General features: G+C 48.6%; 150 non-coding genes and 25 pseudogenes across 150 annotated transcripts; 4 read left to right on the plus strand and 171 right to left on the minus strand.

The window, feature by feature from the left end:
* Nucleotides 1–8363: 8363 nt before the first annotated feature.
* LOC134967544 (U1 spliceosomal RNA) lies at nt 8364–8527 on the minus strand. The gene has a single exon (XR_010189004.1). It is a non-coding gene; the product is annotated as a U1 spliceosomal RNA (small nuclear RNA).
* Nucleotides 8528–8678: 151 nt separating this feature from the next.
* Nucleotides 8679–8842, minus strand: LOC134967437 (U1 spliceosomal RNA). Its single transcript, XR_010188916.1, has one exon. It is a non-coding gene; the product is annotated as a U1 spliceosomal RNA (small nuclear RNA).
* A 698-nt stretch (nt 8843–9540) lies between these two features.
* On the minus strand, nt 9541–9676 carry LOC134967701 (U1 spliceosomal RNA; annotated as a pseudogene).
* Nucleotides 9677–9828: 152 nt separating this feature from the next.
* On the minus strand, nt 9829–9992 carry LOC134967325 (U1 spliceosomal RNA). Its single transcript, XR_010188823.1, has one exon. It is a non-coding gene; the product is annotated as a U1 spliceosomal RNA (small nuclear RNA).
* A 698-nt stretch (nt 9993–10690) lies between these two features.
* On the minus strand, nt 10691–10826 carry LOC134967702 (U1 spliceosomal RNA; annotated as a pseudogene).
* A 152-nt stretch (nt 10827–10978) lies between these two features.
* LOC134967326 (U1 spliceosomal RNA) lies at nt 10979–11142 on the minus strand. Its single transcript, XR_010188824.1, has one exon. It is a non-coding gene; the product is annotated as a U1 spliceosomal RNA (small nuclear RNA).
* A 698-nt stretch (nt 11143–11840) lies between these two features.
* LOC134967704 (U1 spliceosomal RNA) lies at nt 11841–11976 on the minus strand (annotated as a pseudogene).
* Nucleotides 11977–12128: 152 nt separating this feature from the next.
* LOC134967327 (U1 spliceosomal RNA) lies at nt 12129–12292 on the minus strand. The gene has a single exon (XR_010188825.1). It is a non-coding gene; the product is annotated as a U1 spliceosomal RNA (small nuclear RNA).
* Nucleotides 12293–12990: 698 nt separating this feature from the next.
* Nucleotides 12991–13126, minus strand: LOC134967705 (U1 spliceosomal RNA; annotated as a pseudogene).
* Nucleotides 13127–13278: 152 nt separating this feature from the next.
* On the minus strand, nt 13279–13442 carry LOC134967328 (U1 spliceosomal RNA). The gene has a single exon (XR_010188826.1). It is a non-coding gene; the product is annotated as a U1 spliceosomal RNA (small nuclear RNA).
* A 698-nt stretch (nt 13443–14140) lies between these two features.
* LOC134967706 (U1 spliceosomal RNA) lies at nt 14141–14276 on the minus strand (annotated as a pseudogene).
* A 152-nt stretch (nt 14277–14428) lies between these two features.
* On the minus strand, nt 14429–14592 carry LOC134967329 (U1 spliceosomal RNA). Its single transcript, XR_010188827.1, has one exon. It is a non-coding gene; the product is annotated as a U1 spliceosomal RNA (small nuclear RNA).
* A 698-nt stretch (nt 14593–15290) lies between these two features.
* On the minus strand, nt 15291–15426 carry LOC134967707 (U1 spliceosomal RNA; annotated as a pseudogene).
* Nucleotides 15427–15578: 152 nt separating this feature from the next.
* LOC134967406 (U1 spliceosomal RNA) lies at nt 15579–15742 on the minus strand. Its single transcript, XR_010188891.1, has one exon. It is a non-coding gene; the product is annotated as a U1 spliceosomal RNA (small nuclear RNA).
* Nucleotides 15743–18461: 2719 nt separating this feature from the next.
* Nucleotides 18462–18625, minus strand: LOC134967403 (U1 spliceosomal RNA). The gene has a single exon (XR_010188888.1). It is a non-coding gene; the product is annotated as a U1 spliceosomal RNA (small nuclear RNA).
* Nucleotides 18626–19295: 670 nt separating this feature from the next.
* Nucleotides 19296–19458, minus strand: LOC134967783 (U1 spliceosomal RNA). The gene has a single exon (XR_010189160.1). It is a non-coding gene; the product is annotated as a U1 spliceosomal RNA (small nuclear RNA).
* A 152-nt stretch (nt 19459–19610) lies between these two features.
* Nucleotides 19611–19774, minus strand: LOC134967495 (U1 spliceosomal RNA). Its single transcript, XR_010188963.1, has one exon. It is a non-coding gene; the product is annotated as a U1 spliceosomal RNA (small nuclear RNA).
* A 671-nt stretch (nt 19775–20445) lies between these two features.
* On the minus strand, nt 20446–20609 carry LOC134967561 (U1 spliceosomal RNA). Its single transcript, XR_010189016.1, has one exon. It is a non-coding gene; the product is annotated as a U1 spliceosomal RNA (small nuclear RNA).
* Nucleotides 20610–20761: 152 nt separating this feature from the next.
* On the minus strand, nt 20762–20925 carry LOC134967315 (U1 spliceosomal RNA). The gene has a single exon (XR_010188815.1). It is a non-coding gene; the product is annotated as a U1 spliceosomal RNA (small nuclear RNA).
* Nucleotides 20926–21594: 669 nt separating this feature from the next.
* Nucleotides 21595–21757, minus strand: LOC134967784 (U1 spliceosomal RNA). The gene has a single exon (XR_010189161.1). It is a non-coding gene; the product is annotated as a U1 spliceosomal RNA (small nuclear RNA).
* Nucleotides 21758–21909: 152 nt separating this feature from the next.
* On the minus strand, nt 21910–22072 carry LOC134967485 (U1 spliceosomal RNA). Its single transcript, XR_010188955.1, has one exon. It is a non-coding gene; the product is annotated as a U1 spliceosomal RNA (small nuclear RNA).
* A 671-nt stretch (nt 22073–22743) lies between these two features.
* Nucleotides 22744–22907, minus strand: LOC134967562 (U1 spliceosomal RNA). The gene has a single exon (XR_010189017.1). It is a non-coding gene; the product is annotated as a U1 spliceosomal RNA (small nuclear RNA).
* A 151-nt stretch (nt 22908–23058) lies between these two features.
* LOC134967316 (U1 spliceosomal RNA) lies at nt 23059–23222 on the minus strand. The gene has a single exon (XR_010188816.1). It is a non-coding gene; the product is annotated as a U1 spliceosomal RNA (small nuclear RNA).
* A 671-nt stretch (nt 23223–23893) lies between these two features.
* On the minus strand, nt 23894–24057 carry LOC134967761 (U1 spliceosomal RNA). Its single transcript, XR_010189146.1, has one exon. It is a non-coding gene; the product is annotated as a U1 spliceosomal RNA (small nuclear RNA).
* Nucleotides 24058–24209: 152 nt separating this feature from the next.
* On the minus strand, nt 24210–24373 carry LOC134967348 (U1 spliceosomal RNA). Its single transcript, XR_010188842.1, has one exon. It is a non-coding gene; the product is annotated as a U1 spliceosomal RNA (small nuclear RNA).
* A 671-nt stretch (nt 24374–25044) lies between these two features.
* On the minus strand, nt 25045–25208 carry LOC134967781 (U1 spliceosomal RNA). Its single transcript, XR_010189158.1, has one exon. It is a non-coding gene; the product is annotated as a U1 spliceosomal RNA (small nuclear RNA).
* A 152-nt stretch (nt 25209–25360) lies between these two features.
* On the minus strand, nt 25361–25524 carry LOC134967349 (U1 spliceosomal RNA). The gene has a single exon (XR_010188843.1). It is a non-coding gene; the product is annotated as a U1 spliceosomal RNA (small nuclear RNA).
* Nucleotides 25525–26195: 671 nt separating this feature from the next.
* On the minus strand, nt 26196–26359 carry LOC134967563 (U1 spliceosomal RNA). The gene has a single exon (XR_010189018.1). It is a non-coding gene; the product is annotated as a U1 spliceosomal RNA (small nuclear RNA).
* A 152-nt stretch (nt 26360–26511) lies between these two features.
* LOC134967317 (U1 spliceosomal RNA) lies at nt 26512–26675 on the minus strand. The gene has a single exon (XR_010188817.1). It is a non-coding gene; the product is annotated as a U1 spliceosomal RNA (small nuclear RNA).
* Nucleotides 26676–27345: 670 nt separating this feature from the next.
* LOC134967631 (U1 spliceosomal RNA) lies at nt 27346–27509 on the minus strand. The gene has a single exon (XR_010189074.1). It is a non-coding gene; the product is annotated as a U1 spliceosomal RNA (small nuclear RNA).
* Nucleotides 27510–27661: 152 nt separating this feature from the next.
* Nucleotides 27662–27825, minus strand: LOC134967481 (U1 spliceosomal RNA). The gene has a single exon (XR_010188952.1). It is a non-coding gene; the product is annotated as a U1 spliceosomal RNA (small nuclear RNA).
* Nucleotides 27826–28496: 671 nt separating this feature from the next.
* Nucleotides 28497–28660, minus strand: LOC134967693 (U1 spliceosomal RNA). Its single transcript, XR_010189103.1, has one exon. It is a non-coding gene; the product is annotated as a U1 spliceosomal RNA (small nuclear RNA).
* A 152-nt stretch (nt 28661–28812) lies between these two features.
* On the minus strand, nt 28813–28976 carry LOC134967484 (U1 spliceosomal RNA). Its single transcript, XR_010188954.1, has one exon. It is a non-coding gene; the product is annotated as a U1 spliceosomal RNA (small nuclear RNA).
* A 671-nt stretch (nt 28977–29647) lies between these two features.
* On the minus strand, nt 29648–29811 carry LOC134967564 (U1 spliceosomal RNA). The gene has a single exon (XR_010189019.1). It is a non-coding gene; the product is annotated as a U1 spliceosomal RNA (small nuclear RNA).
* A 150-nt stretch (nt 29812–29961) lies between these two features.
* LOC134967413 (U1 spliceosomal RNA) lies at nt 29962–30125 on the minus strand. Its single transcript, XR_010188896.1, has one exon. It is a non-coding gene; the product is annotated as a U1 spliceosomal RNA (small nuclear RNA).
* Nucleotides 30126–30795: 670 nt separating this feature from the next.
* On the minus strand, nt 30796–30959 carry LOC134967662 (U1 spliceosomal RNA). The gene has a single exon (XR_010189082.1). It is a non-coding gene; the product is annotated as a U1 spliceosomal RNA (small nuclear RNA).
* Nucleotides 30960–31111: 152 nt separating this feature from the next.
* LOC134967292 (U1 spliceosomal RNA) lies at nt 31112–31276 on the minus strand. The gene has a single exon (XR_010188797.1). It is a non-coding gene; the product is annotated as a U1 spliceosomal RNA (small nuclear RNA).
* Nucleotides 31277–31947: 671 nt separating this feature from the next.
* LOC134967612 (U1 spliceosomal RNA) lies at nt 31948–32110 on the minus strand. Its single transcript, XR_010189058.1, has one exon. It is a non-coding gene; the product is annotated as a U1 spliceosomal RNA (small nuclear RNA).
* A 152-nt stretch (nt 32111–32262) lies between these two features.
* LOC134967464 (U1 spliceosomal RNA) lies at nt 32263–32426 on the minus strand. Its single transcript, XR_010188939.1, has one exon. It is a non-coding gene; the product is annotated as a U1 spliceosomal RNA (small nuclear RNA).
* Nucleotides 32427–33121: 695 nt separating this feature from the next.
* On the minus strand, nt 33122–33263 carry LOC134967772 (U1 spliceosomal RNA; annotated as a pseudogene).
* A 152-nt stretch (nt 33264–33415) lies between these two features.
* On the minus strand, nt 33416–33579 carry LOC134967440 (U1 spliceosomal RNA). Its single transcript, XR_010188919.1, has one exon. It is a non-coding gene; the product is annotated as a U1 spliceosomal RNA (small nuclear RNA).
* Nucleotides 33580–34253: 674 nt separating this feature from the next.
* Nucleotides 34254–34416, minus strand: LOC134967540 (U1 spliceosomal RNA). The gene has a single exon (XR_010189001.1). It is a non-coding gene; the product is annotated as a U1 spliceosomal RNA (small nuclear RNA).
* A 152-nt stretch (nt 34417–34568) lies between these two features.
* On the minus strand, nt 34569–34732 carry LOC134967465 (U1 spliceosomal RNA). The gene has a single exon (XR_010188940.1). It is a non-coding gene; the product is annotated as a U1 spliceosomal RNA (small nuclear RNA).
* A 695-nt stretch (nt 34733–35427) lies between these two features.
* On the minus strand, nt 35428–35569 carry LOC134967636 (U1 spliceosomal RNA; annotated as a pseudogene).
* A 152-nt stretch (nt 35570–35721) lies between these two features.
* LOC134967483 (U1 spliceosomal RNA) lies at nt 35722–35885 on the minus strand. The gene has a single exon (XR_010188953.1). It is a non-coding gene; the product is annotated as a U1 spliceosomal RNA (small nuclear RNA).
* A 674-nt stretch (nt 35886–36559) lies between these two features.
* On the minus strand, nt 36560–36722 carry LOC134967608 (U1 spliceosomal RNA). Its single transcript, XR_010189055.1, has one exon. It is a non-coding gene; the product is annotated as a U1 spliceosomal RNA (small nuclear RNA).
* Nucleotides 36723–36874: 152 nt separating this feature from the next.
* LOC134967522 (U1 spliceosomal RNA) lies at nt 36875–37038 on the minus strand. Its single transcript, XR_010188986.1, has one exon. It is a non-coding gene; the product is annotated as a U1 spliceosomal RNA (small nuclear RNA).
* Nucleotides 37039–37709: 671 nt separating this feature from the next.
* LOC134967669 (U1 spliceosomal RNA) lies at nt 37710–37872 on the minus strand. Its single transcript, XR_010189087.1, has one exon. It is a non-coding gene; the product is annotated as a U1 spliceosomal RNA (small nuclear RNA).
* Nucleotides 37873–38024: 152 nt separating this feature from the next.
* On the minus strand, nt 38025–38188 carry LOC134967526 (U1 spliceosomal RNA). The gene has a single exon (XR_010188989.1). It is a non-coding gene; the product is annotated as a U1 spliceosomal RNA (small nuclear RNA).
* A 694-nt stretch (nt 38189–38882) lies between these two features.
* LOC134967690 (U1 spliceosomal RNA) lies at nt 38883–39024 on the minus strand (annotated as a pseudogene).
* Nucleotides 39025–39176: 152 nt separating this feature from the next.
* On the minus strand, nt 39177–39340 carry LOC134967441 (U1 spliceosomal RNA). Its single transcript, XR_010188920.1, has one exon. It is a non-coding gene; the product is annotated as a U1 spliceosomal RNA (small nuclear RNA).
* Nucleotides 39341–40014: 674 nt separating this feature from the next.
* Nucleotides 40015–40177, minus strand: LOC134967609 (U1 spliceosomal RNA). Its single transcript, XR_010189056.1, has one exon. It is a non-coding gene; the product is annotated as a U1 spliceosomal RNA (small nuclear RNA).
* Nucleotides 40178–40329: 152 nt separating this feature from the next.
* On the minus strand, nt 40330–40493 carry LOC134967524 (U1 spliceosomal RNA). Its single transcript, XR_010188987.1, has one exon. It is a non-coding gene; the product is annotated as a U1 spliceosomal RNA (small nuclear RNA).
* A 671-nt stretch (nt 40494–41164) lies between these two features.
* Nucleotides 41165–41327, minus strand: LOC134967670 (U1 spliceosomal RNA). The gene has a single exon (XR_010189088.1). It is a non-coding gene; the product is annotated as a U1 spliceosomal RNA (small nuclear RNA).
* A 152-nt stretch (nt 41328–41479) lies between these two features.
* On the minus strand, nt 41480–41643 carry LOC134967527 (U1 spliceosomal RNA). The gene has a single exon (XR_010188990.1). It is a non-coding gene; the product is annotated as a U1 spliceosomal RNA (small nuclear RNA).
* Nucleotides 41644–42337: 694 nt separating this feature from the next.
* LOC134967692 (U1 spliceosomal RNA) lies at nt 42338–42479 on the minus strand (annotated as a pseudogene).
* A 152-nt stretch (nt 42480–42631) lies between these two features.
* On the minus strand, nt 42632–42795 carry LOC134967352 (U1 spliceosomal RNA). The gene has a single exon (XR_010188846.1). It is a non-coding gene; the product is annotated as a U1 spliceosomal RNA (small nuclear RNA).
* A 695-nt stretch (nt 42796–43490) lies between these two features.
* LOC134967637 (U1 spliceosomal RNA) lies at nt 43491–43632 on the minus strand (annotated as a pseudogene).
* Nucleotides 43633–43784: 152 nt separating this feature from the next.
* LOC134967331 (U1 spliceosomal RNA) lies at nt 43785–43948 on the minus strand. The gene has a single exon (XR_010188829.1). It is a non-coding gene; the product is annotated as a U1 spliceosomal RNA (small nuclear RNA).
* Nucleotides 43949–44622: 674 nt separating this feature from the next.
* On the minus strand, nt 44623–44785 carry LOC134967682 (U1 spliceosomal RNA). Its single transcript, XR_010189097.1, has one exon. It is a non-coding gene; the product is annotated as a U1 spliceosomal RNA (small nuclear RNA).
* A 152-nt stretch (nt 44786–44937) lies between these two features.
* On the minus strand, nt 44938–45101 carry LOC134967499 (U1 spliceosomal RNA). Its single transcript, XR_010188967.1, has one exon. It is a non-coding gene; the product is annotated as a U1 spliceosomal RNA (small nuclear RNA).
* A 674-nt stretch (nt 45102–45775) lies between these two features.
* LOC134967565 (U1 spliceosomal RNA) lies at nt 45776–45938 on the minus strand. Its single transcript, XR_010189020.1, has one exon. It is a non-coding gene; the product is annotated as a U1 spliceosomal RNA (small nuclear RNA).
* Nucleotides 45939–46090: 152 nt separating this feature from the next.
* On the minus strand, nt 46091–46254 carry LOC134967466 (U1 spliceosomal RNA). Its single transcript, XR_010188941.1, has one exon. It is a non-coding gene; the product is annotated as a U1 spliceosomal RNA (small nuclear RNA).
* Nucleotides 46255–46928: 674 nt separating this feature from the next.
* Nucleotides 46929–47091, minus strand: LOC134967627 (U1 spliceosomal RNA). Its single transcript, XR_010189071.1, has one exon. It is a non-coding gene; the product is annotated as a U1 spliceosomal RNA (small nuclear RNA).
* A 152-nt stretch (nt 47092–47243) lies between these two features.
* On the minus strand, nt 47244–47407 carry LOC134967442 (U1 spliceosomal RNA). Its single transcript, XR_010188921.1, has one exon. It is a non-coding gene; the product is annotated as a U1 spliceosomal RNA (small nuclear RNA).
* Nucleotides 47408–48078: 671 nt separating this feature from the next.
* On the minus strand, nt 48079–48241 carry LOC134967566 (U1 spliceosomal RNA). The gene has a single exon (XR_010189021.1). It is a non-coding gene; the product is annotated as a U1 spliceosomal RNA (small nuclear RNA).
* A 149-nt stretch (nt 48242–48390) lies between these two features.
* Nucleotides 48391–48554, minus strand: LOC134967468 (U1 spliceosomal RNA). Its single transcript, XR_010188942.1, has one exon. It is a non-coding gene; the product is annotated as a U1 spliceosomal RNA (small nuclear RNA).
* A 674-nt stretch (nt 48555–49228) lies between these two features.
* LOC134967671 (U1 spliceosomal RNA) lies at nt 49229–49391 on the minus strand. Its single transcript, XR_010189089.1, has one exon. It is a non-coding gene; the product is annotated as a U1 spliceosomal RNA (small nuclear RNA).
* A 152-nt stretch (nt 49392–49543) lies between these two features.
* On the minus strand, nt 49544–49707 carry LOC134967443 (U1 spliceosomal RNA). Its single transcript, XR_010188922.1, has one exon. It is a non-coding gene; the product is annotated as a U1 spliceosomal RNA (small nuclear RNA).
* A 671-nt stretch (nt 49708–50378) lies between these two features.
* On the minus strand, nt 50379–50541 carry LOC134967614 (U1 spliceosomal RNA). The gene has a single exon (XR_010189060.1). It is a non-coding gene; the product is annotated as a U1 spliceosomal RNA (small nuclear RNA).
* A 149-nt stretch (nt 50542–50690) lies between these two features.
* On the minus strand, nt 50691–50854 carry LOC134967470 (U1 spliceosomal RNA). The gene has a single exon (XR_010188943.1). It is a non-coding gene; the product is annotated as a U1 spliceosomal RNA (small nuclear RNA).
* Nucleotides 50855–51526: 672 nt separating this feature from the next.
* On the minus strand, nt 51527–51689 carry LOC134967538 (U1 spliceosomal RNA). The gene has a single exon (XR_010188999.1). It is a non-coding gene; the product is annotated as a U1 spliceosomal RNA (small nuclear RNA).
* A 152-nt stretch (nt 51690–51841) lies between these two features.
* On the minus strand, nt 51842–52005 carry LOC134967471 (U1 spliceosomal RNA). The gene has a single exon (XR_010188944.1). It is a non-coding gene; the product is annotated as a U1 spliceosomal RNA (small nuclear RNA).
* Nucleotides 52006–52679: 674 nt separating this feature from the next.
* LOC134967576 (U1 spliceosomal RNA) lies at nt 52680–52842 on the minus strand. The gene has a single exon (XR_010189029.1). It is a non-coding gene; the product is annotated as a U1 spliceosomal RNA (small nuclear RNA).
* A 153-nt stretch (nt 52843–52995) lies between these two features.
* On the minus strand, nt 52996–53158 carry LOC134967340 (U1 spliceosomal RNA). The gene has a single exon (XR_010188836.1). It is a non-coding gene; the product is annotated as a U1 spliceosomal RNA (small nuclear RNA).
* Nucleotides 53159–53829: 671 nt separating this feature from the next.
* LOC134967569 (U1 spliceosomal RNA) lies at nt 53830–53992 on the minus strand. The gene has a single exon (XR_010189022.1). It is a non-coding gene; the product is annotated as a U1 spliceosomal RNA (small nuclear RNA).
* A 152-nt stretch (nt 53993–54144) lies between these two features.
* LOC134967472 (U1 spliceosomal RNA) lies at nt 54145–54308 on the minus strand. Its single transcript, XR_010188945.1, has one exon. It is a non-coding gene; the product is annotated as a U1 spliceosomal RNA (small nuclear RNA).
* A 695-nt stretch (nt 54309–55003) lies between these two features.
* LOC134967638 (U1 spliceosomal RNA) lies at nt 55004–55145 on the minus strand (annotated as a pseudogene).
* A 152-nt stretch (nt 55146–55297) lies between these two features.
* LOC134967397 (U1 spliceosomal RNA) lies at nt 55298–55461 on the minus strand. The gene has a single exon (XR_010188883.1). It is a non-coding gene; the product is annotated as a U1 spliceosomal RNA (small nuclear RNA).
* Nucleotides 55462–56135: 674 nt separating this feature from the next.
* LOC134967551 (U1 spliceosomal RNA) lies at nt 56136–56298 on the minus strand. The gene has a single exon (XR_010189008.1). It is a non-coding gene; the product is annotated as a U1 spliceosomal RNA (small nuclear RNA).
* Nucleotides 56299–56450: 152 nt separating this feature from the next.
* LOC134967394 (U1 spliceosomal RNA) lies at nt 56451–56614 on the minus strand. Its single transcript, XR_010188881.1, has one exon. It is a non-coding gene; the product is annotated as a U1 spliceosomal RNA (small nuclear RNA).
* A 674-nt stretch (nt 56615–57288) lies between these two features.
* Nucleotides 57289–57451, minus strand: LOC134967771 (U1 spliceosomal RNA). The gene has a single exon (XR_010189153.1). It is a non-coding gene; the product is annotated as a U1 spliceosomal RNA (small nuclear RNA).
* Nucleotides 57452–57603: 152 nt separating this feature from the next.
* LOC134967458 (U1 spliceosomal RNA) lies at nt 57604–57767 on the minus strand. Its single transcript, XR_010188933.1, has one exon. It is a non-coding gene; the product is annotated as a U1 spliceosomal RNA (small nuclear RNA).
* Nucleotides 57768–58438: 671 nt separating this feature from the next.
* Nucleotides 58439–58601, minus strand: LOC134967570 (U1 spliceosomal RNA). The gene has a single exon (XR_010189023.1). It is a non-coding gene; the product is annotated as a U1 spliceosomal RNA (small nuclear RNA).
* Nucleotides 58602–58753: 152 nt separating this feature from the next.
* Nucleotides 58754–58917, minus strand: LOC134967474 (U1 spliceosomal RNA). Its single transcript, XR_010188946.1, has one exon. It is a non-coding gene; the product is annotated as a U1 spliceosomal RNA (small nuclear RNA).
* Nucleotides 58918–59612: 695 nt separating this feature from the next.
* LOC134967640 (U1 spliceosomal RNA) lies at nt 59613–59754 on the minus strand (annotated as a pseudogene).
* Nucleotides 59755–59906: 152 nt separating this feature from the next.
* Nucleotides 59907–60070, minus strand: LOC134967459 (U1 spliceosomal RNA). The gene has a single exon (XR_010188934.1). It is a non-coding gene; the product is annotated as a U1 spliceosomal RNA (small nuclear RNA).
* A 671-nt stretch (nt 60071–60741) lies between these two features.
* Nucleotides 60742–60904, minus strand: LOC134967571 (U1 spliceosomal RNA). Its single transcript, XR_010189024.1, has one exon. It is a non-coding gene; the product is annotated as a U1 spliceosomal RNA (small nuclear RNA).
* A 152-nt stretch (nt 60905–61056) lies between these two features.
* LOC134967475 (U1 spliceosomal RNA) lies at nt 61057–61220 on the minus strand. Its single transcript, XR_010188947.1, has one exon. It is a non-coding gene; the product is annotated as a U1 spliceosomal RNA (small nuclear RNA).
* A 695-nt stretch (nt 61221–61915) lies between these two features.
* On the minus strand, nt 61916–62057 carry LOC134967642 (U1 spliceosomal RNA; annotated as a pseudogene).
* A 152-nt stretch (nt 62058–62209) lies between these two features.
* LOC134967332 (U1 spliceosomal RNA) lies at nt 62210–62373 on the minus strand. The gene has a single exon (XR_010188830.1). It is a non-coding gene; the product is annotated as a U1 spliceosomal RNA (small nuclear RNA).
* Nucleotides 62374–63047: 674 nt separating this feature from the next.
* Nucleotides 63048–63210, minus strand: LOC134967621 (U1 spliceosomal RNA). Its single transcript, XR_010189066.1, has one exon. It is a non-coding gene; the product is annotated as a U1 spliceosomal RNA (small nuclear RNA).
* Nucleotides 63211–63363: 153 nt separating this feature from the next.
* Nucleotides 63364–63526, minus strand: LOC134967341 (U1 spliceosomal RNA). The gene has a single exon (XR_010188837.1). It is a non-coding gene; the product is annotated as a U1 spliceosomal RNA (small nuclear RNA).
* Nucleotides 63527–64200: 674 nt separating this feature from the next.
* On the minus strand, nt 64201–64363 carry LOC134967572 (U1 spliceosomal RNA). The gene has a single exon (XR_010189025.1). It is a non-coding gene; the product is annotated as a U1 spliceosomal RNA (small nuclear RNA).
* A 152-nt stretch (nt 64364–64515) lies between these two features.
* On the minus strand, nt 64516–64679 carry LOC134967476 (U1 spliceosomal RNA). The gene has a single exon (XR_010188948.1). It is a non-coding gene; the product is annotated as a U1 spliceosomal RNA (small nuclear RNA).
* Nucleotides 64680–65374: 695 nt separating this feature from the next.
* Nucleotides 65375–65516, minus strand: LOC134967643 (U1 spliceosomal RNA; annotated as a pseudogene).
* A 152-nt stretch (nt 65517–65668) lies between these two features.
* On the minus strand, nt 65669–65832 carry LOC134967333 (U1 spliceosomal RNA). The gene has a single exon (XR_010188831.1). It is a non-coding gene; the product is annotated as a U1 spliceosomal RNA (small nuclear RNA).
* A 674-nt stretch (nt 65833–66506) lies between these two features.
* Nucleotides 66507–66669, minus strand: LOC134967623 (U1 spliceosomal RNA). The gene has a single exon (XR_010189067.1). It is a non-coding gene; the product is annotated as a U1 spliceosomal RNA (small nuclear RNA).
* Nucleotides 66670–66822: 153 nt separating this feature from the next.
* On the minus strand, nt 66823–66985 carry LOC134967342 (U1 spliceosomal RNA). Its single transcript, XR_010188838.1, has one exon. It is a non-coding gene; the product is annotated as a U1 spliceosomal RNA (small nuclear RNA).
* A 674-nt stretch (nt 66986–67659) lies between these two features.
* Nucleotides 67660–67822, minus strand: LOC134967573 (U1 spliceosomal RNA). The gene has a single exon (XR_010189026.1). It is a non-coding gene; the product is annotated as a U1 spliceosomal RNA (small nuclear RNA).
* Nucleotides 67823–67974: 152 nt separating this feature from the next.
* On the minus strand, nt 67975–68138 carry LOC134967477 (U1 spliceosomal RNA). Its single transcript, XR_010188949.1, has one exon. It is a non-coding gene; the product is annotated as a U1 spliceosomal RNA (small nuclear RNA).
* Nucleotides 68139–68833: 695 nt separating this feature from the next.
* LOC134967644 (U1 spliceosomal RNA) lies at nt 68834–68975 on the minus strand (annotated as a pseudogene).
* A 152-nt stretch (nt 68976–69127) lies between these two features.
* Nucleotides 69128–69291, minus strand: LOC134967336 (U1 spliceosomal RNA). Its single transcript, XR_010188832.1, has one exon. It is a non-coding gene; the product is annotated as a U1 spliceosomal RNA (small nuclear RNA).
* A 674-nt stretch (nt 69292–69965) lies between these two features.
* LOC134967624 (U1 spliceosomal RNA) lies at nt 69966–70128 on the minus strand. The gene has a single exon (XR_010189068.1). It is a non-coding gene; the product is annotated as a U1 spliceosomal RNA (small nuclear RNA).
* Nucleotides 70129–70281: 153 nt separating this feature from the next.
* On the minus strand, nt 70282–70444 carry LOC134967343 (U1 spliceosomal RNA). The gene has a single exon (XR_010188839.1). It is a non-coding gene; the product is annotated as a U1 spliceosomal RNA (small nuclear RNA).
* Nucleotides 70445–71118: 674 nt separating this feature from the next.
* On the minus strand, nt 71119–71281 carry LOC134967574 (U1 spliceosomal RNA). Its single transcript, XR_010189027.1, has one exon. It is a non-coding gene; the product is annotated as a U1 spliceosomal RNA (small nuclear RNA).
* A 152-nt stretch (nt 71282–71433) lies between these two features.
* Nucleotides 71434–71597, minus strand: LOC134967478 (U1 spliceosomal RNA). The gene has a single exon (XR_010188950.1). It is a non-coding gene; the product is annotated as a U1 spliceosomal RNA (small nuclear RNA).
* Nucleotides 71598–72292: 695 nt separating this feature from the next.
* Nucleotides 72293–72434, minus strand: LOC134967646 (U1 spliceosomal RNA; annotated as a pseudogene).
* A 152-nt stretch (nt 72435–72586) lies between these two features.
* LOC134967337 (U1 spliceosomal RNA) lies at nt 72587–72750 on the minus strand. The gene has a single exon (XR_010188833.1). It is a non-coding gene; the product is annotated as a U1 spliceosomal RNA (small nuclear RNA).
* A 674-nt stretch (nt 72751–73424) lies between these two features.
* Nucleotides 73425–73587, minus strand: LOC134967625 (U1 spliceosomal RNA). Its single transcript, XR_010189069.1, has one exon. It is a non-coding gene; the product is annotated as a U1 spliceosomal RNA (small nuclear RNA).
* Nucleotides 73588–73740: 153 nt separating this feature from the next.
* On the minus strand, nt 73741–73903 carry LOC134967344 (U1 spliceosomal RNA). The gene has a single exon (XR_010188840.1). It is a non-coding gene; the product is annotated as a U1 spliceosomal RNA (small nuclear RNA).
* A 674-nt stretch (nt 73904–74577) lies between these two features.
* Nucleotides 74578–74740, minus strand: LOC134967575 (U1 spliceosomal RNA). Its single transcript, XR_010189028.1, has one exon. It is a non-coding gene; the product is annotated as a U1 spliceosomal RNA (small nuclear RNA).
* A 152-nt stretch (nt 74741–74892) lies between these two features.
* On the minus strand, nt 74893–75056 carry LOC134967480 (U1 spliceosomal RNA). The gene has a single exon (XR_010188951.1). It is a non-coding gene; the product is annotated as a U1 spliceosomal RNA (small nuclear RNA).
* Nucleotides 75057–75751: 695 nt separating this feature from the next.
* On the minus strand, nt 75752–75893 carry LOC134967647 (U1 spliceosomal RNA; annotated as a pseudogene).
* Nucleotides 75894–76045: 152 nt separating this feature from the next.
* Nucleotides 76046–76209, minus strand: LOC134967338 (U1 spliceosomal RNA). Its single transcript, XR_010188834.1, has one exon. It is a non-coding gene; the product is annotated as a U1 spliceosomal RNA (small nuclear RNA).
* Nucleotides 76210–76883: 674 nt separating this feature from the next.
* Nucleotides 76884–77046, minus strand: LOC134967626 (U1 spliceosomal RNA). The gene has a single exon (XR_010189070.1). It is a non-coding gene; the product is annotated as a U1 spliceosomal RNA (small nuclear RNA).
* Nucleotides 77047–77199: 153 nt separating this feature from the next.
* Nucleotides 77200–77362, minus strand: LOC134967345 (U1 spliceosomal RNA). The gene has a single exon (XR_010188841.1). It is a non-coding gene; the product is annotated as a U1 spliceosomal RNA (small nuclear RNA).
* Nucleotides 77363–78036: 674 nt separating this feature from the next.
* On the minus strand, nt 78037–78199 carry LOC134967786 (U1 spliceosomal RNA). Its single transcript, XR_010189162.1, has one exon. It is a non-coding gene; the product is annotated as a U1 spliceosomal RNA (small nuclear RNA).
* Nucleotides 78200–78351: 152 nt separating this feature from the next.
* On the minus strand, nt 78352–78515 carry LOC134967318 (U1 spliceosomal RNA). The gene has a single exon (XR_010188818.1). It is a non-coding gene; the product is annotated as a U1 spliceosomal RNA (small nuclear RNA).
* Nucleotides 78516–79186: 671 nt separating this feature from the next.
* Nucleotides 79187–79350, minus strand: LOC134967661 (U1 spliceosomal RNA). Its single transcript, XR_010189081.1, has one exon. It is a non-coding gene; the product is annotated as a U1 spliceosomal RNA (small nuclear RNA).
* A 152-nt stretch (nt 79351–79502) lies between these two features.
* Nucleotides 79503–79666, minus strand: LOC134967535 (U1 spliceosomal RNA). Its single transcript, XR_010188996.1, has one exon. It is a non-coding gene; the product is annotated as a U1 spliceosomal RNA (small nuclear RNA).
* A 671-nt stretch (nt 79667–80337) lies between these two features.
* Nucleotides 80338–80501, minus strand: LOC134967673 (U1 spliceosomal RNA). The gene has a single exon (XR_010189090.1). It is a non-coding gene; the product is annotated as a U1 spliceosomal RNA (small nuclear RNA).
* Nucleotides 80502–80653: 152 nt separating this feature from the next.
* On the minus strand, nt 80654–80817 carry LOC134967319 (U1 spliceosomal RNA). The gene has a single exon (XR_010188819.1). It is a non-coding gene; the product is annotated as a U1 spliceosomal RNA (small nuclear RNA).
* A 685-nt stretch (nt 80818–81502) lies between these two features.
* On the minus strand, nt 81503–81644 carry LOC134967648 (U1 spliceosomal RNA; annotated as a pseudogene).
* A 152-nt stretch (nt 81645–81796) lies between these two features.
* Nucleotides 81797–81960, minus strand: LOC134967385 (U1 spliceosomal RNA). The gene has a single exon (XR_010188873.1). It is a non-coding gene; the product is annotated as a U1 spliceosomal RNA (small nuclear RNA).
* Nucleotides 81961–82631: 671 nt separating this feature from the next.
* LOC134967663 (U1 spliceosomal RNA) lies at nt 82632–82795 on the minus strand. Its single transcript, XR_010189083.1, has one exon. It is a non-coding gene; the product is annotated as a U1 spliceosomal RNA (small nuclear RNA).
* A 152-nt stretch (nt 82796–82947) lies between these two features.
* On the minus strand, nt 82948–83111 carry LOC134967295 (U1 spliceosomal RNA). The gene has a single exon (XR_010188800.1). It is a non-coding gene; the product is annotated as a U1 spliceosomal RNA (small nuclear RNA).
* A 671-nt stretch (nt 83112–83782) lies between these two features.
* On the minus strand, nt 83783–83945 carry LOC134967674 (U1 spliceosomal RNA). Its single transcript, XR_010189091.1, has one exon. It is a non-coding gene; the product is annotated as a U1 spliceosomal RNA (small nuclear RNA).
* A 152-nt stretch (nt 83946–84097) lies between these two features.
* Nucleotides 84098–84261, minus strand: LOC134967449 (U1 spliceosomal RNA). The gene has a single exon (XR_010188926.1). It is a non-coding gene; the product is annotated as a U1 spliceosomal RNA (small nuclear RNA).
* A 695-nt stretch (nt 84262–84956) lies between these two features.
* LOC134967649 (U1 spliceosomal RNA) lies at nt 84957–85098 on the minus strand (annotated as a pseudogene).
* Nucleotides 85099–85250: 152 nt separating this feature from the next.
* Nucleotides 85251–85414, minus strand: LOC134967339 (U1 spliceosomal RNA). Its single transcript, XR_010188835.1, has one exon. It is a non-coding gene; the product is annotated as a U1 spliceosomal RNA (small nuclear RNA).
* Nucleotides 85415–86089: 675 nt separating this feature from the next.
* LOC134967553 (U1 spliceosomal RNA) lies at nt 86090–86252 on the minus strand. Its single transcript, XR_010189010.1, has one exon. It is a non-coding gene; the product is annotated as a U1 spliceosomal RNA (small nuclear RNA).
* Nucleotides 86253–86404: 152 nt separating this feature from the next.
* LOC134967536 (U1 spliceosomal RNA) lies at nt 86405–86568 on the minus strand. Its single transcript, XR_010188997.1, has one exon. It is a non-coding gene; the product is annotated as a U1 spliceosomal RNA (small nuclear RNA).
* A 673-nt stretch (nt 86569–87241) lies between these two features.
* On the minus strand, nt 87242–87404 carry LOC134967547 (U1 spliceosomal RNA). The gene has a single exon (XR_010189006.1). It is a non-coding gene; the product is annotated as a U1 spliceosomal RNA (small nuclear RNA).
* Nucleotides 87405–87556: 152 nt separating this feature from the next.
* LOC134967289 (U1 spliceosomal RNA) lies at nt 87557–87720 on the minus strand. The gene has a single exon (XR_010188795.1). It is a non-coding gene; the product is annotated as a U1 spliceosomal RNA (small nuclear RNA).
* A 695-nt stretch (nt 87721–88415) lies between these two features.
* LOC134967657 (U1 spliceosomal RNA) lies at nt 88416–88557 on the minus strand (annotated as a pseudogene).
* Nucleotides 88558–88709: 152 nt separating this feature from the next.
* On the minus strand, nt 88710–88873 carry LOC134967366 (U1 spliceosomal RNA). Its single transcript, XR_010188858.1, has one exon. It is a non-coding gene; the product is annotated as a U1 spliceosomal RNA (small nuclear RNA).
* Nucleotides 88874–89544: 671 nt separating this feature from the next.
* LOC134967675 (U1 spliceosomal RNA) lies at nt 89545–89707 on the minus strand. The gene has a single exon (XR_010189092.1). It is a non-coding gene; the product is annotated as a U1 spliceosomal RNA (small nuclear RNA).
* A 152-nt stretch (nt 89708–89859) lies between these two features.
* On the minus strand, nt 89860–90023 carry LOC134967386 (U1 spliceosomal RNA). Its single transcript, XR_010188874.1, has one exon. It is a non-coding gene; the product is annotated as a U1 spliceosomal RNA (small nuclear RNA).
* Nucleotides 90024–90718: 695 nt separating this feature from the next.
* On the minus strand, nt 90719–90860 carry LOC134967658 (U1 spliceosomal RNA; annotated as a pseudogene).
* A 152-nt stretch (nt 90861–91012) lies between these two features.
* On the minus strand, nt 91013–91176 carry LOC134967367 (U1 spliceosomal RNA). Its single transcript, XR_010188859.1, has one exon. It is a non-coding gene; the product is annotated as a U1 spliceosomal RNA (small nuclear RNA).
* A 671-nt stretch (nt 91177–91847) lies between these two features.
* LOC134967676 (U1 spliceosomal RNA) lies at nt 91848–92010 on the minus strand. Its single transcript, XR_010189093.1, has one exon. It is a non-coding gene; the product is annotated as a U1 spliceosomal RNA (small nuclear RNA).
* Nucleotides 92011–92162: 152 nt separating this feature from the next.
* LOC134967387 (U1 spliceosomal RNA) lies at nt 92163–92326 on the minus strand. Its single transcript, XR_010188875.1, has one exon. It is a non-coding gene; the product is annotated as a U1 spliceosomal RNA (small nuclear RNA).
* A 695-nt stretch (nt 92327–93021) lies between these two features.
* LOC134967650 (U1 spliceosomal RNA) lies at nt 93022–93163 on the minus strand (annotated as a pseudogene).
* Nucleotides 93164–93315: 152 nt separating this feature from the next.
* Nucleotides 93316–93479, minus strand: LOC134967369 (U1 spliceosomal RNA). The gene has a single exon (XR_010188860.1). It is a non-coding gene; the product is annotated as a U1 spliceosomal RNA (small nuclear RNA).
* Nucleotides 93480–94150: 671 nt separating this feature from the next.
* On the minus strand, nt 94151–94313 carry LOC134967677 (U1 spliceosomal RNA). Its single transcript, XR_010189094.1, has one exon. It is a non-coding gene; the product is annotated as a U1 spliceosomal RNA (small nuclear RNA).
* Nucleotides 94314–94465: 152 nt separating this feature from the next.
* LOC134967388 (U1 spliceosomal RNA) lies at nt 94466–94629 on the minus strand. The gene has a single exon (XR_010188876.1). It is a non-coding gene; the product is annotated as a U1 spliceosomal RNA (small nuclear RNA).
* Nucleotides 94630–95303: 674 nt separating this feature from the next.
* LOC134967554 (U1 spliceosomal RNA) lies at nt 95304–95466 on the minus strand. Its single transcript, XR_010189011.1, has one exon. It is a non-coding gene; the product is annotated as a U1 spliceosomal RNA (small nuclear RNA).
* A 152-nt stretch (nt 95467–95618) lies between these two features.
* LOC134967531 (U1 spliceosomal RNA) lies at nt 95619–95782 on the minus strand. Its single transcript, XR_010188993.1, has one exon. It is a non-coding gene; the product is annotated as a U1 spliceosomal RNA (small nuclear RNA).
* Nucleotides 95783–96455: 673 nt separating this feature from the next.
* Nucleotides 96456–96618, minus strand: LOC134967577 (U1 spliceosomal RNA). The gene has a single exon (XR_010189030.1). It is a non-coding gene; the product is annotated as a U1 spliceosomal RNA (small nuclear RNA).
* Nucleotides 96619–96770: 152 nt separating this feature from the next.
* Nucleotides 96771–96934, minus strand: LOC134967370 (U1 spliceosomal RNA). Its single transcript, XR_010188861.1, has one exon. It is a non-coding gene; the product is annotated as a U1 spliceosomal RNA (small nuclear RNA).
* Nucleotides 96935–97605: 671 nt separating this feature from the next.
* Nucleotides 97606–97768, minus strand: LOC134967680 (U1 spliceosomal RNA). The gene has a single exon (XR_010189095.1). It is a non-coding gene; the product is annotated as a U1 spliceosomal RNA (small nuclear RNA).
* A 152-nt stretch (nt 97769–97920) lies between these two features.
* On the minus strand, nt 97921–98084 carry LOC134967389 (U1 spliceosomal RNA). Its single transcript, XR_010188877.1, has one exon. It is a non-coding gene; the product is annotated as a U1 spliceosomal RNA (small nuclear RNA).
* Nucleotides 98085–98779: 695 nt separating this feature from the next.
* Nucleotides 98780–98921, minus strand: LOC134967651 (U1 spliceosomal RNA; annotated as a pseudogene).
* A 152-nt stretch (nt 98922–99073) lies between these two features.
* LOC134967372 (U1 spliceosomal RNA) lies at nt 99074–99237 on the minus strand. Its single transcript, XR_010188862.1, has one exon. It is a non-coding gene; the product is annotated as a U1 spliceosomal RNA (small nuclear RNA).
* Nucleotides 99238–99908: 671 nt separating this feature from the next.
* LOC134967681 (U1 spliceosomal RNA) lies at nt 99909–100071 on the minus strand. The gene has a single exon (XR_010189096.1). It is a non-coding gene; the product is annotated as a U1 spliceosomal RNA (small nuclear RNA).
* Nucleotides 100072–100223: 152 nt separating this feature from the next.
* Nucleotides 100224–100387, minus strand: LOC134967391 (U1 spliceosomal RNA). Its single transcript, XR_010188878.1, has one exon. It is a non-coding gene; the product is annotated as a U1 spliceosomal RNA (small nuclear RNA).
* A 674-nt stretch (nt 100388–101061) lies between these two features.
* On the minus strand, nt 101062–101224 carry LOC134967557 (U1 spliceosomal RNA). Its single transcript, XR_010189012.1, has one exon. It is a non-coding gene; the product is annotated as a U1 spliceosomal RNA (small nuclear RNA).
* Nucleotides 101225–101376: 152 nt separating this feature from the next.
* On the minus strand, nt 101377–101540 carry LOC134967532 (U1 spliceosomal RNA). Its single transcript, XR_010188994.1, has one exon. It is a non-coding gene; the product is annotated as a U1 spliceosomal RNA (small nuclear RNA).
* A 673-nt stretch (nt 101541–102213) lies between these two features.
* Nucleotides 102214–102376, minus strand: LOC134967579 (U1 spliceosomal RNA). The gene has a single exon (XR_010189031.1). It is a non-coding gene; the product is annotated as a U1 spliceosomal RNA (small nuclear RNA).
* Nucleotides 102377–102528: 152 nt separating this feature from the next.
* LOC134967291 (U1 spliceosomal RNA) lies at nt 102529–102692 on the minus strand. The gene has a single exon (XR_010188796.1). It is a non-coding gene; the product is annotated as a U1 spliceosomal RNA (small nuclear RNA).
* A 695-nt stretch (nt 102693–103387) lies between these two features.
* On the minus strand, nt 103388–103529 carry LOC134967726 (U1 spliceosomal RNA; annotated as a pseudogene).
* Nucleotides 103530–103681: 152 nt separating this feature from the next.
* LOC134967320 (U1 spliceosomal RNA) lies at nt 103682–103845 on the minus strand. The gene has a single exon (XR_010188820.1). It is a non-coding gene; the product is annotated as a U1 spliceosomal RNA (small nuclear RNA).
* Nucleotides 103846–104516: 671 nt separating this feature from the next.
* Nucleotides 104517–104679, minus strand: LOC134967546 (U1 spliceosomal RNA). Its single transcript, XR_010189005.1, has one exon. It is a non-coding gene; the product is annotated as a U1 spliceosomal RNA (small nuclear RNA).
* A 152-nt stretch (nt 104680–104831) lies between these two features.
* LOC134967528 (U1 spliceosomal RNA) lies at nt 104832–104995 on the minus strand. The gene has a single exon (XR_010188991.1). It is a non-coding gene; the product is annotated as a U1 spliceosomal RNA (small nuclear RNA).
* Nucleotides 104996–105669: 674 nt separating this feature from the next.
* Nucleotides 105670–105832, minus strand: LOC134967581 (U1 spliceosomal RNA). Its single transcript, XR_010189032.1, has one exon. It is a non-coding gene; the product is annotated as a U1 spliceosomal RNA (small nuclear RNA).
* Nucleotides 105833–105984: 152 nt separating this feature from the next.
* LOC134967314 (U1 spliceosomal RNA) lies at nt 105985–106148 on the minus strand. The gene has a single exon (XR_010188814.1). It is a non-coding gene; the product is annotated as a U1 spliceosomal RNA (small nuclear RNA).
* Nucleotides 106149–106822: 674 nt separating this feature from the next.
* On the minus strand, nt 106823–106985 carry LOC134967558 (U1 spliceosomal RNA). Its single transcript, XR_010189013.1, has one exon. It is a non-coding gene; the product is annotated as a U1 spliceosomal RNA (small nuclear RNA).
* Nucleotides 106986–107137: 152 nt separating this feature from the next.
* LOC134967411 (U1 spliceosomal RNA) lies at nt 107138–107301 on the minus strand. The gene has a single exon (XR_010188895.1). It is a non-coding gene; the product is annotated as a U1 spliceosomal RNA (small nuclear RNA).
* Nucleotides 107302–107965: 664 nt separating this feature from the next.
* LOC134967774 (U1 spliceosomal RNA) lies at nt 107966–108128 on the minus strand. The gene has a single exon (XR_010189154.1). It is a non-coding gene; the product is annotated as a U1 spliceosomal RNA (small nuclear RNA).
* A 144-nt stretch (nt 108129–108272) lies between these two features.
* On the plus strand, nt 108273–108388 carry LOC134967821 (U5 spliceosomal RNA). Its single transcript, XR_010189177.1, has one exon. It is a non-coding gene; the product is annotated as a U5 spliceosomal RNA (small nuclear RNA).
* Nucleotides 108389–108658: 270 nt separating this feature from the next.
* LOC134967849 (U5 spliceosomal RNA) lies at nt 108659–108774 on the plus strand. Its single transcript, XR_010189200.1, has one exon. It is a non-coding gene; the product is annotated as a U5 spliceosomal RNA (small nuclear RNA).
* A 578-nt stretch (nt 108775–109352) lies between these two features.
* LOC134967825 (U5 spliceosomal RNA) lies at nt 109353–109468 on the plus strand. Its single transcript, XR_010189180.1, has one exon. It is a non-coding gene; the product is annotated as a U5 spliceosomal RNA (small nuclear RNA).
* A 275-nt stretch (nt 109469–109743) lies between these two features.
* LOC134967858 (U5 spliceosomal RNA) lies at nt 109744–109859 on the plus strand. The gene has a single exon (XR_010189207.1). It is a non-coding gene; the product is annotated as a U5 spliceosomal RNA (small nuclear RNA).
* Nucleotides 109860–115227: 5368 nt separating this feature from the next.
* TRNAN-AUU (transfer RNA asparagine (anticodon AUU)) lies at nt 115228–115301 on the minus strand. Its single transcript has one exon. It is a non-coding gene; the product is annotated as a tRNA-Asn (tRNA).
* Between the last annotated feature and the right edge of the window lie 6242 nt (nt 115302–121543).

Consider the following 121543-nt stretch of genomic DNA (forward strand, 5'->3'; position numbering starts at 1 on the left):
TCTGCAGTATAATTTTTGTCTGAGCAATTCCGTCGTAAACGGGTAAATTGCCCTTTGGGGACATTTTTTAACCACTGAGGCAAATGATTACTCCTAGTGCTTATGTAAGTATTAGAATCAGTCGGTTTGATATATACAGTGGATTCAATACTACCATTAGCAATGTATATATGTAAATCTAAAACATTTACCTCACTTTGGCTGTAATTGAAAGACAGATGAATTCCCAGGGTATTTATATTGAGGTAGGCACAAAAATCTTGAAGTATCTTAACGTCCCCCTTCCATACGAAGAGGACGTCATCAATATAGCGCCACTACCGGACCAGATTCGCCTCCCAGCCATGCCCCGCCCACACGGAACTGTCCTCCCATCTGGACATAAATAGATTAGCATAGCTGGGGGCGAACCTGGTCCCCATGGCAGTGCCTACCTCCTGATTGTAGTACTCACCATCAAAATTAAAATAATTATTATGAAGAATAAAAGCAATACCCTTCAAAATAAAATCACAGAGATTACTAGACATACTACTGGTGGTCAGAGTCTGTTTAACTGCCTCAATGCCATCCATATGCCTGATGATGGAACTGATAATCCAGGAACGACGAAAGGAGGCTGATTCACTGGATGCTCAGATTAAGTCACTTGAACCTCTTTTAACACCATTTAAGGATCTAGAGGAATATAAAACCATGGAAGAAACTATCACAAATAGGATTAAGAAAAATGAAAGAGACATTATCCAACGTAAAACCAAGAAATTGGCACGGGATAAAAATATTTCTGAAGCCATTTCTGTGTCAACAAAAACTAAGCAGAACGTCGGGCAGAATATTATTGATGAGAATTTACTTGCCCAGACTATTACGCCAGTGTCCACACAGAAATGGAGGAAATATAAAAATAAGGTTAACCTAAATAAATCCAATTTCGCTATGAGAAATAGAGGCCCACATTATGAAGAAAGGGCTGAGCGGGAGCCTAATGTGGATAGTGTCCCTTTCAGATACACTCATCCAAATCGGAAACAGAATGAGGTTATCCAAAGGGGGAGGTTTAATAATCACTCTCAATGGACATACAATAGTAGGAAAAATGGTAGATATGAGTCTAACCACTATGGACGGGAGGATGCACATCTTACTCCGATACAGACGAATAATAGGTATCATGTATTCGGAGATCAAACCCCACATAGGGATTTTTTAGATGTCAGAAGGGACAACTGGAGAAATCGACGGTAGATAATAATTTAATCCCATTGGCCATACCCCGTAAGGTATCATATATTAAGACCAAACGAGGGAAAAGAGGAGGCCAACGTAAAAGGGAACGCCACCCTAAGAAAATTCACTTAAAATTAATTTCCACCCATCCGATGAAATAGATACAGTTACGAAGATTTTCAATCTGAGTGACTATACATTGGATGAAGATGAAATTTCAGTACTCAAAAAGGGTTTAAAATTCTGCCCATCAAATGAAATAAACTTTTTTAATCTATATATAGATATTCAAAAGTTTGTACGCAAATTGTCCCTAAAAAAGTTTTTTGCTAATAGTGAGAATCCTCCTATACAAAACAATGGAGAAACCATTTTTAAGAAACAATCTCATTTTAATCCCAGTCATATAAAGGGCTGTTTTGTTGATACGTTCCATAAGATAGTTAATGATGAAATCAACGCTCTGCAAGGAAATATACCAGCATATAAACATAATCTTACTAAAAAAGAGTGTGTAGCCTTAGATAAACTTAAAAACAATGAATCAATCATAATTAAACCCGCAGACAAGGGGGGGGGAGTGGTTGTAATGAGTAGGGCAGTTTATGTCAAAGAGGCCATGCGTCAATTAAAAGACGGGATAACCTATAAAAAATTAAGAACAGACCCCTCGGTAAGAATCCTTAATGGTCTGCGGAATTTAGTAGATAGTCATCTAGATAATGGCACACTGAACAAAACTACAGCAGAATTTCTCATCAACGAGAAATACACTGTACCAGTGTTATATCTTTTGCCAAAAGTGCATAAAGATGAACATCATCCTCCGGGGCGCCCAATTGTGGCTGGTACGAATTCTATCACGTCTAACTTGTCACAGTATATAGATTTTCAACTACAGCCCTATGTACTTGAAGGTCGTTCGTATCTTAAAGACACCAGAGACGTTTTGAATAAACTCAAAGATGTTAAATGGGAGAGTGACATGTGGTTGGTGACGGGGGATGTTACATCCCTCTATACCATCATCAGGCATATGGATGGCATTGAGGCAGTTAAACAGACTCTGACCACCAGTAGTATGTCTAGTAATCTCTGTGATTTTATTTTGAAGGGTATTGCTTTTATTCTTCATAATAATTATTTTAATTTCGATGGTGAGTACTACAATCAGGAGGTAGGCACTGCCATGGGGACCAGGTTCGCCCCCAGCTATGCTAATCTATTTATGTCCAGATGGGAGGACAGTTCCGTGTGGGCGGGGCATGGCTGGGAGGCGAATCTGGTCCGGTGGTGGCGCTATATTGATGACGTCCTCTTCGTATGGAAGGGGGACGTTAAGATACTTCAAGATTTTTGTGCCTACCTCAATATAAATACCCTGGGAATTCATCTGTCTTTCAATTACAGCCAAAGTGAGGTAAATTTTTTAGATTTACATATATACATTGCTAATGGTAGTATTGAATCCACTGTATATATCAAACCGACTGATTCTAATACTTACATAAGCACTAGGAGTAATCATTTGCATCAGTGGTTAAAAAATGTCCCCAAAGGGCAATTTACCCGTTTACGACGGAATTGCTCAGAGGACAAAAATTATACTGCAGAAGCACAGACTATGAAGAGGAAATTTATTGAGAAGGGATATAAACCGTATTGCCTACAAGCGTCATTAGAGGAAGTAGCTGAAGTAGATAGGGAAACTCTCTTAAGTACAAGGACTAAACCCCAATTAGAAACACCACATAATTTAGCTTTTGTGACACAGTATAATGGTTACCACAAACTTATAGAGAAGGTGTTTCATAAGAACTGGCAGCTCCTCAAGAAGGACCCGGTATTAACATCCATCTTACCGGATAAACCTAAGTTTATATATAAAAGAGCACCGAACCTCAGAGATAAATTGACGACCAGTGCATTTGTTGATAAACCATCAGGGGGTACTATTAGGAACCAGGGTTTCCATAGGTGCAGAGATTGTGGGATGTGTAAGAGCTGCCCCTCTAAAGTAAGAAAGCTTTCTTCTTTCGATTGGAATGGCAAAACATATAAGATTCAGCAATTTATTACTTGCAATAGCAAATATGCCATATATGCCATTCAATGTTCTTGTAATAAACTGTATATTGGTAAAACTAGTAGAAGTTTGAAAGTGCGTTGGTCAGAACATCTTCGTAATATACGGAAGGGGTTGATCACCCACCCTTTTTCACTTCACTTTAAAGAAATTCACAACTGCTCTACAGATCATATTACATCATTTTGGGCCATAGAACTAACTAAAGATCAATGGCGAAATAATAATAAAGAGATCAGATTAGCCAAAAGTGAAATGAGGTGGATTTATAACTTAGAATCACTCATACCTACTGGTTTGAATCATGAATTCGATTTAAGATGGTTTTTATGATGTTTCTGTATTTTTATTCCAGTTGTGATGCACAATTACAGTCCCAGGGTGTAGTGAAATAAAGGTGGTATATGAGGGTCCTTAATCCTTTTTGTGTCTATGATTATACAAAGGGAATTCTATATATGGAATGGAGTTATATTTATGTACGTATTTATGTGCAATACCTTCCCACTATTAAATAGGATATGGGACCTACCAAAAATGATAATATTCCCATCCCCGCTAATATTCACTTATACAGAAGACATCAGGCTTATCCCTTATTGCCAATATGTAAATGGAAGCCTACTCCGTGGCAGAGTGTGTTGTCACGCACTGCCATGGTAACCACTATAGGAAGTGACGTCTCTGCTGGGGGAAATAGGAGATTCGCACATGCAATTTCTCCTTGTCCGTTCATACCCAGAGTTGAGGCCGCTTGTTACACTCATTCGTCCTGCCGGCACTATAGTAACAAGGCCAAACAGTCTTATTCCTGGTCTCTGTGGCGACTCGTAGCGTTACGGGTTGCCATGGTAATGGTGACAGGAAGTGACGCTACGCTACGACGGGCGGAAGTAAGTTTCCCGTCCGTGGGCGGCGATGCCCATACAGGATGTAACTCATTTCAATTAACTCCTAGTGCATTGTGGTTCCACGTGGATAGTAGTTGTTATAGCAACACAGCTGATTTAATTAAATCTTATGTGTATCAATTTCCGGATATTTTATTTAAATAGCAGACAGTCAGTGGCACTCTTGTTCCTTGAAAAAGCCCCACTACTGGGGAGAAACGCGTTGGAAAGGGTGCAGACAGGTAGTATCACATATAGTCATCACTTGGGATTGTAGTTGTGCATTTCATCTGGCTGGGTTTGCCGTTTTCGGCCGGCGGCTCAATACTGGCTTTGTCACTTACTACCCCTGAGTTGATATGTGTGGTCTCCTGTAAATTTTATTCTCTATTATTTTTTATTTCAATAAATCAGTTTTATCATTACTCCATTTGTCTATGATTGGAGCAGAACATTAAAGAAACCGTTATGGGAGGATCCAAAGTACATTCTGAGTGAGTAATGGTATGCTTTCAATATCTTCACTATCCAGTTATAAAAGATACCTTGATGTGTGGAGTTTTACTCTTTTCATTGTGAGTGGGGTACGCTACCCTTGAATATTTGGCTTAATTGTCTGAAAGAACACTGAAGTGGTATTGGACATACTACACTATGATTTTTCATTTGTTTTTCCATTACATATCACCGTGAGTTATCTGTGGATTAGAAGATTCAACAACATCTCTACAGGAGGTTCTTATTGAAGTTGGACCGTTCATACCATTATCGTATATATGGACTTTAAGTATTGACTTTCATTGACCTTATGAAACCACACTCAGCGCCTAACTTGAGTATTTGTTTTTTGTATCTTACAAAAACTCTCCAGATTATTTACTTTTTAAAGTTTTCTAGGAAACGTTCTAGATGAATGCTTATTAGCCTTTGTCAGTATGTACTTTTGCAAAGTGTCTCTGTGGTGCAATCGGTTAGTGTGTTTGGTTATTAACCAAAGGGTTGGTGATTCAATCCCACCCAGGGATGTAATTGACCTTGTCATCAGATTTTGGTGATCTTTAAGTAGACAAGTCAAAATTTCAAACGCCCTCTTATGGTGTAGGGTACCTGGCCTACTCTGATGTAATCAGAGTTAGATTTGATTAAGTGATTTTATAAAAAATAGCTAGGAAGCACAATTTAGAAGTGGGTTGCAGAGAAAAAGAAATATGCTGGCAGAAAAATCCAACTGAGTGATTAAACAGCTCTTCATTTTCTGGCTTTATTTTTATGCTAACAAATTTGTTCTCTGAAAAGTGTCCACAAAGCCAAGTATCTGATTAACATCTTTGTAGGGATGGTTTTTCACCTATTACTAAATTAAACTTGCTTCATTGGAAAGGCAGCAAGATGCATCCTCATTTCAATATCTACTGAAATAATACAGGTTGACACCAGGAAACATTAACGCCACTGCATCCTTGCTGCTTTCTCATGTGGAAGTCTGTTTAATGTGAAAACAAGGTGATATCTAATTAGCACACAGGTAAGGAATTAAGAAAATCTTTATTTAAGGGTGAAAGGGTTTCCCACAAAATTGTTGCCCCAATGCATCATTGAAATTCAAGCTGGAAAGATGATTTTAATATATCACTTGTACATTTTGTATTGCTCTTCTGGTGACAATGTAGTTTGTTTTTGTCAATTACCATTTTAATAATTGGGTAAAGAAAATTAAGTGGATTTTTGAAAGAAAACAATACTGTCTATATACTATTAAAACAAATTAAAAAGGTAAAAGTTATTGTACTTCAAGTAAAATAAAAAGAGCAAAAATATCAATCCCAGTTTTGGATTACTTTAATTAACAAAAAAAAAATGCATATAGCAGAGGATAATTTCAATCTGCCTACCTCTGGGTTATGGACCCAGCATGCTTCCATTACAGTACTCTGCTGCACATGTAAGTGCAAGAGATCCTGAAGCACTCACTCATCATGGGAAAGTACCAATGTGTTTCTTCATTGGTTGATGGAAGAAACATCTTACAAAAACTCTCCAGATTATTGACTTTTTAAAGTTTTTCTAGGAAACATTCTAGATGAATGCTTATTAGCCTTTGTCAGTATGTACTTTTGCAAAGTGTCGCTGTAGCACAATCAGTTAGTGTGTACGGCTATTAACCAAAAAGTTGGTGGTTCAATCCCACCCAGGGACGTAATTGACCTTGTGATCAGGTTTTGGTGATATTTAAGTAGACAAGTCAAAATTTCAAACCCTCTCTTATGGTGTAGGGTACCTGGCCTACTCTGATGTAATCAGAGTTAGATTTGATTAAGTGATTTTATTAAAAAAACAGCTAGGAAGCACAATTTAGCAGTGGGTTGCAGAGAAAAAGAAATATGCTGGCAGAAAAATCCAATTGAGTGATTAAACAGCTCTTCATTTTCTGGCTTTGTTTTTATGCTAACAAATTTGTTCTCTGAAAAGTGTCCACAAAGCCAAGTATCTGATTAACACCTTTGTAGGGATGGTTTTTCACCTATTACTAAATTAAACATGCTTCATTGGAAAGGCAGCAAGATGCATCCTCATTTCAATATCTACTGAAATAATACAGGTTGACACCAGGAAACATTAACGCCACTGCATCCTTGCTGCTTTCTCATGTGGAAGTCTGTTTAATGTGAAAACAAGGTGATATCTAATTAGCACACAGGTAAGGAATTAAGAAAATCTTTATTTAAGGGTGAAGAGGTTTCTCACAAAATCGTTGCCCCAATGCATCATTGAAATCCAAGCTGGAAAGATGATTTTAATATATCACTTGTACATTTTGTATTGATCTTCTGGTGACAATGTAGTTTGTTTTTGTCAATTACCATTTGAATAATCGGGTAAAGAAAATTAAGTGGATTTTTGAAAGAAAACAATACTGTCAATATACTATTAAAACAAATTAAAATAATAAAAGTTATTGTACTTTAAGTAAAAATAAAAGAGCAAAAATATCAATCCCAGTTTTGGATTACTTTAATTAACACAAAAAATGCATATAGCAGAGGATAGTTTCAATCTACCTACCTCTGGGTTATGGGCCCAGCATGATTCCATTGCAGTACTCTGCTGCACATGTAAGTGCAAGAGATCCTGAAGCACTCACTCATCATGGGAAAGTACCAATGTGTTTCTTCATTGGTTGATGGAAGAAACATCTTACAAAAACTCTCCAGATTATTGACTTTTTAAAGTTTTTCTAGGAAACGTTCTAGATGAATGCTTATTAGCCTTTGTCAGTATATACTTTTGCAATGTGTCTCTGTGGCGCAATCAGTTAGCGTGTTCGGTTATTAACCAAAAGGTTGGTGGTTCAATCCCACCCAGGGATGTAATTTACCTTGTTATCAGATTTTGGTGATCTTTAAGTAGACAAGTCAAAATTTCAAACCCCCTCTTATGGTGTAGGGTACCTGGCCTTCTCTGATGTAATCAGAGTTAGATTTGATTAAGTGATTTTATAAAAGAACAGCTAGGAAGCACAAGTTAGCAGTGGGTTGCAGAGAAAAAGAAATATGCTTGCAGAAAAATCTAATTGAGTGATTAAACAGCTCTTCATTTTCTGGCTTTATTTTTATGCTAACAAATTTGTTCATTGAAAATTGTCCACAAAGCCAAGTATCTGATTAACACCTTTGTAGGGATGGTTTTTCACCTATTACTAAATTAAACTTGCTTCATTGGAAAGGCAGCAAGTGATGTCATCCAAGCAGTGGGTCAAAGTTGGCTTCAACCCTCGTCTGCTTATGAAAAGAGAAAAGGGATATGCAGGGCATGGCGGCCTTTTGCGACGCTTGGATGACCCCTAGTTCACATTAAACACCCCCACCCTCCTTCGGTGTGGGGCTCATGTTGGCCATGCCCCAGCTCCTGAAGCATTCAAGCTGATTTCTTGCAGCAGCTGGGTACTGTAACAGCTCCAGAGCTGCTCTGTAAGGCAAGTAAAAGGGTGTGGGCCCTGCAGCACTACCTGTAGTTTTCATTGTGCATTGGAAGGCACAAAGTAAGCAGACGGGAGGAGAAGTCAGGATAGTGCACAAGGTTATAGAAGGGAGGGGCTCAAGAAAAGAGAAGTGGAAACAGACAGCATACTAGGCTGGAGAGAGACCTGAGACAAAGAGATCTGAATTATACGAGAGCCGTCCAGGGGAAACACAAATTATGCAGTCAAGTTTCCCACATTTGGGGAAATCGCAAGGGGCAGCACACCCAGAGTGCAATGGGTGAGCCTTGCCCTGGGAGAAGCACCTTCATGATCATAGTATCTCACCTGGCAGGTTAGTAGGAGTTGGGCTAGAGCTGGGGAGGGTCGCTGCTCGGGCACTACCTGTCAAGTGAAGGAGATCCAACTGAGAAAGCACAAGGGAACTCTCAAAAGAAGAACAAGGCTAGAGGAAGATCTGAGACAAAGAAATCTGACTTTTACCAGAGCTGACCAGAGGAAAGCACAAACACAGTCCACCACTACCACAAATAATGCAGTCGAGTTTCCCACATTTGGGGAAATCACAGGGGTCAGCATACCCAGAATGCAATGAATGAACCTCACCCTGGGAGAACAATCTTCATGACAATAGTATCTCCTATGCAAAATAAGTATGATTTGGGATAGGGCTGGGGAGGGCCGCTGCTCAGGCACATCTCTGTCAAGTAAAGGAGATTCAACTGAGGCAGCACAAGGGAACTCTCATCTGGGGACAACAACTGCAGGGAGAACACATATTTTCAGATGAACATGGGAGGGCAGAAGGCTGCCTAATACTGAAGCACCCCCAAACAACAAACCAAATGCAACAACTAGTGCAAGCATTCCTGGGGGAAGACCTGCAGCAGATGGATTTGTATATGGTGATGTCATCCAAGCAGTGGGTCAAAGTTGGCTTCAACCCTCGTCTGCATATGAAAAGAGAAAAGGGGCGTGCAGGGCATGGCGGCCTTTTGCAGCGCTTGGATGACCCCTAGTTCGCATTACACACCTCCACCCTCCTTCGGTGTGGGGCTCATGTTGGCTATGCCCCAGCCCCTGAAGCATTCAAGCTGATTTCTTGCAGCAGCTGGGCACTGTAACTGCTCCAGAGCTACTCTGTAAGGCAAGTAAAAGGGTGTGGGCCCTGCAGCACTACCTGTAGTTCGCATTGTGCGTTGGAAGGCACGAAGTAAGCAGACGGGAGAAGTCAGGATAGTGCGCAAGGGCATAGAAGGGAGCGGCTCAAGAAAAGAGAAGTGGAAACAGACAGCAAACTAGGCTGGAGAGAGACCTGAGACAAAGAGATCTGAATTATACGAGAGCCGACGAGGGGAAACACAAATTATGCAGTCAAGTTTCCCACATTTGGGGAAATCGCAGGAGCAGCACACCCAGAGTGCAATGGTTGAGCCTTGCCCTGGGAGAAGCACCTTCATGATCATAGTATCTCACCTGGCAGGTAAGTAGGAGTTGGGCTAGAGCTGGGGAGGGTCGCTGCTCGGGTTCCCCCCTGTGAAGTGAAGGAGATCCAACTGAGGCAGCACCAGGGTACTCTCGAAAGAAGAACAAGGCTAGAGGAAGATCTGAGACAAAGAAATCTGACTTTTACCAGAGCTGACCAGAGGAAAGCACAAACACAGTCCCCCACTACCACAAATAATGCAGTCGAGTTTCCCACATTTGGGAAAATCACAGGGGTCAGCATACCCAGAATGCAATGAATGAACCTCACCCTGGGAGAACAATCTTCATGACCATGGTATCTCCTATGCAAAATAAGTATGATTTGGGATAGGGCTGGGGAGGGCCGCTGCTCAGGCACATCTCTGTCAAGTAAAGGAAATTCAACTGAGGCAGCACAAGGGAACTCTCATCTGGGGACAACAACTGCAGGGAGAACACATATTTTCAGATGAACATGGGAGGGCAGAAGGCTGCCTAATACTGAAGCACCCCCAAACAACAAACCAAATGCAACAACTAGTGCAAGCATTCCTGGGGGAAGACCTGCAGCAGATGGATTTGTATATGGTGATGTCATCCAAGCAGTGGGTCAAAGTTGGCTTCAACCCTCGTCTGCATATGAAAAGAGAAAAGGGGCGTGCAGGGCATGGCGGCCTTTTGCAGCGCTTGGATGACCCCTAGTTCGCATTACACACCTCCACCCTCCTTCGGTGTGGGGCTCATGTTGGCTATGCCCCAGCCCCTGAAGCATTCAAGCTGATTTCTTGCAGCAGCTGGGCACTGTAACTGCTCCAGAGCTACTCTGTAAGGCAAGTAAAAGGGTGTGGGCCCTGCAGCACTACCTGTAGTTCGCATTGTGCGTTGGAAGGCACGAAGTAAGCAGACGGGAGAAGTCAGGATAGTGCGCAAGGGCATAGAAGGGAGCGGCTCAAGAAAAGAGAAGTGGAAACAGACAGCAAACTAGGCTGGAGAGAGACCTGAGACAAAGAGATCTGAATTATACGAGAGCCGACGAGGGGAAACACAAATTATGCAGTCAAGTTTCCCACATTTGGGGAAATCGCAGGAGCAGCACACCCAGAGTGCAATGGTTGAGCCTTGCCCTGGGAGAAGCACCTTCATGATCATAGTATCTCACCTGGCAGGTAAGTAGGAGTTGGGCTAGAGCTGGGGAGGGTCGCTGCTCGGGTTCCCCCCTGTGAAGTGAAGGAGATCCAACTGAGGCAGCACCAGGGTACTCTCGAAAGAAGAACAAGGCTAGAGGAAGATCTGAGACAAAGAAATCTGACTTTTACCAGAGCTGACCAGAGGAAAGCACAAACACAGTCCCCCACTACCACAAATAATGCAGTCGAGTTTCCCACATTTGGGAAAATCACAGGGGTCAGCATACCCAGAATGCAATGAATGAACCTCACCCTGGGAGAACAATCTTCATGACCATGGTATCTCCTATGCAAAATAAGTATGATTTGGGATAGGGCTGGGGAGGGCCGCTGCTCAGGCACATCTCTGTCAAGTAAAGGAAATTCAACTGAGGCAGCACAAGGGAACTCTCATCTGGGGACAACAACTGCAGGGAGAACACATATTTTCAGATGAACATGGGAGGGCAGAAGGCTGCCTAATACTGAAGCACCCCCAAACAACAAACCAAATGCAACAACTAGTGCAAGCATTCCTGGGGGAAGACCTGCAGCAGATGGATTTGTATATGGTGATGTCATCCAAGCAGTGGGTCAAAGTTGGCTTCAACCCTCGTCTGCATATGAAAAGAGAAAAGGGGCGTGCAGGGCATGGCGGCCTTTTGCAGCGCTTGGATGACCCCTAGTTCGCATTACACACCTCCACCCTCCTTCGGTGTGGGGCTCATGTTGGCTATGCCGCAGCCCCTGAAGCATTCAAGCTGATTTCTTGCAGCAGCTGGGCACTGTAACTGCTCCAGAGCTACTCTGTAAGGCAAGTAAAAGGGTGTGGGCCCTGCAGCACTACCTGTAGTTCGCATTGTGCGTTGGAAGGCACGAAGTAAGCAGACGGGAGAAGTCAGGATAGTGCGCAAGGGCATAGAAGGGAGCGGCTCAAGAAAAGAGAAGTGGAAACAGACAGCAAACTAGGCTGGAGAGAGACCTGAGACAAAGAGATCTGAATTATACGAGAGCCGACGAGGGGAAACACAAATTATGCAGTCAAGTTTCCCACATTTGGGGAAATCGCAGGAGCAGCACACCCAGAGTGCAATGGTTGAGCCTTGCCCTGGGAGAAGCACCTTCATGATCATAGTATCTCACCTGGCAGGTAAGTAGGAGTTGGGCTAGAGCTGGGGAGGGTCGCTGCTCGGGTTCCCCCCTGTGAAGTGAAGGAGATCCAACTGAGGCAGCACCAGGGTACTCTCGAAAGAAGAACAAGGCTAGAGGAAGATCTGAGACAAAGAAATCTGACTTTTACCAGAGCTGACCAGAGGAAAGCACAAACACAGTCCCCCACTACCACAAATAATGCAGTCGAGTTTCCCACATTTGGGAAAATCACAGGGGTCAGCATACCCAGAATGCAATGAATGAACCTCACCCTGGGAGAACAATCTTCATGACCATGGTATCTCCTATGCAAAATAAGTATGATTTGGGATAGGGCTGGGGAGGGCCGCTGCTCAGGCACATCTCTGTCAAGTAAAGGAAATTCAACTGAGGCAGCACAAGGGAACTCTCATCTGGGGACAACAACTGCAGGGAGAACACATATTTTCAGATGAACATGGGAGGGCAGAAGGCTGCCTAATACTGAAGCACCCCCAAACAACAAACCAAATGCAACAACTAGTGCAAGCATTCCTGGGGGAAGACCTGCAGCAGATGGATTTGTATATGGTGATGTCATCCAAGCAGTGGGTCAAAGTTGGCTTCAACCCTCGTCTGCATATGAAAAGAGAAAAGGGGCGTGCAGGGCATGGCGGCCTTTTGCAGCGCTTGGATGACCCCTAGTTCGCATTACACACCTCCACCCTCCTTCGGTGTGGGGCTCATGTTGGCTATGCCCCAGCCCCTGAAGCATTCAAGCTGATTTCTTGCAGCAGCTGGGCACTGTAACTGCTCCAGAGCTACTCTGTAAGGCAAGTAAAAGGGTGTGGGCCCTGCAGCACTACCTGTAGTTCGCATTGTGCGTTGGAAGGCACGAAGTAAGCAGACGGGAGAAGTCAGGATAGTGCGCAAGGGCATAGAAGGGAGCGGCTCAAGAAAAGAGAAGTGGAAACAGACAGCAAACTAGGCTGGAGAGAGACCTGAGACAAAGAGATCTGAATTATACGAGAGCCGACGAGGGGAAACACAAATTATGCAGTCAAGTTTCCCACATTTGGGGAAATCGCAGGAGCAGCACACCCAGAGTGCAATGGTTGAGCCTTGCCCTGGGAGAAGCACCTTCATGATCATAGTATCTCACCTGGCAGGTAAGTAGGAGTTGGGCTAGAGCTGGGGAGGGTCGCTGCTCGGGTTCCCCCCTGTGAAGTGAAGGAGATCCAACTGAGGCAGCACCAGGGTACTCTCGAAAGAAGAACAAGGCTAGAGGAAGATCTGAGACAAAGAAATCTGACTTTTACCAGAGCTGACCAGAGGAAAGCACAAACACAGTCCCCCACTACCACAAATAATGCAGTCGAGTTTCCCACATTTGGGAAAATCACAGGGGTCAGCATACCCAGAATGCAATGAATGAACCTCACCCTGGGAGAACAATCTTCATGACCATGGTATCTCCTATGCAAAATAAGTATGATTTGGGATAGGGCTGGGGAGGGCCGCTGCTCAGGCACATCTCTGTCAAGTAAAGGAAATTCAACTGAGGCAGCACAAGGGAACTCTCATCTGGGGACAACAACTGCAGGGAGAACACATATTTTCAGATGAACATGGGAGGGCAGAAGGCTGCCTAATACTGAAGCACCCCCAAACAACAAACCAAATGCAACAACTAGTGCAAGCATTCCTGGGGGAAGACCTGCAGCAGATGGATTTGTATATGGTGATGTCATCCAAGCAGTGGGTCAAAGTTGGCTTCAACCCTCGTCTGCATATGAAAAGAGAAAAGGGGCGTGCAGGGCATGGCGGCCTTTTGCAGCGCTTGGATGACCCCTAGTTCGCATTACACACCTCCACCCTCCTTCGGTGTGGGGCTCATGTTGGCTATGCCCCAGCCCCTGAAGCATTCAAGCTGATTTCTTGCAGCAGCTGGGCACTGTAACTGCTCCAGAGCTACTCTGTAAGGCAAGTAAAAGGGTGTGGGCCCTGCAGCACTACCTGTAGTTCGCATTGTGCGTTGGAAGGCACGAAGTAAGCAGACGGGAGAAGTCAGGATAGTGCGCAAGGGCATAGAAGGGAGCGGCTCAAGAAAAGAGAAGTGGAAACAGACAGCAAACTAGGCTGGAGAGAGACCTGAGACAAAGAGATCTGAATTATACGAGAGCCGACGAGGGGAAACACAAATTATGCAGTCAAGTTTCCCACATTTGGGGAAATCGCAGGAGCAGCACACCCAGAGTGCAATGGTTGAGCCTTGCCCTGGGAGAAGCACCTTCATGATCATAGTATCTCACCTGGCAGGTAAGTAGGAGTTGGGCTAGAGCTGGGGAGGGTCGCTGCTCGGGTTCCCCCCTGTGAAGTGAAGGAGATCCAACTGAGGCAGCACCAGGGTACTCTCGAAAGAAGAACAAGGCTAGAGGAAGATCTGAGACAAAGAAATCTGACTTTTACCAGAGCTGACCAGAGGAAAGCACAAACACAGTCCCCCACTACCACAAATAATGCAGTCGAGTTTCCCACATTTGGGAAAATCACAGGGGTCAGCATACCCAGAATGCAATGAATGAACCTCACCCTGGGAGAACAATCTTCATGACCATGGTATCTCCTATGCAAAATAAGTATGATTTGGGATAGGGCTGGGGAGGGCCGCTGCTCAGGCACATCTCTGTCAAGTAAAGGAAATTCAACTGAGGCAGCACAAGGGAACTCTCATCTGGGGACAACAACTGCAGGGAGAACACATATTTTCAGATGAACATGGGAGGGCAGAAGGCTGCCTAATACTGAAGCACCCCCAAACAACAAACCAAATGCAACAACTAGTGCAAGCATTCCTGGGGGAAGACCTGCAGCAGATGGATTTGTATATGGTGATGTCATCCAAGCAGTGGGTCAAAGTTGGCTTCAACCCTCGTCTGCATATGAAAAGAGAAAAGGGGCGTGCAGGGCATGGCGGCCTTTTGCAGCGCTTGGATGACCCCTAGTTCGCATTACACACCTCCACCCTCCTTCGGTGTGGGGCTCATGTTGGCTATGCCCCAGCCCCTGAAGCATTCAAGCTGATTTCTTGCAGCAGCTGGGCACTGTAACTGCTCCAGAGCTACTCTGTAAGGCAAGTAAAAGGGTGTGGGCCCTGCAGCACTACCTGTAGTTCGCATTGTGCGTTGGAAGGCACGAAGTAAGCAGACGGGAGAAGTCAGGATAGTGCGCAAGGGCATAGAAGGGAGCGGCTCAAGAAAAGAGAAGTGGAAACAGACAGCAAACTAGGCTGGAGAGAGACCTGAGACAAAGAGATCTGAATTATACGAGAGCCGACGAGGGGAAACACAAATTATGCAGTCAAGTTTCCCACATTTGGGGAAATCGCAGGAGCAGCACACCCAGAGTGCAATGGTTGAGCCTTGCCCTGGGAGAAGCACCTTCATGATCATAGTATCTCACCTGGCAGGTAAGTAGGAGTTGGGCTAGAGCTGGGGAGGGTCGCTGCTCGGGTTCCCCCCTGTGAAGTGAAGGAGATCCAACTGAGGCAGCACCAGGGTACTCTCGAAAGAAGAACAAGGCTAGAGGAAGATCTGAGACAAAGAAATCTGACTTTTACCAGAGCTGACCAGAGGAAAGCACAAACACAGTCCCCCACTACCACAAATAATGCAGTCGAGTTTCCCACATTTGGGAAAATCACAGGTGTCAGCATACCCAGAATGCAATGAATGAACCTCACCCTGGGAGAACAATCTTCATGACCATGGTATCTCCTATGCAAAATAAGTATGATTTGGGATAGGGCTGGGGAGGGCCGCTGCTCAGGCACATCTCTGTCAAGTAAAGGAGATTCAACTGAGGCAGCACAAGGGAACTCTCATCTGGGGACAACAACTGCAGGGAGACCACATCTTTTCAGATGAACATGGGAGGGCGGAAGGCTGCCTAATACTGAAGCACCATCAAATATCAAACCATATGCAACAACTAGTACAAGCATTCCTGGGGGAAGGTCTGCAGCAGACGGATTTGCATACGGTGATGTTATCCAAGCAGTGGGCCAAAGTTGACTGGAACCCTCATCTGCATATGAAAAGAGAAAAGGGGCATGCAGGGCATGGCGGCCTTTTGCAGTGCTTGGATGACCCCTAGTTCGCATTAAACACCCCCACCCTCCTTTGGTATGGGGCTCATGTTGGCCATGCCCCATCCCCTGAAGCATTCAAGCTGATTTCTTGCAGCAGCTGGGCACTGTAACAGCTCCAGAGCTGTTCTGTAAGGCAAGTAAAAGGGTGTGGGCCCTGCAGCACCACCTGTAGTTCGCATTGTGCGTTGGAAGGCACAAAGTAAGCAGACGGGAGGAGAAGTCAGGATAGTGCGCAAGGGCATTCTTTTCTCTTAGTCCGGGGGCAAGGCTTCAAAATGGGGTCTGCAACGGAGGAGACACAGGGGGCGTGGTCACAGCGGCTTTTCTCTACAGTCTGCACCAGCAGGAGCCTACACCATTTTTTATGATCACGCTGAACTGCAGTGCGACTGCAATTACAGCATGGTCAAGAAGGGAGGCGTCATGCTGGGTGGCCATGCCCTGTCACTGTGCAGGAGCCAGCACCGCTCACACACTGGTCCCCGGGTGCAGCCCCCAACCCCCGGGACACCCGGAGCAACAAAATGTAGATTCAGGCCACCAGGCCACGCCCCTACCTATGAAACCATGCCTCCTTTTTACCATTGCGCTGCTTATCTGCGCGCACTGCATTACAATCTCCCTCGCCACCTCTCTGGGTGTCACCAGTGATAGTGACACCTCTGCCATGCTTGTAGCAGCTGGTCCTAAGATCTACGCCTCAAGCCCTGAGTGTTTGCCCTTGTGACTTGTTGATCATCATAGCGAAGCAGATGCTTACAGAAAACTGCAGGGGCTTAGATTGAAAATAAAAAAATTGATGGGTATAAGGTAGAGAGGAGCGGGTTTGGTTCTCCGAGAACCGAATTCCCGACGAACTCCACGTGGTTTACACTGGTCCGAGGCAAGCTCGGTTGTTCCCGCCTGACTCGGAAAACCTGAACAAGGGAAAATGTCATCATCCCGCTGTCGGATTCTCGCGAGATTCGGATTCCATATAAAGAGCTGCGCGTTGCTGCCATTTTTACTCGTGCATTGAAGAGAGAGCGGAGAGGACGTGGCTATGTTCTCTCAGTGGAAATCTCAATATCAGTGCTCAGTATCAGTGGTTACTTATTGCTGCTCAGTAATACTAGTAGTGTGTCTCTCCTGCTCAGTGTCAGTTCTCAGTAGTATCCTCATCAGTGCTCAGTATCACTGCTCATTGTCTTGTGCTGCATTGTGGTGCTCAGCATACTACAGTACATTACTAATAGTCCAGTGCTGCATCTTGCTGCTCAGTGTCAGTTCTAGTATCCTCATCAGTGCTCACTATCACTGCTCATTGCATTGTGGTGTTCTGTATACTACAGTAACATAGTAATATAGTATATATAGAGGAGCGGGTTCGGTTCTCCGATAACCGAATTCCCGACGAACTCCACGTGGTTTACACTGGTCCGAGGCAGGCTCGGTTGTTCCCGCCTGACTCGGAAAACATGAACAAGGGAAAATGTCATCATCCCGCTGTCGGATTCTCGCGAGATTCGGATTCCATATAAAGAGCTGCGCGTTGCCGCCATTTTTACTCGTGCATTGAAGAGAGAGCGGAGAGGACGTGGCTATGTTCTCTCAGTGGAAATCTCAATATAAGTGCTCAGTATCAGTGGTTACTTATTGCTGCTCAGTAATACTAGTAGTGTGTCTCTCCTGCTCAATGTCAGTTCTCAGTAGTATCCTCATCAGTGCTCAGTATCACTGCTCATTGTCTTGTGCTGCATTGTGGTGCTCAGCATACTACAGTACATTACTAATAGTCCAGTGCTGCATCTTGCTGCTCAGTGTCAGTTCTAGTATCCTCATCAGTGCTCACTATCACTGCTCATTACATTGTGGTGTTCTGTATACTACAGTAACATAGTAATATAGTAACATATAGTAACATAGTTTTTGAGGTTGAATAGAGGCAAATTGCCCATCGTGTTCAACCTGTTTTAAGTTGTGATGTTTCTACATACTTGCAGAATAATGTTTTATGACTAGTTAGCTACTATAACTCATGTTACCCCCGGATTAACCATGTTGATATTTTAAGTATTATAACCTTGGATAGCTTTTTCATTCAGAAATGTATATATTCCTTTTTTAAATCCAATTACAGAGTCCGCCATTACCACCTTCCCTGGCAGGGAATTCCACATCCTGATTGCCCTAACAGTGAAGATCATAGTATCTCACCTGGCAGGTAAGTAGGAGTTGGGCTAGAGCTGTGGAGGATTGCTGCTCGAGCACCCCCTGTCAAGTGAAGGAGATCCAACTGAGGCAGCACAAGGGAACTCTCGAAAGAAGAACAAGGCTAGAGGAAGATCTGAGACAAAGAAATCTGACTTTTACCAGAGCTGACCAGAGGAAAGCACAAACACAGTCCCCCACTACCACAAATAATGTAGTCGAGTTTCCCACATTTGGGGAAATCACAGGGGTCAGCATACCCAGAGTGCAATGAATGAACCTCACCCTGGGAAAACAATCTTCATGACCATGGTATCTCCTATGCAAAATAAGTATGATTTGGGATAGGGCTGGGGAGGGCCGCTGCTCAGGCACATCTCTGTCAAGTAAAGGAGATTCAACTGAGGCAGCACAAGGGAACTCTCATCTGGGGACAACAACTGCAGGGAGAACACATATTTTCAGATGAACATGGGAGGGCAGAAGGCTGCCTAATACTGAAGCACCCCCAAACAACAAACCAAATGCAACTACTAGTGCAAGCATTCCTGGGGGAAGGCCTGCAGAAGATGGATTTGCATATGGTGATGTCATCCAAGCAGTGGGTCAAAGTTGGCTTCAACCCTCGTCTGCATATGAAAATAAAAAAGGGGTGTGCAGGGCATGGCGGCCTTTTGCGGCGCTTGGATGACCCCTAGTTCGCATTAAACACCTCCACCCTCCTTCGGTGTGGGGCTCATGTTGGCTATGCCCCAGCCCCTGAAGCATTCAAGCTGATTTCTTGCAGCAGCTGGGCACTGTATAAGCTCCAGAGCTGCTCTGTAAAGCAAGTAAAAGGGTGTGGGCCCTGCAGCACTACCTGTAGTTTGCATTGTGCGTTGGAAGGCACAAAGTAAGCAGACGGGGAAGTCAGGATAGTGCACAAGGGCATAGAAGGGAGCGGCTCAAGAAAAGAGAAGTGGAAACAGACAGCAAACTAGGCTGGAGAGAGACCTGAGACAAAGAGATCTGAATTATACGAGAGCCGACCAGAGGAAACACAAATTATGTAATCAAGTGTCCCACATTTGGGGAAATCGTAGGAGCAGCACACCCAGAGTGCATTGGGTGAGCCTTGCCCTGGGAGAAGCACCTTCCTGATCATAGTATCTCACCTGGCAGGTAAGTAGGAGTTGGGCTAGAGCTGGGGAGCATCGCTGTTCGGGCACCCCCCTGTCAAGTGAAGGAGATCCAACTGAGGCAGCACAAGGAAACTCTCGAAAAAAGAACAAGGCTAGAGGAAGATCTGAGACAAAGAAATCTGACTTTTACCAGAGCTGACCAGAGGAAAGCACAAACACAGTCCCCCACTACCACAAATAATGTAGTCGAGTTTCCCACATTTTGGGAAATCACAGGGGTCAGCATACCCAGAATGCAATGAATGAACCTCACCCTGGGAGAACAATCTTCATGATAATGGTATCTCCTATGCAAAATAAGTATGATTTGGGATAGGGCTGGGGAGGGCCGCTGCTCAGGCACATCTCTGTCAAGTAAAGGAGATTCAACTGAGGCAGCACAAGGGAACTCTCATCTGGGGACAACAACTGCAGGGAGAACACATATTTTCAGATGAACATGGGAGAGCAGAAGGCTGCCTAATACTGAAGCACCCCCAAACAACAAACCAAATGCAACAACTAGTACAAGCATTCCTGGGAAAAGGTCTGCAGAAGACGGATTTGCATACGGTGATGTCATCCAAGCAGTGGGCCAAAGTTGGCTGGAACCCTCATCTGCATATGAAAAGAGAAAAGGGGTATGCAGGGCATGGCGGCCTTTTGCGGCGCTTGGATGACCCTTAGTTCGCATTAAACACCTCCACTCTCCCTCGGTGAGGGGCTCATGTTGGCTATGCCCCAGCCCCTGAAGCATTCAAGCTGATTTCTTGCAGCAGCTGGGCACTGTAACAGCTCCAGAGCTGCTCTGTAAGGCAAGTAAAAGGGTGTTGGCCCTGCAGCACTACCTGTAGTTTGCATTGTGCGTTGGAAGGCACAAAGTAAGCAGACAGGAGAAGTCAGGAGAGTGCACAAGGGCATAGAAGGCAGGGGCTCAAGAAAAGAGAAGTGGAAACAGACAGCAAACTAGGCTGGAGAGAGACCTTAAACAAAGAGATCTGAATTATACGAGTAGCCGACCAGAGGAAACACAAATTATGCAGTCAAGTGTCCCACATTTGGGGAAATCGTAGGAGCAGCACACCCAGAGTGCAATGGGTGAGCCTTGCCCTGGGAGAAGCACCTTCCTGATCATAGTATCTCACCTGGCAGGTAAGTAGGAGTTGGGCTTGAGCTGGGGAGGGTCGCTGCTCGGGCACCCCCCTGTCATGTGAAGGAGATCCAACTGAGGCAGCACAAGAAAACTCTCAAAAAAAGAACAAGGCTAGAGGAAGATCTGAGACAAAGAAATCTGACTTTTACCAGAGCTGACCAGAGGAAAGCACAAACACAGTCCCCCACTACCACAAATAATGCAGTCGAGTTTCCCACATTTGGGGAAATCACAGGGGTCAGCATACCCAGAATGCAATGAATGAACCTCACCCTGGGAGAACAATCTTCATGACCATGGTATCTCCTATGCAAAATAAGTATGATTTGGGATAGGGCTGGGGAGGGCCGCTGCTCAGGCACATCTCTGTCAAGTAAAGGAGATTCAACTGAGGCAGCACAAGGGAACTCTCATCTGGGGACAACAACTGCAGGGAGAACACATATTTTCAGATGAACATGGGAGAGCAGTAGGCTGCCTAATACTGAAGCACCCCAAACAACAAACCAAATGCAACAACTAGTACAAGCATTCCTGGGGGAAGGTCTGCAGAAGACGGATTTGCATACGGTGATGTCATCCAAGCAGTGGGCCAAAGTTGGCTGGAACCCTCATCTGCATATGAAAAGAGAAAAGGGGTATGCAGGGCATGGCGGCCTTTTGCGGCGCTTGGATGACCCTTAGTTCGCATTAAACACCTCCACCCTCCGTCGGTGTGGGGCTCATGTTGGCTATGCCCCTGCCCCTGAAGCATTCAAGCTGATTTCTTGCAGCAGCTGGGCACTGTAACAGCTCCAGAGCTACTCTGAAAGGCAAGTTAAATGGTGTGGGCACTGCAGCACTACCTGTAGTTTGCATTGTGCGTTGGAGAGCACAAAGTAAGCAGACGGGGAAGTCAGGATAGTGCACAAGGGCATAGAAGGGAGTGGCTCAAGAAAAGAGAAGTGGAAACAGACAGCAAACCAGGCTGGAGAGAGACCTGAGACAAAGAGATCTGAATTATACGAGAGCCGACCAGAGGAAACACAAATTATGTAATCAAGTGTCCCACATTTGGGGAAATCGTAGGAGCAGCACACCCAGAGTGCATTGGGTGAGCCTTGCCCTGGGAGAAGCACCTTCCTGATCATAGTATCTCACCTGGCAGGTAAGTAGGAGTTGGGCTAGAGCTGGGGAGGGTCGCTGTTCGGGCACCCCCCTGTCAAGTGAAGGAGATCCAACTGAGGCAGCACAAGGAAACTCTCGAAAAAAGAACAAGGCTAAAGGAAGATCTGAGACAAAGAAATCTGACTTTTACCAGAGCTGACCAGAGGAAAGCACAAACACAGTCCCCCACTACCACATATAATGCAGTCGAGTTTCCCACATTTGGGAAATCACAGGGGTCAGCATACCCAGAATGCAATGAATGAACCTCACCCTGGGAGAACAATCTTCATGATAATGGTATCTCCTATGCAAAATAAGTATGATTTGGGATAGGGCTGGGGAGGGCCGCTGCTCAGGCACATCTCTGTCAAGTAAAGGAGATTCAACTGAGGCAGCACAAGGGAACTCTCATCTGGGGACAACAACTGCAGGGAGAACACATATTTTCAGATGAACATGGGAGAGCAGAAGGCTGCCTAATACTGAAGCACCCCCAAACAACAAACCAAATGCAACATCTAGTACAAGCATTCCTGGGAAAAGGTCTGCAGAAGACGGATTTGCATACGGTGATGTCATCCAAGCAGTGGGCCAAAGTTGGCTGGAACCCTCATCTGCATATGAAAAGAGAAAAGGGGTATGCAGGGCATGGCGGCCTTTTGCGGCGCTTGGATGACCCTTAGTTCGCATTAAACACCTCCACCCTCCGTCGGTGTGGGGCTCATGTTGGCTATGCCCCAGCCCCTGAAGTATTCAAGCTGATTTCTTGCAGCAGCTGGGCACTGTAACAGCTCCAGAGCTGCTCTGTAAGGCAAGTAAAAGGGTGTTGGCCCTGCAGCACTACCTGTAGTTTGCATTGTGCGTTGGAAGGCACAAAGTAAGCAGACAGGAGAAGTCAGGAGAGTGCACAAGGGCATAGAAGGCAGGGGCTCAAGAAAAGAGAAGTGGAAACAGACAGCAAACTAGGCTGGAGAGAGACCTTAAACAAAGAGATCTGAATTATACGAGTAGCCGACCAGAGGAAACACAAATTATGCAGTCAAGTGTCCCACATTTGGGGAAATCGTAGGAGCAGCACACCCAGAGTGCAATGGGTGAGCCTTGCCCTGGGAGAAGCACCTTCCTGATCATAGTATCTCACCTGGCAGGTAAGTAGGAGTTGGGCTTGAGCTGGGGAGGGTCGCTGCTCGGGCACCCCCCTGTCAAGTGAAGGAGATCCAACTGAGGCAGCACAAGGAAACTCTCAAAAAAAAACAAGGCTAGAGGAAGATCTGAGACAAAGAAATCTGACTTTTACCAGAGCTGACCAGAGGAAAGCACAAACACAGTCCCCCACTACCACAAATAATGCAGTCGAGTTTCCCACATTTGGGGAAATCACAGGGGTCAGCATACCCAGAATGCAATGAATGAACCTCACCCTGGGAGAACAATCTTCATGACCATGGTATCTCCTATGCAAAATAAGTATGATTTGGGATAGGGCTGGGGAGGGCCGCTGCTGAGGCACATCTCTGTCAAGTAAAGGAGATTCAACTGAGGCAGCACAAGGGAACTCTCATCTGGGGACAACAACTGCAGGGAGAACACATATTTTCAGATGAACATGGGAGAGCAGAAGGCTGCCTAATACTGAAGCACCCCCAAACAACAAACCAAATGCAACAACTAGTACAAGCATTCCTGGGAAAAGGTCTGCAGAAGACGGATTTGCATACGGTGATGTCATCCAAGCAGTGGGCCAAAGTTGGCTGGAACCCTCATCTGCATATGAAAAGAGAAAAGGAGTATGCAGGGCATGGCGGCCTTTTGCGGCGCTTGGATGACCCTTAGTTCGCATTAAACACCTCCACCCTCCGTCGGTGTGGGGCTCATGTTGGCTATGCCCCAGCCCCTGAAGCATTCAAGCTGATTTCTTGCAGCAGCTGGGCACTGTAACAGCTCCAGAGCTGCTCTGTAAGGCAAGTAAAAGGGTGTTGGCCCTGCAGCACTACCTGTAGTTTGCATTGTGCGTTGGAAGGCACAAAGTAAGCAGACAGGAGAAGTCAGGAGAGTGCACAAGGGCATAGAAGGCAGGGGCTCAAGAAAAGAGAAGTGGAAACAGACAGCAAACTAGGCTGGAGAGAGACCTTAAACAAAGAGATCTGAATTATACGAGTAGCCGACCAGAGGAAACACAAATTATGCAGTCAAGTGTCCCACATTTGGGGAAATCGCAGGAGCAGCACACCTAGAGTACAATGGGTGAGCCTTGCCCTGGGAGAAGCACCTTCCTGATCATAGTATCTCACCTGGCAGGTAAGTAGGAGTTGGGCTTGAGCTGGGGAGGGTCGCTGCTCGGGCACCCACCTGTCAAGTGAAGGAGATCCAACTGAGGCAGCACAAGGAAACTCTCAAAAAAAGAACAAGGCTAGAGGAAGATCTGAGACAAAGAAATCTGACTTTTACCAGAGCTGACCAGAGGAAAGCACAAACACAGTCCCCCACTACCACAAATAATGCAGTCGAGTTTCCCACATTTGGGGAAATCACAGGGGTCAGCATACCCAGAATGCAATGAATGAACCTCACCCTGGGAGAACAACCTTCATGATAATGGTATCTCCTATGCAAAATAAGTATGATTTGGGATAGGGCTGGGGAGGGCCGCTGCTCAGGCACATTTCTGTCAAGTAAAGGGGATTCAACTGAGGCAGCACAAGGGAACTCTCATCTGGGGACAACAACTGCAGGGAGAACACATATTTTCAGATGAACATGGGAGAGCACAAGGCTGCCTAATACTGAAGCACCCCCAAACAACAAACCAAATGCAACAACTAGTACAAGCATTCCTGGGGGAAGGTCTGCAGAAGACAGATTTGCATACGGTGATGTCATCCAAGCAGTGGGCCAAAGTTGGCTGGAACCCTCATCTGCATATGAAAAGAGAAAAGGAGTATGCAGGGCATGGCGGCCTTTTGCGGCGCTTGGATGACCCTTAGTTCGCATTAAACACCTCCACCCTCCGTCGGTGTGGGGCTCATGTTGGCTATGCCCCAGCCCCTGAAGCATTCAAGCTGATTTCTTGCAGCAGCTGGGCACTGTAACAGCTCCAGAGCTGCTCTGAAAGGCAAGTTAAATGGTGTGGGCCCTGCAGCACTACCTGTAGTTTGCATTGTGCGTTGGAGAGCACAAAGTAAGCAGACAGGAGAAGTCAGGAGAGTGCACAAGGGCATAGAAGGCAGCGGCTCAAGAAAAGAGAAGTGGAAACAGACAGCAAACTAGGCTGGAGAGAGACCTGAGACAAAGAGATCTGAATTATACGAGTAGCCGACCAGAGGAAACACAAATTATGCAGTCAAGTGTCCCACATTTGGGGAAATCGTAGAAGCAGCACACCCAGAGTGCAATGGGTGAGCCTTGCCCTGGGAGAAGCACCTTCCTAATCATAGTATCTAACCTGGCAGGTAAGTAGGAGTTGGGCTAGAGCTGGGGAGGGTCGCTGTTCGGGCACCAACCTGTCAAGTGAAGGAGATCCAACTGAGGCAGCACAAGGAAACTCTCGAAAAAAGAACAAGGCTAGAGGAAGATCTGAGACAAAGAAATCTGACTTTTACCAGAGCTGACCAGAGGAAAGCACAAACACAGTCCCCCACTACCACAAATAATGCAGTCGAGTTTCCCACATTTGGGGAAATCACAGGGGTCAGCATACCCAGAATGCAATGAATGAACCTCACCCTGGGAGAACAATCTTCATGATAATGGTATCTCCTATGCAAAATAAGTATGATTTGGGATAGGGCTGGGGAGGGCCGCTGCTCAGGCACATCTCTGTCAAGTAAAGGAGATTCAACTGAGGCAGCACAAGGGAACTCTCATCTGGGGACAACAACTGCAGGGAGAACACATATTTTCAGATGAACATGGGAGAGCAGAAGGCTGCCTAATACTGAAGCACCCCCAAACAACAAACCAAATGCAACAACTAGTACAAGCATTCCTGGGAAAAGGTCTGCAGAAGACGGATTTGCATACGGTGATGTCATCCAAGCAGTGGGCCAAAGTTGGCTGGAACCCTCATCTGCATATGAAAAGAGAAAAGGGGTATGCAGGGCATGGCGGCCTTTTGCGGCGTTTGGATGACCCTTAGTTCGCATTAAAAACCTCCACCCTCCGTCGGTGTGGGGCTCATGTTGGCTATGCCCCAGCCCCTGAAGTATTCAAGCTGATTTCTTGCAGCAGCTGGGCACTGTAACAGCTCCAGAGCTGCTCTGTAAGGCAAGTAAAAGGGTGTTGGCCCTGCAGCACTACCTGTAGTTTGCATTGTGCGTTGGAAGGCACAAAGTAAGCAGACAGGAGAAGTCAGGAGAGTGCACAAGGGCATAGAAGGCAGGGGCTCAAGAAAAGAGAAGTGGAAACAGACAGCAAACTAGGTTGGAGAGAGACCTTAAACAAAGAGATCTGAATTATACGAGTAGCCGACCAGAGGAAACACAAATTATGCAGTCAAGTGTCCCACATTTGGGGAAATCGTAGGAGCAGCACACCCAGAGTGCAATGGGTGAGCCTTGCCCTGGGAGAAGCACCTTCCTGATCATAGTATCTCACCTGGCAGGTAAGTAGGAGTTGGGCTTGAGCTGGGGAGGGTCGCTGCTCGGACACCCCCCTGTCAAGTGAAGGAGATCCAACTGAGGCAGCACAAGGAAACTCTCAAAAAAAGAACAAGGCTAGAGGAAGATCTGAGACAAAGAAATCTGACTTTTACCAGAGCTGACCAGAGGAAAGCACAAACACAGTCCCCCACTACCACAAATAATGCAGTCGAGTTTCCCACATTTGGGGAAATCACAGGGGTCAGCATACCCAGAATGCAATGAATGAACCTCACCCTGGGAGAACAATCTTCATGACCATGGTATCTCCTATGCAAAATAAGTATGATTTGGGATAGGGCTGGGGAGGGCCGCTGCTCAGGCACATCTCTGTCAAGTAAAGGAGATTCAACTGAGGCAGCACAAGGGAACTCTCATCTGGGGACAACAACTGCAGGGAGAACACATATTTTCAGATGAACATGGGAGAGCAGAAGGCTGCCTAATACTGAAGCACCCCAAACAACAAACCAAATGCAACAACTAGTACAAGCATTCCTTGGGGAAGGTCTGCAGAAGACAGATTTGCATACGGTGATGTCATCCAAGCAGTGGGCCAAAGTTGGCTGGAACCCTCATCTGCATATGAAAAGAGAAAAGGAGTATGCAGGGCATGGCGGCCTTTTGCGGCGCTTGGATGACCCTTAGTTTGCATTAAACACTTCCACCCTCCGTCGGTGTGGGGCTCATGTTGGCTATGCCCCAGCCCCTGAAGCATTCAAGCTGATTTCTTGCAGCAGCTGGGCACTGTAACAGCTCCAGAGCTGCTCTGAAAGGCAAGTTAAATGGTGTGGGCCCTGCAGCACTACCTGTAGTTTGCATTGTGCGTTGGAGAGCACGAAGTAAGCAGACAGGAGAAGTCAGGAGAGTGCACAAGGGCATAGAAGGCAGCGGCTCAAGAAAAGAGAACTGGAAACAGACAGCAAACTAGGCTGGAGAGAGACCTGAGACAAAGAGATCTGAATTATACGAGTAGCCGATCAGAGGAAACACAAATTATGCAGTCAAGTGTCCCACATTTGGGGAAATCGTAGAAGCAGCACACCCAGAGTGCAATGGGTGAGCCTTGCCCTGGGAGAAGCACCTTCCTGATCATAGTATCTCACCTGGCAGGTAAGTAGGAGTTGGGCTAGAGCTGGGGAGGGTCGCTGTTCGGGCACCCCCCTGTCAAGTGAAGGAGATCCAACTGAGGCAGCACAAGGAAACTCTCGAAAAAAGAACAAGGCTAGAGGAAGATCTGAGACAAAGAAATCTGACTTTTACCAGAGCTGACCAGAGGAAAGCACTAACACAGTCCCCCACTAACACAAATAATGCAGTCGAGTTTCCCACATTTGGGGAAATTACAGGGGTCAGCATACCCAGAATGCAATGAATGAACCTCACCCTGGGAGAACAATCTTCATGATAATGGTATCTCCTATGCAAAATAAGTATGATTTGGGATAGGGCTGGGGAGGGCCGCTGCTCAGGCACATCTCTGTCAAGTAAAGGAGATTCAACTGAGGCAGCACAAGGGAACTCTCATCTGGGGACAACAACTGCAGGGAGAACACATATTTTCAGATGAACATGGGAGAGCAGAAGGGTGCCTAATACTGAAGCACCCCCAAACAACAAACCAAATGCAACAACTAGTACAAGCATTCCTGGGAAAAGGTCTGCAGAAGACGGATTTGCATACGGTGATGTCATCCAAGCAGTGGGCCAAAGTTGGCTGGAACCCTCATCTGCATATGAAAAGAGAAAAGGGGTATGCAGGGCATGGCGGCCTTTTGCGGCGCTTGGATGACCCTTAGTTCGCATTAAACACCTCCACCCTCCGTCGGTGTGGGGCTCATGTTGGCTATGCCCCAGCCCCTGAAGCATTCAAGCTGATTTCTTGCAGCAGCTGGGCACTGTAACAGCTCCAGAGCTGCTCTGAAAGGCAAGTTAAATGGTGTGGGCCCTGCAGCACTACCTGTAGTTTGCATTGTGCGTTGGAGAGCACGAAGTAAGCAGACAGGAGAAGTCAGGAGAGTGCACAAGGGCATAGAAGGCAGCGGCTCAAGAAAAGAGAAGTGGAAACAGACAGCAAACTAGGCTGGAGAGAGACCTGAGACAAAGAGATCTGAATTATACGAGTAGCCGATCAGAGGAAACACAAATTATGCAGTCAAGTGTCCCACATTTTGGGAAATCGTAGAAGCAGCACACCCAGAGTGCAATGGGTGAGCCTTGCCCTGGGAGAAGCACCTTCCTGATCATAGTATCTCACCTGGCAGGTAAGTAGGAGTTGGGCTAGAGCTGGGGAGGGTCGCTGTTCGGGCACCCCCCTGTCAAGTGAAGGAGATCCAACTGAGGCAGCACAAGGAAACTCTCGAAAAAAGAACAAGGCTAGAGGAAGATCTGAGACTAAGAAATCTGACTTTTACCAGAGCTGACCAGAGGAAAGCACAAACACAGTCCCCCACTAACACAAATAATGCAGTCGAGTTTCCCACATTTGGGGAAATCACAGGGGTCAGCATACCCAGAATGCAATGAATGAACCTCACCCTGGGAGAACAATCTTCATGATAATGGTATCTACTATGCAAAATAAGTATGATTTGGGATAGGGCTGGGGAGGGCCGCTGCTCAGGCACATCTCTGTCAAGTAAAGGAGATTCAACTGAGGCAGCACAAGGGAACTCTCATCTGGGGACAACAACTGCAGGGAGAACACATATTTTCAGATGAACATGGGAGAGCAGAAGGCTGCCTAATACTGAAGCACCCCCAAACAACAAACCAAATGCAACAACTAGTACAAGCATTCCTGGGAAAAGGTCTGCAGAAGACGGATTTGCATACGGTGATGTCATCCAAGCAGTGGGCCAAAGTTGGCTGGAACCCTCATCTGCATATGAAAAGAGAAAAGGGGTATGCAGGGCATGGCGGCCTTTTGCGGCGCTTGGATGACCCTTAGTTTGCATTAAACACCTCCACCCTCCGTCGGTGTGGGGCTCATGTTGGCTATGCCCCAGCCCCTGAAGTATTCAAGCTGATTTCTTGCAGCAGCTGGGCACTGTAACAGCTCCAGAGCTGCTCTGTAAGGCAAGTAAAAGGGTGTTGGCCCTGCAGCACTACCTGTAGTTTGCATTGTGCGTTGGAAGGCACAAAGTAAGCAGACAGGAGAAGTCAGGAGAGTGCACAAGGGCATAGAAGGCAGGGGCTCAAGAAAAGAGAAGTGGAAACAGACAGCAAACTAGGCTGGAGAGAGACCTTAAACAAAGAGATCTGAATTATACGAGTAGCCGACCAGAGGAAACACAAATTATGCAGTCAAGTGTCCCACATTTGGGGAAATCGTAGGAGCAGCACACCCAGAGTGCAATGGGTGAGCCTTGCCCTGGGAGAAGCACCTTCCTGATCATAGTATCTCACCTGGCAGGTAAGTAGGAGTTGGGCTTGAGCTGGGGAGGGTCGCTGCTCGGGTACCCCCCTGTCAAGTGAAGGAGATCCAACTGAGGCAGCACAAGGAAACTCTAAAAAAAAACAAGGCTAGAGGAAGATCTGAGACAAAGAAATCTGACTTTTACCAGAGCTGACCAGAGGAAAGCACAAACACAGTCCCCCACTACCACAAATAATGCAGTCGAGTTTCCCACATTTGGGGAAATCACAGGGGCCAGCATACCCAGAATGCAATGAATGAACCTCACCCTGGGAGAACAATCTACATGACCATGGTATCTCCTATGCAAAATAAGTATGATTTGGGATAGGGCTGGGGAGGGCCGCTGCTCAGGCACATCTCTGTCAAGTAAAGGAGATTCAACTGAGGCAGCACAAGGGAACTCTCATCTGGGGACAACAACTGCAGGGAGAACACATATTTTCAGATGAACATGGGAGAGCAGTAGGCTGCCTAATACTGAAGCACCTCAAACAACAAACCAAATGCAACAACTAGTACAAGCATTCCTGGGGGAAGGTCTGCAGAAGACAGATTTGCATATGGTGATGTCATCCAAGCAGTGGGCCAAAGTTGGCTGGAACCCTCATCTGCATATGAAAAGAGAAAAGGAGTATGCAGGGCATGGCGGCCTTTTGCGGCGCTTGGATGACCCTTAGTTCGCATTAAACACCTCCACCCTCCGTCGGTGTGGGGCTCATGTTGGCTATGCCCCAGCCCCTGAAGCATTCAAGCTGATTTCTTGCAGCAGCTGGGCACTGTAACAGCTCCAGAGCTGCTCTGAAAGGCAAGTTAAATGGTGTGGGCCCTGCAGCACTACCTGTAGTTTGCATTGTGCGTTGGAGAGCACGAAGTAAGCAGACAGGAGAAGTCAGGAGAGTGCACAAGGGCATAGAAGGCAGCGGCTCAAGAAAAGAGAAGTGGAAACAGACAGCAAACTAGGCTGGAGAGAGACCTGAGACAAAGAGATCTGAATTATACGAGTAGCCGACCAGAGGAAACACAAATTATGCAGTCAAGTGTCCCACATTTGGGGAAATCGTAGAAGCAGCACACCCAGAGTGCAATGGGTGAGCCTTGCCCTGGGAGAAGCACCTTCCTGATCATAGTATCTCACCTGGCAGGTAAGTAGGAGTTGGGCTAGAGCTGGGGAGGGTCGCTGCTCGGGCACCCCCCTGTCAAGTGAAGGAGATCCAACTGAGGCAGCACAAGGAAACTCTCGAAAAAAGAACAAGGCTAGAGGAAGATCTGAGACAAAGAAATCTGACTTTTACCAGAGCTGACCAGAGGAAAGCACAAACACAGTCCCCCCACTACCACAAATAATGCAGTTGAGTTTCCCACATTTGGGGAAATCACAGGGGTCAGCATACCCAGAATGCAATGAATGAACCTCACCCTGGGAGAACAATCTTCATGACCATGGTATCTCCTATGCAAAATAAGTATGATTTGGGATAGGGCTGGGGAGGGCCGCTGCTCAGGCACATCTCTGTCAAGTAAAGGAGATTCAACTGAGGTAGCACAAGGGAACTCTCATCTGGGGACAACAACTGCAGGGATAACACATATTTTCAGATGAACATGGGAGGGCAGAAGGCTGCCTAATACTGAAGCACCCCCAAACAACAAACCAAATGTAACAACTAGTAAAAGCATTCCTGGGAGAAGGTCTGCAGAAGACGGATTTGCATACGGTGATGTCATCCAAGCAGTGGGCCAAAGTTGGCTGGAACCCTCATCTGCATATGAAAAGAGAAAAGGGTTATGCAGGGCATGGCGGCCTTTTGCGGTGCTTGGATGACCCCTAGTTCGCAGTAAATACCTCCACCCTCCTTCGGTGTGGGGCTCATGTTGGCTATGCCCCAGCCCCTGAAGCATTCAAGCTGATTTCTTGCAGCAGCTGGGCACTGTAACAGCTCCAGAGCTGCTCTGTAAGGCAAGTAAAAGGGTGTGGGCCCTGCAGCACTACCTGTAGTTCGCATTGTGCGTTGGAAGGCACAAAGTAAGCAGACGGGAGAAGTCAGGATAGTGCGCAAGGGCATAGAAGGGAGCGGCTCAAGAAAACAGAAGTGGAAACAGACAGCAAACTAGGCTGGAGAGAGACCTGAGACAAAGAGATCTGAATTATACGAGAGCCGACCAGGGGAAACACAAATTATGCAGTCAAGTTTCCCACATTTGGGGAAATCGCAGGAGCAGCACACCCAGAGTGCAATGGGTGAGCTTTGCCCTGTGAGAAGCACCTTCATGATCATAGTATCTCACCTGGCAGGTATGTAGGAGTTGGGCTAGAGCTGGGGAGGGTCGCTGCTCGGGTACCCCCCTGTCAAGTGAAGGAGATCATACTGAGGCAGCACAATGGAACTCTCGAAAGAAGAACAAGGCTAGAGGAAGATCTGAGACAAAGAAATCTGACTTTTACCAGAGCTGACCAGAGGAAAACACAAACACAGTCCCCCACTACCACAAATAATGCAGTTGAGTTTCCCACATTTGGGGAAATCACAGGGGTCTGCATACCCAGAATGCAATGAATGAACCTCACCCAGGGAGAACAATCTTTATGACCATGGTATCTCCTATGCAAAATAAGTATGATTTGGGATAGGGCTGGGGAGGGCCGCTGCTCAGGCACATCTCTGTCAAGTAAAGGAGATTCAACTGAGGCAGCACAAGGGAACTCTCATCTGGGGACAACAACTGCCGGGAGAACACATATTTTCAGATGAACATGGGAGGGCAGAAGGCTGCCTAATACTGAAGCACCCCCAAACAACAAACCAAATGCAACAACTAGTACAAGCATTCCTGGGGGAAGGTCTGCAGAAGACGGATTTGCATACAGTGATGTCATCCAAGCAGTGGGCCAAAGTTGTCTGGAACCCTCATCTGCATATGAAAAGAGAAAAGGGGTATGCAGGGCATGGCGGCCTTTTGCGGCGCTTGGATGACCCTTAGTTCGCATTAAACACCTCCACCCTCCTTCGGTGTGGGGCTCATGTTGGCCATGCCCCAGCCCCTGAAGCATTCAAGCTGATTTCTTGCAGCAGCTTGGCACTGTAACAGCTCCAGAGCTGCTCTGTAAGGCAAGTAAAAGGGTGTGGGCCCTGCAGCACTACCTGTAGTTTGCATTGTGCATCGGAAGGCACAAAGTAAGCAGACAGGAGGAGAAGTCAGGATAGTGCACAAGGGTATAGAAGGGAGGGGCTCAAGAAAAAGGAAGTGGAAACAGACAGCAAACTAGGCTGGAGAGAGACCTGAGACAAAGAGATCTGAATTATATGAGAGCCGACCAGGGGAAACACAAGTTATGCAGTCAAGTTTCCCAAATTTTGGGAAATCGCAGGAGCAGCACACCCAGAGTGCAATGGGTGAGCCTTGCCCTGGGAGAAGCACCTTCATGATCATAGTATCTCACCTGGCAGGTAAGTAGGAGTTGGGCTAGAGCTGGGGAGGGTCGCTGCTCGGGTACCCCCCTGTCAAGTGAAGGAGATCCAACTGAGGCAGCACAGGGATACTCTCGAAAGAAGAACAAGGCTAGAGGAAGATCTGAGACAAAGAAATCTGACTTTTACCAGAGCTGACCAGAGGAAAGCACAAACACAGTCCCCCACTACCACAAATAATGCAGTCGCGTTTCCCACATTTGGGGAAATCACAGGGGTCAGCATACCCAGAATGCAATGAATGAACCTCCCCCTGGGAGAACAATCTTCATGACCATGGTATCTCCTATGCAAAATAAGTATGATTTGGGATAGAGCTGGGGAGGGCCGCTGCTCAGGCACATCTCTGTCAAGTAAAGGCGATTCAACTGAGGCAGCACAAGGGAACTCTCATCTGGGGACAACAACTGCAGGGAGAACACATATTTTCAGATGAACATGGGAGGGCAGAAGGCTGCCTAATACTAAAGCACCCCCAAACAACAAACCAAATGCAACAACTAGTGCAAGCATTCCTGGGGGAAGGCCTGCAGCAGATAGATTTGCATATGGTGATGTCATCCAAGCAGTGGGTCAAAGTTGGCTTCAACCCTCGTCTGCATATGAAAAGAGAAAAGGGGCGTACAGGGCATGGTGGCGTTTTGCGGCACTTGGCTGACTCCTAGTTTGCATTAAACACCTCCACCCTCCTTCGGTGTGGGGCTCATGTTGGCTATGCCCCAGCCCCTGAAGCATTCATGCTGATTTCTTGCAGCAGCTGGGCACTGTAACAGCTCCAGAGCTGCTCTGTAAGGCAAGTAAAAGGGTGTGGGCCCTGCAGCACTACCTGTAGTTCGCATTGTGCGTTGGAAGGCTCAAAGTAAGCAGAAAGGAGGAGAAGTCAGGATAGTGCGCAAGGGCATAGAAGGGAGCGTCTCAAGAAAAGAGAAGTGGAAACAGACAGCAAACTAGGCTGGAGAGAGACCTGAGAGAAAGAGATCTGAATTATACGAGTGCCGACCAGGGGAAACACAAATTATGCAGTCAAGTTTCCCACATTTGGGGAAATCGCAGGAGCAGCACACCCAGAGTGCAATGGGTGAGCCTTGCCCTGTGAGAAGCACCTTCATGATCATAGTATCTCACCTGGCAGGTATGTAGGAGTTGGGCTAGAGCTGGGGAGGGTCGCTGCTCGGGTACCCCCCTGTCAAGTGAAGGAGATCATACTGAGGCAGCACAATGGAACTCTCGAAAGAAGAACAAGGCTAGAGGAAGATCTGAGACAAATAAATCTGACTTTTACCAGAGCTGACCAGAGGAAAACACAAACACAGTCCCCCACTACCACAAATAATGCAGTTGAGTTTCCCACATTTGGGGAAATCACAGGGGTCTGCATACCCAGAATGCAATGAATGAACCTCACCCAGGGAGAACAATCTTTATGACCATGGTATCTCCTATGCAAAATAAGTATGATTTGGGATAGGGCTGGGGAGGGCCGCTGCTCAGGCACATCTCTGTCAAGTAAAGGAGATTCAACTGAGGCAGCACAAGGGAACTCTCATCTGGGGACAACAACTGCCGGGAGAACACATATTTTCAGATGAACATGGGAGGGCAGAAGGCTGCCTAATACTGAAGCACCCCCAAACAACAAACCAAATGCAACAACTAGTACAAGCATTCCTGGGGGAAGGTCTGCAGAAGACGGATTTGCATACAGTGATGTCATCCAAGCAGTGGGCCAAAGTTGGCTGGAACCCTCATCTGCATATGAAAAGAGAAAAGGGGTATGCAGGGCATGGCGGCATTTTGCGGCGCTTGGATGACCCTTAGTTCGCATTAAATACCCCCACCCTCCTTCGGTGTGGGGCTCATGTTGGCCATGCCCCAGCCCCTGAAGCATTCAAGCTGATTTCTTGCAGCAGCTTGGCACTGTAACAGCTCCAGAGCTGCTCTGTAAGGCAAGTAAAAGGGTGTGGGCCCTGCAGCACTACCTGTAGTTTGCATTGTGCATCGGAAGGCACAAAGTAAGCAGACAGGAGGAGAAGTCAGGATAGTGCACAAGGGTATAGAAGGGAGGGGCTCAAGAAAAAGGAAGTGGAAACAGACAGCAAACTAGGCTGGAGAGAGACCTGAGACAAAGAGATCTGAATTATATGAGAGCCGACCAGGGGAAACACAAATTATGCAGTCAAGTTTCCCACATTTGGGGAAATCGCAGGAGCAGCACACCCAGAGTGCAATGGGTGAGCCTTGCCCTGGGAGAAGCACCTTCATGATCATAGTATCTCACCTGGCAGGTAAGTAGGAGTTGGGCTAGAGCTGGGGAGGGTCGCTGCTCGGGTACCCCCCTGTCAAGTGAAGGAGATCCAACTGAGGCAGCACAAGGGAACTCTCGAAAGAAGAACAAGGCTAGAGGAAGATCTGAGACAAAGAAATCTGACTTTTACCAGAGCTGACCAGAGGAAAGCACAAACACAGTCCCCCACTACCACAAATAATGCAGTCGCGTTTCCCACATATGGGGAAATCACAGGGGTCAGCATACCCAGAATGCAATGAATGAACCTCCCCCTGGGAGAACAATCTTCATGACCATGGTATCTCCTATGCAAAATAAGTATGATTTGGGATAGAGCTGGGGAGGGCCGCTGCTCAGGCACATCTCTGTCAAGTAAAGGCGATTCAACTGAGGCAGCACAAGGGAACTCTCATCTGGGGACAACAACTGCAGGGAGAACACATATTTTCAGATGAACATGGGAGGGCAGAAGGCTGCCTAATACTAAAGCACCCCCAAACAACAAACCAAATGCAACAACTAGTGCAAGCATTCCTGGGGGAAGGCCTGCAGCAGATAGATTTGCATATGGTGATGTCATCCAAGCAGTGGGTCAAAGTTGGCTTCAACCCTCGTCTGCATATGAAAAGAGAAAAGGGGCGTGCAGGGTATGGTGGCCTTTTGCGGCACTTGGCTGACTCCTAGTTTGCATTAAACACCTCCACCCTCCTTCGGTGTGGGGCTCATGTTGGCTATGCCCCAGCCCCTGAAGCATTCATGCTGATTTCTTGCAGCAGCTGGGCACTGTAACAGCTCCAGAGCTGCTCTGTAAGGCAAGTAAAAGGGTGTGGGCCCTGCAGCACTACCTGTAGTTCGCATTGTGCGTTGGAAGGCTCAAAGTAAGCAGAAAGGAGGAGAAGTCAGGATAGTGCGCAAGGGCATAGAAGGGAGCGTCTCAAGAAAAGAGAAGTGGAAACAGACAGCAAACTAGGCTGGAGAGAGACCTGAGAGAAAGAGATCTGAATTATACGAGAGCCAACCAGGGGAAACACAAATTATGCAGTCAAGTTTCCCACATTTGGGGAAATCGCAGGAGCAGCACACCCAGAGTGCAATGGGTGAGCCTTGCCCTGTGAGAAGCACCTTCATGATCATAGTATCTCACCTGGCAGGTATGTAGGAGTTGGGCTAGAGCTGGGGAGGGTCGCTGCTCGGGTACCCCCCTGTCAAGTGAAGGAGATCATACTGAGGCAGTACAATGGAACTCTCGAAAGAAGAACAAGGCTAGAGGAAGATCTGAGACAAAGAAATCTGACTTTTACCAGAGCTGACCAGAGGAAAACACAAACACAGCCCCCCACTACCACAAATAATGCAGTTGAGTTTCCCACATTTGGGGAAATCACAGGGGTCTACATACCCAGAATGCAATGAATGAACCTCACCCATGGAGAACAATCTTTATGACCATGGTATCTCCTATGCAAAATAAGTATGATTTGGGATAGGGCTGGGGAGGGCCGCTGCTCAGGCACATCTCTGTCAAGTAAAGGAGATTCAACTGAGGCAGCACAAGGGAACTCTCATCTGGGGACAACAACTGCAGGGAGAACACATAATTTCAGATGAACATGGGAGGGCAGAAGGCTGCCTAATACTGAAGCACCCCCAAACAACAAACCAAATGGAACAACTAGTAAAAGCATTCCTGGGAGAAGGTCTGCAGAAGACGGATTTGCATACGGTGATGTCATCCAAGCAGTGGGCCAAAGTTGGCTGGAACCCTCATCTGCATATGAAAAGAGAAAAGGGTTATGCAGGGCATGGCGGCCTTTTGCGGTGCTTGGATGACCCCTAGTTCGCAGTAAATACCTCCACCCTCCTTCGGTGTGGGGCTCATGTTGGCTATGCCCCAGCCCCTGAAGCATTCAAGCTGATTTCTTGCAGCAGCTGGGCACTGTAACAGCTCCAGAGCTGCTCTGTAAGGCAAGTAAAAGGGTGTGGGCCCTGCAGCACTACCTGTAGTTCGCATTGTGCGTTGGAAGGCACAAAGTAAGCAGACGGGAGAAGTCAGGATAGTGCGCAAGGGCATAGAAGGGAGCGGCTCAAGAAAACAGAAGTGGAAACAGACAGCAAACTAGGCTGGAGAGAGACCTGAGACAAAGAGATCTGAATTATACGAGAGCCGACCAGGGGAAACACAAATTATGCAGTCAAGTTTCCCACATTTGGGGATATCGCAGGAGCAGCACACCCAGAGTGCAATGGGTGAGCCTTGCCCTGTGAGAAGCACCTTCATGATCATAGTATCTCACCTGGCAGGTATGTAGGAGTTGGGCTAGAGCTGGGGAGGGTCGCTGCTCGGGTACCCCCCTGTCAAGTGAAGGAGATCAAACTGAGGCAGCACAATGGAACTCTCGAAAGAAGAACAAGGCTAGAGGAAGATCTGAGACAAAGAAATCTGACTTTTACCAGAGCTGACCAGAGTAAAACACAAACACAGTCCCCCACTACCACAAATAATGCAGTTGAGTTTCCCACATTTGGGGAAATCACAGGGGTCTGCATACCCAGAATGCAATGAATGAACCTCACCCAGGGAGAACAATCTTTATGACCATGGTATCTCCTATGCAAAATAAGTATGATTTGGGATAGGGCTGGGGAGGGCCGCTGCTCAGGCACATCTCTGTCAAGTAAAGGAGATTCAACTGAGGCAGCACAAGGGAACTCTCATCTGGGGACAACAACTGCCGGGAGAACACATATTTTCAGATGAACATGGGAGGGCAGAAGGCTGCCTAATACTGAAGCACCCCCAAACAACAAACCAAATGCAACAACTAGTACAAGCATTCCTGGGGGAAGGTCTGCAGAAGAAGGATTTGCATATGGTGATGTCATCCAAGCAGTGGGCCAAAGTTGGCTGGAACCCTCATCTGCATATGAAAAGAGAAAAGGGGTATGCAGGGCATGGCGGCCTTTGCGGCGCTTGGATGACCCTTACTTCGCATTAAACACCTCCACCCTCCTTCGGTGTGGGGCTCATGTTGGCCATGCCCCAGCCCCTGAAGCATTCAAGCTGATTTCTTGCAGCAGCTTGGCACTGTAACAGCTCCAGAGCTGCTCTGTAAGGCAAGTAAAAGGGTGTGGGCCCTGCAGCACTACCTGTAGTTTGCATTGTGCATCGGAAGGCACAAAGTAAGCAGACAGGAGGAGAAGTCAGGATAGTGCACAAGGGTATAGAAGGGAGGGGCTCAAGAAAAAGGAAGTGGAAACAGACAGCAAACTAGGCTGGAGAGAGACCTGAGACAAAGAGATCTGAATTATATGAGAGCCGACCAGGGGAAACACAAATTATGCAGTCAAGTTTCCCATATTTGGGGAAATCGCAGGAGCAGCACACCCAGAGTGCAATGGGTGAGCCTTGCCCTGGGAGAAGCACCTTCATGATCATAGTATCTCACCTGGCAGGTAAGTAGGAGTTGGGCTAGAGCTGGGGAGGGTCGCTGCTCGGGTACCCCCCTGTCAAGTGAAGGAGATCCAACTGAGGCAGCACAGGGATACTCTCGAAAGAAGAACAAGGCTAGAGGAAGATCTGAGACAAAGAAATCTGACTTTTACCAGAGCTGACCAGAGGAAAGCACAAACACAGTCCCCCACTACCACAAATAATGCAGTCGCGTTTCCCACATTTGGGGAAATCACAGGGGTCAGCATACCCAGAATGCAATGAATGAACCTCCCCCTGGGAGAACAATCTTCATGACCATGGTATCTCCTATGCAAAATAAGTATGATTTGGGATAGAGCTGGGGAGGGCCGCTGCTCAGGCACATCTCTGTCAAGTAAAGGCGATTCAACTGAGGCAGCACAAGGGAACTCTCATCTGGGGACAACAACTGCAGGGAGAACACATATTTTCAGATGAACATGGGAGGGCAGAAGGCTGCCTAATACTAAAGCACCCCCAAACAACAAACCAAATGCAACAACTAGTGCAAGCATTCCTGGGGGAAGGCCTGCAGCAGATAGATTTGCATATGGTGATGTCATCCAAGCAGTGGGTCAAAGTTGGCTTCAACCCTCGTCTGCATATGAAAAGAGAAAAGGGGCGTGCAGGGTATGGTGGCCTTTTGCGGCACTTGGCTGACTCCTAGTTTGCATTAAACACCTCCACCCTCCTTCGGTGTGGGGCTCATGTTGGCTATGCCCCAGCCCCTGAAGCATTCATGCTGATTTCTTGCAGCAGCTGGGCACTGTAACAGCTCCAGAGCTGCTCTGTAAGGCAAGTAAAAGGGTGTGGGCCCTGCAGCACTACCTGTAGTTCGCATTGTGCGTTGGAAGGCTCAAAGTAAGCAGAAAGGAGGAGAAGTCAGGATAGTGCGCAAGGGCATAGAAGGGAGCGTCTCAAGAAAAGAGAAGTGGAAACAGACAGCAAACTAGGCTGGAGAGAGACCTGAGAGAAAGAGATCTGAATTATACGAGAGCCAACCAGGGGAAACACAAATTATGCAGTCAAGTTTCCCACATTTGGGGAAATCGCAGGAGCAGCACACCCAGAGTGCAATGGGTGAGCCTTGCCCTGTGAGAAGCACCTTCATGATCATAGTATCTCACCTGGCAGGTATGTAGGAGTTGGGCTAGAGCTGGGGAGGGTCGCTGCTCGGGTACCCCCCTGTCAAGTGAAGGAGATCATACTGAGGCAGTACAATGGAACTCTCGAAAGAAGAACAAGGCTAGAGGAAGATCTGAGACAAAGAAATCTGACTTTTACCAGAGCTGACCAGAGGAAAACACAAACACAGCCCCCCACTACCACAAATAATGCAGTTGAGTTTCCCACATTTGGGGAAATCACAGGGGTCTACATACCCAGAATGCAATGAATGAACCTCACCCATGGAGAACAATCTTTATGACCATGGTATCTCCTATGCAAAATAAGTATGATTTGGGATAGGGCTGGGGAGGGCCGCTGCTCAGGCACATCTCTGTCAAGTAAAGGAGATTCAACTGAGGCAGCACAAGGGAACTCTCATCTGGGGACAACAACTGCAGGGAGAACACATAATTTCAGATGAACATGGGAGGGCAGAAGGCTGCCTAATACTGAAGCACCCCCAAACAACAAACCAAATGGAACAACTAGTAAAAGCATTCCTGGGAGAAGGTCTGCAGAAGACGGATTTGCATACGGTGATGTCATCCAAGCAGTGGGCCAAAGTTGGCTGGAACCCTCATCTGCATATGAAAAGAGAAAAGGGTTATGCAGGGCATGGCGGCCTTTTGCGGTGCTTGGATGACCCCTAGTTCGCAGTAAATACCTCCACCCTCCTTCGGTGTGGGGCTCATGTTGGCTATGCCCCAGCCCCTGAAGCATTCAAGCTGATTTCTTGCAGCAGCTGGGCACTGTAACAGCTCCAGAGCTGCTCTGTAAGGCAAGTAAAAGGGTGTGGGCCCTGCAGCACTACCTGTAGTTCGCATTGTGCGTTGGAAGGCACAAAGTAAGCAGACGGGAGAAGTCAGGATAGTGCGCAAGGGCATAGAAGGGAGCGGCTCAAGAAAACAGAAGTGGAAACAGACAGCAAACTAGGCTGGAGAGAGACCTGAGACAAAGAGATCTGAATTATACGAGAGCCGACCAGGGGAAACACAAATTATGCAGTCAAGTTTCCCACATTTGGGGATATCGCAGGAGCAGCACACCCAGAGTGCAATGGGTGAGCCTTGCCCTGTGAGAAGCACCTTCATGATCATAGTATCTCACCTGGCAGGTATGTAGGAGTTGGGCTAGAGCTGGGGAGGGTCGCTGCTCGGGTACCCCCCTGTCAAGTGAAGGAGATCAAACTGAGGCAGCACAATGGAACTCTCGAAAGAAGAACAAGGCTAGAGGAAGATCTGAGACAAAGAAATCTGACTTTTACCAGAGCTGACCAGAGTAAAACACAAACACAGTCCCCCACTACCACAAATAATGCAGTTGAGTTTCCCACATTTGGGGAAATCACAGGGGTCTGCATACCCAGAATGCAATGAATGAACCTCACCCAGGGAGAACAATCTTTATGACCATGGTATCTCCTATGCAAAATAAGTATGATTTGGGATAGGGCTGGGGAGGGCCGCTGCTCAGGCACATCTCTGTCAAGTAAAGGAGATTCAACTGAGGCAGCACAAGGGAACTCTCATCTGGGGACAACAACTGCCGGGAGAACACATATTTTCAGATGAACATGGGAGGGCAGAAGGCTGCCTAATACTGAAGCACCCCCAAACAACAAACCAAATGCAACAACTAGTACAAGCATTCCTGGGGGAAGGTCTGCAGAAGAAGGATTTGCATATGGTGATGTCATCCAAGCAGTGGGCCAAAGTTGGCTGGAACCCTCATCTGCATATGAAAAGAGAAAAGGGGTATGCAGGGCATGGCGGCCTTTGCGGCGCTTGGATGACCCTTACTTCGCATTAAACACCTCCACCCTCCTTCGGTGTGGGGCTCATGTTGGCCATGCCCCAGCCCCTGAAGCATTCAAGCTGATTTCTTGCAGCAGCTTGGCACTGTAACAGCTCCAGAGCTGCTCTGTAAGGCAAGTAAAAGGGTGTGGGCCCTGCAGCACTACCTGTAGTTTGCATTGTGCATCGGAAGGCACAAAGTAAGCAGACAGGAGGAGAAGTCAGGATAGTGCACAAGGGTATAGAAGGGAGGGGCTCAAGAAAAAGGAAGTGGAAACAGACAGCAAACTAGGCTGGAGAGAGACCTGAGACAAAGAGATCTGAATTATATGAGAGCCGACCAGGGGAAACACAAATTATGCAGTCAAGTTTCCCATATTTGGGGAAATCGCAGGAGCAGCACACCCAGAGTGCAATGGGTGAGCCTTGCCCTGGGAGAAGCACCTTCATGATCATAGTATCTCACCTGGCAGGTAAGTAGGAGTTGGGCTAGAGCTGGGGAGGGTCGCTGCTCGGGTACCCCCCTGTCAAGTGAAGGAGATCCAACTGAGGCAGCACAAGGGAACTCTCGAAAGAAGAACAAGGCTAGAGGAAGATCTGAGACAAAGAAATCTGACTTTTACCAGAGCTGACCAGAGGAAAGCACAAACACAGTCCCCCACTACCACAAATAATGCAGTCGAGTTTCCCACATTTGGGGAAATCACAGGGGTCAGCATACCCAGAATGCAATGAATGAACTTCCCCCTGGGAGAACAATCTTCATGACCATGGTATCTCCTATGCAAAATAAGTATGATTTGGGATAGAGCTGGGGAGGGCCGCTGCTCAGGCACATCTCTGTCAAGTAAAGGCGATTCAACTGAGGCAGCACAAGGGAACTCTCATCTGGGGACAACAACTGCAGGGAGAACACATATTTTCAGATGAACATGGGAGGGCAGAAGGCTGCCTAATACTAAAGCACCCCCAAACAACAAACCAAATGCAACAACTAGTGCAAGCATTCCTGGGGGAAGGCCTGCAGCAGATAGATTTGCATATGGTGATGTCATCCAAGCAGTGGGTCAAAGTTTGCTTCAACCCTCGTCTGCATATGAAAAGAGAAAAGGGGCGTGCAGGGCATGGTGGCCTTTTGCGGCACTTGGCTGACTCCTAGTTCGCATTAAACACCTCCACCCTCCTTCGGTGTGGGGCTCATGTTGGCCATGCCCCAGCCCCTGAAGCATTCAAGCTGATTTCTTGCAGCAGCTTGGCACTGTAACAGCTCCAGAGCTGCTCTGTAAGGCAAGTAAAAGGGTGTGGGCCCTGCAGCACTACCTGTAGTTTGCATTGTGCATCGGAAGGCACAAAGTAAGCAGACAGGAGGAGAAGTCAGGATAGTGCACAAGGGTATAGAAGGGAGGGGCTCAAGAAAAAGGAAGTGGAAACAGACAGCAAACTAGGCTGGAGAGAGACCTGAGACAAAGAGATCTGAATTATATGAGAGCCGACCAGGGGAAACACAAATTATGCAGTCAAGTTTCCCACATTTGGGGAAATCGCAGGAGCAGCACACCCAGAGTGCAATGGGTGAGCCTTGCCCTGGGAGAAGCACCTTCATGATCATAGTATCTCACCTGGCAGGTAAGTAGGAGTTGGGCTAGAGCTGGGGAGGGTCGCTGCTCGGGTACCCCCCTGTCAAGTGAAGGAGATCCAACTGAGGCAGCACAAGGGAACTCTCGAAAGAAGAACAAGGCTAGAGGAAGATCTGAGACAAAGAAATCTGACTTTTACCAGAGCTGACCAGAGGAAAGCACAAACACAGTCCCCCACTACCACAAATAATGCAGTCGAGTTTCCCACATTTGGGGAAATCACAGGGGTCAGCATACCCAGAATGCAATGAATGAACCTCCCCCTGGGAGAACAATCTTCATGACCATGGTATCTCCTATGCAAAATAAGTATGATTTGGGATAGAGCTGGGGAGGGCCGCTGCTCAGGCACATCTCTGTCAAGTAAAGGCGATTCAACTGAGGCAGCACAAGGGAACTCTCATCTGGGGACAACAACTGCCGGGAGAACACATATTTTCAGATGAACATGGGAGGGCAGAAGGCTGTCTAATACTGAAGCACCCCCAAACAACAAACCAAATGCAACAACTAGTACAAGCATTCCTGGGGGAAGGTCTGCAGAAGACGGATTTGCATATGGTGATGTCATCCAAGCAGTGGGCCAAAGTTGGCTGGAACCCTCATCTGCATATGAAAAGAGAAAAGGGGTATGCAGGGCATGGCGGCCTTTTGCGGCGCTTGGATGACCCTTAGTTCGCATTAAACACCTCCACCCTCCTTCGGTGTGGGGCTCATGTTGGCCATGCCCCAGCCCCTGAAGCATTCAAGCTGATTTCTTGCAGCAGCTTGGCACTGTAACAGCTCCAGAGCTGCTCTGTAAGGCAAGTAAAAGGGTGTGGGCCCTGCAGCACTACCTGTAGTTTGCATTGTGCATCGGAAGGCACAAAGTAAGCAGACAGGAGGAGAAGTCAGGATAGTGCACAAGGGTATAGAAGGGAGGGGCTCAAGAAAAAGGAAGTGGAAACAGACAGCAAACTAGGCTGGAGAGAGACCTGAGACAAAGAGATCTGAATTATATGAGAGCCGACCAGGGTTAACACAAGTTATGCAGTCAAGTTTCCCACATTTGGGGAAATCGCAGGAGCAGCACACCCAGAGTGCAATGGGTGAGCCTTGCCCTGGGAGAAGCACCTTCATGATCATAGTATCTCACCTGGCAGGTAAGTAGGAGTTGGGCTAGAGCTGGGGAGGGTCGCTGCTCGGGTACCCCCCTGTCAAGTGAAGGAGATCCAACTGAGGCAGCACAAGGGAACTCTCGAAAGAAGAACAAGGCTAGAGGAAGATCTGAGACAAAGAAATCTGACTTTTACCAGAGCTGACCAGAGGAAAGCACAAACACAGTCCCCCACTACCACAAATAATGCAGTCGCGTTTCCCACATTTGGGGAAATCACAGGGGTCAGCATACCCAGAATGCAATGAATGAACCTCCCCCTGGGATAACAATCTTCATGACCATGGTATCTCCTATGCAAAATAAGTATGATTTGGGATAGAGCTGGGGAGGGCCGCTGCTCAGGCACATCTCTGTCAAGTAAAGGCGATTCAACTGAGGCAGCACAAGGGAACTCTCATCTGGGGACAACAACTGCAGGGAGAACACATATTTTCAGATGAACATGGGAGGGCAGAAGGCTGCCTAATACTAAAGCACCCCCAAACAACAAACCAAATGCAACAACTAGTGCAAGCATTCCTGGGGGAAGGCCTGCAGCAGATAGATTTGCATATGGTGATGTCATCCAAGCAGTGGGTCAAAGTTGGCTTCAACCCTCGTCTGCATATGAAAAGAGAAAAGGGGCGTGCAGGGCATGGTGGCGTTTTGCGGCACTTGGCTGACTCCTAGTTTGCATTAAACACCTCCACCATCCTTCGGTGTGGGGCTCATGTTGGCTATGCCCCAGCCCATGAAGCATTAATGCTGATTTCTTGCAGCAGCTGGGCACTGTAACAGCTCCAGAGCTGCTCTGTAAGGCAAGTTAAAGGGTGTGGGCCCTGCAGCACTACCTGTAGTTCGCATTGTGCGTTGGAAGGCTCAAAGTAAGCAGAAAGGAGGAGAAGTCAGGATAGTGCACAAGGGCATAGAAGGGAGCGTCTCAAGAAAAGAGAAGTGGAAACAGACAGCAAACTAGGCTGGAGAGAGACCTGAGAGAAAGAGATCTGAATTATACGAGAGCCGACCAGGGGAAACACAAATTATGCAGTCAAGTTTCCCACATTTGGGGAAATCGCAGGAGCAGCACACCCAGAGTGCAATGGGTGAGCCTTGCCCTGTGAGAAGCACCTTCATGATCATAGTATCTCACCTGGCAGGTATGTAGGAGTTGGGCTAGAGCTGGGGAGGGTCGCTGCTCGGGTACCCCCCTGTCAAGTGAAGGAGATCATACTGAGGCAGCACAATGGAACTCTCGAAAGAAGAACAAGGCTAGAGGAAGATCTGAGACAAATAAATCTGACTTTTACCAGAGCTGACCAGAGGAAAACACAAACACAGTCCCCCACTACCACAAATAATGCAGTTGAGTTTCCCACATTTGGGGAAATCACAGGGGTCTGCATACCCAGAATGCAATGAATGAACCTCACCCAGGGAGAACAATCTTTATGACCATGGTATCTCCTATGCAAAATAAGTATGATTTGGGATAGGGCTGGGGAGGGCCGCTGCTCAGGCACATCTCTGTCAAGTAAAGGAGATTCAACTGAGGCAGCACAAGGGAACTCTCATCTGGGGACAACAACTGCCGGGAGAACACATATTTTCAGATGAACATGGGAGGGCAGAAGGCTGCCTAATACTGAAGCACCCCCAAACAACAAACCAAATGCAACAACTAGTACAAGCATTCCTGGGGGAAGGTCTGCAGAAGACGGATTTGCATACAGTGATGTCATCCAAGCAGTGGGCCAAAGTTGGCTGGAACCCTCATCTGCATATGAAAAGAGAAAATGGGTATGCAGGGCATGGCGGCCTTTTGCGGCGCTTGGATGACCCTTAGTTCGCATTAAATACCCCCACCCTCCTTCGGTGTGGGGCTCATGTTGGCCATGCCCCAGCCCCTGAAGCATTCAAGCTGATTTCTTGCAGCAGCTTGGCACTGTAACAGCTCCAGAGCTGCTCTGTAAGGCAAGTAAAAGGGTGTGGGCCCTGCAGCACTACCTGTAGTTTGCATTGTGCATCGGAAGGCACAAAGTAAGCAGACAGGAGGAGAAGTCAGGATAGTGCACAAGGGTATAGAAGGGAGGGGCTCAAGAAAAAGGAAGTGGAAACAGACAGCAAACTAGGCTGGAGAGAGACCTGAGACAAAGAGATCTGAATTATATGAGAGCCGATCAGGGGAAACACAAATTATGCAGTCAAGTTTCCCACATTTGGGGAAATCGCAGGAGCAGCACACCCAGAGTGCAATGGGTGAGCCTTGCCCTGGGAGAAGCACCTTCATGATCATAGTATCTCACCTGGCAGGTAAGTAGGAGTTGGGCTAGAGCTGGGGAGGGTTGCTGCTCGGGTACCCCCCTGTCAAGTGAAGGAGATCCAACTGAGGCAGCACAAGGGAACTCTCGAAAGAAGAACAAGGCTAGAGGAAGATCTGAGACAAAGAAATCTGACTTTTACCAGAGCTGACCAGAGGAAAGCACAAACACAGTCCCCCACTACCACAAATAATGCAGTCGCGTTTCCCACATTTGGGGAAATCACAGGGGTCAGCATACCCAGAATGCAATGAATGAACCTCCCCCTGGGAGAACAATCTTCATGACCATGGTATCTCCTATGCAAAATAAGTATGATTTGGGATAGAGCTGGGGAGGGCCGCTGCTCAGGCACATCTCTGTCAAGTAAAGGCGATTCAACTGAGGCAGCACAAGGGAACTCTCATCTGGGGACAACTGCAGGGAGAACACATATTTTCAGATGAACATGGGAGGGCAGAAGGCTGCCTAATACTAAAGCACCCCCAAACAACAAACCAAATGCAACAACTAGTGCAAGCATTCCTGGGGGAAGGCCTGCAGCAGATAGATTTGCATATGGTGATGTCATCCAAGCAGTGGGTCAAAGTTGGCTTCAACCCTCGTCTGCATATGAAAAGAGAAAAGGGGCGTGCAGGGCATGGTGGCCTTTTGCGGCACTTGGCTGACTCCTAGTTTGCATTAAACACCTCCACCCTCCTTCGGTGTGGGGCTCATGTTGGCTATGCCCCAGCCCCTGAAGCATTCATGCTGATTTCTTGCAGCAGCTGGGCACTGTAACAGCTCCAGAGCTGCTCTGTAAGGCAAGTAAAAGGGTGTGGGCCCTGCAGCACTACCTGTAGTTCGCATTGTGCGTTGGAAGGCTCAAAGTAAGCAGAAAGGAGGAGAAGTCAGGATAGTGCGCAAGGGCATAGAAGGGAGCGTCTCAAGAAAAGAGAAGTGGAAACAGACAGCAAACTAGGCTGGAGAGAGACCTGAGAGAAAGAGATCTGAATTATACGAGAGCCGACCAGGGGAAACACAAATTATGCAGTCAAGTTTCCCACATTTGGGGAAATCGCAGGAGCAGCACACCCAGAGTGCAATGGGTGAGCCTTGCCCTGTGAGAAGCACCTTCATGATCATAGTATCTCACCTGGCAGGTATGTAGGAGTTGGGCTAGAGCTGGGGAGGGTCGCTGCTCGGGTACCCCCCTGTCAAGTGAAGGAGATCATACTGAGGCAGCACAATGGAACTCTCGAAAGAACAAGGCTAGAGGAAGATCTGAGACAAATAAATCTGACTTTTACCAGAGCTGACCAGAGGAAAACACAAACACAGTCCCCCACTACCACAAATAATGCAGTTGAGTTTCCCACATTTGGGGAAATCACAGGGGTCTGCATACCCAGAATGCAATGAATGAACCTCACCCAGGGAGAACAATCTTTATGACCATGGTATCTCCTATGCAAAATAAGTATGATTTGGGATAGGGCTGGGGAGGGCCGCTGCTCAGGCACATCTCTGTCAAGTAAAGGAGATTCAACTGAGGCAGCACAAGGGAACTCTCATCTGGGGACAACAACTGCCGGGAGAACACATATTTTCAGATGAACATGGGAGGGCAGAAGGCTGCCTAATACTGAAGCACCCCCAAACAACAAACCAAATGCAACAACTAGTACAAGCATTCCTGGGGGAAGGTCTGCAGAAGACGGATTTGCATACAGTGATGTCATCCAAGCAGTGGGCCAAAGTTGGCTGGAACCCTCATCTGCATATGAAAAGAGAAAATGGGTATGCAGGGCATGGCGGCCTTTTGCGGCGCTTGGATGACCCTTAGTTCGCATTAAATACCCCCACCCTCCTTCGGTGTGGGGCTCATGTTGGCCATGCCCCAGCCCCTGAAGCATTCAAGCTGATTTCTTGCAGCAGCTTGGCACTGTAACAGCTCCAGAGCTGCTCTGTAAGGCAAGTAAAAGGGTGTGGGCCCTGCAGCACTACCTGTAGTTTGCATTGTGCATCGGAAGGCACAAAGTAAGCAGACAGGAGGAGAAGTCAGGATAGTGCACAAGGGTATAGAAGGGAGGGGCTCAAGAAAAAGGAAGTGGAAACAGACAGCAAACTAGGCTGGAGAGAGACCTGAGACAAAGAGATCTGAATTATATGAGAGCCGATCAGGGGAAACACAAATTATGCAGTCAAGTTTCCCACATTTGGGGAAATCGCAGGAGCAGCACACCCAGAGTGCAATGGGTGAGCCTTGCCATGGGAGAAGCACCTTCATGATCATAGTATCTCACCTGGCAGGTAAGTAGGAGTTGGGCTAGAGCTGGGGAGGGTTGCTGCTCGGGTACCCCCCTGTCAAGTGAAGGAGATCCAACTGAGGCAGCACAAGGGAACTCTCGAAAGAAGAACAAGGCTAGAGGAAGATCTGAGACAAAGAAATCTGACTTTTACCAGAGCTGACCAGAGGAAAGCACAAACACAGTCCCCCACTACCACAAATAATGCAGTCGCGTTTCCCACATTTGGGGAAATCACAGGGGTCAGCATACCCAGAATGCAATGAATGAACCTCCCCCTGGGAGAACAATCTTCATGACCATGGTATCTCCTATGCAAAATAAGTATGATTTGGGATAGAGCTGGGGAGGGCCGCTGCTCAGGCACATCTCTGTCAAGTAAAGGCGATTCAACTGAGGCAGCACAAGGGAACTCTCATCTGGGGACAACTGCAGGGAGAACACATATTTTCAGATGAACATGGGAGGGCAGAAGGCTGCCTAATACTAAAGCACCCCCAAACAACAAACCAAATGCAACAACTAGTGCAAGCATTCCTGGGGGAAGGCCTGCAGCAGATAGATTTGCATATGGTGATGTCATCCAAGCAGTGGGTCAAAGTTGGCTTCAACCCTCGTCTGCATATGAAAAGAGAAAAGGGGCGTGCAGGGCATGGTGGCCTTTTGCGGCACTTGGCTGACTCCTAGTTTGCATTAAACACCTCCACCCTCCTTCGGTGTGGGGCTCATGTTGGCTATGCCCCAGCCCCTGAAGCATTCATGCTGATTTCTTGCAGCAGCTGGGCACTGTAACAGCTCCAGAGCTGCTCTGTAAGGCAAGTAAAAGGGTGTGGGCCCTGCAGCACTACCTGTAGTTCGCATTGTGCGTTGGAAGGCTCAAAGTAAGCAGAAAGGAGGAGAAGTCAGGATAGTGCGCAAGGGCATAGAAGGGAGCGTCTCAAGAAAAGAGAAGTGGAAACAGACAGCAAACTAGGCTGGAGAGAGACCTGAGAGAAAGAGATCTGAATTATACGAGAGCCGACCAGGGGAAACACAAATTATGCAGTCAAGTTTCCCACATTTGGGGAAATCGCAGGAGAAGCACACCCAGAGTGCAATGGGTGAGCCTTGCCCTGTGAGAAGCACCTTCATGATCATAGTATCTCACCTGGCAGGTATGTAGGAGTTGGGCTAGAGCTGGGGAGGGTCGCTGCTCGGGTACCCCCCTGTCAAGTGAAGGAGATCATACTGAGGCAGCACAATGGAACTCTCGAAAGAACAAGGCTAGAGGAAGATCTGAGACAAATAAATCTGACTTTTACCAGAGCTGACCAGAGGAAAACACAAACACAGTCCCCCACTACCACAAATAATGCAGTTGAGTTTCCCACATTTGGGGAAATCACAGGGGTCTGCATACCCAGAATGCAATGAATGAACCTCACCCAGGGAGAACAATCTTTATGACCATGGTATCTCCTATGCAAAATAAGTATGATTTGGGATAGGGCTGGGGAGGGCCGCTGCTCAGGCACATCTCTGTCAAGTAAAGGAGATTCAACTGAGGCAGCACAAGGGAACTCTCATCTGGGGACAACAACTGCCGGGAGAACACATATTTTCAGATGAACATGGGAGGGCAGAAGGCTGCCTAATACTGAAGCACCCCCAAACAACAAACCAAATGCAACAACTAGTACAAGCATTCCTGGGGGAAGGCCTGCAGAAGACGGATTTGCATACGGTGATGTCATCCAAGCAGTGGGCCAAAGTTGGCTGGAACCCTCATCTGCATATGAAAAGAGAAAAGGGTTATGCAGGGCATGGCGGCCTTTTGCGGTGCTTTTGATGACCCCTAGTTCGCAGTAAATACCTCCACCCTCCTTCGGTGTGGGGCTCATGTTGGCTATGCCCCAGCCCCTGAAGCATTCAAGCTGATTTCTTGCAGCAGCTGGGCACTGTAACAGCTCCAGAGCTGCTCTGTAAGGCAAGTAAAAGGGTGTGGGCCCTGCAGCACTACCTGTAGTTCGCATTGTGCGTTGGAAGGCACAAAGTAAGCAGACGGGAGAAGTCAGGATAGTGCGCAAGGGCATAGAAGGGAGCGGCTCAAGAAAACAGAAGTGGAAACAGACAGCAAACTAGGCTGGAGAGAGACCTGAGACAAAGAGATCTGAATTATACGAGAATCGACCAGGGGAAACACAAATTATGCAGTCAAGTTTCCCACATTTGGGGAAATCGCAGGAGCAGCACACCCAGAGTGCAATGGGTGAGCCTTGCCCTGTGAGAAGCACCTTCATGATCATAGTATCTCACCTGGCAGGTATGTAGGAGTTGGGCTAGAGCTGGGGAGGGTCGCTGCTCGGGTACCCCCCTGTCAAGTGAAGGAGATCAAACTGAGGCAGCACAATGGAACTCTCGAAAGAAGAACAAGGCTAGAGGAAGATCTGAGACAAAGAAATCTGACTTTTACCAGAGCTGACCAGAGGAAAACACAAACACAGTCCCCCACTACCACAAATAATGCAGTTGAGTTTCCCACATTTGGGGAAATCACAGGGGTCTGCATACCCAGAATGCAATGAATGAACCTCACCCAGGGAGAACAATCTTTATGACCATGGTATCTCCTATGCAAAATAAGTATGATTTGGGATAGGGCTGGGGAGGGCCGCTGCTCAGGCACATCTCTGTCAAGTAAAGGAGATTCAACTGAGGCAGCACAAGGGAACTCTCATCTGGGGACAACAACTGCCGGGAGAACACATATTTTCAGATGAACATGGGAGGGCAGAAGGCTGCCTAATACTGAAGCACCCCCAAACAACAAACCAAATGCAACAACTAGTACAAGCATTCCTGGGGGAAGGTCTGCAGAAGACGGATTTGCATACGGTGATGTCATCCAAGCAGTGGGCCAAAGTTGGCTGGAACCCTCATCTGCATATGAAAAGAGAAAAGGGGTATGCAGGGCATGGCGGCCTTTTGCGGCGCTTGGCTGACTCCTAGTTTGCATTAAACACCTCCACCCTCCTTCGGTGTGGGGCTCATGTTGGCTATGCCCCAGCCCCTGAAGCATTCAAGCTGATTTCTTGCAGCAGCTGGGCACTGTAACAGCTCCAGAGCTGCTCTTTAAGGCAAGTAAAAGGGTGTGGGCCCTGCAGCACTACCTGTAGTTCGCATTGTGCGTTGGAAGGCTCAAAGTAAGCAGAAAGGAGGAGAAGTCAGGATAGTGCGCAAGGGCATAGAAGGGAGCGGCTCAAAAAAAGAGAAGTGGAGACAGACAGCAAACTAGGCTGGAGAGAGACCTGAGAGAAAGAGATCTGAATTATACGAGAGCCGACCAGGGGAAACACAAATTATGCAGTCAAGTTTCCCACATTTGGGGAAATCGCAGGAGCAGCACACCCAGAGTGCAATGGGTGAGCCTTGCCCTGGGAGAAGCACCTTCATGATCATAGTATCTCACCTGGCAGGTAAGTAGTAGTTGGGCGAGAGCTGGGGAGGGTCGCTGCTCGGGTACCCCCCTGTAAAGTGAAGGAGATCCAACTGAGGCAGCACAAGGGAACTCTCGAAAGAAGAACAAGGCTAGAGGAAAATCTGAGACAAAGAAATCTGACTTTTACCAGAGCTGACCAGAGGGAAGCACAAACACAGTCCCCCACTACCACAAATAATGCAGTCGAGTTTCCCACATTTGGGGAAATCACAGGGGTCAGCATACCCAAAATGCAATGAATGAACCTCACCCTGGGAGAACAATCTTCATGACCATGGTATCTCCTATGCAAAATAAGTATGATTTGGGATAGGGCTGGGGAGGGCCGCTGCTCATGCACATCTCTGTCAAGTAAAGGAGATTCAACTGAGGCAGCACAAGGGAACTCTCATCTGAGGACAACAACTGCAGAGAGAACACATATTTCCAGATGAACATGGGAGGGCAGAAGGCTGCCTAATACTGAAGCACCCCCAAACAACAAACCAAATGCAACAACTAGTACAAGCATTCCTGGGGGAAGTTCTGCAGAAGACGGATTTGCATACGGTGATGTCATCCAAGCAGTGGGCCAAAGTTGGCTGGAACCCTCATCTGCATATGAAAAAAGAAAAGGGGTATGCAGGGCATGGCGGCCTTTTGCGGCGCTTGGATGACCCTTAGTTCGCATTAAACACCCCCACCCTCCTTCGGTGTGGGGCTCATGTTGGCCATGCCCCATCCCCTGAAGCATTCAAGCTGATTTCTTGCAGCAGCTTGGCACTGTAACAGCTCCAGAGCTGCTCTGTAAGGCAAGTAAAAGGGTGTGGGCCCTGCAGCACTACCTGTAGTTCGCATTGTGCGTTGGAAGGCACAAAGTAAGCAGACGGGAGAAGTCAGGATAGTGCGCAAGGGCATAGAAGGGAGCGGCTCAAGAAAACAGAAGTGGAAACAGACAGCAAACTAGGCTGGAGAGAGACCTGAGACAAAGAGATCTGAATTATACGAGAGCCGACCAGGGGAAACACAAATTATGCAGTCAAGTTTCCCACATTTGGGGAAATCGCAGGAGCAGCACACCCAGAGTGCAATGGGTGAGCCTTGCCCTGTGAGAAGCACCTTCATGATCATAGTATCTCACCTGGCAGGTATGTAGGAGTTGGGCTAGAGCTGGGGAGGGTCGCTGCTCGGGTACCCCCCTGTCAAGTGAAGGAGTTCAAACTGAGGCAGCACAATGGAACTCTCGAAAGAAGAACAAGGCTAGAGGAAGATCTGAGACAAAGAAATCTGACTTTTACCAGAGCTGACCAGAGGAAAACACAAACACAGTCCCCCACTACCACAAATAATGCAGTTGAGTTTCCCACATTTGGGAAAATCACAGGGGTCTGCATACCCAGAATGCAATGAATGAACCTCACCCAGGGAGAACAATCTTTATGACCATGGTATCTCCTATGCAAAATAAGTATGATTTGGGATAGGGCTGGGGAGGGCCGCTGCTCAGGCACATCTCTGTCAAGTAAAGGAGATTCAACTGAGGCAGCACAAGGGAACTCTCATCTGGGGACAACAACTGCAGGGAGAACACATATTTTCAGATGAACATGGGAGGGCAGAAGGTTGCCTAATACTGAAGCACCCCCAAACAACAAACCAAATGCAACAACTAGTACAAGCATTCCTGGGGGAAGGTCTGCAGAAGACGGATTTGCATATGGTGATGTCATCCAAGCAGTGGGCCAAAGTTGGCTGGAACCCTCATCTGCATATGAAAAGAGAAAAGGGGTATTCAGGGCATGGCGGCCTTTTGCGGCGCTTGGATGACCCTTAGTTCGCATTAAACACCTCCACCCTCCTTCGGTGTGGGGCTCATGTTGGCCATGCCCCAGCCCCTGAAGCATTCAAGCTGATTTCTTGCAGCAGCTTGGCACTATAACAGCTCCAGAGCTGCTCTGTAAGGCAAGTAAAAGGGTGTGGGCCCTGCAGCACTACCTGTAGTTTGCATTGTGCATCGGAAGGCACAAAGTAAGCAGACAGGAGGAGAAGTCAGGATAGTGCACAAGGGTATAGAAGGGAGGGGCTCAAGAAAAAGGAAGTGGAAACAGACAGCAAACTAGGCTGGAGAGAGACCTGAGACAAAGAGATCTGAATTATATGAGAGCCGACCAGGGGAAACACAAATTATGCAGTCAAGTTTCCCACATTTGGGGAAATCGCAGGAGCAGCACACCCAGAGTGCAATGGGTGAGCCTTGCCCTGGGAGAAGCACCTTCATGATCATAGTATCTCACCTGGCAGGTAAGTAGGAGTTGGGCTAGAGCTGGGGAGGGTCGCTGCTCGGGTACCCCCCTGTCAAGTGAAGGAGATCCAACTGAGGCAGCACAAGGGAACTCTCGAAAGAAGAACAAGGCTAGAGAAAGATCTGAGACAAAGAAATCTGACTTTTACCAGAGCTGACCAGAGGAAAGCACAAACACAGTCCCCCACTACCACAAATAATGCAGTCGAGTTTCCCACATTTGGGGAAATCACAGGGGTCAGCATGCCCAGAATGCAATGAATGAACCTCCCCCTGGGAGAACAATCTTCATGACCATGGTATCTCCTATGCAAAATAAGTATGATTTGGGATAGAGCTGGGGAGGGCCGCTGCTCAGGCACATCTCTGTCAAGTAAAGGCGATTCAACTGAGGCAGCACAAGGGAACTCTCATCTGGGGACAACAACTGCAGGGAGAACACATATTTTCAGATGAACATGGGAGGGCAGAAGGCTGCCTAATACTAAAGCACCCCCAAACAACAAACCAAATGCAACAACTAGTGCAAGCATTCCTGGGGGAAGGCCTGCAGCAGATAGATTTGCATATGGTGATGTCATCCAAGCAGTGGGTCAAAGTTGGCTTCAACCCTCGTCTGCATATGAAAAGAGAAAAGGGGCGTGCAGGGCATGGTGGCCTTTTGCGGCACTTGGCTGACTCCTAGTTTGCATTAAACACCTCCACCCTCCTTCGGTGTGGGGCTCATGTTGGCTATGCCCCAGCCCCTGAAGCATTCAAGCTGATTTCTTGCAGCAGCTGGGCACTGTAACAGCTCCAGAGCTGCTCTGTAAGGCAAGTAAAAGGGTGTGGGCCCTGCAGCACTACCTGTAGTTCGCATTGTGCGTTGGAAGGCTCAAAGTAAGCAGAAAGGAGGAGAAGTCAGGATAGTGCGCAAGGGCATAGAAGGGAGCGGCTCAAGAAAAGAGAAGTGGAAACAGACAGCAAACTAGGCTGGAGAGAGACCTGAGAGAAAGAGATCTGAATTATACGAGAGCCGACCAGGGGAAACACAAATTATGCAGTCAAGTTTCCCACATTTGGGGAAATCGCAGGAGCAGCACACCCAGAGTGCAATGGGTGAGCCTTACCCTGGGAGAAGCACCTTCATGATCATAGTATCTCACCTGGCAGGTAAGTAGGAGTTGGGCGAGAGCTGGGGAGGGTCGCTGCTCGGGCACCCCCCTGTCAAGTGAAGGAGATCCAACTGAGGCAGCACAAAGAAACTCTCGAAAGAAGAACAAGGCTAGAGGAAGATCTGAGACAAAGAAATCTGACTTTTACCAGAGCTGACCAGAGGAAAGCACAAACACAGTCCCCCACTACCACAAATAATGCAGTCGAGTTTCCCACATTTGGGGAAATCACTGGGGTCAGCATACCCAGAATGCAATGAATGAACCTCACCCTGGGAGAACAATCTTCATGACCATGGTATCTCCTATGCAAAATAAGTATGATTTGGGATAGGGCTGGGGAGGGCCGCTGCTCATGCACATCTCTGTCAAGTAACGGAGATTCAACTGAGGCAGCACAAGGGAACTCTCATCTGGGGACAACAACTGCAGAGAGAACACATATTTTCAGATGAACATGGGAGGGCAGAAGGCTGCCTAATACTGAAGCACCCCCAAACAACAAACCAAATGCAACAACTAGTACAAGCATTCCTGGGGGAAGTTCTGCAGAAGACGGATTTGCATACGGTGATGTCATCCAAGCAGTGGGCCAAAGTTGGCTGGAACCCTCATCTGCATATGAAAAGAGAAAAGGGGTATGCAGGGCATGGCGGCCTTTTGCGGCGCTTGGATGACCCTTAGTTCGCATTAAACACCCCCACCCTCCTTCGGTGTGGGGCTCATGTTGGCCATGCCCCATCCCTTGAAGCATTCAAGCTGATTTCTTGCAGCAGCTTGGCACTGTAACAGCTCCAGAGCTGCTCTGTAAGGCAAGTAAAAGGGTGTGGGCCCTGATGCACTACCTGTAGTTTGCATTGAGCATTGGAAGACACAAAGTAAGCAGATGGGAGGAGAAGTCAGGATAGTGCACAAGGGTATAAAAGGTAGGGGCTCAAGTAAAAAGAAGTGGAAACAGACAGCAAACTAGGCTGGAGAGAGACCTGAGACAAAGAGATCTGAATTATACGAGAGCCGACCAGGGGAAACACAAATTATGCAGTCAAGTTTCCCACATTTGGGGAAATCACAGGGGAAGCACACCCAGAGTGCAATGGGTGAGCCTTGCCCTGGGAGAAGCACCTTCCTGATCATAGTATCTCATCAGGCAGGTAAGTAGGAGTTGGGCGAGAGCTGGGGAGGGTCGCTGCTCGGGCACCCCCCTGTCAAGTGAAGGAGATCCAACTGAGGCAGCACAAAGAAATTCTCGAAAGAAGAACAAGGCTAGAGGAAGATCTGAGACAAAGAAATCTGACTTTTACCAGAGCTGACCAGAGGAAAGCACAAACACAGTCCCCCACTACCACAAATAATGCAGTCGAGTTTCCCACATTTGGGGAAATCACAGGGGTCAGCATACCCAGAATGCAATGAATGAACCTCACCCTGGGAGAACAATCTTCATGACCATGGTATCTGCTATGCAAAATAAGTATGATTTGGGATAGGGCTGGGGAGGGCCGCTGCTCTGGCACATCTCTGTCAAGTAAAGGAGATTCAACTGAGGCAGCACAAGGGAACTCTCATCTGGGGACAACAACTGCAGGGAGAACACATATTTTCAGATGAACATGGGAGGGCAGAAGGCTGCCTAATACTGAAGCACCCCCAAACAACAAACCAAATGCAACAACTAGTAAAAGCATTCCAGGGTGAAGGTCTGCAGAAGACGGATTTGCATACGGTGATGTCATCCAAGCAGTGGGCCAAAGTTGGCTGGAACCCTCATCTGCATATGAAAAGAGAAAAGGGTTATGCAGGGCATGGCGGCCTTTTGCGGTGCTTGGATGACCCCTAGTTCGCAGTAAATACCTCCACCCTCCTTCGGTGTGGGGCTCATGTTGGCTATGCCCCAGCCCCTGAAGCATTCAAGCTGATTTCTTGCAGCAGCTGGGCACTGTAACAGCTCCAGAGCTGCTCTGTAAGGCAAGTAAAAGGGTGTGGGCCCTGCAGCACTACCTGTAGTTCGCATTGTGCGTTGGAAGGCACAGAGTAAGCAGACGGGAGAAGTCAGGATAGTGCGCAAGGGCATAGAAGGGAGCGGCTCAAGAAAACAGAAGTGGAAACAGACAGCAAACTAGGCTGGAGAGAGACCTGAGACAAAGAGATCTGAATTATACGAGAGCCGACCAGGGGAAACACAAATTATGCAGTCAAGTTTCCCACATTTGGGGAAATCGCAGGAGCAGCACACCCAGAGTGCAATGGGTGAGCCTTGCCCTGTGAGAAGCACCTTCATGATCATAGTATCTCACCTGGCAGGTATGTAGGAGTTAGGCTATAGCTGGGGAGGGTCGCTGCTCGGGTACCCCCCTGTCAAGTGAAGGAGATCAAACTGAGGCAGCACAATGGAACTCTCGAAAGAAGAACAAGGCTAGAGGAAGATCTGAGACAAAGAAATCTGACTTTTACCAGAGCTGACCAGAGGAAAACACAAACACAGTCCCCCACTACCACAAATAATGCAGTTGAGTTTCCCACATTTGGGAAAATCACAGGGGTCTGCATACCCAGAATGCAATGAATGAACCTCACCCAGGGAGAACAATCTTTATGACCATGGTATCTCCTATGCAAAATAAGTATGATTTGGGATAGGGCTGGGGAGGGCCGCTGCTCAGGCACATCTCTGTCAAGTAAAGGAGATTCAACTGAGGCAGCACAAGGGAACTCTCTTCTGGGGACAACAACTGCAGGGAGAACACATATTTTCAGATGAACATGGGAGGGCAGAAGGTTGCCTAATACTGAAGCACCCCCAAACAACAAACCAAATGCAACAACTAGTACAAGCATTCCTGGGGGAAGGTCTGCAGAAGACGGATTTGCATATGGTGATGTCATCCAAGCAGTGGGCCAAAGTTGGCTGGAACCCTCATCTGCATATGAAAAGAGAAAAGGGGTATGCAGGGCATGGCGGCCTTTTGCGGCGCTTGGATGACCCTTAGTTCGCATTAAACACCTCCACCCTCCTTCGGTGTGGGGCTCATGTTGGCCATGCCCCAACCCCTGAAGCATTCAAGCTGATTTCTTGCAGCAGCTTGGCACTGTAACAGCTCCAGAGCTGCTCTGTAAGGCAAGTAAAAGGGTGTGGGCCCTGCAGCACTACCTGTAGTTTGCATTGTGCATCGGAAGGCACAAAGTAAGCAGACAGGAGGAGAAGTCAGGATAGTGCACAAGGGTATAGAAGGGAGGGGCTCAAGAAAAAGGAAGTGGAAACAGACAGCAAACTAGGCTGGAGAGAGACCTGAGACAAAGAGATCTGAATTATATGAGAGCCGACCAGGGGAAACACAAATTATGCAGTCAAGTTTCCCACATTTGGGGAAATCGCAGGAGCAGCACACCCAGAGTGCAATGGGTGAGCCTTGCCCTGGGAGAAGCACCTTCATGATCATAGTATCTCACCTGGCAGGTAAGTAGGAGTTGGGCTAGAGCTGGGGAGGGTCGCTGCTCGGGTACCCCCCTGTCAAGTGAAGGAGATCCAACTGAGGCAGCACAAGGGAACTCTCGAAAGAAGAACAAGGCTAGAGGAAGATCTGAGACAAAGAAATCTGACTTTTACCAGAGCTGACCAGAGGAAAGCACAAACACAGTCCCCCACTACCACAAATAATGCAGTCGAGTTTCCCACATTTGGGGAAATCACAGGGGTCAGCATACCCAGAATGCAATGAATGAACCTCACCCTGGGAGAACAATCTTCATGACCATGGTATCTGCTATGCAAAATAAGTATGATTTGGGATAGGGCTGGGGAGGGCCGCTGCTCTGGCACATCTCTGTCAAGTAAAGGAGATTCAACTGAGGCAGCACAAGGGAACTCTCATCTGGGGACAACAACTGCAGGGAGAACACATATTTTCAGATGAACATGGGAGGGCAGAAGGCTGCCTAATACTGAAGCACCCCCAAACAACAAACCAAATGCAACAACTAGTAAAAGCATTCCAGGGTGAAGGTCTGCAGAAGACGGATTTGCATACGGTGATGTCATCCAAGCAGTGGGCCAAAGTTGGCTGGAACCCTCATCTGCATATGAAAAGAGAAAAGGGTTATGCAGGGCATGGCGGCCTTTTGCGGTGCTTGGATGACCCCTAGTTCGCAGTAAATACCTCCACCCTCCTTCGGTGTGGGGCTCATGTTGGCTATGCCCCAGCCCCTGAAGCATTCAAGCTGATTTCTTGCAGCAGCTGGGCACTGTAACAGCTCCAGAGCTGCTCTGTAAGGCAAGTAAAAGGGTGTGGGCCCTGCAGCACTACCTGTAGTTCGCATTGTGCGTTGGAAGGCACAGAGTAAGCAGACGGGAGAAGTCAGGATAGTGCGCAAGGGCATAGAAGGGAGCGGCTCAAGAAAACAGAAGTGGAAACAGACAGCAAACTAGGCTGGAGAGAGACCTGAGACAAAGAGATCTGAATTATACGAGAGCCGACCAGGGGAAACACAAATTATGCAGTCAAGTTTCCCACATTTGGGGAAATCGCAGGAGCAGCACACCCAGAGTGCAATGGGTGAGCCTTGCCCTGTGAGAAGCACCTTCATGATCATAGTATCTCACCTGGCAGGTATGTAGGAGTTAGGCTATAGCTGGGGAGGGTCGCTGCTCGGGTACCCCCCTGTCAAGTGAAGGAGATCAAACTGAGGCAGCACAATGGAACTCTCGAAAGAAGAACAAGGCTAGAGGAAGATCTGAGACAAAGAAATCTGACTTTTACCAGAGCTGACCAGAGGAAAACACAAACACAGTCCCCCACTACCACAAATAATGCAGTTGAGTTTCCCACATTTGGGAAAATCACAGGGGTCTGCATACCCAGAATGCAATGAATGAACCTCACCCAGGGAGAACAATCTTTATGACCATGGTATCTCCTATGCAAAATAAGTATGATTTGGGATAGGGCTGGGGAGGGCCGCTGCTCAGGCACATCTCTGTCAAGTAAAGGAGATTCAACTGAGGCAGCACAAGGGAACTCTCTTCTGGGGACAACAACTGCAGGGAGAACACATATTTTCAGATGAACATGGGAGGGCAGAAGGTTGCCTAATACTGAAGCACCCCCAAACAACAAACCAAATGCAACAACTAGTACAAGCATTCCTGGGGGAAGGTCTGCAGAAGACGGATTTGCATATGGTGATGTCATCCAAGCAGTGGGCCAAAGTTGGCTGGAACCCTCATCTGCATATGAAAAGAGAAAAGGGGTATGCAGGGCATGGCGGCCTTTTGCGGCGCTTGGATGACCCTTAGTTCGCATTAAACACCTCCACCCTCCTTCGGTGTGGGGCTCATGTTGGCCATGCCCCAACCCCTGAAGCATTCAAGCTGATTTCTTGCAGCAGCTTGGCACTGTAACAGCTCCAGAGCTGCTCTGTAAGGCAAGTAAAAGGGTGTGGGCCCTGCAGCACTACCTGTAGTTTGCATTGTGCATCGGAAGGCACAAAGTAAGCAGACAGGAGGAGAAGTCAGGATAGTGCACAAGGGTATAGAAGGGAGGGGCTCAAGAAAAAGGAAGTGGAAACAGACAGCAAACTAGGCTGGAGAGAGACCTGAGACAAAGAGATCTGAATTATATGAGAGCCGACCAGGGGAAACACAAATTATGCAGTCAAGTTTCCCACATTTGGGGAAATCGCAGGAGCAGCACACCCAGAGTGCAATGGGTGAGCCTTGCCCTGGGAGAAGCACCTTCATGATCATAGTATCTCACCTGGCAGGTAAGTAGGAGTTGGGCTAGAGCTGGGGAGGGTCACTGCTCGGGTACCCCCCTGTCAAGTGAAGGAGATCCAACTGAGGCAGCACAAGGGAACTCTCGAAAGAAGAACAAGGCTAGAGGAAGATCTGAGACAAAGAAATCTGACTTTTACCAGAGCTGACCAGAGGAAAGCACAAACACAGTCCCCCACTACCACAAATAATGCAGTCGAGTTTCCCACATTTGGGGAAATCACAGGGGTCAGCATACCCAGAATGCAATGAATGAACCTCCCCCTGGGAGAACAATCTTCATGACCATGGTATCTCCTATGCAAAATAAGTATGATTTGGGATAGAGCTGGGGAGGGCCGCTGCTCAGGCACATCTCTGTCAAGTAAAGGCGATTCAACTGAGGCAGCACAAGGGAACTCTCATCTGGGGACAACAACTGCAGGGAGAACACATATTTTCAGATGAACATGGGAGGGCAGAAGGCTGCCTAATACTAAAGCACCCCCAAACAACAAACCAAATGCAACAACTAGTGCAAGCATTCCTGGGGGAAGGCCTGCAGCAGATAGATTTGCATATGGTGATGTCATCCAAGCAGTGGGTCAAAGTTGGCTTCAACCCTCGTCTGCATATGAAAAGAGAAAAGGGGCGTGCAGGGCAGGGTGGCCTTTTGCTGCACTTTGCTGACTCCTAGTTCACATTAAACACCTCCACCCTCCTTCGGTGTGGGGCTCATGTTGGCTATGCCCCAGCCCCTGAAGCATTCAAGCTGATTTCTTGCAGCAGCTGGGCACTGTAACAGCTCCAGAGCTGCTCTGTAAGGCAAGTAAAAGGGTGTGGGCCCTGCAGCACTACCTGTAGTTTGCATTGTGCGTTGGAAGGCTCAAAGTAAGCAGAAAGGAGGAGAAGTCAGGATAGTGCGCAAGGGCATAGAAGGGAGCGGCTCAAGAAAAGAGAAGTGGAAACATACAGCAAACTAGGCTGGAGAGAGACCTGAGAGAAAGAGATCTGAATTATACGAGAGCCGACCAGGGGAAACACAAATTATGCAGTCAAGTTTCCCACATTTGGGGAAATCGCAGGAGCAGCACACCCAGAGTGCAATGGATGAGCCTTGCCCTGGGAGAAGCACCTTCATGATCATAGTATCTCACCTGGCAGGTAAGTAGTAGTTGGGCGAGAGCTGGGGAGGGTCGCTGCTCGGGTACCCCCCTGTCAAGTGAAGGAGATCCAACTGAGGCAGCACAAGGGAACTCTCGAAAGAAGAACAAGGCTAGAGGAAAATCTGAGACAAAGAAATCTGACTTTTACCAGAGCTGACCAGAGGGAAGCACAAACACAGTCCCCCACTACCACAAATAATGCAGTCGAGTTTCCCACATTTGGGGAAATCACAGGGGTCAGCATACCCAAAATGCAATGAATGAACCTCACCCTGGGAGAACAATCTTCATGACCATGGTATCTCCTATGCAAAATAAGTATGATTTGGGATAGGGCTGGGGAGGGCCGCTGCTCATGCACATCTCTGTCAAGTAAAGGAGATTCAACTGAGGCAGCACAAGGGAACTCTCATCTTGGGACAACAACTGCAGAGAGAACACATATTTTCAGATGAACATGGGAGGGCAGAAGGCTGCCTAATACTGAAGCACCCCCAAACAACAAACCAAATGCAACAACTAGTAAAAGCATTCCTGGGTGAAGGTCTGCAGAAGACGGATTTACATACGGTGATGTCATCCAAGCAGTGGGCCAAAGTTGGCTGGAACCCTCATCTGCATATGAAAAGAGAAAAGGGGTATGCAGGGCATGGCGGCCTTTTGCGGCGCTTGGATGACCCTTAGTTCGCATTAAACACCCCCACCCTCCTTCGGTGTGGGGCTCATGTTGGCCATGCCCCATCCCCTGAAGCATTCAAGCTGATTTCTTGCAGCAGCTTGGCACTGTAACAGCTCCAGAGCTGCTCTGTAAGGCAAGTAAAAGGGTGTGGGCCCTGCAGCACTACCTGTAGTTTGCATTGTGCATTGGAAGACACAAAGTAAGCAGATGGGAGGAGAAGTCAGGATAGTGCACAAGAGTATAAAAGGTAGGGGCTCAAGAAAACAGAAGTGGAAACAGACAGCAAACTAGGCTGGAGAGAGACCTGAGACAAAGAGATCTGAATTATACGAGAGCCGACCAGGGGAAACACAAATTATGCAGTCAAGTTTCCCACATTTGGGGAAATCGCAGGAGCAGCACACCCAGAGTGCAATGGGTGAGCCTTGCCCTGTGAGAAGCACCTTCATGATCATAGTATCTCACCTGGCAGGTATGTAGGAGTTAGGCTATAGCTGGGGAGGGTCGCTGCTCGGGTACCCCCCTGTCAAGTGAAGGAGATCAAACTGAGGCAGCACAATGGAACTCTCGAAAGAAGAACAAGGCTAGAGGAAGATCTGAGACAAAGAAATCTGACTTTTACCAGAGCTGACCAGAGGAAAACACAAACACAGTCCCCCACTACCACAAATAATGCAGTTGAGTTTCCCACATTTGGGAAAATCACAGGGGTCTGCATACCCAGAATGCAATGAATGAACCTCACCCAGGGAGAACAATCTTTATGACCATGGTATCTCCTATGCAAAATAAGTATGATTTGGGATAGGGCTGGGGAGGGCCGCTGCTCAGGCACATCTCTGTCAAGTAAAGGAGATTCAACTGAGGCAGCACAAGGGAACTCTCTTCTGGGGACAACAACTGCAGGGAGAACACATATTTTCAGATGAACATGGGAGGGCAGAAGGTTGCCTAATACTGAAGCACCCCCAAACAACAAACCAAATGCAACAACTAGTACAAGCATTCCTGGGGGAAGGTCTGCAGAAGACGGATTTGCATATGGTGATGTCATCCAAGCAGTGGGCCAAAGTTGGCTGGAACCCTCATCTGCATATGAAAAGAGAAAAGGGGTATGCAGGGCATGGCGGCCTTTTGCGGCGCTTGGATGACCCTTAGTTCGCATTAAACACCTCCACCCTCCTTCGGTGTGGGGCTCATGTTGGCCATGCCCCAACCCCTGAAGCATTCAAGCTGATTTCTTGCAGCAGCTTGGCACTGTAACAGCTCCAGAGCTGCTCTGTAAGGCAAGTAAAAGGGTGTGGGCCCTGCAGCACTACCTGTAGTTTGCATTGTGCATCGGAAGGCACAAAGTAAGCAGACAGGAGGAGAAGTCAGGATAGTGCACAAGGGTATAGAAGGGAGGGGCTCAAGAAAAAGGAAGTGGAAACAGACAGCAAACTAGGCTGGAGAGAGACCTGAGACAAAGAGATCTGAATTATATGAGAGCCGACCAGGGGAAACACAAATTATGCAGTCAAGTTTCCCACATTTGGGGAAATCGCAGGAGCAGCACACCCAGAGTGCAATGGGTGAGCCTTGCCCTGGGAGAAGCACCTTCATGATCATAGTATCTCACCTGGCAGGTAAGTAGGAGTTGGGCTAGAGCTGGGGAGGGTCACTGCTCGGGTACCCCCCTGTCAAGTGAAGGAGATCCAACTGAGGCAGCACAAGGGAACTCTCGAAAGAAGAACAAGGCTAGAGGAAGATCTGAGACAAAGAAATCTGACTTTTACCAGAGCTGACCAGAGGAAAGCACAAACACAGTCCCCCACTACCACAAATAATGCAGTCGAGTTTCCCACATTTGGGGAAATCACAGGGGTCAGCATACCCAGAATGCAATGAATGAACCTCCCCCTGGGAGAACAATCTTCATGACCATGGTATCTCCTATGCAAAATAAGTATGATTTGGGATAGAGCTGGGGAGGGCCGCTGCTCAGGCACATCTCTGTCAAGTAAAGGCGATTCAACTGAGGCAGCACAAGGGAACTCTCATCTGGGGACAACAACTGCAGGGAGAACACATATTTTCAGATGAACATGGGAGGGCAGAAGGCTGCCTAATACTAAAGCACCCCCAAACAACAAACCAAATGCAACAACTAGTGCAAGCATTCCTGGGGGAAGGCCTGCAGCAGATAGATTTGCATATGGTGATGTCATCCAAGCAGTGGGTCAAAGTTGGCTTCAACCCTCGTCTGCATATGAAAAGAGAAAAGGGGCGTGCAGGGCAGGGTGGCCTTTTGCTGCACTTTGCTGACTCCTAGTTCACATTAAACACCTCCACCCTCCTTCGGTGTGGGGCTCATGTTGGCTATGCCCCAGCCCCTGAAGCATTCAAGCTGATTTCTTGCAGCAGCTGGGCACTGTAACAGCTCCAGAGCTGCTCTGTAAGGCAAGTAAAAGGGTGTGGGCCCTGCAGCACTACCTGTAGTTTGCATTGTGCGTTGGAAGGCTCAAAGTAAGCAGAAAGGAGGAGAAGTCAGGATAGTGCGCAAGGGCATAGAAGGGAGCGGCTCAAGAAAAGAGAAGTGGAAACATACAGCAAACTAGGCTGGAGAGAGACCTGAGAGAAAGAGATCTGAATTATACGAGAGCCGACCAGGGGAAACACAAATTATGCAGTCAAGTTTCCCACATTTGGGGAAATCGCAGGAGCAGCACACCCAGAGTGCAATGGATGAGCCTTGCCCTGGGAGAAGCACCTTCATGATCATAGTATCTCACCTGGCAGGTAAGTAGTAGTTGGGCGAGAGCTGGGGAGGGTCGCTGCTCGGGTACCCCCCTGTCAAGTGAAGGAGATCCAACTGAGGCAGCACAAGGGAACTCTCGAAAGAAGAACAAGGCTAGAGGAAAATCTGAGACAAAGAAATCTGACTTTTACCAGAGCTGACCAGAGGGAAGCACAAACACAGTCCCCCACTACCACAAATAATGCAGTCGAGTTTCCCACATTTGGGGAAATCACAGGGGTCAGCATACCCAAAATGCAATGAATGAACCTCACCCTGGGAGAACAATCTTCATGACCATGGTATCTCCTATGCAAAATAAGTATGATTTGGGATAGGGCTGGGGAGGGCCGCTGCTCATGCACATCTCTGTCAAGTAAAGGAGATTCAACTGAGGCAGCACAAGGGAACTCTCATCTGGGGACAACAACTGCAGAGAGAACACATATTTTCAGATGAACATGGGAGGGCAGAAGGCTGCCTAATACTGAAGCACCCCCAAACAACAAACCAAATGCAACAACTAGTAAAAGCATTCCTGGGTGAAGGTCTGCAGAAGACGGATTTACATACGGTGATGTCATCCAAGCAGTGGGCCAAAGTTGGCTGGAACCCTCATCTGCATATGAAAAGAGAAAAGGGGTATGCAGGGCATGGCGGCCTTTTGCGGCGCTTGGATGACCCTTAGTTCGCATTAAACACCCCCACCCTCCTTCGGTGTGGGGCTCATGTTGGCCATGCCCCATCCCCTGAAGCATTCAAGCTGATTTCTTGCAGCAGCTTGGCACTGTAACAGCTCCAGAGCTGCTCTGTAAGGCAAGTAAAAGGGTGTGGGCCCTGCAGCACTACCTGTAGTTTGCATTGTGCATTGGAAGACACAAAGTAAGCAGATGGGAGGAGAAGTCAGGATAGTGCACAAGAGTATAAAAGGTAGGGGCTCAAGAAAACAGAAGTGGAAACAGACAGCAAACTAGGCTGGAGAGAGACCTGAGACAAAGAGATCTGAATTATACGAGAGCCGACCAGGGGAAACACAAATTATGCAGTCAAGTTTCCCACATTTGGGGAAATCGCAGGAGCAGCACACCCAGAGTGCAATGGGTGAGCCTTGCCCTGTGAGAAGCACCTTCATGATCATAGTATCTCACCTGGCAGGTATGTAGGAGTTAGGCTATAGCTGGGGAGGGTCGCTGCTCGGGTACCCCCCTGTCAAGTGAAGGAGATCAAACTGAGGCAGCACAATGGAACTCTCGAAAGAAGAACAAGGCTAGAGGAAGATCTGAGACAAAGAAATCTGACTTTTACCAGAGCTGACCAGAGGAAAACACAAACACAGTCCCCCACTACCACAAATAATGCAGTTGAGTTTCCCACATTTGGGAAAATCACAGGGGTCTGCATACCCAGAATGCAATGAATGAACCTCACCCAGGGAGAACAATCTTTATGACCATGGTATCTCCTATGCAAAATAAGTATGATTTGGGATAGGGCTGGGGAGGGCCGCTGCTCAGGCACATCTCTGTCAAGTAAAGGAGATTCAACTGAGGCAGCACAAGGGAACTCTCTTCTGGGGACAACAACTGCAGGGAGAACACATATTTTCAGATGAACATGGGAGGGCAGAAGGTTGCCTAATACTGAAGCACCCCCAAACAACAAACCAAATGCAACAACTAGTACAAGCATTCCTGGGGGAAGGTCTGCAGAAGACGGATTTGCATATGGTGATGTCATCCAAGCAGTGGGCCAAAGTTGGCTGGAACCCTCATCTGCATATGAAAAGAGAAAAGGGGTATGCAGGGCATGGCGGCCTTTTGCGGCGCTTGGATGACCCTTAGTTCGCATTAAACACCTCCACCCTCCTTCGGTGTGGGGCTCATGTTGGCCATGCCCCAACCCCTGAAGCATTCAAGCTGATTTCTTGCAGCAGCTTGGCACTGTAACAGCTCCAGAGCTGCTCTGTAAGGCAAGTAAAAGGGTGTGGGCCCTGCAGCACTACCTGTAGTTTGCATTGTGCATCGGAAGGCACAAAGTAAGCAGACAGGAGGAGAAGTCAGGATAGTGCACAAGGGTATAGAAGGGAGGGGCTCAAGAAAAAGGAAGTGGAAACAGACAGCAAACTAGGCTGGAGAGAGACCTGAGACAAAGAGATCTGAATTATATGAGAGCCGACCAGGGGAAACACAAATTATGCAGTCAAGTTTCCCACATTTGGGGAAATCGCAGGAGCAGCACACCCAGAGTGCAATGGGTGAGCCTTGCCCTGGGAGAAGCACCTTCATGATCATAGTATCTCACCTGGCAGGTAAGTAGGAGTTGGGCTAGAGCTGGGGAGGGTCACTGCTCGGGTACCCCCCTGTCAAGTGAAGGAGATCCAACTGAGGCAGCACAAGGGAACTCTCGAAAGAAGAACAAGGCTAGAGGAAGATCTGAGACAAAGAAATCTGACTTTTACCAGAGCTGACCAGAGGAAAGCACAAACACAGTCCCCCACTACCACAAATAATGCAGTCGAGTTTCCCACATTTGGGGAAATCACAGGGGTCAGCATACCCAGAATGCAATGAATGAACCTCCCCCTGGGAGAACAATCTTCATGACCATGGTATCTCCTATGCAAAATAAGTATGATTTGGGATAGAGCTGGGGAGGGCCGCTGCTCAGGCACATCTCTGTCAAGTAAAGGCGATTCAACTGAGGCAGCACAAGGGAACTCTCATCTGGGGACAACAACTGCAGGGAGAACACATATTTTCAGATGAACATGGGAGGGCAGAAGGCTGCCTAATACTAAAGCACCCCCAAACAACAAACCAAATGCAACAACTAGTGCAAGCATTCCTGGGGGAAGGCCTGCAGCAGATAGATTTGCATATGGTGATGTCATCCAAGCAGTGGGTCAAAGTTGGCTTCAACCCTCGTCTGCATATGAAAAGAGAAAAGGGGCGTGCAGGGCAGGGTGGCCTTTTGCGGCACTTTGCTGACTCCTAGTTCACATTAAACACCTCCACCCTCCTTCGGTGTGGGGCTCATGTTGGCTATGCCCCAGCCCCTGAAGCATTCAAGCTGATTTCTTGCAGCAGCTGGGCACTGTAACAGCTCCAGAGCTGCTCTGTAAGGCAAGTAAAAGGGTGTGGGCCCTGCAGCACTACCTGTAGTTTGCATTGTGCGTTGGAAGGCTCAAAGTAAGCAGAAAGGAGGAGAAGTCAGGATAGTGCGCAAGGGCATAGAAGGGAGCGGCTCAAGAAAAGAGAAGTGGAAACATACAGCAAACTAGGCTGGAGAGAGACCTGAGAGAAAGAGATCTGAATTATACGAGAGCCGACCAGGGGAAACACAAATTATGCAGTCAAGTTTCCCACATTTGGGGAAATCGCAGGAGCAGCACACCCAGAGTGCAATGGATGAGCCTTGCCCTGGGAGAAGCACCTTCATGATCATAGTATCTCACCTGGCAGGTAAGTAGTAGTTGGGCGAGAGCTGGGGAGGGTCGCTGCTCGGGTACCCCCCTGTCAAGTGAAGGAGATCCAACTGAGGCAGCACAAGGGAACTCTCGAAAGAAGAACAAGGCTAGAGGAAAATCTGAGACAAAGAAATCTGACTTTTACCAGAGCTGACCAGAGGGAAGCACAAACACAGTCCCCCACTACCACAAATAATGCAGTCGAGTTTCCCACATTTGGGGAAATCACAGGGGTCAGCATACCCAAAATGCAATGAATGAACCTCACCCTGGGAGAACAATCTTCATGACCATGGTATCTCCTATGCAAAATAAGTATGATTTGGGATAGGGCTGGGGAGGGCCGCTGCTCATGCACATCTCTGTCAAGTAAAGGAGATTCAACTGAGGCAGCACAAGGGAACTCTCATCTGGGGACAACAACTGCAGAGAGAACACATATTTTCAGATGAACATGGGAGGGCAGAAGGCTGCCTAATACTGAAGCACCCCCAAACAACAAACCAAATGCAACAACTAGTAAAAGCATTCCTGGGTGAAGGTCTGCAGAAGACGGATTTACATACGGTGATGTCATCCAAGCAGTGGGCCAAAGTTGGCTGGAACCCTCATCTGCATATGAAAAGAGAAAAGGGGTATGCAGGGCATGGCGGCCTTTTGCGGCGCTTGGATGACCCTTAGTTCGCATTAAACACCCCCACCCTCCTTCGGTGTGGGGCTCATGTTGGCCATGCCCCATCCCCTGAAGCATTCAAGCTGATTTCTTGCAGCAGCTTGGCACTGTAACAGCTCCAGAGCTGCTCTGTAAGGCAAGTAAAAGGGTGTGGGCCCTGCAGCACTACCTGTAGTTTGCATTGTGCATTGGAAGACACAAAGTAAGCAGATGGGAGGAGAAGTCAGGATAGTGCACAAGAGTATAAAAGGTAGGGGCTCAAGAAAACAGAAGTGGAAACAGACAGCAAACTAGGCTGGAGAGAGACCTGAGACAAAGAGATCTGAATTATACGAGAGCCGACCAGGGGAAACACAAATTATGCAGTCAAGTTTCCCACATTTGGGGAAATCGCAGGAGCAGCACACCCAGAGTGCAATGGGTGAGCCTTGCCCTGTGAGAAGCACCTTCATGATCATAGTATCTCACCTGGCAGGTATGTAGGAGTTAGGCTATAGCTGGGGAGGGTCGCTGCTCGGGTACCCCCCTGTCAAGTGAAGGAGATCAAACTGAGGCAGCACAATGGAACTCTCGAAAGAAGAACAAGGCTAGAGGAAGATCTGAGACAAAGAAATCTGACTTTTACCAGAGCTGACCAGAGGAAAACACAAACACAGTCCCCCACTACCACAAATAATGCAGTTGAGTTTCCCACATTTGGGAAAATCACAGGGGTCTGCATACCCAGAATGCAATGAATGAACCTCACCCAGGGAGAACAATCTTTATGACCATGGTATCTCCTATGCAAAATAAGTATGATTTGGGATAGGGCTGGGGAGGGCCGCTGCTCAGGCACATCTCTGTCAAGTAAAGGAGATTCAACTGAGGCAGCACAAGGGAACTCTCTTCTGGGGACAACAACTGCAGGGAGAACACATATTTTCAGATGAACATGGGAGGGCAGAAGGTTGCCTAATACTGAAGCACCCCCAAACAACAAACCAAATGCAACAACTAGTACAAGCATTCCTGGGGGAAGGTCTGCAGAAGACGGATTTGCATATGGTGATGTCATCCAAGCAGTGGGCCAAAGTTGGCTGGAACCCTCATCTGCATATGAAAAGAGAAAAGGGGTATGCAGGGCATGGCGGCCTTTTGCGGCGCTTGGATGACCCTTAGTTCGCATTAAACACCTCCACCCTCCTTCGGTGTGGGGCTCATGTTGGCCATGCCCCAACCCCTGAAGCATTCAAGCTGATTTCTTGCAGCAGCTTGGCACTGTAACAGCTCCAGAGCTGCTCTGTAAGGCAAGTAAAAGGGTGTGGGCCCTGCAGCACTACCTGTAGTTTGCATTGTGCATCGGAAGGCACAAAGTAAGCAGACAGGAGGAGAAGTCAGGATAGTGCACAAGGGTATAGAAGGGAGGGGCTCAAGAAAAAGGAAGTGGAAACAGACAGCAAACTAGGCTGGAGAGAGACCTGAGACAAAGAGATCTGAATTATATGAGAGCCGACCAGGGGAAACACAAATTATGCAGTCAAGTTTCCCACATTTGGGGAAATCGCAGGAGCAGCACACCCAGAGTGCAATGGGTGAGCCTTGCCCTGGGAGAAGCACCTTCATGATCATAGTATCTCACCTGGCAGGTAAGTAGGAGTTGGGCTAGAGCTGGGGAGGGTCACTGCTCGGGTACCCCCCTGTCAAGTGAAGGAGATCCAACTGAGGCAGCACAAGGGAACTCTCGAAAGAAGAACAAGGCTAGAGGAAGATCTGAGACAAAGAAATCTGACTTTTACCAGAGCTGACCAGAGGAAAGCACAAACACAGTCCCCCACTACCACAAATAATGCAGTCGAGTTTCCCACATTTGGGGAAATCACAGGGGTCAGCATACCCAGAATGCAATGAATGAACCTCCCCCTGGGAGAACAATCTTCATGACCATGGTATCTCCTATGCAAAATAAGTATGATTTGGGATAGAGCTGGGGAGGGCCGCTGCTCAGGCACATCTCTGTCAAGTAAAGGCGATTCAACTGAGGCAGCACAAGGGAACTCTCATCTGGGGACAACAACTGCAGGGAGAACACATATTTTCAGATGAACATGGGAGGGCAGAAGGCTGCCTAATACTAAAGCACCCCCAAACAACAAACCAAATGCAACAACTAGTGCAAGCATTCCTGGGGGAAGGCCTGCAGCAGATAGATTTGCATATGGTGATGTCATCCAAGCAGTGGGTCAAAGTTGGCTTCAACCCTCGTCTGCATATGAAAAGAGAAAAGGGGCGTGCAGGGCAGGGTGGCCTTTTGCGGCACTTTGCTGACTCCTAGTTCACATTAAACACCTCCACCCTCCTTCGGTGTGGGGCTCATGTTGGCTATGCCCCAGCCCCTGAAGCATTCAAGCTGATTTCTTGCAGCAGCTGGGCACTGTAACAGCTCCAGAGCTGCTCTGTAAGGCAAGTAAAAGGGTGTGGGCCCTGCAGCACTACCTGTAGTTTGCATTGTGCGTTGGAAGGCTCAAAGTAAGCAGAAAGGAGGAGAAGTCAGGATAGTGCGCAAGGGCATAGAAGGGAGCGGCTCAAGAAAAGAGAAGTGGAAACATACAGCAAACTAGGCTGGAGAGAGACCTGAGAGAAAGAGATCTGAATTATACGAGAGCCGACCAGGGGAAACACAAATTATGCAGTCAAGTTTCCCACATTTGGGGAAATCGCAGGAGCAGCACACCCAGAGTGCAATGGATGAGCCTTGCCCTGGGAGAAGCACCTTCATGATCATAGTATCTCACCTGGCAGGTAAGTAGTAGTTGGGCGAGAGCTGGGGAGGGTCGCTGCTCGGGTACCCCCCTGTCAAGTGAAGGAGATCCAACTGAGGCAGCACAAGGGAACTCTCGAAAGAAGAACAAGGCTAGAGGAAAATCTGAGACAAAGAAATCTGACTTTTACCAGAGCTGACCAGAGGGAAGCACAAACACAGTCCCCCACTACCACAAATAATGCAGTCGAGTTTCCCACATTTGGGGAAATCACAGGGGTCAGCATACCCAAAATGCAATGAATGAACCTCACCCTGGGAGAACAATCTTCATGACCATGGTATCTCCTATGCAAAATAAGTATGATTTGGGATAGGGCTGGGGAGGGCCGCTGCTCATGCACATCTCTGTCAAGTAAAGGAGATTCAACTGAGGCAGCACAAGGGAACTCTCATCTGGGGACAACAACTGCAGAGAGAACACATATTTTCAGATGAACATGGGAGGGCAGAAGGCTGCCTAATACTGAAGCACCCCCAAACAACAAACCAAATGCAACAACTAGTAAAAGCATTCCTGGGTGAAGGTCTGCAGAAGACGGATTTACATACGGTGATGTCATCCAAGCAGTGGGCCAAAGTTGGCTGGAACCCTCATCTGCATATGAAAAGAGAAAAGGGGTATGCAGGGCATGGCGGCCTTTTGCGGCGCTTGGATGACCCTTAGTTCGCATTAAACACCCCCACCCTCCTTCGGTGTGGGGCTCATGTTGGCCATGCCCCATCCCCTGAAGCATTCAAGCTGATTTCTTGCAGCAGCTTGGCACTGTAACAGCTCCAGAGCTGCTCTGTAAGGCAAGTAAAAGGGTGTGGGCCCTGCAGCACTACCTGTAGTTTGCATTGTGCATTGGAAGACACAAAGTAAGCAGATGGGAGGAGAAGTCAGGATAGTGCACAAGAGTATAAAAGGTAGGGGCTCAAGAAAACAGAAGTGGAAACAGACAGCAAACTAGGCTGGAGAGAGACCTGAGACAAAGAGATCTGAATTATACGAGAGCCGACCAGGGGAAACACAAATTATGCAGTCAAGTTTCCCACATTTGGGGAAATCGCAGGAGCAGCACACCCAGAGTGCAATGGGTGAGCCTTGCCCTGTGAGAAGCACCTTCATGATCATAGTATCTCACCTGGCAGGTATGTAGGAGTTAGGCTATAGCTGGGGAGGGTCGCTGCTCGGGTACCCCCCTGTCAAGTGAAGGAGATCAAACTGAGGCAGCACAATGGAACTCTCGAAAGAAGAACAAGGCTAGAGGAAGATCTGAGACAAAGAAATCTGACTTTTACCAGAGCTGACCAGAGGAAAACACAAACACAGTCCCCCACTACCACAAATAATGCAGTTGAGTTTCCCACATTTGGGAAAATCACAGGGGTCTGCATACCCAGAATGCAATGAATGAACCTCACCCAGGGAGAACAATCTTTATGACCATGGTATCTCCTATGCAAAATAAGTATGATTTGGGATAGGGCTGGGGAGGGCCGCTGCTCAGGCACATCTCTGTCAAGTAAAGGAGATTCAACTGAGGCAGCACAAGGGAACTCTCTTCTGGGGACAACAACTGCAGGGAGAACACATATTTTCAGATGAACATGGGAGGGCAGAAGGTTGCCTAATACTGAAGCACCCCCAAACAACAAACCAAATGCAACAACTAGTACAAGCATTCCTGGGGGAAGGTCTGCAGAAGACGGATTTGCATATGGTGATGTCATCCAAGCAGTGGGCCAAAGTTGGCTGGAACCCTCATCTGCATATGAAAAGAGAAAAGGGGTATGCAGGGCATGGCGGCCTTTTGCGGCGCTTGGATGACCCTTAGTTCGCATTAAACACCTCCACCCTCCTTCGGTGTGGGGCTCATGTTGGCCATGCCCCAACCCCTGAAGCATTCAAGCTGATTTCTTGCAGCAGCTTGGCACTGTAACAGCTCCAGAGCTGCTCTGTAAGGCAAGTAAAAGGGTGTGGGCCCTGCAGCACTACCTGTAGTTTGCATTGTGCATCGGAAGGCACAAAGTAAGCAGACAGGAGGAGAAGTCAGGATAGTGCACAAGGGTATAGAAGGGAGGGGCTCAAGAAAAAGGAAGTGGAAACAGACAGCAAACTAGGCTGGAGAGAGACCTGAGACAAAGAGATCTGAATTATATGAGAGCCGACCAGGGGAAACACAAATTATGCAGTCAAGTTTCCCACATTTGGGGAAATCGCAGGAGCAGCACACCCAGAGTGCAATGGGTGAGCCTTGCCCTGGGAGAAGCACCTTCATGATCATAGTATCTCACCTGGCAGGTAAGTAGGAGTTGGGCTAGAGCTGGGGAGGGTCACTGCTCGGGTACCCCCCTGTCAATTGAAGGAGATCCAACTGAGGCAGCACAAGGGAACTCTCGAAAGAAGAACAAGGCTAGAGGAAGATCTGAGACAAAGAAATCTGACTTTTACCAGAGCTGACCAGAGGAAAGCACAAACACAGTCCCCCACTACCACAAATAATGCAGTCGAGTTTCCCACATTTGGGGAAATCACAGGGGTCAGCATACCCAGAATGCAATGAATGAACCTCCCCCTGGGAGAACAATCTTCATGACCATGGTATCTCCTATGCAAAATAAGTATGATTTGGGATAGAGCTGGGGAGGGCCGCTGCTCAGGCACATCTCTGTCAAGTAAAGGCGATTCAACTGAGGCAGCACAAGGGAACTCTCATCTGGGGACAACAACTGCAGGGAGAACACATATTTTCAGATGAACATGGGAGGGCAGAAGGCTGCCTAATACTAAAGCACCCCCAAACAACAAACCAAATGCAACAACTAGTGCAAGCATTCCTGGGGGAAGGCCTGCAGCAGATAGATTTGCATATGGTGATGTCATCCAAGCAGTGGGTCAAAGTTGGCTTCAACCCTCGTCTGCATATGAAAAGAGAAAAGGGGCGTGCAGGGCAGGGTGGCCTTTTGCGGCACTTTGCTGACTCCTAGTTCACATTAAACACCTCCACCCTCCTTCGGTGTGGGGCTCATGTTGGCTATGCCCCAGCCCCTGAAGCATTCAAGCTGATTTCTTGCAGCAGCTGGGCACTGTAACAGCTCCAGAGCTGCTCTGTAAGGCAAGTAAAAGGGTGTGGGCCCTGCAGCACTACCTGTAGTTTGCATTGTGCGTTGGAAGGCTCAAAGTAAGCAGAAAGGAGGAGAAGTCAGGATAGTGCGCAAGGGCATAGAAGGGAGCGGCTCAAGAAAAGAGAAGTGGAAACATACAGCAAACTAGGCTGGAGAGAGACCTGAGAGAAAGAGATCTGAATTATACGAGAGCCGACCAGGGGAAACACAAATTATGCAGTCAAGTTTCCCACATTTGGGGAAATCGCAGGAGCAGCACACCCAGAGTGCAATGGATGAGCCTTGCCCTGGGAGAAGCACCTTCATGATCATAGTATCTCACCTGGCAGGTAAGTAGTAGTTGGGCGAGAGCTGGGGAGGGTCGCTGCTCGGGTACCCCCCTGTCAAGTGAAGGAGATCCAACTGAGGCAGCACAAGGGAACTCTCGAAAGAAGAACAAGGCTAGAGGAAAATCTGAGACAAAGAAATCTGACTTTTACCAGAGCTGACCAGAGGGAAGCACAAACACAGTCCCCCACTACCACAAATAATGCAGTCGAGTTTCCCACATTTGGGGAAATCACAGGGGTCAGCATACCCAAAATGCAATGAATGAACCTCACCCTGGGAGAACAATCTTCATGACCATGGTATCTCCTATGCAAAATAAGTATGATTTGGGATAGGGCTGGGGAGGGCCGCTGCTCATGCACATCTCTGTCAAGTAAAGGAGATTCAACTGAGGCAGCACAAGGGAACTCTCATCTGGGGACAACAACTGCAGAGAGAACACATATTTTCAGATGAACATGGGAGGGCAGAAGGCTGCCTAATACTGAAGCACCCCCAAACAACAAACCAAATGCAACAACTAGTAAAAGCATTCCTGGGTGAAGGTCTGCAGAAGACGGATTTACATACGGTGATGTCATCCAAGCAGTGGGCCAAAGTTGGCTGGAACCCTCATCTGCATATGAAAAGAGAAAAGGGGTATGCAGGGCATGGCGGCCTTTTGCGGCGCTTGGATGACCCTTAGTTCGCATTAAACACCCCCACCCTCCTTCGGTGTGGGGCTCATGTTGGCCATGCCCCATCCCCTGAAGCATTCAAGCTGATTTCTTGCAGCAGCTTGGCACTGTAACAGCTCCAGAGCTGCTCTGTAAGGCAAGTAAAAGGGTGTGGGCCCTGCAGCACTACCTGTAGTTTGCATTGTGCATTGGAAGACACAAAGTAAGCAGATGGGAGGAGAAGTCAGGATAGTGCACAAGAGTATAAAAGGTAGGGGCTCAAGAAAAAAGAAGTGGAAACAGACAGCAAACTAGGCTGGAGAGAGACCTGAGACAAAGAGATCTGAATTATACGAGAGCCGACCAGGGGAAACACAAATTATGCAGTCAAGTTTCCCACATTTGGGGAAATCACAGGGGAAGCACACCCAGAGTGCAATGGGTGAGCCTTGAACTGGGAGAAGCACCTTCCTGATCATAGTATCTCACCTGGCAGGTAAGTAGGAGTTGGGCGAGAGCTGGGGAGGGTCGCTGCTCGGGCACCCCCCTGTCAAGTGAAGGAGATCCAACTGAGGCAGCACAAAGAAACTCTCGAAAGAAGAACAAGGCTAGAGGAAGATCTGAGACAAAGAAATCTGACTTTTACCAGAGCTGACCAGAGGAAAGCACAAACACAGTCCCCCACTACCACAAATAATGCAGTCGAGTTTCCCACATTTGGGGAAATCACAGGGGTCAGCATACCCAGAATGCAATGAATGAACCTCACCCTGGGAGAACAATCTTCATGACCATGGTATCTCCTATGCAAAATAAGTATGATTTGGGATAGGGCTGGGGAGGGCCGCTGCTCTGGCACATCTCTGTCAAGTAAAGGAGATTCAACTGAGGCAGCACAAGGGAACTCTCATCTGGGGACAACAACTGCAGGGAGAACACATATTTTCAGATGAACATGGGAGGGCAGAAGGCTGCCTAATACTGAAGCACCCCCAAACAACAAACCAAATGCAACAACTAGTAAAAGCATTCCTGGGTGAAGGTCTGCAGAAGACGGATTTGCATACGGTGATGTCATCCAAGCAGTGGGCCAAAGTTGGCTGGAACCCTCATCTGCATATGAAAAGAGAAAAGGGTTATGCAGGGCATGGCGGCCTTTTGCGGCGCTTGGATGACCCCTAGTTCGCATTAAACACCTCCACCCTCCTTCGGTGTGGGGCTCATGTTTGCTATGCCCCAGCCCCTGAAGCATTCAAGCTGATTTCTTGCAGCAGCTGGGCACTGTAACAGCTCCAGAGCTGCTCTGTAAGGCAAGTAAAAGGGTGTTGGCCCTGCAGCACTACCTGTAGTTTGCATTGTGCGTTGGAAGGCACAAAGTAAGCAGACAGGAGAAGTCAGGAGAGTGCACAAGGGCATAGAAGGCAGGGGCTCAAGAAAAGAGAAGTGGAAACAGACAGCAAACTAGGCTGGAGAGAGACCTTAAACAAAGAGATCTGAATTATACGAGTAGCCGACCAGAGGAAACACAAATAATGCAGTCAAGTGTCCCACATTTGGGGAAATCGTAGGAGCAGCACACCCAGAGTGCAATGGGTGAGCCTTGCCCTGGGAGAAGCACCTTCCTGATCATAGTATCTCACCTGGCAGGTAAGTAGGAGTTGGGCTTGAGCTGGGGAGGGTCGCTGCTCGGGCACCCCCCTGTCAAGTGAAGGAGATCCAACTGAGGCAGCACAAGGAAACTCTCAAAAAAAGAACAAGGCTAGAGGAAGATCTGAGACAAAGAAATCTGACTTTTACCAGAACTGACCAGAGAAAAGCACAAACACAGTCCCCCACTACCACAAATAATGCAGTCGAGTTTCCCACATTTGGTGAAATCACAGGGGTCAGCATACCCAGAATGCAATGAATGAACCTCACCATGGGAGAACAATCTTCATGACCATGGTATCTCCTATACAAAATAAGTATGATTTGGGATAGGGTTGGGGAGGGCCGCTGCTCAGGCACATCTCTGTCAAGTAAAGGAGATTCAACTGAGGCAGCACAAGGGAACTCTCATCCGGGGACAACAACTGCAGGGAGAACACATATTTTCAGATGAACATGGGAGGGCAGAAGGCTGCCTAATACTGAAGCACCCCCAAACAACAAACCAAATGTAACAACTAGTAAAAGCATTCCTGGGAGAAGGTCTGCAGAAGACGGATTTGCATACGGTGATGTCATCCAAGCAGTGGGCCAAAGTTGGCTGGAACCCTCATCTGCATATGAAAAGAGAAAAGGGTTATGCAGGGCATGGCGGCCTTTTGCGGTGCTTGGATGACCCCTAGTTCACAGTAAATACCTCCACCCTCCTTCGGTGTGGGGCTCATGTTGGCTATGCCCCAGCCCCTGAAGCATTCAAGCTGATTTCTTGCAGCAGCTTGGCACTGTAACAGCTCCAGAGCTGCTCTGTAAGGCAAGTAAAAGGGTGTGGGCCCTGCAGCACTACCTGTAGTTCGCATTGTGCGTTGGAAGGCACAAAGTAAGCAGACGGGAGAAGTCAGGATAGTGCACAAGGGCATAGAAGGGAGCGGCTCAAGAAAACAGAAGTGGAAACAGACAGCAAACTAGGCTGGAGAGAGACCTGAGACAAAGAGATCTGAATTATACGAGAGCCGACCAGGGGAAACACAAATTATGCAGTCAAGTTTCCCACATTTGGGGAAATCGCATGGAGCAGCACACCCAGAGTGCAATGGGTGAGCCTTGCCCTGGGAGAAGCACCTTAATGATCATAGTATCTCACCTGGCAGGTATGTAGGAGTTGGGCTAGAGCTGGGGAGGGTCGCTGCTCGGGTACCCCCCTGTCAAGTGAAGGAGATCAAACTGAGGCAGCACAATGGAACTCTCGAAAGAAGAACAAGGCTAGAGGAAGATCTGAGACAAAGAAATCTGACTTTTACCAGAGCTGACCAGAGGAAAGCACAAACACAGTCCCCCACTACCACAAATAATGCAGTCGAGTTTCCCACATTTGGGGAAATCACAGGGGTCAGCATACCCAGAATGCAATGAATGAACCTCACCCTGGGAGAACAATCTTCATGACCATGGTATCTCCTATGCAAAATAAGTATGATTTGGGATAGGGCTGGGGAGGGCCGCTGCTCAGGCACATCTCTGTCAAGTAAAGGAGATTCAACTGAGGCAGCACAAGGGAACTCTCATCTGGGGACAACAACTGCAGGGAGAACACATATTTTCAGATGAACATGGGAGGGCAGAAGGCTGCCTAATACTGAAGCACCCCCAAACAACAAACCAAATGCAACAACTAGTGCAAGCATTCCTGGGGGAAGGCCTGCAGCAGATGGATTTGCATATGGTGATGTCATCCAAGCAGTTGGCTTCAACCCTCGTCTGCATATGAAAAGAAAAAAGGGATGTGCAGGGCATGGCGGCCTTTTGCGGCGCTTGGATGACCCTTAGTTCGAATTAAATACCCCCACCCTCCTTCGGTGTGGGGCTCATGTTGGCCATGCCCCAGCCCCTGAAGCATTCAAGCTGATTTCTTGCAGCAGCTTGGCACTGTAACAGCTCCAGAGCTGCTCTGTAAGGCAAGTAAAAGGGTGTGGGCCCTGCAGCATTACCTGTAGTTTGCATTGTGCATCGGAAGGCACAAAGTAAGCAGACAGGAGGAGAAGTCAGGATAGTGCACAAGGGTATAGAAGGGAGGGGCTCAAGAAAAAGGAAGTGGAAACAGACAGCAAACTAGGCTGGAGAGAGACCTGAGACAAAGAGATCTGAATTATATGAGAGCCGACCAGGGGAAACACAAATTATGCAGTCAAGTTTCCCACATTTGGGGAAATCGCAGGAGCAGCACACCCAGAGTGCAATGGGTGAGCCTTGCCCTGGGAGAAGCACCTTCATGATCATAGTATCTCACCTGGCAGGTAAGTAGGAGTTGGGCTAGAGCTGGGGAGGGTCGCTGCTCGGGTACCCCCCTGTCAAGTGAAGGAGATCCAACTGAGGCAGCACAAGGGAACTCTCGAAAGAAGAACAAGGCTAGAGGAAGATCTGAGACAAAGAAATCTGACTTTTACCAGAGCTGACCAGAGGAAAGCACAAACACAGTCCCCCACTACCACAAATAATGCAGTCGAGTTTCCCACATTTGGGGAAATCACAGGGTTCAGCATACTCAGAATGCAATGAATGAACCTCACCCTGGGAGAACAATCTTTATGACCATGGTATCTCCTATGCAAAATAAGTATGATTTGGGATAGGGCTGGGGAGGGCCGCTGCTCAGGCACATCTCTGTCAAGTAAAGGAGATTCAACTGAGGCAGCACAAGGGAACTCTCATCTGGGGACAACAACTGCCGGGAGAACACATATTTTCAGATGAACATGGGAGGGCAGAAGGCTGCCTAATACTGAAGCACCCCCAAACAACAAACCAAATGCAACAACTAGTACAAGCATTCCTGGGGGAAGGTCTGCAGAAGACGGATTTGCATACTGTGATGTCATCCAAGCAGTGGGCCAAAGTTGGCTGGAACCCTCATCTGCATATGAAAAGAGAAAAGGGGTATGCAGGGCATGGCGGCCTTTTGCGGCGCTTGGATGACCCCTAGTTCACATTAAACACCTCCACCCTCCTTCGGTGTGGGGCTCATGTTGGCTATGCCCCAGCCCCTGAAGCATTCAAGCTGATTTCTTGCAGCAGCTGGGCACTGTAACAGCTCCAGAGCTGCTCTGAAAGGCAAGTTAAATGGTGTGGGCCATGCAGCACTACCTGTAGTTTGCATTGTGCGTTGGAGAGCACATAGTAAGCAGACAGGAGAAGTCAGGAGAGTGCACAAGGGCATAGAAGGCAGCGGCTCAAGAAAAGAGAAGTGGAAACAGACAGCAAACTAGGCTGGAGAGAGACCTGAGACAAAGAGATCTGAATTATACGAGTAGCCGACCAGAGGAAACACAAATTATGCAGTCAAGTGTCCCACATTTGGGGAAATCGTAGAAGCAGCACACCCAGAGTGCAATGGGTGAGCCTTGCCCTGGGAGAAGCACCTTCCTGATCATAGTATCTCACCTGGCAGGTAAGTAGGAGTTGGGCTAGAGCTGGGGAGGGTCGCTGCTCGGGCACCCCCCTGTCAAGTGAAGGAGATCCAACTGAGGCAGCACAAGGAAACTCTCGAAAAAAGAACAAGGCTAGAGGAAGATCTGAGACAAAGAAATCTGACTTTTACCAGAGCTGACCAGAGGAAAGCACAAACACAGTCCCCCACTACCACAAATAATGCAGTTGAGTTTCCCACATTTGGGGAAATCACAGGGGTCAGCATACCCAGAATGCAATGAATGAACCTCACCCTGGGAGAACAATCTTCATGACCATGGTATCTCCTATGCAAAATAAGTATGATTTGGGATAGGGCTGGGGAGGGCCGCTGCTCAGGCACATCTCTGTCAAGTAAAGGAGATTCAACTGAGGCAGCACAAGGGAACTCTCATCTGGGGACAACAACTGCAGGGAGAACACATATTTTCAGATGAACATGGGAGGGCAGAAGGCTGCCTAATACTGAAGCACCCCCAAACAACAAACCAAATGTAACAACTAGTAAAATCATTCCTGGGAGAAGGTCTGCAGAAGACGGATTTGCATACGGTGATGTCATCCAAGCAGTGGGCCAAAGTTGGCTGGAACCCTCATCTGCATATGAAAAGAGAAAAGGGTTATGCAGGGCATGGCGGCCTTTTGCGGCGCTTGGATGACCCCTAGTTCGCAGTAAATACCTCCACCCTCCTTCGGTGTGGGGCTCATGTTGGCTATGCCCCAGCCCCTGAAGCATTCAAGCTGATTTCTTGCAGCAGCTGGGCACTGTAACAGCTCCAGAGCTGCTCTGTAAGGCAAGTAAAAGGGTGTGGGCCCTGCAGCACTACCTGTAGTTCGCATTGTGCGTTGGAAGGCACAAAGTAAGCAGACAGGAGAAGTCAGGATAGTGCGCAAGGGCATAGAAGGGAGCGGCTCAAGAAAACAGAAGTGGAAACAGACAGCAAACTAGGCTGGAGAGAGACCTGAGACAAAGAGATCTGAATTATACGAGAGCCGACCAGGGGAAACACAAATTATGCAGTCAAGTTTCCCACATTTGGGGAAATCGCAGGAGCAGCACACCCAGAGTGCAATGGGTGAGCCTTGCCCTGGGAGAAGCACCTTCATGATCATAGTATCTCACCTGGCAGGTATGTAGGAGTTGGGCTAGAGCTGGGGAGGGTCGCTGCTCGGGTACCCCCCTGTCAAGTGAAGGAGATCCAACTGAGGCAGCACAATGGAACTCTCGAAAGAAGAACAAGGCTAGAGGAAGATCTGAGACAAAGAAATCTGACTTTTACCAGAGCTGACCAAAGGAAAACACAAACACAGTCCCCCACTACCACAAATAATGCAGTTGAGTTTCCCACATTTGGGGAAATCACAGGGGTCAGCATACCCAGAATGCAATGATTGAACCTCACCCTGGGAGAACAATCTTTATGACCATGGTATCTCCTATGCAAAATAAGTATGATTTGGGATAGGGCTGGGGAGGGCCGCTGCTCAGGCACATCTCTGTCAAGTAAAGGAGATTCAACTGAGGCAGCACAAGGGAACTCTCATCTGGGGACAACAACTGCCGGGAGAACACATATTTTCAGATGAACATGGGAGGGCAGAAGGCTGCCTAATACTGAAGCACCCCCAAACAACAAACCAAATGCAACAACTAGTACAAGCATTCCTGGGGGAAGGTCTCCAGAAGACGGATTTGCATACAGTGATGTCATCCAAGCAGTGGGCCAAAGTTGGCTGGAACCCTCATCTGCATATGAAAAGAGAAAAGGGGTATGCAGGGCATGGCGGCCTTTTGCGGCGCTTGGATGACTCTTAGTTCGTATTAAATACCTCCACCCTCCTTCGGTGTGGGGCTCATGTTGGCCATGCCCCAGCCCCTGAAGCATTCAAGCTGATTTCTTGCAGCAGCTTGGCACTGTAACAGCTCAAGAGCTGCTCTGTAAGGCAAGTAAAAGGGTGTGGGCCCTGCAGCACTACCTGTAGTTTGCATTGTGCATCGGTAGGCACAAAGTAAGCAGACAGGAGGAGAAGTCAGGATAGTGCACAAGGGTATAGAAGGGAGGGGCTCAAGAAAAAGGAAGTGGAAACAGACAGCAAACTAGGCTGGAGAGAGACCTGAGACAAAGAGATCTGAATTATATGAGAGCCGACCAGGGGAAACACAAATTATGCAGTCAAGTTTCCCACATTTGGGGAAATCGCAGGAGCAGCACACCCAGAGTGCAATGGGTGAGCCTTGCCCTGGGAGAAGCACCTTCATGATCATAGTATCTCACCTGGCAGGTAAGTAGGAGTTGGGCTAGAGCTGGGGAGGGTCGCTGCTCGGGTACCCCCCTGTCAAGTGAAGGAGATCCAACTGAGGCAGCACAAGGGAACTCTCGAAAGAAGAACAAGGCTAGAGGAAGATCTGAGACAAAGAAATCTGACTTTTACCAGAGCTGACCAGAGGAAAGCACAAACACAGTCCCCCACTACCACAAATAATGCAGTCGAGTTTCCCACATTTGGGGAAATCACAGGGGTCAGCATACCCAGAATGCAATGAATGAACCTCCCCCTGGGAGAACAATCTTCATGACCATGGTATCTCCTATGCAAAATAAGTATGATTTGGGATAGGGCTGGGGAGGGCCGCTGCTCAGGCACATCTCTGTCAAGTAAAGGAGATTCAACTGAGGCAGCACAAGGGAACTCTCATCTGGGGACAACAACTGCAGGGAGAACACATATTTTCAGATGAACGTGAGAGGGCAGAAGGCTGCCTAATACTGAAGCACCCCCAAACAACAAACCAAATGCAACAACTAGTACAAGCATTCCTGGGGGAAGGTCTGCAGAAGACGGATTTGCATACAGTGATGTCATCCAAGCAGTGGGCCAAAGTTGGCTGGAACCCTCATCTGCATATGAAAAGAGAAAAGGGGTATGCAGGGCATGGCGGCCTTTTGCGGCGCTTGGATGACCCCTAGTTCGCATTAAACACCTCCAAACTCCTTCGGTGTGGGGCTCATGTTGGCTATGCCCCAGCCCCTGAAGTATTCAAGCTGATTTCTTGCAGCAGCTGGGCACTGTAACAGCTCCAGAGCTGCTCTGTAAGGCAAGTAAAAGGGTGTGGGCCCTGCAGCACTACCTGTAGTTCGCATTGTGCGTTGGAAGGCACAAAGTAAGCAGACGGGAGGAGAAGTCAGGATAGTGCACAAAGGTATAGAAGGGAGGGGCTCAAGAAAAAAAGAAGTGGAAACAGACAGCAAACTAGGCTGGAGAGAGACCTGAGACAAAGAGATCTGAATTATACGAGAGCCGACCAGGGGAAACACAAATTATGCAGTCAAGTTTCCCACATTTGGGGAAATCGCAGGGGCAGCACACCCAGAGTGCAATGGGTGAGCCTTGCCCTGGGAGAAGCACCTTCATGATCATAGTATCTCACCTGGCAGGTAAGTAGGAGTTGGGCTAGAGCTGGGGAGGGTCGCTGCTCGGGCACCCCCCTGTCAAGTGAAGGAGATCCAACTGAGGCAGCACAAAGGAACTCTCGAAAGAAGAACAAGACTAGAGGAAGATCTGAGACAAAGAAATCTGACTTTTACCAGAGCTGACCAGAGGAAAGCACAAACATAGTCCACCACTACCACAAATAATGCAGTCGAGTTTCCCACATTAGGGGAAATCACAGGGGTCCGCATACCCAGAATGCAATGAATGAACCGCACCCTGGGAGAACAATCTTCATGACAATGGTATCTCCTATGCAAAATAAGTATGATTTGGGATAGAGCTGGGGAGGGCCGCTGCTCAGGCACATCTCTGTCAAGTAAAGGAGATTCAACTGAGGCAGCACAAGGGAACTCTCATCTGGGGACAACAACTGCAGGGAGAACACATATTTTCAGATGAACATGGGAGGGCAGAAGGCTGCCTAATACTAAAGCACCCCCAAACAACAAACCAAATGCAACAACTAGTGCAAGCATTCCTTGGGGAATGCCTGCAGCAGATAGATTTGCATATGGTGATGTCATCCAAGCAGTGGGTCAAAGTTGGCTTCAACCCTCGTCTGCATATGAAAAGAGAAAAGGGGCGTGCAGGGCATGGCGGCCTTTTGCGGCACTTGGCTGACTCCTAGTTTGCATTAAACACCTCCACCCTCCTTCGGTGTGGGGCTCATGTTGGCTATGCCCCAGCCCCTGAAGCATTCAAGCTGATTACTTGCAGCAGCTGGGCACTGTAACAGCTCCAGAGCTGCTCTGTAAGGCAAGTAAAAGGGTGTGGGCCCTGCAGCACTACCTGTAGTTCGCATTGTGCGTTGGAAGGCTCAAAGTAAGCAGAAGGAGGAGAAGTCAGGATAGTGCGCAAGGGCATAGAAGGGAGCGGCTCAAGAAAAGAGAAGTGGAAACAGACAGCAAACTAGGCTGGAGAGAGAACTGAGAGAAAGAGATCTGAATAATACGAGAGCCAACCAGGGGAAACACAAATTATGCAGTCAAGTTTCCCACATTTGGGGAAATCGCAGGAGCAGCACACCCAGAGTGCAATGGGTGAGCCTTGCCCTGGGAGAAGCACCTTCATGATCATAGTATCTCACCTGGCAGGTAAGTAGGAGTTGGGCGAGAGCTGGGGAGGGTCGCTGCTCGGGTACCCCCCTGTAAAGTGAAGGAGATCCAACTGAGGCAGCACAAGGGAACTCTCGAAAGAAGAACAAGGCTAGAGGAAAATCTGAGACAAAGAAATCTGACTTTTACCAGAGCTGACCAGAGGAAAGCACAAACACAGTCCCCCACTACCACAAATAATGCAGTCGAGTTTCCCACATTTGGGGAAATCACAGGGGTCAGCATACCCAAAATGCAATGAATGAACCTCACCCTGGGAGAACAATCTTCATGACCATGGTATCTCCTATGCCAAATAAGTATGATTTGGGATAGGGCTGGGGAGGGCCGCTGCTCATGCACATCTCTGTCAAGTAAAGGAGATTCAACTGAGGCAGCACAAGGGAACTCTCATCTGGGGACAACAACTGCAGAGAGAACACATATTTTCAGATGAACATGGGAGGGCAGAAGGCTGCCTAATACTGAAGCACCCCCAAACAACAAACCAAATGCAACAACTAGTACAAGCATTCCTGGGGGAAGTTCTGCAGAAGACGGATTTGCATACGGTGATGTCATCCAAGCAGTGGGCCAAAGTTGGCTGGAACCCTCATCTGCATATGAAAAGAGAAAAGGGGTATGCAGGGCATGGCGGCCTTTTGCGGCGCTTGGATGACCCTTAGTTTGCATTAAACACCCCCACCCTCCTTCGGTGTGGGGCTCATGTTGGCCATGCCCCATCCCCTGAAGCATTCAAGCTGATTTCTTGCAGCAGCTTGGCACTGTAACAGCTCCAGAGCTGCTCTGTAAGGCAAGTAAAAGGGTGTGGGCCCTGCAGCACTACCTGTAGTATGCATTGTGTATTGGAAGACACAAAGTAAGCAGACAGGAGGAGAAGTCAGGATAGTGCACAAGGGTATAAAAGGTAGGGGCTCAAGAAAAAAGAAGTGGAAACAGACAGCAAACTAGGCTGGAGAGAGACCTGAGACAAAGAGATCTGAATTATATGAGAGCCGACCAGGGGAAACACAAATTATGCAGTCAAGTTTCCCACATTTGGGGAAATCGCAGGGGCAGCACACCCAGAGTGCAATGGGTGAGCCTTGCCCTGGGAGAAGCACCTTCCTGATCATAGTATCTCACCTGGCAGGTAAGTAGGAGTTGGGCTAGAGCTGGGGAGGGTCGCTGCTCGGGTACCCCCCTGTCAAGTGAAGGAGATCCAACTGAGGCAGCACAAGGGAACTCTCGAAAGAAGAACAAGGCTAGAGGAAGATCTGAGACAAAGAAATCTGACTTTTACCAGAGCTGACCAGAGGAAAGCACAAACACAGTCCCCCACTACCACAAATAATGCAGTCGAGTTTCCCACATTTGGGGAAATCACAGGGGTCAGCATACCCAGAATGCAATGAATGAACCTCACCCTGGGAGAACAATCTTCATGACCATGGTATCCCCTATGCAAAATAAGTATGATTTGGGATAGGGCTGGGGAGGGCCGCTGCTCTGGCACATCTCTGTCAAGTAAAGGAGATTCAACTGAGGCAGCACAAGGGAACTCTCATCTGGGGACAACAACTGCAGGGAGAACACATATTTTCAGATGAACATGGGAGGGCAAAAGGCTGCCTAATACTGAAGCACCCCCAAACAACAAACCAAATGCAACAACTAGTAAAAGCATTCCTGGGTGAAGGTCTGCAGAAGACGGATTTGCATACGGTGATGTCATCCAAGCAGTGGGCCAAAGTTGGCTGGAACCCTCATCTGCATATGAAAAGAGAAAAGGGGTATGCAGGGCATGGCGGCCTTTTGCGGCGCTTGAATGACCCCTAGTTCGCATTAAACACCTCCACCCTCCTTCGGTGTGGGGCTCATGTTGGCTATGCCCCAGCCCCTGAAGCATTCAAGCTGATTTCTTGCAGCAGCTGGGCACTATAACAGCTCCAGAGCTGCTCTGTAAGGCAAGTAATAGGGTGTGGGCCCTGCAGCACTACCTGTAGTTCGCATTGTGCGTTGGAAGGCACAAAGTAAGTAGACGGGAGAAGTCAGGATAGTGCGCAAGGGCATAGAAGGGAGCGGCTCAAGAAAAGAGAAGTGGAAACAGACAGCAAACTAGGCTGGAGAGAGACCTGAGACAAAGAGATCTGAATTATACGAGAGCCGACCAGGGGAAACACAAATTATGCAGTCAAGTTTCCCACATTTGGGGAAATCGCAGGAGCAGCACACCCAGAGTGCAATGGGTGAGCCTTGCCCTGGGAGAAGCACCTTCATGATCATAGTATCTCACCTGGCAGGTATGTAGGAGTTGGGCTAGAGCTGGGGAGGGTCGCTGCTCGGGTACCCCCCTGTCAAGTGAAGGAGATCAAACTGAGGCAGCACAATGGAACTCTCGAAAGAAGAACAAGGCTAGAGGAAGATCTGAGACAAAGAAATCTGACTTTTACCAGAGCTGACCAGAGGAAAACACAAACACAGTCCCCCACTACCACAAATAATGCAGTTGAGTTTCCCACATTTGGGGAAATCACAGGGGTCAGCATACCCAGAATGCAATGAATGAACCTCACCCTGGGAGAACAATCTTTATGACCATGGTATCTCCTATGCAAAATAAGTATGATTTGGGATAGGGCTGGGGAGGGCCGCTGCTCAGGCACATCTCTGTCAAGTAAAGGAGATTCAACTGAGGCAGCACAAGGGAACTCTCATCTGGGGACAACAACTGCCGGGAGAACACATATTTTCAGATGAACATGGGAGGGCAGAAGGCTGCCTAATACTGAAGCACCCCCAAACAACAAACCAAATGCAACAACTAGTACAAGCATTCCTGGGGGAAGGTCTCCAGAAGACGGATTTGCATACAGTGATGTCATCCAAGCAGTGGGCCAAAGTTGTCTGGAACCCTCATCTGCATATGAAAAGAGAAAAGGGGTATGCAGGGCATGGCGGCCTTTTGCGGCGCTTGGATGACCCTTAGTTCGCATTAAATACCTCCACCCTCCTTCGGTGTGGGGCTCATGTTGGCCATGCCCCATCCCCTGAAGCATTCAAGCTGATTTCTTGCAGCAGCTTGGCACTGTAACAGCTCCAGAGCTGCTCTGTAAGGCAAGTAAAAGGGTGTGGGCCCTGCAGCACTACCTGTAGTTTGCATTGTGCATCGGAAGGCACAAAGTAAGCAGACAGGAGGAGAAGTCAGGATAGTGCACAAGGGTATAGAAGGGAGGGGCTCAAGAAAAAAGAAGTGGAAACAGACAGCAAACTAGGCTGGAGAGAGACCTGAGACAAAGAGATCTGAATTATATGAGAGCCGACCAGGGGAAACACAAATTATGCAGTCAAGTTTCCCACATTTGGGGAAATCGCAGGGGCAGCACACCCAGAGTGCAATGGGTGAGCCTTGCCCTGGGAGAAGCACCTTCCTGATCATAGTATCTCACCTGGCAGGTAAGTAGGAGTTGGGCGAGAGCTGGGGAGGGTCGCTGCTCGGGCACCCCCCTGTCAAGTGAAGGAGATCCAACTGAGGCAGCACAAAGAAACTCTCGAAAGAAGAGCAAGGCTAGAGGAAGATCTGAGACAAAGAAATCTGACTTTTACCAGAGCTGACCAGAGGAAAGCACAAACACAGTCCCCCACTACCACAAATAATGCAGTCGAGTTTCCCACATTTGGGGAAATCACAGGGGTCAGCATACCCAGAATGCAATGAATGAACCTCACCCTGGGAGAACAATCTTCATGACCATGGTATCCCCTATGCAAAATAAGTATGATTTGGGATAGGGCTGGGGAGGGCCGCTGCTCTGGCACATCTCTGTCAAGTAAAGGAGATTCAACTGAGGCAGCACAAGGGAACTCTCATCTGGGGACAACAACTGCAGGGAGAACACATATTTTCAGATGAACATGGGAGGGCAAAAGGCTGCCTAATACTGAAGCACCCCCAAACAACAAACCAAATGCAACAACTAGTAAAAGCATTCCTGGGTGAAGGTCTGCAGAAGACGGATTTGCATACGGTGATGTCATCCAAGCAGTGGGCCAAAGTTGGCTGGAACCCTCATCTGCATATGAAAAGAGAAAAGGGGTATGCAGGGCATGGCGGCCTTTTGCGGCGCTTGAATGACCCCTAGTTCGCATTAAACACCTCCACCCTCCTTCGGTGTGGGGCTCATGTTGGCTATGCCCCAGCCCCTGAAGCATTCAAGCTGATTTCTTGCAGCAGCTGGGCACTATAACAGCTCCAGAGCTGCTCTGTAAGGCAAGTAATAGGGTGTGGGCCCTGCAGCACTACCTGTAGTTCGCATTGTGCGTTGGAAGGCACAAAGTAAGTAGACGGGAGAAGTCAGGATAGTGCGCAAGGGCATAGAAGGGAGCGGCTCAAGAAAAGAGAAGTGGAAACAGACAGCAAACTAGGCTGGAGAGAGACCTGAGACAAAGAGATCTGAATTATACGAGAGCCGACCAGGGGAAACACAAATTATGCAGTCAAGTTTCCCACATTTGGGGAAATCGCAGGAGCAGCACACCCAGAGTGCAATGGGTGAGCCTTGCCCTGGGAGAAGCACCTTCATGATCATAGTATCTCACCTGGCAGGTATGTAGGAGTTGGGCTAGAGCTGGGGAGGGTCGCTGCTCGGGTACCCCCCTGTCAAGTGAAGGAGATCAAACTGAGGCAGCACAATGGAACTCTCGAAAGAAGAACAAGGCTAGAGGAAGATCTGAGACAAAGAAATCTGACTTTTACCAGAGCTGACCAGAGGAAAACACAAACACAGTCCCCCACTACCACAAATAATGCAGTTGAGTTTCCCACATTTGGGGAAATCACAGGGGTCAGCATACCCAGAATGCAATGAATGAACCTCACCCTGGGAGAACAATCTTTATGACCATGGTATCTCCTATGCAAAATAAGTATGATTTGGGATAGGGCTGGGGAGGGCCGCTGCTCAGGCACATCTCTGTCAAGTAAAGGAGATTCAACTGAGGCAGCACAAGGGAACTCTCATCTGGGGACAACAACTGCCGGGAGAACACATATTTTCAGATGAACATGGGAGGGCAGAAGGCTGCCTAATACTGAAGCACCCCCAAACAACAAACCAAATGCAACAACTAGTACAAGCATTCCTGGGGGAAGGTCTCCAGAAGACGGATTTGCATACAGTGATGTCATCCAAGCAGTGGGCCAAAGTTGTCTGGAACCCTCATCTGCATATGAAAAGAGAAAAGGGGTATGCAGGGCATGGCGGCCTTTTGCGGCGCTTGGATGACCCTTAGTTCGCATTAAATACCTCCACCCTCCTTCGGTGTGGGGCTCATGTTGGCCATGCCCCAGCCCCTGAAGCATTCAAGCTGATTTCTTGCAGCAGCTTGGCACTGTAACAGCTCCAGAGCTGCTCTGTAAGGCAAGTAAAAGGGTGTGGGCCCTGCAGCACTACCTGTAGTTTGCATTGTGCATCGGAAGGCACAAAGTAAGCAGACAGGAGGAGAAGTCAGGATAGTGCACAAGGGTATAGAAGGGAGGGGCTCAAGAAAAAGGAAGTGGAAACAGACAGCAAACTAGGCTGGAGAGAGACCTGAGACAAAGAGATCTGAATTATATGAGAGCCGACCAGGGGAAACACAAATTATGCAGTCAAGTTTCCCACATTTGGGGAAATCGCAGGAGCAGCACACCCAGAGTGCAATGGGTGAGCCTTGCCCTGGGAGAAGCACCTTCATGATCATAGTATCTCACCTGGCAGGTAAGTAGGAGTTGGGCTAGAGCTGGGGAGGGTCGCTGCTCGGGTACCCCCCTGTCAAGTGAAGGAGATCCAACTGAGGCAGCACAAGGGAACTCTCGAAAGAAGAACAAGGCTAGAGGAAGATCTGAGACAAAGAAATCTGACTTTTACCAGAGCTGACCAGAGGAAAGCACAAACACAGTCCCCCACTACCACAAATAATGCAGTCGAGTTTCCCACATTTGGGGAAATCACAGGGGTCAGCATACCCAGAATGCAATGAATGAACCTCACCCTGGGAGAACAATCTTCATGACCATGGTATCCCCTATGCAAAATAAGTATGATTTGGGATAGGGCTGGGGAGGGCCGCTGCTCTGGCACATCTCTGTCAAGTAAAGGAGATTCAACTGAGGCAGCACAAGGGAACTCTCATCTGGGGACAACAACTGCAGGGAGAACACATATTTTCAGATGAACATGGGAGGGCAAAAGGCTGCCTAATACTGAAGCACCCCCAAACAACAAACCAAATGCAACAACTAGTAAAAGCATTCCTGGGTGAAGGTCTGCAGAAGACGGATTTGCATACGGTGATGTCATCCAAGCAGTGGGCCAAAGTTGGCTGGAACCCTCATCTGCATATGAAAAGAGAAAAGGGGTATGCAGGGCATGGCGGCCTTTTGCGGCGCTTGAATGACCCCTAGTTCGCATTAAACACCTCCACCCTCCTTCGGTGTGGGGCTCATGTTGGCTATGCCCCAGCCCCTGAAGCATTCAAGCTGATTTCTTGCAGCAGCTGGGCACTATAACAGCTCCAGAGCTGCTCTGTAAGGCAAGTAATAGGGTGTGGGCCCTGCAGCACTACCTGTAGTTCGCATTGTGCGTTGGAAGGCACAAAGTAAGTAGACGGGAGAAGTCAGGATAGTGCGCAAGGGCATAGAAGGGAGCGGCTCAAGAAAAGAGAAGTGGAAACAGACAGCAAACTAGGCTGGAGAGAGACCTGAGACAAAGAGATCTGAATTATACGAGAGCCGACCAGGGGAAACACAAATTATGCAGTCAAGTTTCCCACATTTGGGGAAATCGCAGGAGCAGCACACCCAGAGTGCAATGGGTGAGCCTTGCCCTGGGAGAAGCACCTTCATGATCATAGTATCTCACCTGGCAGGTATGTAGGAGTTGGGCTAGAGCTGGGGAGGGTCGCTGCTCGGGTACCCCCCTGTCAAGTGAAGGAGATCAAACTGAGGCAGCACAATGGAACTCTCGAAAGAAGAACAAGGCTAGAGGAAGATCTGAGACAAAGAAATCTGACTTTTACCAGAGCTGACCAGAGGAAAACACAAACACAGTCCCCCACTACCACAAATAATGCAGTTGAGTTTCCCACATTTGGGGAAATCACAGGGGTCAGCATACCCAGAATGCAATGAATGAACCTCACCCTGGGAGAACAATCTTTATGACCATGGTATCTCCTATGCAAAATAAGTATGATTTGGGATAGGGCTGGGGAGGGCCGCTGCTCAGGCACATCTCTGTCAAGTAAAGGAGATTCAACTGAGGCAGCACAAGGGAACTCTCATCTGGGGACAACAACTGCCGGGAGAACACATATTTTCAGATGAACATGGGAGGGCAGAAGGCTGCCTAATACTGAAGCACCCCCAAACAACAAACCAAATGCAACAACTAGTACAAGCATTCCTGGGGGAAGGTCTCCAGAAGACGGATTTGCATACAGTGATGTCATCCAAGCAGTGGGCCAAAGTTGTCTGGAACCCTCATCTGCATATGAAAAGAGAAAAGGGGTATGCAGGGCATGGCGGCCTTTTGCGGCGCTTGGATGACCCTTAGTTCGCATTAAATACCTCCACCCTCCTTCGGTGTGGGGCTCATGTTGGCCATGCCCCAGCCCCTGAAGCATTCAAGCTGATTTCTTGCAGCAGCTTGGCACTGTAACAGCTCCAGAGCTGCTCTGTAAGGCAAGTAAAAGGGTGTGGGCCCTGCAGCACTACCTGTAGTTTGCATTGTGCATCGGAAGGCACAAAGTAAGCAGACAGGAGGAGAAGTCAGGATAGTGCACAAGGGTATAGAAGGGAGGGGCTCAAGAAAAAAGAAGTGGAAACAGACAGCAAACTAGGCTGGAGAGAGACCTGAGACAAAGAGATCTGAATTATACGAGAGCCGACCAGGGGAAACACAAATTATGCAGTCAAGTTTCCCACATTTGGGGAAATCGCAGGGGCAGCACACCCAGAGTGCAATGGGTGAGCCTTGCCCTGGGAGAAGCACCTTCATGATCATAGTATCTCACCTGGCAGGTAAGTAGGAGTTGGGCTAGAGCTGGGGAGGGTCGCTGCTCGGGCACCCCCCTGTCAAGTGAAGGAGATCCAACTGAGGCAGCACAAAGGAACTCTCGAAAGAAGAACAGGACTAGAGGAAGATCTGAGACAAAGAAATCTGACTTTTACCAGAGCTGACCAGAGGAAAGCACAAACATAGTCCACCACTACCACAAATAATGCAGTCGAGTTTCCCACATTTGGGGAAATCACAGGGGTCCGCATACCCAGAATGCAATGAATGAACCGCACCCTGGGAGAACAATCTTCATGACAATGGTATCTCCTATGCAAAATAAGTATGATTTGGGATAGAGCTGGGGAGGGCCGCTGCTCAGGCACATCTCTGTCAAGTAAAGGAGATTCAACTGAGGCAGCACAAGGGAACTCTCATCTGGGGACAACAACTGCAGGGAGAACACATATTTTCAGATGAACATGGGAGGGCAGAAGGCTGCCTAATACTAAAGCACCCCCAAACAACAAACCAAATGCAACAACTAGTGCAAGCATTCCTTGGGGAATGCCTGCAGCAGATAGATTTGCATATGGTGATGTCATCCAAGCAGTGGGTCAAAGTTGGCTTCAACCCTCGTCTGCATATGAAAAGAGAAAAGGGGCGTGCAGGGCATGGTGTCCTTTTGCGGCACTTGGCTGACTCCTAGTTTGCATTAAACACCTCCACCCTCCTTCGGTGTGGGGCTCATGTTGGCTATGCCCCAGCCCCTGAAGCATTCAAGCTGATTTCTTGCAGCAGCTGGGCACTGTAACAGCTCCAGAGCTGCTCTGTAAGGCAAGTAAAAGGGTGTGGGCCCTGCAGCACTACCTGTAGTTCGCATTGTGCGTTGGAAGGCTCAAAGTAAGCAGAAGGAGGAGAAGTCAGGATAGTGCGCAAGGGCATAGAAGGGAGCGGCTCAAGAAAAGAGAAGTGGAAACAGACAGCAAACTAGGCTGGAGAGAGACCTGAGAGAAAGAGATCTGAATTATACGAGAGCCGACCAGGGGAAACACAAATTATGCAGTCAAGTTTCCCACATTTGGGGAAATCGCAGGAGCAGCACACCCAGAGTGCAATGGGTGAGCCTTGCCCTGGGAGAAGCACCTTCATGATCATAGTATCTCACCTGGCAGGTAAGTAGGAGTTGGGCGAGAGCTGGGGAGGGTCGCTGCTCGGGTACCCCCCTGTAAAGTGAAGGAGATCCAACTGAGGCAGCACAAGGGAACTCTCGAAAGAAGAACAAGGCTAGAGGAAAATCTGAGACAAAGAAATCTGACTTTTACCAGAGCTGACCAGAGGAAAGCACAAACACAGTCCCCCACTACCACAAATAATGCAGTCGAGTTTCCCACATTTGGGGAAATCACAGGGGTCAGCATACCCAGAATGCAATGAATGAACCTCACCCTGGGAGAACAATCTTCATGACCATGGTATCCCCTATGCAAAATAAGTATGATTTGGGATAGGGCTGGGGAGGGCCGCTGCTCTGGCACATCTCTGTCAAGTAAAGGAGATTCAACTGAGGCAGCACAAGGGAACTCTCATCTGGGGACAACAACTGCAGGGAGAACACATATTTTCAGATGAACATGGGAGGGCAAAAGGCTGCCTAATACTGAAGCACCCCCAAACAACAAACCAAATGCAACAACTAGTAAAAGCATTCCTGGGTGAAGGTCTGCAGAAGACGGATTTGCATACGGTGATGTCATCCAAGCAGTGGGCCAAAGTTGGCTGGAACCCTCATCTGCATATGAAAAGAGAAAAGGGGTATGCAGGGCATGGCGGCCTTTTGCGGCGCTTGAATGACCCCTAGTTCGCATTAAACACCTCCACCCTCCTTCGGTGTGGGGCTCATGTTGGCTATGCCCCAGCCCCTGAAGCATTCAAGCTGATTTCTTGCAGCAGCTGGGCACTATAACAGCTCCAGAGCTGCTCTGTAAGGCAAGTAATAGGGTGTGGGCCCTGCAGCACTACCTGTAGTTCGCATTGTGCGTTGGAAGGCACAAAGTAAGTAGACGGGAGAAGTCAGGATAGTGCGCAAGGGCATAGAAGGGAGCGGCTCAAGAAAAGAGAAGTGGAAACAGACAGCAAACTAGGCTGGAGAGAGACCTGAGACAAAGAGATCTGAATTATACGAGAGCCGACCAGGGGAAACACAAATTATGCAGTCAAGTTTCCCACATTTGGGGAAATCGCAGGAGCAGCACACCCAGAGTGCAATGGGTGAGCCTTGCCCTGGGAGAAGCACCTTCATGATCATAGTATCTCACCTGGCAGGTATGTAGGAGTTGGGCTAGAGCTGGGGAGGGTCGCTGCTCGGGTACCCCCCTGTCAAGTGAAGGAGATCAAACTGAGGCAGCACAATGGAACTCTCGAAAGAAGAACAAGGCTAGAGGAAGATCTGAGACAAAGAAATCTGACTTTTACCAGAGCTGACCAGAGGAAAACACAAACACAGTCCCCCACTACCACAAATAATGCAGTTGAGTTTCCCACATTTGGGGAAATCACAGGGGTCAGCATACCCAGAATGCAATGAATGAACCTCACCCTGGGAGAACAATCTTTATGACCATGGTATCTCCTATGCAAAATAAGTATGATTTGGGATAGGGCTGGGGAGGGCCGCTGCTCAGGCACATCTCTGTCAAGTAAAGGAGATTCAACTGAGGCAGCACAAGGGAACTCTCATCTGGGGACAACAACTGCCGGGAGAACACATATTTTCAGATGAACATGGGAGGGCAGAAGGCTGCCTAATACTGAAGCACCCCCAAACAACAAACCAAATGCAACAACTAGTACAAGCATTCCTGGGGGAAGGTCTCCAGAAGACGGATTTGCATACAGTGATGTCATCCAAGCAGTGGGCCAAAGTTGTCTGGAACCCTCATCTGCATATGAAAAGAGAAAAGGGGTATGCAGGGCATGGCGGCCTTTTGCGGCGCTTGGATGACCCTTAGTTCGCATTAAATACCTCCACCCTCCTTCGGTGTGGGGCTCATGTTGGCCATGCCCCAGCCCCTGAAGCATTCAAGCTGATTTCTTGCAGCAGCTTGGCACTGTAACAGCTCCAGAGCTGCTCTGTAAGGCAAGTAAAAGGGTGTGGGCCCTGCAGCACTACCTGTAGTTTGCATTGTGCATCGGAAGGCACAAAGTAAGCAGACAGGAGGAGAAGTCAGGATAGTGCACAAGGGTATAGAAGGGAGGGGCTCAAGAAAAAGGAAGTGGAAACAGACAGCAAACTAGGCTGGAGAGAGACCTGAGACAAAGAGATCTGAATTATATGAGAGCCGACCAGGGGAAACACAAATTATGCAGTCAAGTTTCCCACATTTGGGGAAATCGCAGGAGCAGCACACCCAGAGTGCAATGGGTGAGCCTTGCCCTGGGAGAAGCACCTTCATGATCATAGTATCTCACCTGGCAGGTAAGTAGGAGTTGGGCTAGAGCTGGGGAGGGTCGCTGCTCGGGTACCCCCCTGTCAAGTGAAGGAGATCCAACTGAGGCAGCACAAGGGAACTCTCGAAAGAAGAACAAGGCTAGAGGAAGATCTGAGACAAAGAAATCTGACTTTTACCAGAGCTGACCAGAGGAAAGCACAAACACAGTCCCCCACTACCACAAATAATGCAGTCGAGTTTCCCACATTTGGGGAAATCACAGGGGTCAGCATACCCAGAATGCAATGAATGAACCTCACCCTGGGAGAACAATCTTCATGACCATGGTATCCCCTATGCAAAATAAGTATGATTTGGGATAGGGCTGGGGAGGGCCGCTGCTCTGGCACATCTCTGTCAAGTAAAGGAGATTCAACTGAGGCAGCACAAGGGAACTCTCATCTGGGGACAACAACTGCAGGGAGAACACATATTTTCAGATGAACATGGGAGGGCAAAAGGCTGCCTAATACTGAAGCACCCCCAAACAACAAACCAAATGCAACAACTAGTAAAAGCATTCCTGGGTGAAGGTCTGCAGAAGACGGATTTGCATACGGTGATGTCATCCAAGCAGTGGGCCAAAGTTGGCTGGAACCCTCATCTGCATATGAAAAGAGAAAAGGGGTATGCAGGGCATGGCGGCCTTTTGCGGCGCTTGAATGACCCCTAGTTCGCATTAAACACCTCCACCCTCCTTCGGTGTGGGGCTCATGTTGGCTATGCCCCAGCCCCTGAAGCATTCAAGCTGATTTCTTGCAGCAGCTGGGCACTATAACAGCTCCAGAGCTGCTCTGTAAGGCAAGTAATAGGGTGTGGGCCCTGCAGCACTACCTGTAGTTCGCATTGTGCGTTGGAAGGCACAAAGTAAGTAGACGGGAGAAGTCAGGATAGTGCGCAAGGGCATAGAAGGGAGCGGCTCAAGAAAAGAGAAGTGGAAACAGACAGCAAACTAGGCTGGAGAGAGACCTGAGACAAAGAGATCTGAATTATACGAGAGCCGACCAGGGGAAACACAAATTATGCAGTCAAGTTTCCCACATTTGGGGAAATCGCAGGAGCAGCACACCCAGAGTGCAATGGGTGAGCCTTGCCCTGGGAGAAGCACCTTCATGATCATAGTATCTCACCTGGCAGGTATGTAGGAGTTGGGCTAGAGCTGGGGAGGGTCGCTGCTCGGGTACCCCCCTGTCAAGTGAAGGAGATCAAACTGAGGCAGCACAATGGAACTCTCGAAAGAAGAACAAGGCTAGAGGAAGATCTGAGACAAAGAAATCTGACTTTTACCAGAGCTGACCAGAGGAAAACACAAACACAGTCCCCCACTACCACAAATAATGCAGTTGAGTTTCCCACATTTGGGGAAATCACAGGGGTCAGCATACCCAGAATGCAATGAATGAACCTCACCCTGGGAGAACAATCTTTATGACCATGGTATCTCCTATGCAAAATAAGTATGATTTGGGATAGGGCTGGGGAGGGCCGCTGCTCAGGCACATCTCTGTCAAGTAAAGGAGATTCAACTGAGGCAGCACAAGGGAACTCTCATCTGGGGACAACAACTGCCGGGAGAACACATATTTTCAGATGAACATGGGAGGGCAGAAGGCTGCCTAATACTGAAGCACCCCCAAACAACAAACCAAATGCAACAACTAGTACAAGCATTCCTGGGGGAAGGTCTCCAGAAGACGGATTTGCATACAGTGATGTCATCCAAGCAGTGGGCCAAAGTTGTCTGGAACCCTCATCTGCATATGAAAAGAGAAAAGGGGTATGCAGGGCATGGCGGCCTTTTGCGGCGCTTGGATGACCCTTAGTTCGCATTAAATACCTCCACCCTCCTTCGGTGTGGGGCTCATGTTGGCCATGCCCCAGCCCCTGAAGCATTCAAGCTGATTTCTTGCAGCAGCTTGGCACTGTAACAGCTCCAGAGCTGCTCTGTAAGGCAAGTAAAAGGGTGTGGGCCCTGCAGCACTACCTGTAGTTTGCATTGTGCATCGGAAGGCACAAAGTAAGCAGACAGGAGGAGAAGTCAGGATAGTGCACAAGGGTATAGAAGGGAGGGGCTCAAGAAAAAAGAAGTGGAAACAGACAGCAAACTAGGCTGGAGAGAGACCTGAGACAAAGAGATCTGAATTATACGAGAGCCGACCAGGGGAAACACAAATTATGCAGTCAAGTTTCCCACATTTGGGGAAATCGCAGGGGCAGCACACCCAGAGTGCAATGGGTGAGCCTTGCCCTGGGAGAAGCACCTTCATGATCATAGTATCTCACCTGGCAGGTAAGTAGGAGTTGGGCTAGAGCTGGGGAGGGTCGCTGCTCGGGCACCCCCCTGTCAAGTGAAGGAGATCCAACTGAGGCAGCACAAAGGAACTCTCGAAAGAAGAACAGGACTAGAGGAAGATCTGAGACAAAGAAATCTGACTTTTACCAGAGCTGACCAGAGGAAAGCACAAACATAGTCCACCACTACCACAAATAATGCAGTCGAGTTTCCCACATTTGGGGAAATCACAGGGGTCCGCATACCCAGAATGCAATGAATGAACCGCACCCTGGGAGAACAATCTTCATGACAATGGTATCTCCTATGCAAAATAAGTATGATTTGGGATAGAGCTGGGGAGGGCCGCTGCTCAGGCACATCTCTGTCAAGTAAAGGAGATTCAACTGAGGCAGCACAAGGGAACTCTCATCTGGGGACAACAACTGCAGGGAGAACACATATTTTCAGATGAACATGGGAGGGCAGAAGGCTGCCTAATACTAAAGCACCCCCAAACAACAAACCAAATGCAACAACTAGTGCAAGCATTCCTTGGGGAATGCCTGCAGCAGATAGATTTGCATATGGTGATGTCATCCAAGCAGTGGGTCAAAGTTGGCTTCAACCCTCGTCTGCATATGAAAAGAGAAAAGGGGCGTGCAGGGCATGGTGTCCTTTTGCGGCACTTGGCTGACTCCTAGTTTGCATTAAACACCTCCACCCTCCTTCGGTGTGGGGCTCATGTTGGCTATGCCCCAGCCCCTGAAGCATTCAAGCTGATTTCTTGCAGCAGCTGGGCACTGTAACAGCTCCAGAGCTGCTCTGTAAGGCAAGTAAAAGGGTGTGGGCCCTGCAGCACTACCTGTAGTTCGCATTGTGCGTTGGAAGGCTCAAAGTAAGCAGAAGGAGGAGAAGTCAGGATAGTGCGCAAGGGCATAGAAGGGAGCGGCTCAAGAAAAGAGAAGTGGAAACAGACAGCAAACTAGGCTGGAGAGAGACCTGAGAGAAAGAGATCTGAATTATACGAGAGCCGACCAGGGGAAACACAAATTATGCAGTCAAGTTTCCCACATTTGGGGAAATCGCAGGAGCAGCACACCCAGAGTGCAATGGGTGAGCCTTGCCCTGGGAGAAGCACCTTCATGATCATAGTATCTCACCTGGCAGGTAAGTAGGAGTTGGGCGAGAGCTGGGGAGGGTCGCTGCTCGGGTACCCCCCTGTAAAGTGAAGGAGATCCAACTGAGGCAGCACAAGGGAACTCTCGAAAGAAGAACAAGGCTAGAGGAAAATCTGAGACAAAGAAATCTGACTTTTACCAGAGCTGACCAGAGGAAAGCACAAACACAGTCCCCCACTACCACAAATAATGCAGTCGAGTTTCCCACATTTGGGGAAATCACAGGGGTCAGCATACCCAAAATGCAATGAATGAACCTCACCCTGGGAGAACAATCTTCATGACCATGGTATCTCCTATGCCAAATAAGTATGATTTGGGATAGGGCTGGGGAGGGCCGCTGCTCATGCACATCTCTGTCAAGTAAAGGAGATTCAACTGAGGCAGCACAAGGGAACTCTCATCTGGGGACAACAACTGCAGGGAGAACACATATTTTCAGATGAACATGGGAGGGCAGAAGGCTGCCTAATACTGAAGCACCCCCAAACAACAAACCAAATGCAACAACTAGTACAAGCATTCCTGGGGGAAGTTCTGCAGAAGACGGATTTGCATACGGTGATGTCATCCAAGCAGTGGGCCAAAGTTGGCTGGAACCCTCATCTGCATATGAAAAGAGAAAAGGGGTATGCAGGGCATGGCGGCCTTTTGCGGCGCTTGGATGACCCTTAGTTTGCATTAAACACCCCCACCCTCCTTCGGTGTGGGGCTCATGTTGGCCATGCCCCATCCCCTGAAGCATTCAAGCTGATTTCTTGCAGCAGCTTGGCACTGTAACAGCTCCAGAGCTGCTCTGTAAGGCAAGTAAAAGGGTGTGGGCCCTGCAGCACTACCTGTAGTATGCATTGTGCATTGGAAGACACAAAGTAAGCAGACAGGAGGAGAAGTCAGGATAGTGCACAAGGGTATAAAAGGTAGGGGCTCAAGAAAAAAGAAGTGGAAACAGACAGCAAACTAGGCTGGAGAGAGACCTGAGACAAAGAGATCTGAATTATATGAGAGCCGACCAGGGGAAACACAAATTATGCAGTCAAGTTTCCCACATTTGGGGAAATCGCAGGGGCAGCACACCCAGAGTGCAATGGGTGAGCCTTGCCCTTGGAGAAGCACCTTCCTGATCATAGTATCTCACCTGGCAGGTAAGTAGGAGTTGGGCGAGAGCTGGGGAGGGTCGCTGCTCGGGCACCCCCCTGTCAAGTGAAGGAGATCCAACTGAGGCAGCAAAAAGAAACTCTCGAAAGAAGAACAAGGCTAGAGGAAGATCTGAGACAAAGAAATCTGACTTTTACCAGAGCTGACCAGAGGAAAGCACAAACACAGTCCCCCACTACCACAAATAATGCAGTCGAGTTTCCCACATTTGGGGAAATCACAGGGGTCAGCATACCCAGAATGCAATGAATGAACCTCACCCTGGGAGAACAATCTTCATGACCATGGTATCTCCTATGCAAAATAAGTATGATTTGGGATAGGGCTGGGGAGGGCCGCTGCTCTGGCACATCTCTGTCAAGTAAAGGAGATTCAACTGAGGCAGCACAAGGGAACTCTCATCTGGGGACAACAACTGCAGGGAGAACACATATTTTCAGATGAACATGGGAGGGCAGAAGGCTGCCTATTACTGAAGCACCCCCAAACAACAAACCAAATGCAACAACTAGTAAAAGCATTCCTGGGTGAAGGTCTGCAGAAGACGGATTTGCATACGGTGATGTCATCCAAGCAGTGGGCCAAAGTTGGCTGGAACCCTCATCTGCATATGAAAAGAGAAAAGGGGTATGCAGGGCATGGCGGCCTTTTGCGGCGCTTGAATGACCCCTAGTTCGCATTAAACACCTCCACCCTCCTTCGGTGTGGGGCTCATGTTGGGTATGCCCCAGCCCCTGAAGCATTCAAGCTGATTTCTTGCAGCAGCTGGGCACTGTAACAGCTCCAGAGCTGCTCTGTAAGGCAAGTAATAGGGTGTGGGCCCTGCAGCACTACCTGTAGTTCGCATTGTGCGTTGGAAGGCACAAAGTAAGTAGACGGGAGAAGTCAGGATAGTGCGCAAGGGCATAGAAGGGAGCGGCTCAAGAAAAGAGAAGTGGAAACAGACAGCAAACTAGGCTGGAGAGAGACCTGAGACAAAGAGATCTGAATTATACGAGAGCCGACCAGGGGAAACACAAATTATGCAGTCAAGTTTCCCACATTTGGGGAAATCGCAGGGGCAGCACACCCAGAGTGCAATGGGTGAGCCTTGCCCTGGGAGAAGCACCTTCATGATCATACAATCTCACCTGGCAGGTAAGTAGGAGTTGGGCTAGAGCTGGGGAGGGTGGCTGCTCGGGCACCCCCCTGTCAAGTGAAGGAGATCCAACTGAGGCAGCACAAAGGAACTCTCGAAAGAAGAACAAGGCTAGAGGAAGATCTGAGACAAAGAAATCTGACTTTTACCAGAGCTGACCAGAGGAAAGCACAAACACAGTCCACCACTACCACAAATAATGCAGTCGAGTTTCCCACATTTGGGGAAATCACAGGGGTCAGCATACCCAGAATGCAATGAACGAACCGCACCCTGGGAGAACAATCTTCATGACAATGGTATCTCTTATGCAAAATAAGTATGATTTGGGATAGAGCTTGGGAGGGCCGCTGCTCAGGCACATCTCTGTCAAGTAAAGGAGATTCAACTGAGGCAGCACAAGGGAACTCTCATCTGGGGACAACAACTGCAGGGAGAACACATATTTTCAGATGAACATGGGAGGGCAGAAGGCTGCCTAATACTAAAGCACCCCCAAACAACAAACCAAATGCAACAACTAGTGCAAGCATTCCTGGGGGAAGGCCTGCAGCAGATAGATTTGCATATGGTGATGTCATCCAAGCAGTGGGTCAAAGTTGGCTTCAACCCTCGTCTGCATATGAAAAGAGAAAAGGGGCGTGCAGGGCATGGTGGCCTTTTGCGGCACTTGGCTGACCCCTAGTTTGCATTAAACACCTCCACCCTCCTTCGGTGTGGGGCTCATGTTGGCTATGCCCCAGCCCCTGAAGCATTCAAGCTGATTTCTTGCAGCAGCTGGGCACTGTAACAGCTCCAGAGCTGCTCTGTAAGGCAAGTAAAAGGGTGTGGGCCCTGCAGCACTACCTGTAGTTCGCATTGTGCGTTGGAAGGCTCAAAGTAAGCAGAAAGGAGGAGAAGTCAGGATAGTGCGCAAGGGCATAGAAGGGAGCGGCTCAAGAAAAGAGAAATGGAAACAGACAGCAAACTAGGCTGGAGAGAGACCTGAGACAAAGAGATCTGAATTATACGAGAGCCGACCAGGGGAAACACAAATTATGCAGTCAAGTTTCCCACATTTGGGGAAATCGCAGGAGCAGCACACCCAGAGTGCAATGGGTGAGCCTTGCCCTGGGAGAAGCACCTTCATGATCATAGTATCTCACCTGGCAGGTAAGTAGGAGTTGGGCGAGAGCTGGGGAGGGTCGCTGCTCGGGTACCCCCCTGTAAAGTGAAGGAGATCCAACTGAGGCAGCACAAGGGAACTCTCGAAAGAAGAACAAGGCTAGAGGAAAATCTGAGACAAAGAAATCTGACTTTTACCAGAGCTGACCAGAGGAAAGCACAAACACAGTCCCCCACTACCACAAATAATGCAGTCGAGTTTCCCACATTTGGGGAAATCACAGGGGTCAGCATACCCAAAATGCAATGAATGAACCTCACCCTGGGAGAACAATCTTCATGACCATGGTATCTCCTATGCAAAATAAGTATGATTTGGGATAGGGCTGGGGAGGGCCGCTGCTCATGCACATCTCTGTCAAGTAAAGGAGATTCAACTGAGGCAGCACAAGGGAACTCTCATCTGGGGACAACAACTGCAGGGAGAACACATATTTTCAGATGAACATGGGAGGGCAGAAGGCTGCCTAATACTGAAGCACCCCCAAACAACAAACCAAATGCAACAACTAGTACAAGCATTCCTGGGGGAAGTTCTGCAGAAGACGGATTTGCATACGGTGATGTCATCCAAGCAGTGGGCCAAAGTTGGCTGGAACCCTCATCTGCATATGAAAAGAGAAAAGGGGTATGCAGGGCATGGCGGCCTTTTACGGCGCTTGGATGACCCTTAGTTCGCATTAAACACCCCCACCCTCCTTCGGTGTGGGGCTCATGTTGGCCATGCCCCATCCCCTGAAGCATTCAAGCTGATTTCTTGCAGCAGCTTGGCACTGTAACAGCTCCACAGCTGCTCTGTAAGGCAAGTAAAAGGGTGTGGGCCCTGCAGCACTACCTGTAGTTTGCATTGTGCATTGGAAGACACAAAGTAAGCAGACAGGAGGAGAAGTCAGGATAGTGCACAAGGGTATAAAAGGTAGGGGCTCAAGAAAAAAGAAGTGGAAACAGACAGCAAACTAGGCTGGAGAGAGACCTGAGACAAAAAGATCTGAATTATACGAGAGCCGACCAGGGGAAACACAAATTATGCAGTCAAGTTTCCCACATTTGGGGAAATCGCAGGGGCAGCACACCCAGAGTGCAATGGGTGAGCCTTGCCCTGGGAGAAGCACCTTCATGATCATAGTATCTCACCTGGCAGGTAAGTAGGAGTTGGGCTAGAGCTGGGGAGGGTCGCTGCTCGGGCACCCCCCTGTCAAATGAAGGAGATCCAACTGAGGCAGCACAAGGGAACTCTCGAAAGAAGAACAAGGCTAGAGGAAGATCTGAGACAAAGAAATCTGACTTTTACCAGAGCTGACCAGAGGAAAGCACAAACACAGTCCCCCACTACCACAAACAATGCAGTCGAGTTTCCCACATTTGGGGAAATCACAGGGGTCAGTATACCCAGAATGCAATGAATTAACCTAACCCTGGGAGAACAATCTTCATGACCATGGTATCTCCTATGCAAAATAAGTATGATTTGGGATAGGGCTGGGGAGGGCCGATGCTCAGGCACATCTCTGTCAAGTAAAGGAGATTCAACTGAGGCAGCACAAGGGAACTCTCATCTGGGGACAACAACTGCAGGGGAACACATATTTTCAGATGAACATGGGAGGGCAGAAGGCTGCCTAATACTGAAGCACCCCCAAACAACAAACCAAATGCAACAACTAGTGCAAGCATTCCTGGGGGAAGGCCTGCAGCAGATGGATTTGCATATGGTGATGTCATCCAAGCAGTGGGTCAAAGTTGGCTTCAACCCTCGTCTGCATATGAAAAGAGACAAGGGGCGTGCAGGGCATGGCGGCCTTTTGCGGCGCTTGGATGACCCCTAGTTCGCATTACACACCTCCACCCTCCTTCGGTGTGGGGCTCATGTTGGCTATGCCCCAGCCCCTGAAGCATTCAAGCTGATTTCTTGCAGCAGCTGGGCACTGTAACTGCTCCAGAGACGCTCTGTAAGGCAAGTAAAAGGGTGTGGGCCCTGCAGCACTACCTGTAGTTTGCATTGTGCGTTGGAAGGCACGAAGTAAGCAGACGGGAGAAGTCAGGATAGTGCGCATAGAAGGGAGCGGCTCAAGAAAAGAGAAGTGGAAACATACAGCAAACTAGGCTGGAGAGAGACCTCAGACAAAGAGATCTGAATTATACGAGAGCCGACCAGGGGAAACTCAAATTATGCAGTCAAGTTTCCCACATTTGGGGAAATCGCAGAAGCAGCACACCCAGAGTGCAATGGGTGAGCCTTGCCCTGGGAGAAGCACCTTCATGATCATAGTATCTCACCTAGCAGGTAAGTAGGAGTTGGGCTAGAGCTGGGGAGGGTCGCTGCTCGAGCACCCCCCTGTCAAGTAAAGGAGATTCAACTGAGGCAGCACAAGGGAACTCTCATCTGGGGACAACAACTGCAGGGAGAACACATATTTTCAGATAAAAATCTTGGTCATGCTCTGGTTTCTCTTCAGAACGAACAAATCTTTCGCCTTTTACTAAAGATTTCCGTGGAGAGGAGCAAAACCGAGTTCTATCTCAATTTTTGCATGCCCCTTCTTTTTGGGGTTTCTTTTATCGGTTTAAAGATAGAATGAGTGTGCTTTAATGTAAGCTCATTTGCATAGAAATGACAGTAAATGTTTGTTTCTTTTCAAACAGAACTTTCTTGACCATGCTACTTGCTTGAAAGATCTGGGAGCACATGGAATACAGTACAAACCATGCTTATAGCAAGGAGAAGACAGGTGAGAAATCTGCTTTCTTTCAAATTGGGCGCTCACTTTGATCTGAATGAGGACTGCTGGCACGGCACTCAGGCGACAGATGGAATCTTGGTCATGCTCTGGTTTCTCTTCAGAACGAACAAATCTTTCGCCTTTTAATAAAGATTTCAGTGGAGAGGAGCAAAACTGAGTTTTATCTCAATTTTTGCATGCCCCATCTTATTGGGGTTTCTTTTATCGGATTAAAGACAGAACGAGTGTGCTTTAATGTAAGCTCATTTGCATAGAAATGACAGTAAATGTTTGTTTCTTTTCAAACAGAACTTTCTTGACCACACTAATTGCTTGAAAGATCTGGGAGCACATGGAAAAGAGTACAAACCATGGGGGTAATTCCAAGTTGATCGCAGCAGGAATTTTTTTAGCAGTTGGCCAAAACCATGTGCACTGCAGGGGGGCAGATATAACATGTGCAGAGAGAGTTAGATTTGGGTGGGGTGTGTTCAATCTGCAATCTAAATTGCAGTGTAAAAATAAAGCAGCCAGTATTTACCCTGCACAGAAACAAAATAACCCACCCAAATCTAACTCTCTCTGCGCATGTTATATCTGCCCCCCCTGCAGTGCACATGGTTTTGCCCAACTGCTAAAAAATTTCCTGCTGCGATCAACTTGGAATTACCCCCCATGCTTATAGCAAGGGGAAGCCTGGTGAGAAATCTGCTTTCTTTCTTTCAAATTGTGTGCTGACTTTGAGCTGAATGAGGACTGCTGGCATGGCACTCAGGCGACAGGTGGAATCTTGGTCATGCTCTGGTTTCTCTTCAGAACGAACAAATCTTTCGCCTTTTACTAAAGATTTCAGTGGAGAGGAGCAAAACTGAGTTTTATCTCAATTTTTGCATGCCCCATCTTATTGGGGTTTTATTTTATCGGTTTAAAGATAGAACGAGTGTGCTTTAATGTAAGCTCATTTGCATAGAAATGACAGTACATGTTTGTTTCTTTTCAAACAGAACTTTCTTGACCACACTAATTGTTTGAAAGATCTGGGAGCACATGGAAAAGAGTACAAACCATGTTTATAGCAAGGGGAAGCCTGGTGAGAAATCTGCTTTCTTTCATTCAAATTGGGTGCTCACTTTGAGCTGAATGAGAACTGCTGGCATGGCACTCAGGCGACAGGTGGAATCTTGGTCATGCTCTGGTTTCTCTTCAGAACTAACAAATATTTCGCCTTTTATTAAATATTTCCGTGGAGAGGAGCAAAACTGAGTTTTATCTCAATTTTTGCATGCCCCATATTATTGGGGTTTCTTTTATCAGTTTAAAGACAGAACGAGTGTGCTTTCTTGTTAGCTTTAATGTAAGTTTATTTGCATAACAATGACAGTAAATGTTTGTTTCTTTTCAAACAGAACTTTCTTGACCATGCTACTTGCTTGAAAGATCTGGGAGCACATGGAAAACAGTACAAACCATGCAGTATCACAAGAGCCTTTATTTGATCTTTCATGAAGATAGAGCAGAATTGAGGACACGTCAACAATTTCTGCCAAAGGTGGTTCATCTTTCCACATGGTGCCTTTGGCCACTGACACCTTCGTTGAGTCAAAGTCTCTGGCTGTGGTCAGAACTTTGAAAATTTATGTCACCAGAACGGTTCAGATTAGGAAAACAGAGGCTCTGTTTGTCCTGTATGCTCCCAACAGGATTGGGTGTCCTGCTTCCATGCAGACCATTATGCGCTGGATCTGTGGTAAGATTCAGCATGCTCATTCCACGGCAGGATTGCCGTTACTGAATTAGGTGAAGACCCATTCTACTAGAAAGGTGGGTTCATCCTGGGCAGCTGGTCGGGGAGTCTCGGCATTGCAACTTTGCCGAGCAGCTATTTAGTAAACACTTTTGCTAAGTTTTACAAGTTTGATACCTTGGCTGATGATAACCTCAAGTTGGGTCATTCGGTGCTGCAGAGTCGTACGCACTCTCCCACCCGTTCAAGAGCTTTGGTATAACCCCATGGTTCTTAATGTGACCCCAGCATCCTCTAGGTCGTATGAGAAAATAGGATTTTTATACCTACTGGTAAATCCTTTTCTCTTAGTCCGTAGAGGATGCTGGGCACCCGTCCCAGTCCATACTGTGTCTGCAGTTATTACTTGTGGTTATACACATGTTGTGTTACGGTTCTGGTCAGCTTTTTGCTGCAATTGTTCATGCCGTTGGCTTGTGTTCTGTTGAATGCCACGTTCTGCGGCATGCTTAAGGTGTGAGCTGGTAAGATGCTCACCTTAGTTTAACAATAAATCCTTTCCCCGAAATGTCCGTCTCCCTGGGCACAGTTCCTATAACTGGAGTCTGGAGGAGGGGCATAGAGGGAGGAGCCAGTTCACACCCTTTGAAAGTCTTAAAGTGCCCATGTCTCTTGCGGATCCCGTCTATACCCCATGGTTCTTAATGTGACCCCAGCATCCTCTACGGACTAAGAGAAAAGGATGCCCTTGTGTACTATCCTGACTTCTCCTCCCGTCTGCTTACTTTGTGCCTTCCAACGCACAATGCGAACTACAGGTGGTGCTGCAGGGCCCACACCCTTTTACTTGCCTTACAGAACAGCTCTGGAGCTGTTACAGTGCCCAGCTGCTGCAAGAAATCAGCATGAATGCTTCAGGGGATGGGGCATGGCCAACATGAGCCCCACACCAAAGGAGGGTGGGGGTGTTTAATGCGAACTAGGGGTCATCCAAGCACTGCAAAAGGCCGCCATGCCCTGCATGCCCCTTTTCTCTTTTTATATGCAGATGAGGGTTCCAGACAACTTTGGCCCACTGCTTGGATGACATCACCGTATGCAAATCCGTCTGCTGCAGACCTTCCCCCAGGAATGCTTGTACTAGTTGTTGGATATGGTTTGATATTTGATGGTGCTTCAGTATTAGGCAGCCTTCCGCCCTCCCATGTTCATCTGAAAAGATGTGGTCTCCCTGCAGTTGTTGTCCCCAGACGAGAGTTCCCTTGTGCTTCCTCAGTTGAATCTCCTTAACTTGACGGGGGAGGGGCTGCCCGAGCTGCCACCCTCCCCAGCCCTATCCCAACTCATACTTATTTTACATATTAGATCTCTTGATCATGAAGATTGTTCTCACAGGGTGAGGTTCATCCATTATATTTTAAAATAGGAAGGTACAAATTACATATTTGAATTGCATCTATGTGCTGGATTCAAATCCCCCCCCCCTTCCTTTCTCAATTGTGCCCGTCAGCAGCTATTCTAAGGTTGCTGCCAATGGGTGTGACACATTAATTTCTTCTGTGGGGTACACTGGACTCCACAAGGATTCACATTGGGGTGTAGAGTAGGATCTTGATCTGAGGCACCAACCGGCTCAAAGCTTTTGACTGTTCCCAAGATGCTCAGCGCATCCTCCTCTATAACCCCGCTTCCATGAACAGGGAGCTCAGTTTGTAGTTGGTGCCTTCAGTAGCAGGCCACTTAACAGGGGCCTGCCTCAGGCAGCCTATTCTTAGCTATTAATTTTGACAAGAAAAGAAGAACTTGTTTTATGAGAATCTACAAGGGCTGCAGCAGGCTAGGTCTAATAGACATCTTTACTGCAGCTTCATCACTCCCAGCGGCGCTGTATACTCCCGTGCCCTGGTTGCTGGGTCACTGCAGCGGAGGCTCCGGTTTCTTCCTAAGGTCAGTCACACACACACCGCCCTTCCGGATCACGAGGCCGCTGATTAAGGGGAGCGTGGCCGTAGGGGGTGGGCCGTGTGTGCACTGGGGTGGACACTGATTACTGGGCAGCCGCTCCACTAGCCACCAGGTACAGTTAAGGAGCACAGGTCTGGGGGTTTTTCTCCTATATTAACCCAATTTTGTACTGCCCGCAGCGCATTGTGATAGGTAATAGGGCCTGATTCAGGTTGGATTGCAATCACAATAAGCGATCCAACTGCAAAAATTGCTAAGAGCATACGCATGTGCCTGCATGCGATCGCCTCTGCCTGTCAATCGGGGCAGGGGGGGAGAGTGGGGTCAGCAACACTCCATTTCCAAGTCAGGGATGGAGCAGTGCGGGGGCAAGGCTTCAAAATGGGGTCTGCAATGGAGGAGACACAGGGGGCGTGGTCACAGCGGCTGTATGACATCACATTCAGCCGCTGTGATCACAAAAATGGTGGCGGCTTCCTGCGCGCACATACAGTCTGCACCAGCAGGAGGCTACACCATTGTTTATGATCACGCTGAACTGAAGTGCGACTGCAATTACAGCATGGTCAAGAAGGGAGGTGTCATACTGGGTGGCCATGCCCTGTCACTGTGCAGGAGCCAGCACCGCTTACACACTTTTCCCCGGGTGCAGCCCCCAACCCCCGGGACACCCGGAGCAACAAAATGTAGATTCAGGCCACCAGGCCACGCCCCTACCTATGAAATCATGCCTCCTTTTTACCATTGCGCTGCTTATTTGCACGCACTGCATTACAATCTCCCTCGCCACCTCTCTGGGTGTCACCAGTGATAGTGACACCTCTGCCATGCTTGTAGCAGCTGGTCCTAAGATCTATGCCTCAAGCCCTGAGTGTTTGCCCTTGTGACTTGTTGATCATCATAGCGAAGCAGATGCTTACAGAAAACTGCAGGGGCTTAGATTGAAAATAAAAAAATTGATGGGTATAAGGTAGAGAGGAGCGGGTTCGGTTCTCCGAGAACCGAATTCCCCACGAACTCCACGTGGTTTACACTGGTCTGAGGCAGGCTCGGTTGTTCCCGCCTGACTCGGAAAACCTGAACAAGGGAAAATGTCATCATCCCGCTGTCGGATTCTCGCGAGATTTGGATTCCATATAAAGAGCTGCGCGTTGCCGCCATTTTTACTTGTGCATTGAAGAGAGAGCGGAGAGGACGTGGCTATGTTCTCTCAGTGGAAATCTCAATATCAGTGCTCAGTATCAGTGGTTACTTATTGCTGCTCAGTAATACTAGTAGTGTGTCTCTCCTGCTCAGTGTCAATTCTCAGTAGTATCCTCATCAGTGCTCAGTATCACTGCTCATTGTCTTGTGCTGCATTGTGGTGCTCAGCATACTACAGTACATTACTAATAGTCCAGTGCTGCATCTTGCTGCTCAGTGTCAGTTCTAGTATCCTCATCAGTGCTCACTATCACTGCTCATTGCATTGTGGTGTTCTGTATACTACAGTAACATAGTAATATAGTAACATATAGTAACATAGTTTTTGAGGTTGAATAGAGGCAAATTGCCCATCGTGTTCAACCTGTTTTAAGTTGTGATGATTCTACATACTTGCTGAATAATGTTTTATGACTAGTTAGCTACTATAACTCATGTTACCCCCGGATTAACCATGTTGATATTTTAAGTATTATAACCTTGGATAGCTTTTTCATTCAGAAATGTATCCATTCTTTTTTTAAATCCAATTACAGAGTCCGCCATTACCACCTTCCCTGGCAGGGAATTCCACATCCTGATTGCCCTAACAGTGAAGAAACCTTTCCTCCATTGCGTTCTGAACTTTCCTCCAGTCGCAGCGAGTGACCACGTGTTCTTTTAATAAATAATTCCTCTGATAACTCTTTGTTATGTATCTTTACATATTTGAAGATATTAATAATATCTCCTCTTAGGCACCTCTTTTCTAGTGTATACATATTCAGCCTAGTAAGTCTTTCCTTATAGTCCAGTACTTTTAGGCCTTTAATCAATTTAGTCTTCAGGATCTCTCGGACTTCCATGAGCAGCAGAGTAGTGCAATGGAAGGATGCTGGGCCTATAACCCAGAGGTCGATTGATCGAAACTATCCTCTGCTATGTGCATTTTTTTTTTTTATAATTAAAGTAATCAAAAACTGGGATTGATATTTTGGCTCTTTTATTTTTACTTAAAGTACAATAACTTTTATAATTTTAATTTGTTTTAATAGTATATTGACAGCATTGTTTTCTTTAAAAAATCCACTTAATTTTCTTTACCCTATTACTGAAATGGTAATTGACAAAAACAAACTACATTGTCACCAGAAGAGCAATGCAAAATGTACAAGTGATATATTAAAATCATCTTCCATCTTGAATTTCAATGATGCATTGGGACAACAATTTTGTGAGAAACATCTTCACCCATAAAGAAAGATTTTCTTAATTCCTTACCTGTGTGCTGATTAGATATTACCTTGTTTTCACATTAAACAGACTTCCACATGAGAAAGCAGCAAGGATGCAGTAACGTTTATGTTTCCTGGTGTCAACCTGTATTATTTCAGTAGACATTGAAATGAGGATGCATCTTGCTGCCTTTCCAATGTAGCAAGTTTAATTCAGTAATAGGTGAAAAAACATTCCTACAAAGGTGTTAATCAGAGACTTGGCTTTGTGGACACTTTTCAGAGAGCAAATTTGTTAGCATAAAAATAAAGTCAGAAAATGAAGAGCTGTTTAATCACTCAATTGGACTTTTCTGCCAGCATATTTTTTTTTCTCTGCAACCCACTGCTAAATTGTGCTTCCTAGCTGTTTTTTATAAAATCACTTAATCAAATCTAACTCTGATCACATCAGAGAAGGCCAGGTACCCTACACCATAAGAGGGGGTTTGAAATTTTGACTTGTCTACTTAAAGATCACCAAAATCTGATCACAAGGTCAATTACATCCCTGGGTGGGATTGAACCACCAACCTTTTGGTTAATAGCCAAACATGCTAACCGATTGCACCACAGAGACACCTCGTAAAAGTACATTCTGACAAAGGCTAATAAGCATTCATCTAGAACGTTTCCTAGAAAAACTTTAAAAAGTAAATAATCTGGAGAGTTTTTGTAAGAAACACATTGCTACTTTCCCATGATGAGTGAGTGCTTCAGGATCTCTTGCACTTACATGAGCAGCAGAGTACTGCAACGGAAGCATGCTGGGCCCATAACCCAGAGGTAGGCAGATTGAAACTATCCTCTGCTATATGCATTGTTTTTTGTTAATTAAAGTAATCCAAAACTGGGATTGATATTTTGGCTCTTTTATTTTTACTTAAAGTACAATAACTTTTACCATTTTAATTTGTTTTAATAGTATATTGACAGTATTGTTTTCTTTCAAAAATCCACTTGATTTTCTTTACCCTATTATTAAAATGGTAATTGACAAAAACAAACTACATTGTCACAAGAAGAGCAGTACAAAATGTACAAGTGATATATTAAAATCATCTTTCCAGCTTGAATTTCAATGATGCTTTGGTGCAACAATTTTGTGAGAAACATCTTCACCCATAAAGAAAGATTTTCTTAATTCCTTACCTGTGTGCTGATTAGATATCACCTTGTTTTCACATTAAACAGACTTCCCCATGAGGAAGCAGCAAGGATGCAGTGACGTTTATGTTTCCTGGTGTCAACCTGTATTATTTCAGTAGACATTGAAATGAGGATGCATCTTGCTGCCTTTCCAATGAAGCAAGTTTAATTCAGTAATAGGTGAAAAACCATTCCTACAAAGGTGTTAATCAGAGACTTGGCTTTGTGGACACTTTTCAGAGAGCAAATTTGTTAGCATAAACATAAAATCAGAAAATGAAGAGCTGTTTAATCACTCAATTGGACTTTTCTGCCAGCATAATTTTTTTTCTCTGCAACCCACTGCTAAATTGTGCTTCCTAGCTGTTTTTTATAAAATCACTTAATCAAATCTAACTCTGATTACATCAGAGAAGGCCAGGTACCCTACACCATAAGAGGGGGTTTTACATTTTGACTTGTCTACTTAAAGATCACCAAAATCTAATCACAAGGTCAATTACATCCATGGGTGGGATTGAACCACCAACCTTTTGGTTAATAGCCAAACATGCTAACCGATTGCACCACAGAGACACCTCGTAAAAGTACATACTGACAAAGGCTAATAAGCATTCATCTAGAACGTTTCCTAGAAAAACTTTAAAAAGTCAATAATCTGGAGAGTTTTTGTAAGAAACACATTGGTACTTTCTCATGATGAGTGAGTGCTTCAGGATCTCTTTCACTTACATGGGCTATTAACCAAAAGGTTGGTGGTTCAATCCCACCCAGGGATGTAATTGACCTTGTGATCAGATTTTGGTGAACTTTAAGTAGACAAGTCAAAATTTTAAACCCCCTCTTATGGTGTAGGGTACCTGGCCTTCTCTGACGTAATCAGAGTTAGATTTAATTAAGTGATTTTATAAAAAACAGCTAGGAAGCACAATTTAGCAGTGGGTTGCAGAGAAAAAAATAACATTTTAAACCTACCGGTAAATTTTTTTTTCTCGTAGTCCGTAGAGGATGATGGGGACTCCGTGAGGACCATGGGGGATAGACGGGCTCTGCAGCAGACATGGGCACTTTAACAAAGACTTTAGATCTGGGTGTGCACTGGCTCCTCCCTCTATGCCCCTCCTCCATACCTCAGTTAGAGAAACTGTGCCCAGAGGAGACGGACAGTACGAGGAAAGGATTTTTGTTAATCCAAGGTCAAGATTAATACCAGCCACACCAATCACACCGTATAACTTGTGATATACTACCCAGTTAACAGTATGAAAACAACATAGCATCAGTCCAAGACCGATGAAAACTAACATATAACCCTTATGTAAGCAATAACTATATACAAGTCTTGCAGAAGTAGTCCGCACTTGGGACGGGCACCCAGCATCCTCTACGGACTACGAGAAAAAGATTTACCGGTAGGTTTAAAATCTTATTTTCTCTTACGTCCTAGAGGATGCTGGGGACTCCGTAAGGACCATGGGGATTATACCAAAGCTCCCAAACGGGCAGGAGAGTGCGGATGACTCTGCAGCACCGATTGAGCAAACAGGAGGTGCTCCTCAGCCAGGGTATCAAACTTATAGAACTTTGCAAAGGTGTTTGAACCCGACCAAGTAGCAGCTCGGCACAGCTGTAGTGCCGAGACCCCTCGGGCAGCTGCCCAAGAAGAGCCCACCTTTCTAGTGGAATGGGCCTTGACTGAATTAGGCAACGGCAATCCCGCCATAGAATGCGCCTGCTGAATCGTGTTACAGATCCAGAGAGCAATAGTCTGCTTTGAAGCAGGGGTGCCAATCTTGTTGGCTGCATACAGGACAAACAGTGCTTCTGTTTTTCTGACTCTAGCCGTTCTGGCCACGTAAATTTTCAAAGCCCTGACCACATCAAGGGACTCGGAATCCTCCAAGTCACGCGTAGCCACAGGCACCACAATAGGTTGGTTCATATGAAAGGATGAGTCCACTTTTAGCAGGAATTGAGGACGGGTCTGCAATTCCGCTCTATCCATATGGAAAACCAGATAGGGGATTTTATGTGATAAAGCTGCTAATTCCGACACTCGCCTAGTGGAAGCCAAGGCTAATAACATGACCACCTTCCAAGTGAGATATTTAAACTCCACCATTTTAAGTGGTTCAAACCATAACCTTAACACCACGTTAAGGTCCCAAGGGACCACCGGAGGTAAAAAAGGAGGCTGAATATGCAGTACTCCCTTCACAAAAGTTTGTACTTACTTCAGGAAGAGAGGCCAATTCCTTTTGAAAGAAAATGGATAAGGCCAAAATCTGAACCTTAATAGAGCCTAATTTTAGGCCCAAATTCACTCCAGTTTGTAGGAAGTGAAGGAAGTGGCCCAGGTGGAATTCTTCCGTAGGAGCATTCCTGGCCTCACACCAAGAAACATATTTTCGCCATATACAGTGATAATGTTTAGATGTCACGTCCTTCCTAGCTTTTATTAGCGTAGGAATGACCTCATCTGGAATACCCTTTTCCGCTAGGATCCAGCGTTCAACCGCCATGCCGTCAAACGCAGTCGCTGTAAGTCTTGGAACAGACAGGGCCCCTGTTGCAACAGGTCCTGTCTTAGAGGAAGTGGCCACGGATCTTCTGTGAGCATTTCCTGCAGATCTGGATACCAGGTCCTTCGCGGCCAATCTGGAACAATGAGAATTGTTCTTACTCCTCTTTTTCTTACTATTATCAACACCTTGGGTATGAGAGGTAGAGGAGGAAATACATAGACCGACCGGAACACCCACGGTGTCACTAGGGCGTCTACAGCTACTGCCTGAGGGTCTCTTGACCTGGTGCAATACCTCTGTAGCTTTTTGTTGAGGCGGGACACCATCATGTCTATCTGGAACAGTCCCCACCGACCTGCAATCTGTGTGAAGACTTCCTGATGGAGTCCCCACTCTCCTGGATGTAGGTCGTGTCTGCTGAGGAAGTCTGCTTCCCAGTTGTCCACTTCCGGAATGAACACTGCTGACAGTGCGCTTACATGATTCTCCGCCCAGCGAAGAATTCTGGTGGCTTCCGCCATCGCCACTCTGCTCCTTGTGCCGCCTTGGCGGTTTACATGAACTACTGCGGTGACGTTGTCTGACTGGATCAGAACTGGTTGGTCGCGAAGTAAGGTCTCCGCTTGACATAGGGCGTTGTATATGGCCCTTAGCTCCAGGATGTTGATGTGAAGACAAGTCTCCTGACTTGACCAAAGACCTTGGAAATTTCTTCCCTGTGTGGCTGCTCCCCAACCTCGGAGGCTCGCATTCGTGGTCACCAGGATCCAGTCCTGAATGCCGAACCTGCGGCCCTCTAGAAGGTGAGCACTCTGCAGCCACCACAGGAGAGATACCCTGGCCCTGGGGGACAGGGTGATCAACTGATGAATCTGTAGATGTGACCCGGACCACTTGTCCAGTAGGTCCCATTGCAAGATCCTCGCATGGAACCTGCCGAAGGGAATGGCCTCGTATGATGCCACCATCATTCCCAGGACTCGAGTGCAGTGATGCACTGACACCTGTTTTGGTTTCAATATGTTCCTGACCAGAGTCATGAGTTCCTGGGCCTTTTCTATCGGAAGATAAACCCTTTTCTGGTCCGTATCCAGAATAATGCCTAAGCAAAGTCAGACGAGTCGTAGGAACCAACTGCGACATCGGGATATTGAGAATCCAGCCGTGTTGCTGTAACACCTTCAGTGAAAGTTATACGCTGCTCAGCAACTGCTCTCTTGATCTCGCTTTTATGAGGAGATTGTTCAAGTACGGGATAATTGTGACACCTTGCTTTCGCAGGAGCACCATAATTTCCGTCATTACCTTGGTGAAAATTCTCGGAGAAAATTCTGGAGAGACCAAACGGCAACGTCTGAAATTGGTAATGACAATACTGTACCGCAAATCTTAGGTACGCCTGATGAGGTGGATAAATGAGTACATGAAGGTATGCATCCTTTATGTCCAGAGATATCATAAAATCCCCCCCTTCTAGGCTGGCGATGACCGCTCTTAGCGATTCCATCTTGAACTTGAACCTTTTCAAGTATAGGTTCAGGGATTTTAAATTTAATATGGGTCTGACCAAACCGTCCGGTTTTGGGACTACAAACAGGGTCGAATAATTTCCCTTTCCTTGTTGAAGCAGGGGAACCTTGACCACCACCTGTTGAAGATACAATTTGTGAATTGCATTTAACACTATCTCCCTTTCCTGGGGAGAAGATGGTAGGGCCGATTTGAAAAACCGGCGAGGAGGCACCTCTTCGAATTTCAGCTTGTAACCCTGAGAAACAATTTCTATTGCCTAGGGATCCACCTGCGAATGAACCCAGATGTGGCTGAAAACTCGAAGACGTGCCCCCAACTGGGCGGACTCCTTTAGCGGAGCCCCAGCGTCATGCGGTGGATTTTGTAGAGGCCGGGGAGGACTTCTGTTCCTGGGAACTAGCTGTGTTGTGCAGCTTCTTCCCTCTGCCCTTACCTCTGGCAAGAAAGGACGCACCTCGTACTTTCTTGTTTCTCTGTGATCGAAAGGACTGCATTTGATAATGTGGTGCTTTCTTAGGCTGTGAGGGAATATAAGGCAAAAAATTTGATTTACCAGCTGTAGCTGTGGAGACTAGGTCCGAGAGACCTTCCCCAAACAATTCCTCACCCCTGTAAGGTAAAACCTCCATATGCCTTTTTGAGTCGGCATCACCTGTCCATTGCCGGGTCCATAGGACTCGTCTAGCAGAAATCGACATAGCGTTTATTCTAGAACCAAGTAGACTAATGTCACTTTGAGCATCTCTCATATATAGGACAGCATCTTTTATATGCCCTATGGTCAATAACATAGCATCCTTATCTAGGGTCTCAATCTCTGCTGATAAGGTATCTGTCCATGCTGCCACCGCGCTACAACCCCGGCCGACACAATTGCCGGTCTGAGTAAGGTACCAGAATGTGTGTAAATGGACTTTAGGGTAACCTCCTGCTTGCGGTCAGCAGGGTCCCTGATGGTAGCCGTATCCTGGGATGGCAGCGCTACCTTTTTGGATAAGCGTGTCAATGCTTTATCCACCCTAGGGGAGGATTCCCACCGTATCCTGTCCATTGGCGGGAAAGGATACGCCATAAGAATCCTTTTGGGAATCTGCAGCTTTTTGTCTGGAGATTCCCAAGCTTTTTCACATAATTCGTTCAACTCATGTGAGGGGGGAAAGGTTATCTCAGGTTTCTTTCCCTTATACATGTGTACCCTCGTGTCAGGGACAGGGGACTCTGTGATGTGCAAAACATCTTTTATTGCAATAATCATATATCGAATACATTTAGCCAATTTTGGCTGTAACTTTGCATCATCGTAGTCGACACTGGAGTCAGAATCCGTGTCGGTATCTGTGTCAACTATTTGGGATAGTGGGCGCTTTTGAGACCCCGAAGGTCCCTGCGACATAGGGACAGGCATGGGTTGACTCCCTGACTGTTCCCTAGCTTCAGCTTTGTCTAATCTCTTGTGTAATAAGTTTACATTAGCACTTAAAACATTCCACATACCATCCAGTCAGGTGTCGGCGTTGTCGATGGAGACACCACATTAATTTGCTCCTGCTCCTCTCTAGGAGAGCCTTCTACCTCAGACATGTCGACACACGTGTACCGACACACCATACACTCA

The sequence above is a fragment of the Pseudophryne corroboree genome, chromosome 10 (genome assembly GCF_028390025.1).
Source record: "Pseudophryne corroboree isolate aPseCor3 chromosome 10, aPseCor3.hap2, whole genome shotgun sequence".
NCBI classification, from domain to species: Eukaryota; Metazoa; Chordata; class Amphibia; order Anura; family Myobatrachidae; genus Pseudophryne; species Pseudophryne corroboree.